Source organism: Zeugodacus cucurbitae, chromosome 4 (genome assembly GCF_028554725.1).
Source record: "Zeugodacus cucurbitae isolate PBARC_wt_2022May chromosome 4, idZeuCucr1.2, whole genome shotgun sequence".
In the NCBI taxonomy this organism is placed as follows: domain Eukaryota; kingdom Metazoa; phylum Arthropoda; class Insecta; order Diptera; family Tephritidae; genus Zeugodacus; species Zeugodacus cucurbitae.
In genome coordinates, this window is record NC_071669.1 from 23,912,527 (window position 1) to 24,056,309 (window position 143,783).

Here is a 143,783-nt window from a genome sequence, read left to right on the forward strand (position 1 = left end):
GTATTGATTTCAATATTACATTACCAATTAAAAATTTACCGTTGTTTTTTCTTAGCGTTAAGTATTAATTATGAATTTCTTATATGTAGATTAACATTGTAAAAATTAGCTGCATTTTAGTTGAATAAATATTAACAACCAATTGTATTTCATATTCAATTATATTCGATAATTTTTGCTTAGAATAAATACAATAAATTTATGGTTTTTCATTAACTCTAATATTTAAATAATTGTGTGCTATAGTTGTTAAACATATATCTGTGTACATCATTAGGTTAATGCAGACGACATATGTATTTAGTTTTAAGCATAAAGTGTATCTAAAGAAAAGAATGTAATTACTTAATTTAAATTATTGAATAGTACTAAATAAATTGAAAAAACCACTAACATATTAAAAATAAATTATGAATCCAAAAAAATGTTGTTTCTTTATTTCATACTAGCAGACCACTCCGGCTTCGCACGGGTTTAAACAAACATTTCAAAAGTTATAAGTTTTACACACACGTCTCTAGCGTGGGTTCATATAAAAAAAGTAAAATGAGGAAAATTCAAACATGAAATTATATTTTATTTGTAATGAGCTAAAACTTATTACGACCTCTAGTCTTTGATGCCCTCTAATTTTCTCTCCGATTATGAAGGCGTTCAGAACACTCAGAGTTCGACACCCTAGTCCGAGCTCGTATATTTCTAATTTGGGTTTTTTCTTCAAACCACTGCACATGCTCCATACTCGACCCTCAAGCGCGTACTTGGCAAGCAGCTGCGAGCGCTTGTTACTCGACTCTCTGGCACGAGATTGCGATGAAATACGATTTTAAGTTTCAGATTAAGATTCTCTATCGCGGAGTCTTTTTAATACTCTCACCTGGTAACTATTTCCATAAAGTTGAGATTCTAGCAATAAATATAGCCTATGTTATGTACGAAATCGGCACAGTAGTTTTTGAGTTTATTCATTACAAACATACATACAAATCTTTCCTCTTTATAATAGTAGAATAGATGAATGTAAAATTGAGAGGTGAAGAAGAAATATTGTCTCGACCATATATTCTTTGATATTGATTCTGCAACATCGGACCTTATGCAGATCAGCTCACGAGTCTTATAAAGTCAAGGCTTTCTCTAATTACAACATTACCTCGATAATTTCTTCTACTTTTTGAACAATTTTCATAAGCAAAAATGTAATCCATACTTTATTTGGGAGCAACATGTTTTAGGAAAATTATTTTTATGCGAGTAAACGACGAATATTACAAAACCATAATAATTTGTTTCAAAGCCGTGAAAAAGAGGTAAGAAATTTTTCTAAAAAGCTAAAAAAATATTACTTCTATTGCCAATTCAGGAGTTCGGTCTGTGGATAACTTCGAGTTTCGGAAGCTGGAATTATGGAAGGACATTTGACTTCTAAACGCTACTGTCAATTCAAGAGTACGAATAATGGCGATCTTTGAGTTATATTAGTTCGAGTTATGGAAGTTCAACTGTATTTCTTCAAAATTCCATCTTTTATCATAGAATTAATGAAGGTTGCTCCCTTCGCTATTTAAAAAAAAAATAATTTCTTTTTCATCTATTGCTTCTTTCTTCTTACTGGTAAATGGTTCCGAAACTCTTCGGGTGTAATATTAAATAGATTGGATGTCATACTGAAGTCATTACTTTTTGAAAGCTTACGATCAACTGTAATTTAGACGAATCTGAACAACAACGTCGAACAATAATATTATTCAAATTTGTGTTGTGCTCAAAAAATAAAGGAAATTGTTAAATATAAAACTAACAGACCAATTTTCAAAATTTTTATTATATCAATGAAGTACGATACAATTTGCAGCTGTATTGCTTAATTTGTCTTTATCAGCCGCTAGTGTTTTTATGAACTTCGTTAGTTGTAATTTGACCAAAAACTATACTCTAACGAGTCCCTCCACATTTGTCAGATATGGCTCGGTTCAACTTTTCCCTATTTCCAAAAAAATTAAGAACCTTAAGGAGCTGTTGTTGAATGGGACTATTTTAAAGGCAACAACATTAATGTAGACGAATAAATTTTTTTTTTTTCAAAAAAACGAAAATTACCGTTATTTTTTGAATAGACCTCGTATATTGAATTTAAGTCCAAAACCTAATCTAACATGGGATAACAAGGAAAGACCTCATAATTATGTGCAATAGATATGGAGATAATTTCTACATCATCAACAATAAACGGTGTTCTCGTACACTCTCTAAATGTGATACCATTTGAGTCAAATAGATAAGATGTGCAAAATTACTTTCGAGCTGCCTGCTTCGGGAAATAACTGGTAGTAATTTGTTTGATAAGATTGTGAGTGATATGATTATCCGACACAATAACACTTAAAGCTAGCAACAAGCTATATATAACATTATTTTGTTATTATTTTTATTGTTTCGTCATATCGTTACCATATGGTGAAGCTTTTGATAATTATTTATTTACAAATGATTATCAAGGCGTACTACAGAAAGGTCGAACTTTTGCATGGATACACATTTAAAGAAATATTTACCATTTAAGTTGTAAATTCTCTAAATTCGCTATCTCATAAAGAAATCCATTCGAAAGTTTCTCTTTGCTTCACGAGGGGTTACCGCTCTTATAAAAACAAAAAAATTGTTAAAATTAAATCATGAAAAATTAAATCATGAAACCAGCTTCTTGTAGGAGTTGTGCAGTATTCTAACCCGTGAATATACATTTGTCTTAAGAAACAATATTTTCTATATATTGCATGCGATTACAGCTTAGCAAATTTTTGCCAACAAAGAACAAAGTTCAGATTTCGTAGTCCCCAAGGAACTTTTCTGAAGCTAAACATAACAACCATCTAAATCAAAATTGCATTCCAAACAGTTTTAAATATATTATAAAGGACATATGTATATGTATTATATTATGAAGTATTCTACGGCTTTGCGGGGGAGCGAAAGACTATGGAAGATCTGGGATGGAAAAGTAAATATATAGGCTCTGCCATTTGATTATCAATCAACTTTATTTACGCGCGGCACTCCCTATTCGGTTAGGTATAACCCTGTCATAGAGTAAATGGAGTTGTGAAACCAAACCAAATGCTTTGCATCAGGTCTGAAAGGCTTCAGTCGATATCTCCACATCAGAATCGGATAGATAGGCTGATAACTCTTTGGTCAATCATAAACCAAACTTATTAACGAAGCCACACTGAAGAAGGCTCGGTTAAAACAAACACTCATCCAAATAACGGCCGTAGGAATGAAAAATAGTGCCAGCTTCGGAGCATGGAATATTTGCGCACCCTAAGAAAAGTCTAGACCAAAAGCAATGGATTTATTGTGAAATTGAAGTTAAATTATTAACAATTTTGCAACAAATATTGAAATGTATTTGAAAAGTTACGTTAAAAAATAATTCAAATCAATTTTTCAATTCAATTCGAATATAATTAGACAGCTGTTTTTGTTTACATTATTTTGTTTCCCACACGTTTGGGGAAAAACTAAGCGATCTGAAGCTTTTTATTTTATCAAAATTGTCACAGAATACCAAAAAAGTTCATACTTGATAAAAATCTGAATAAATTTTAAACTCTTTTGTTATTTTGTCAAGTGCACAGAATAGGGCTGTAGATATTTCAAAAAATTATAAACAATAAAAAAAGTTATATTATTGCAAATAATGCAAAAATCATGCACTGTCTCCACAAAAAACAAAAGTAGTTACAGTGTGCCTTACAAGCTCACCATAAAATAAAACGGTACAAGATCCTGTCGTTTTTGAAAAAAATGTATGGCAAATGTAGGCGTTTCTGGAATATGTAAGCTATACAAAATGCTTGCAAATCTTAAAATATAACTCCAAATGTTTCACAGATGAAGAAACCAACTTTCTGGAAGATCGATGTTCCTACGAGTTGATCGTTCAAGTTTCAATATTTGATTGAGGGATGAAAAAATTTAAAGACAGCAGACACCCGTTGGCGCAATGCTATTTCGTTGAAAAAGCGAATTGCTATAGGACTTTATTCGTTAGCTTCATCAGCAGAATACAGAACGGATGCAAGTTTATTTGGAACCATTTTCGGTTGACCAAACAGAAAGTGAAAAAATATTCAATAAAAAGTTATCTTCTGGCCTCCGTGTTGTTGAGAACGCATTCGACCATCTAAAAGCACGCAATAATGAATTATTTTATTACAAGATAGTACAACTGTTTTCAATTTTTTTTATTTATTAAAGCGGAAAGTAACATATTATTTTCTTCGAGTAATTTTATAACTTTATTTTAATTTTCTAGCGATTTGTCCAAACAATGTTACATCATTTTTTGTTCGTACTTCATTAGTTCAAAATAACAATCTTCTTCTTTGTGGTCTTCTACAAATATCACTAGTTGATGGTTGATCGGGCGATTCTTGAACGATGGTTCCGTATACATACATATGTATATTGATTTGCCTGGTGAATGTTGACTTACCACCTCCATTTCTCCTGATATGATTTGGTCTCTAAAAAATTAGGAACATTTTATAAATTCTAGTATTTTAAATTGTAAATTTTATAAATTCTTTATTTAAAATAATGAGTACTTTAGAATTACTGTTCCATGACTTCAATTAAATTACTTGTTTTGAAACTGCCCAATACCTTATTTATATATGTACATATAACCCCACTTTGACGGAGAACCCCGTCTACAATTTTTCGTTTTTCTTGCCTGCGAAGATTTCATTTACATTTATTACATTTGCATTTTTTAGTAAATTAGTTGTTATTTACATACCTATATTTCTTGGTTAAATTATCTCCACCGTGGTCAAACATATACTGTGCTCGTTCTCGAGCTGCGCGCACATATTTTTCAAAACATTATTTTATTGAAAGATCCTCGCAGTTTTCCAATATTTTGTCCCCAAACTTCGCGTGTTTCTATTAATATTTTCCATTTTATTAATTTATTTTTAACAGTCATTTAGACAAAATATTTTGAAAAGCTTTAATCTATAAGCTTTCTCCCAGGTTTCTTATAATTTTTAGCTGTATTTATTGAAATACCATCAAAAAAATGCTGATGTTTTTACCAGAAAAATACATACTGAACATTTTTAGTATTTACCTTTTTCCAGCCAGAAATATCTTTTTCCGTCCTTCCAAAACTAATCTCCTTTGGCTGGCCTTTATTCCCGTCGTCTTTGTGACGCCTCCGGCGATGTCTCTCTGAGCTTCCATGAATCGATTATTTCATCTTGATCTGCATTCTTATGTTTTCCATTTGACAATTAACAATTATTTTCAGAACTTCCATTTCCACAAGGAATTCATTTAAAAAAAAATGTGAAAATTAACTAGTGAAAGTGAAACACAGAACTCCAATTGTCAGACGGAAAATGAATTTGCTTGAAATTCACTCGAAAGTAAATTACAGAGCCTGCCTGAATGAAATTTTAGTCATAACATACAGTTGTAGTCGCTATAGTTTTCGAACAAACTAAGCAACCTCAAAATAAAAGAAAAATTGTGTTTGTCAAACACATTGTTGTGAAATGTCTCCACAATTGGAAATCACAAGTTTTTGTAATTTGAATCATTCAAGGCCAGAACGGCTGATTTAATTTACTTCGGGAGTATAAATATTAAACTGATGTGTTCATTGTTTTCTTTCTCGACTCTTTGGGTCTAATTTTATGAACGCATCGAAGACTAAAGTCAATTGAGCGTCATTTGACAATTTGAAAACCGCACATTAATCGGTAAGTATATGACGGCGATATAAACAATATTCTTAATACAAATGGGCATATGGTAAATATTATTAACATATGTACATATAATCCGAATATGAACATGAAAATAAGATCATGCTGATAACAATACTCAATAACATATGAATTCTGCTATAATCCGTTTCTGAAATATTCCGATCATGGAACTGGAAGCAGATTTATTCGATGCATTCTATGAATATATTACAGATTCTTTGAACATTCGTCCACACCGGATAGGCCCCTTTTCAAAATGTATATTCTCTAAACTTTCGTCACAGTTTTATCATCGTTTATACACGATTTTCAGGTTTAGTATATTATCCCACGAATGATAAAATGGGCATGGTCGGATAGATGAGTTTTTTCAGATTAAAAATATTTATTAATAATAGCCGCAGCAAACTTATAGTTTTCGAGGTACTCGCGTTTAAAGTTTAAAATGTGAAATTTTGTTTTGTTTTATTACTTGACTAATTTTACAAATGGATCTAGGTAATTATAAAATTATATTTAATGAGGAACCGTTAAATTGTCCAATGACTGGATATTCAGTCGTCTCCTCACAGTGGCCTTCCAATCATCTTCCTAAAAAAAAATAGGAAAGTACGTATGGAACATATTCAATAACATATTTATTAGTACCTTTGTTGAATTTACGTTTCCCGAATTCACTCCCATCTATTGAACAATTTCACAATGAACTCCAATTTTACCTTCCGCTACTTGTTGACCTACTATACTACCTCTTTTCGGTAGTAATTATACCAGTCGTATGAGGTAGCGCTGGATAAAAATTGATCCCTGATAAAACTTTATTTTCGCACCTTCGCATGCGATACATATGTACATATGTATACTTACATTAAATAAACCACTTGAGGCAGAGTTATTTTAATATTATGGAACCAAGTGTCTTTCACTCTTGACATCAATGATCGCGTACGACAAGCCCCTTTCCATCATCCGTGTGCTATTTTCGTAGTAGGTAAAAAAGTTCTATAAGTACGACATAATTTTCGGTTTAGTAGTATATTAGTAACCCATTGTCATCATTAACGCAGTTCAGTCACTCCTTAATATTCCCTTCATCGCACCCTTCAAAAAAGGCAGTCATTGCTTCTGTTATTTCTTTAAAATCAATTGAAGAATTACATAGAGTTAATTAAATTAACTTTGTAACGTTTGCGATTCCTTACCAAACCTTATAGGAATATGACTCGTTGTGTCGTCAAAACATTTTTAAACTGACAAATACCGCCGAGACGAATGAATTCGTATAATCGTTGTTCGAATAATCGGGATTCTACTGTAATGATATATAATACGTTATAGAAAATGAAGTTTCATTTGATATACTCTCTTCATAGTTTTTGTTAGAATTCTTTATGAATTGGTGACCTTCGACAGCGCTTTAAAAAAAAGAACCATGGTCGACCCAATGTCGGGGTATCCTTAGTCCTTTCGTGTACTGCTAAATCTGGGTTGTTTTTGCTTATTTAGGAAAAAGTAAAGCCACGTTTTTGATATTGTCTTATCATGAAATTGGTAAAAGATTTTTTCGAGACATTCTATGAATTTATTTATTAAGATCCTTGAACACCGATTAAGCCAATTTTAAATAGTTATTTTCTCTGCCCTTTGGCAATTGACGATTTTATATGAGTGTATAAGATTTTCACCAAATAAAATGTAATTATACTCTCGCAACAAAGTTGCTTGGATAGTATAACAGTTTTGTTCACATAACGGTTGTTTGTAACACCCGGTCCACTGCTACGCCCACAAAATGGCGAAAACCTAAAACACATAAAGCCACAACAAAGCCATAAATAAAGTTATGAGAGTAAAATTTGGTACAAAGGATCGCACAATGAAGAGGCATATTTGGATGTACTTGGCCCGCCCCTACTAAGTATCTCTATTATATGTTATGCATATACACCAAATCGATTCACAACCACGCCTGCTTCCCATATACCAGAATTTTGAAGACGATCTGAATCGTTTACTTTACAATATATAAAGTAAGCACTAATGAAGATATCGGTACAGAACTTTGCACAAATTCTGCATAGTGTGGCATCGCCCTTCTAAAAATCGGCGAAATCGGACCATAAGTATGCAATTCGAATTAATTTTTTACCGAAAATATAAGTAAGTCTCTCAGATAACTTGAAGAAATTCAGAGGAGATTTGTTTCTTCTAATAATATGTCTCCGTGCCAAAAATGAGTGAAATCGGGTCATAACTACCCTTAGCTCCCATATACCCATTATTAGAGTCCATTAGAGTTTTCAAACTTTCAATGGACGAATATGTGAGTCTAATTGTATGTTATATTAATAAAATGAAATAAATAAATTGCGAAAGTACAAAATGTTCGATGACACCCGAACTTAGCCCTTCCTTACTTGTTTAAAATATAACAACGATTTGAATTTGAAGCAGGAAAATTATGGAAAATTGCGGACTCACTTGTATGCGCTTGAAATAATTCAATTTGAATTGCTGAATGTGAAAATTTAACAAAACGGACAAGAAAAGAAACAGTACAGTGATAGAAAATTAAATTGCTATCAGATATACCCTATTTAACATTACTTATGTTTTGGTTAGAATTAATTCGATATGAAAAAAGTTGATCCTATGTAACCAGAACCGACGAAACATATTATAAGTTCGAAAACAGTCAAGTCGCCAGCATACTTTATGCCACTACAACAACAACAAAACAAAGACAAATTCGATGCTCTGAAGCATCCTCATTTAATATGTGAATCTTAAATTTCATCATCTTTTAAAGTTTAAAAATATGTATAGCTATAACAAGAATTAAGTACTGTACAGTACTGTACAATTTGACTTGTGATAACATGCACTGATCAGCGTACAGTGCTATATGTATGTTATGCATATACAGCACATACAAACAAACACAATTGAAGATTTTCGTTCGGTCAATGGAAAGTTTTCTCAAGTTGATTTCAAAATAACAGCCTTAATTGATAACAAAAAATTTGCAGAAACAGCTACTGAGACGCGTAAATTAGAATCGCACTGAAGAGGTCTTTGGGTGGCTATTTTTAGCAGCATTATTGTTATTAAACGTATTTGCTTAGAGATAAATGAAGCTTGTGCTGAAAAAAATTAAATCACATGCCAACACAGAACATTAATGAGAGCAAGAAAAAAGCTTGTGTGCGCTGCAGAATAACAAAACAAATTGTGTGATATACAAGCGGCAGGGGGAATGAAAAAGAGGCCCGGCAGCAAGTGAGTGCGAAAAAAACAATAAGTAATTTTTATTATCACTTGTCATAAAGTGTGCGAAATAATCAAAAAACGTGAATGAATAACAAAAACAATAGCGCAACACAAGCGAGAGAACGCCAAATTGAAGTCAATATAAAAAGTAGTCCAGTGCAGAGCGATAAGCGAATATTCAAAAGCTGATCCGATTCAGTCATATGGTAGAAGCGCTGGCGCAAAGTACTATAGCGGAACTTGGAAAAATTATAATAATATACACAGATACACACGAAAATCAACGCAATTTCTTCATTTGTTAGACAGTGAGTAGCAAGTATTTCATTTACAAATTTCTGCAATTTTAATTAGTGCAGTAATCAATACCAATTCTGAACTAATTAATAAATACTTTTCAATTCTCAATTTTAGAGCATTTTCATTGCATACAATATGTTCTCCAAATTAACCACGAACATGGCAGTGCGCTACATGAGCGCCCAACAACAAAAGCTCCAGCAGACCGCTCAAAAAGTCACATCACAGCAAGTTTTTGACCGTGAAAACAAATACGGCGCACACAATTATCACCCCCTACCGGTGGCTTTGACACGTGGCGAGGGTATTTTCGTCTGGGATGTGGAGGGTAAACGTTATTTCGACTTTTTAAGTGCCTATTCGGCTGTCAATCAAGGCCATTGTCATCCAAAAATCGTAAATACTCTAACAGAACAAGCGAAGAAGTTAACGCTGACATCCAGGTGAGTAAATACGTATTTATTGCTGTCAGAAGTGACAGTCGCAGTGTGTTCGGGCGCATAAAATTCAAATTTTTTATACATTTGTGTACGGTGATTGAAATAAGAATTCTTTAAAGTGACTTCAAATTAAGTTTGACTTTCTTCTTTTACTTAGTGTGTGGAAAAAAACTAACTAATGGTGGCAAACATAAAATTATAAATGCTGTAGATTAGCAAAAGTTCCAATGTTTTATTTGACAGTTGAACTTCCCTGACTCGTATGTCTGTAAACCTCAAAAAAACTTCGAGGTAGAGAGAATTCGTGTTATGGAAGGTAATTTCTATGAAATTTAACTTCTATTGCCAATTCAAGAGTTCGAGTTATGAAGAACTTCGAGTTAAGAAAGTTCAACTGTATATATTCAAGTTTCTTTAAAATAAAAATTCAATTCAACTAGACATTACTAAAGTAAGGATTTCTTGCAGTTACTTAATTAATTAAACATATTTTTCACATTTTATATAAAATTAGTAAGTTCATAAAAGTTCCAGTATCTTTAAAATTAAAATTAAATTCAACTATAGCATTCCTCAAGTTAGAATTCAAATACTGAGTCTCCGCTTCAAGTACTACCAAACCAGCCTGAACCAAGGCCTATTGAAATAGCGTGGTTCATAAGCCTCTATAATGTTTAAGTGTTTTAGCATAAAAAAACAATAACTAAACAAAATAAATTAATATAAAATTTTCATTATTTACATTATTTATGTATTGCATACATACATACATACATATATTAGAATATAGTTATTCATGTAATCTATGTACGGATTTCTGCTCCATTTGAGCTATTTGTGTATTGGATAACTGATAACCCCAAAGTTTTGTACGCACGAGTTATTTCAAAGACGTATTTTAAACTAAATACGTACTTACATAGAAATATTATAGGTTAAGCTTCCATTGCTAAGCGGACAAGCTTTCTAATCACCTAATCAGCATGAGTATTTCTATGAAACGTTTAAGTATGGATCGCACATGATTAGGAATAAGAATGTATAAAATTAAAAGATTCAAAACATTCATCCGATTTAAATAATTTTCGACCTGTCAAATTTAATGTCGAAAAATTTAAAATGCTTAATATATTACAATTGGGGATCAGTCGTTATTTTTGCTACTATATTGGCCAAATAAATAAATTTTATTGTTATTACTAGGTTAACCGTCTCTTAGATCAATCATTATCATTCATATTGGTATTGCTATTTGCTGAAACCGTAGATACTTAAGTTTTCAAGTGTGAAAACAAAATTTTCCTATAACGAAATTGTGGTTTGTTGTCAAACCAAGCATACATATAACTATTAAAAACGCGCTATCAACAATTAGTATTTTAATTGACTCGAGCACAAGTGCCGCAATTAGAAAGATTAGACCTGTTATCTTCAATTCGCAACATCTATTTTTCACTGAGAATCGTGTTCCGAAAGCTATTTTTAATACTAAATTCAATATTTATTTATTTTAGCATGTGATTTGCGTTGGATTCTTAATGTGTTTATTTACGATTTGATTAAATATAAAGTTGATAAGGAAAAGTAATATATAATGTTTCGGAAATACATTCATTAATAGTGTGTCAATATTATCAGTAGGTATAAACTTAAGTTCTTACTAAATTCAAAGCAAATAGCAGTATGAACCAGTTTTAATGGTAATATTCGCAATTTAATGAATGCGTTTTTAATAACTGAATTACTTAAAATACTTCTTATTATGAGTAATTAAGATGTTAGCACTCTAAATTTAATAATTATACATCTCCTTAAAATGTCAAAATAGCTTAAGTTAACTTAAGCTAAATTAAGCATTAAGGTTACTAGTGAAGATATGGCGATATATATACATATTTTTTGATATTTTGAACGTTCAAACCTAGAAGGTTGCTTAAAATAAACTTAATGTTGGAAACCACATACCTTACGGTATTTAAAAGCTTTATATAGAATGTTTATCAAAGGAACATTCTTTGGCATTTATTTTTTTAAAGATTATCTCTTTCAAATGATGGCCGCGAATCTGTCTCGTTCGAGAATTTCGACTGGTTACGGTCACGTTCATACCGGCATCATTTTTGAAGAAATATGGTCGAATATTATCCAATAGTGAATGTTGGGTTTCAAGATGGGTGATGGTGTTGAGCGAAGCGCGCGAACCACATTCTTTAAAGGACGTGTTTCAAAAGATCGGAAATATTCATATATCAAAATGAGTTAAACAATTTCTTACTTTTTCTGATATCGAACTTCTATAAAACCATCTACATACGTTATATTTATTAAATAATTTTAATTTCTATTAAACTTATTATATTACTTTCAGAGCCTTCTACTCAGATGTACTTGGCGAATATGAAGAATACATAACAAGACTCTTCAATTATGACAAAGTATTGCCAATGAACACAGGTGTCGAAGGTGGAGAAACCGCTTGCAAAATCGCACGTGCCTGGGCATACATGAAGAAACAAGTGCCAGACAACCAAGCTAAGGTTAGTATTAGAAACACACACACTAAATACTTAAACAAGCTATAACATACATATAACAATTTTTTAGATACTCTTTGCTGAGAATAATTTCTGGGGACGCACTTTGTCTGCTATTTCAGCATCAACAGATCCATTGAGTTATGAAAACTTTGGACCTTATATGCCAGGTTTCGAAATTGTCAAATACAACAATACAGAAGCTTTAGAGGTGGGTTATCATATCATAGTCTATATATCATAGTCTATATATTTAAGAGTAAATTTAAATTTAATACTAACAATTCTGCAGAAAGCGCTACAAGATCCCAATGTTTGTGCATTCATGGTTGAACCCATACAAGGTGAAGCCGGTGTGGTCGTACCCGATGCTGGTTATTTGAAGAAAGTACGTGAGCTCTGCACAAAATATAATGTACTATGGATTGCCGATGAAGTGCAAACAGGGCTGGCGCGTACCGGACGCATGCTAGCCGTCGATTACGAAGATGTTAAACCCGACATCTTGATTTTGGGTAAAGCACTATCGGGTGGTCTATATCCCGTCTCAGCTGTTTTGGCTGATGAACCAGTCATGGAATGCATACAACCCGGTCGTCATGGCTCAACATACGGTGGCAATCCTTTGGGTTGCAAAGTAGCGATCACCGCCTTAGAAGTGCTGCTGGAAGAGCGTCTGGCGGAGAACGCCGAAAAAATGGGAAATTTACTGCGCAGCGAACTCAACACACTGCCGAAGGATATTGTGAGCATCGTGCGCGGCAAAGGTCTGCTCAATGCTATCGTTATAAACAAAAGTGAGTGTTTTAGTTGTTATATGACTTGGAAAATAAGTTTAGCATTGAAATAATCTCAATATTTATTATTTGTCAGAATTCGATGCTTGGGAAATATGTCTGAAATTGCGTGATAATGGGCTACTTGCCAAGCCCACACATGGCGACATCATTCGCTTCGCACCACCACTGGTCATTACCGAAGAACAGACACGTGAGTGCGCCGAAATCATCAAGAAGACAATACTGAACTTTTAAGTAGCTCTCGAGAAGATTTCTTCAAATGCGGTTTCTATAAAGGCGGCCGAAATTTTAGTTTTGTAAGCGCAGCATTTATGGCACGTGAATGTGTGAGATTTAGTGGATTCTATTAAGATTTAGTTTAATTATTTAATTGTTAAAAAACAACTTTTTTCTATTTGCTCCATTGCTTTGAAAGCTCAACTTAGTGTAAGGTGTCATGTTAAACGCCAAATGTAATTAAATGAAATTTAAAGCAAATATTTGAAATATCTCATGTTGTGAAATACAGACTGCTCAACCTTTTTCGCGCTTCAATAAATATATAAAACACTAAGTAAAGAAAAAATCATTGACTGTTTTAATCTTTTGATGTTAACCACCCGCCAGGAAGAGCCGACAAACAACTCACGCGCACAATTGACTAAAGTGTGTCAAATCTGGTGAAGGCAATAAAAAATACATCCCCCGCCCCCATTCGCGCACTTAAAGTGTCAATGTCCGTCAGTGAATGTAAAGAAGAACCGTTTGAATGCCAGAAATAACAGTGCAAACGTTAACGGAAGTATAATATTGACTGAAGATGGTAGATGTCAACTACCAGCGCCCTAAACCATAAAGATAAACATTAAACGCCCAGGCCATAGACCAGCTTCAATAAAAACATTAAAAACCATATAAAAAATGGTTGAAAACGCGGCGAAAGAAATTAAAAAATCTAATAATGCAAAGACTTGGGAACGACATTATGAAAATCACACAAAGCGTTTCCATTGCGATGTGAGACCACACGGTGAAGCAAATAATTAGCGATTTTAACGTTTTAATTAAAAAATATAAAAGACCGAGACGAGATGTTGAAGGTTACTCAAACAAAAAAGTTGATTAAATAAAGACATTTATGTTTTTTTCTGAGGTGAACGTTGACGCCGAGAATTATTTCCCACATCTTGAGAATATAAAGGGCAGTGCTGACAAAAAGTGTGAAACCTAACCTTCAGAAATGGTTCATAAGTATATAGTATATGTAAGCTCATTGCACTCACTTATCGTTTGCTAGCCAGCAGAGTCTCTGTGGATTGATATTGTTGCTAATCTAATCAAATCAATCAGTCATCCATCAGTCAGTCAATCAGTCTTTAGTATCATTCACTGAAATTGATAACATTGGAAAAGAATGGGATGAATTTTGTCAGAAGCCAGAAAACGCATAAAAAATAACACCACTGGAAAATTAAGTTAGTGCTGAATACCCCTGGCCCAATAAAAACGCAAAGCTGTTACGGTTCCCTTGCTCCTACTGTCATTGCCCAATTTCCCTTAGGTTGAGGTAGTGGGAGCTGTGGAAGGTATCCCTTCTTAACCGACTGAAGTCTGGGTATTTTACGAATAATGTTCTATCGTCTTATGATCCTCCACGCATGCCTTGCATTCTGCCGATTCTACTATACCAAGTCTCTGCAGATGACCTCTTTAAGGTAGCGCTGTTTAGTTCTCTTTTATTCAAAAGTAGAATGTTTTTGGTCCGTTCACTGTCAAAATTACCCCATACTAATTTTGTGATACGATTCGTGTTGCAAGTATTCCAAGAAGTGTTCTCCTAACATTCATTGCCTTATACTTAAGGCTGCTGCCAGCTGCATCTTCATCCACCTCTTCATTTCATTTTATGTCTATATGACCGGTACCATGTATATATCATATTGATGAAATACTTTGAAAATATAATATTTAACCTTAAATTAGCAAGTCCATTCAAATTCCGGAGAATCCTATGAATATTGTGTCTTGCATTGGGGTACATTAAAATGTTAGTCTAGAACTAGCTGAGTTTTAAGACCCTTATATTTATATTCGTACATCCTGGATAGATCTTAAGCGCGTTAAAAAGTGTATTCCTATTGAGTCCTTGAGATGAAGGCTTAATAGAACCACTTTTTTTGATATAAGGCTTCACTGAAGTCTAAAATAAGAAGAATTTATGTGTCCACAGTGGGATACGATTTGACTTAATGCAAAGAAATTATATATAATCAGTATATTCAATGTAGTAACTGTTGAGCTCTGGGTTTAGAGCCTACTCCGTAAGACAGAATTCCCAAGAAAAGGTTTACAAAGCCTTGTATGTTTTGCTCAAAAGTATCTATTCGTGGTCACGTATAACTCGTGAATATTATCAACATTTGATCAGACGAACTTTTGTACTCCATAGAGAAATTCTGGACCTAGTAACTGTGATCATCGCATAAGAAGGAGTGATGAGTTTATTATGGGATCAAAACTATTATAATTTGTTGTTGTGCATGAATGTTAAAAATTGTGCCGACATTTTCGACCTATTACTTTTTTAAGAGGGCTTTTACAATTACTATGAAAATATGACAGTTCGTTTCCCAAACTTATATCTGTTTTTCTTGTGATTTTCATGTTGAAAGTCGATTCAAGCTTCCCTGGGATGCATATAAATAAGTATATAAGAGTATTTTAGTAACGGCTCTAAATAGCATTGCTCTAATTTTGTGCATAACTACATAACTTGCCGCTTTCACGCCTATCAAACCAACGGCGGGCAATGCTCAACATAAAGCGCAGCCGAGTGAGACCTAAAATTAACTTTTTACTCTGCTGATGTAAAGAAAACGCCAACACATTCATTGGAATTTCATCAGCTCAAAGCATGCCGTTAAAGTAGAAAATCACGTCTGGTTTCCGGCGCAGCACTTCCTTTTTTAATTTTAACGCTTTATTTAATTATGTTGAAGATGACGATAAGATGACGACGACGTCGGGTCGACAAAGACTAGACTACTTCAAACTGCAACTGTTTAATATAATCAAAGGAGAAAATCTGCCCGCTTTTGGGTGAAAATCTCCACCAAATGTGTGGCAAGGCAAAAAACAAAAAAAAAAGGACAGCAACGATTTGTTGGCATTTTTTATGCTTCGCCTTTTTTATATTTTAATAAAGACATCTTGTCGGACAACAAAAGTTCAAACAAGTGGCGATAAAACCATAAGATTATGGCACCCTCGGTGTGCAGCATCCCCAACCGCCGACGCAGTGCTAAGCACCTTGTGGACTTGTAGAGCGTAATGTCCATTTGATGGCCATTCGCACACACGACACACTACTGCTTGCAATTGTAGGAGTTGGTAAAAGTTGGTGATAATGCGAAAGGGCGATGGCGTATGTTGATAAGCCAAAAACTGTTGAATGAAATAAATTTCTGTAAAAAAACGCTGAATAACATTTCTTTTTTATTTTCTCTTTCTTATTGTGCGTGTAATTCCGTACTCTCCAGCTCACCATTTGTGCATATAGCGGTACATTTCACACTTCCCGTTGTTATAAAATAGCGGAAAGTGTTAAAAGTTGCATTCGTTACAGATTTATTCCTTTCTAGTTTGCTTTTTTATAACTTTAAAGATAAGATTGTGAAAATAAACTGCATTATTTATTTAGGTTCGTAGCAGCAGCTTAATTAAAACTTATACAAGTCAGCAAGTTGAATTAAATAAAAGCCATAAAATGGAAAAAAACGCTGAAATAAAAAAAAAAAACAATTTCTTTCACTATTAGAACATGTCTTAAAATGTACGATTTTTTTCAAATTTTTTGTATATTATAATTAAACAAATTCTAAATATATTGAAATTTTCACAAAAAAAATATTTATTAAAGTGCCACTTTCGGTTTGCCTGGAATTATTACTCCTCGAATAATTAAAATATTCACAGCACGTACGCCATAATCTACCTCAAATTGAGTGTAGGTCTTCAATTTAACTACCGCACTTGTGCACTCCTGCGTACACCTGAGTTACTTCGTGTCAACTTGTCTCGACTTTATCACCTTAAATTGCCAAATTACTTTCAACAACATTTCAACAAATTTGCTTCCGGCAATTTTTGGCTCCCCCTCAAAATTAGCTGTATTGATTTCAATTGATTGTATTTATACAAATACATTACGCAGAAATAAGAGGAAAGCAGGTGGCAGTACTACAATGGGAAAACAACCCCCATTTTCAATTGACCGAAGAAGTCAGTGTGCGAAATACTGTCTGTATGTAGATAAATACACAGTTCGTGATTTACATTCAGTTGATATAGAAAGCTTACACAAAGTTTTCAATTTAAAGAACCATCCACTAGTTTGTAATAAAAACTGAATGTCTTGACTCTATGAAGATATTGGTTGAGTCAGACCCATGACATCGACATCGGCCAGTATCGACCAAAAAATTCAATCACAAATACTGATAAGCATTTATGCAACGATAAGCATCTCTTTGAAATATAGGGATTTCTTTTTAATAGATCCACCATTTCGTCCCAATAAGGCGATGATTTTACGCCTTACATGCCTTGTTATGCCTATTTGCTAAAACATTAGAAGATTAATATTGAAAAAGAGTACTAAAAAGTCGTCATTTGAGTTGTGCTCATCAAGGCAGGCAATATCGGCCCATTTTTCATTTGTACGAAGAGTCTCCACGCGAGTTCTTATGTGAATATAGCCGAATTAACAACAGCGCTGGTTGGTGCCAATTGCTGATGCCAAGTACAGACAAGTTCTTCTTCATCCAGTCTATCAAGGGAGTGGATGTCTTCATCTTCCTCTACATCCGTACTGTATTGAACACTTTCAAAGCAGAATCAGATTTAAAAAATCACACGATAATGAGTCACCCTGAAACCACGTTTTGTATCGAACGGCTCGGTGAAGTACTCCCCGATCCTGACAGAGCTTTTGGTGTCGCATAGGCAGATCCTTTTCGTGCTATCGAAGGCAGCTTTTATAATCAACAAAGAGATGGTGTGTGTGTCGTCCTCTTTTTAACGGGTCTTTCCCCACAGTTTTAGATTTTCCTTGTCTTAAGCTGCACTGATTAGGTCAAATCAGTTGGTTGACGGTGGGCTTTAGTCTTTCTTTCACATAGTACGCTGGATAGAACCTTATATGAGATATTGAGAAGGCTTATTCCAAGCCTGATATAATTTACAACCTTCTTCATACAATACAATAATCGAACATTTTTGCAAAAAAGCATGTAACAGTAATTTTCGATTTGTTAGTTATTATTAAAAGCTTAGGCAGAAAAACTCACTCATATGTAGAACTTAAATTTATGCAGCAGCTTAGCGCGCTGATTACTGCCACCCTTCGCACAGATGAGACTCTTAGTCCACACTGACACATCCTGCTTAGCAGCCACTGTGCCTGCAAGTGCGAGTAAATCACTTTCGGCTGGTGGTTGGGAATGCAGTGGAACTTGGTAATTCAATGGCCCAATTTGTATCTATACATATGTATGTACATACATACTACATGTGTTTAAATACATGCTTAAATATGTAGAACACAAATTGCTCGGTCCTATTAATGCACACATGATGTGCGAAAATCCCAGCACTCTCTTACGCGCATAAATTTAGACTCGCAAACCCGTAGACCCCCCCAAAAAAACGTGAACATCAAATTGTGCAATGATTGCATGGTTTTAAAAAAAAGAAGGGCAAGTAACAACCGCAGCATCATAAAAACATATTACAAACACTACAACAACAAGAGAGAAACCCAACAAAGTGTTGAATATAAGCTGACAGAATTATTACAAGTATTTTTGTCTTAACTGTGTACTTAACAGATACCGTGCGTAAACAATAAAAAACGAAGCATTTTTGCTGTTTTTCAACAGGGATGATCGGGGCAATGAGTGTGCCACAAAATGAGGGGTGGCTGAATGAACTATGTAAGTGGCAGCATTCAGTTTGCTCTAGCTTTCTTGGAGTCACAACGGTGCAACTAAAACGGTGATTTTTCCCTTGAATTGTCCGCTTTTTGTTATGCTAATATGCCTGATGGCGCTGGCTGCTGGCTGCTGTGGGGGGTGGGAAACGTTTGAAGAATACCACAAAATGCGCAATATCACTGCCTTTTGGTAATTATATTTTTACGAGATACTCAACAAGGTTTGCTGGAAGTTATCTGAGGCGCTACATTCGGTTGTTTTAGTTTCGAGAAAGAAAGGAAAGTCATGAGTGAAAAAAATAATTATTTTTTCCGTGTTGAGGGTACTCTATTACTTAGGCTCTGAAGAAAACATTGTCCATAATCCAAATCGTGGTTCTTGACTTATGAAATTGACGTTTATGTGGTTATCAGGTATTTACTAAAAGTAGTAGTATTCAAGTAACTGCCCATGAGAACAAACACAGCAAATTGATTAATAATTTACTATTCCCTACCCTAAGCTTATGGAACCTCTCTTTGAAACCCTCTTAAGCCACAATTCAGTAATTCAGCTAATTGAACCCTCTACATCTTTGAAACCTCTTAAGCTACAATTCCTTTCGTTAAATACTATTCTCTTCTTGTATCTCCCAACCCACACATCTCCAATGTTACTTGAATTGTAGCTCATTTGGCATGTCAGCTATTTCCCGCCAAATGTTTCATTATTTTCATCCAATCTTCATTTCGCGCAAGTGGTAGAAAACGGTAAAGGAGAGAGTGCAATATTATTTTTGTAATTTTCAGCACTTTATGTGGTATAATTTGCGCCCGAAAATCGTCGTGCCACTTTAGCTTATTATAAGATAATATGCTTATGGTGAAATAAATTTGCGAGATGATAAAAAGAAACATTTTGTGGTTATGAGTATTGCTCTTCGGTTACACACAACTTTAGCATTTGAATTGCTTGCGCTACGGTTGCTTAGTACTCACATACTATAATATAATGGCGGGAATGTTAGGATAAAATTTTGCGGAAATTTACTTAAAATAAACTCGTTTTTGTAAAAAGATTCAAAATATTAAAAAATATCAAAAAGTTGTTTGAAATGATTAGGATGAGGAGAGAAATTGCTTTGATAATTTCTTTAGTCACACAATTCTCGGATTTTGATCGATATTTCTGTACGCATTATTATAATCTCGCAACACGTTGCAAAGAAAGTATAATATTAATTTAGTAAGAAAAAACACCAGAAACATTAAATTTCATGGCGAAGATGGTACGGAAGGGCGGCACTAAAATTTTATATACAAAACTTGATATTTGCATGGCTTCGCCCACTTATGGGTAAAAATCATATTTCAGAACAACTCTACCAGTTTCAGTGAAATTATATTCATAACATTTCCTTGACATCCAAATTCTATAGCTTGAAATAGCTCTAAATGAGTGAAATCAGTTAACAACCACGTTTACTTCCCATATACCACAATTTTGACGTCCATCTGATTCGTTCATTTTACAATATATAAGTTAAGCAGCAGTGAAGATATCGGAACGAAACATTGCACAAATACTTTATTTCTAGTATGGCATAGCTCGTATAAAAATAACCGAATCGAATAACCGAAATCGGACTATAACTTTTCAAGGCCCCAGATATCGAACATGAGGACCTGGAAGTTTGCGGCTAATTTTTTATTGAAAATATCAGTAATCGAATTCAGTAAATATCAGTAAAAAAATTCAAAGGATATATGTCTCATCAAACGGTGTGCGTCTGTGCAAAAATGGGTAAAATCAGACCAAAATTTCGTCTAGCCCCCATATACTACCACCATATTTGGATTTTTAAACTTCCGGTGGTCTTTATACCGTATATATCGGTTAGTATGTAAAATATCTTGGCAAAATTAAGAGAACGTGAAACCTTGGATGTAATGTATGTAGCTTAGTGGAAATTATATATAACAATATCGCTATTCTAGTGGACTTTATATCAAACATGTGGGTCAAAATGTGTGTTATCTTAATAACATTAAATAGATAAATTATGAGAGTATAAAATGTTTAGTTACACCTGAACACCCTTAGCCCTTCCTTACTTGTTGATAGTCAACAATATGCCATGCAACTGATAACAAAACACTTTTTCCTCTCTAACTAAACAAGACAATTTTGCTGTAAGAGACATTTACAGCCATCCACATGATAAAATATGTAGAAAACTATCCACGACAATCATTCCAACTAGTGATGAGCGATATTTCACTACCGGTGATTTTTTCACTGTGATTGAAAAGTATCAGTGATTTAAAATCGCTATTGCAGTTAAGTAGTTTGAGTTCGATCACAGTAGCTATAGAGAAGTTCAGTGCTTTTGTTCGATCACAGTACATATAGGTGTTCAGTAATTCTAATTCGATCACTGTAGCAAAAGCAGTTCAGTGATTCTAATTCGATCACTGTAGCAATAGCAGTTCGAAAGTAGCAATCACTGTTCAGTACCAGTATTAGTTCGAAAGGAGCAATCACTGTTTAGTAACAATATCAGTTCGAAAGTAGCAATCACTGTTCAGTGGTCACAGTAGAAATTTTAGTTGTGATTTCGATAATTTTGGATACGGTGATTACAAAAGCAGTTAAATGTACCCAAAATGTATTAATTAGTTAATAGTGATTACAAAAGCAGGTAAATTTTGGATATTGTTAAAATTAATAAAAATTAATATGTACAAAATTAAAAAGAAAAAAATTGGAGTACAAATTCTCATAAATTCGTTTTTTTTTTGTTGTGATCGCAATAGCAATAAAAAATCACAGTGATTTAAAAGTAGCAATCACTGAAATCACAGTGATTTAAAAATAGCAATATCGCTCATCACTAATTCCAACAGAGATAATGAAGAGTCTAAACTGAAATTTTCTCAATCAAAACATTGCATAGGTGCATACTTCTATAATCAGCATTCTTAAATACACTGTGCGTCATCAGGTTAGCACACCTGACTAATATAATTGCTTCTGATTTTTTTGTTTTTAACTTAAAACTACTTTGATATTTTTTTATTTATGTATGAAGAGTATCTGATTAAAAGAGCAAGCCATAAAAAATGTCACGTTATATGGTTTTTCTATTTTGGTCATCAGGTTAGCACATCCAATTTGTCTTCTAATTTTCTTCGGAGATTGCACATTTCTTGACACCAAATTTTTTGTATTGCTCAAATGCTCTCTATTTAATTTAATACGGGTAAAAGAAATTTGCTATCAGTTGAAGAGAAATGGTTATCCGAAGCTTAGAAGAGTTACAGCTTTCGTTAACTGATATATGGGTGATTCTACGATAAGAGGTTTCAATTGCATAGAGAATACGGCCAAAGAAAAACTTTGGATTTTTTTCATGAAAATTCACTTAAGGGCAATTCACTTTATACATATTTTATTACTTTTTCGACGACCAGGGCAAGTACATCGGACAGGGGAGAGACGTAAAGTTTATTGTAGAAAATTATTTTACCAAATGCAAAAAATAAATTTAAAATAGTATTACAAATTAAAGGTACTCTCTTTCCTAAATGAATAAACCATAAAATAACAAGTAAGGAAGGGCTAAGTTCGGGTGTAACCGAACATTTTATATTCTCGCAATTTATTTATTTAACTTTATTTATATTATATAATACACAATTTGACCCACATATTCGTCATATATATTATATAAAGTCCATTGAAAGTTGGAAACCATAATATTAGGTTAGAAGCACCGAGGTCCTCGTGTTCGATATATGGGGCCTTGACAACCTATGGTACGATTTCGGTGATTTTTAGAATGAGGCTGCCCACTATAAACGTAGTATTTGTGCAAAGTTCTGCACCGATATCTTCACTAGTACTTACTTTATATATTGTAATGTAAACGATTCAGATTGTCTTCAAAGTTCTGGTATATAGGAAGTAGGCGTGGTTATGAAGCGATTTGGCCTATTTTCACAACATATCATTCGGATGTAAGGAAACTATTACAAACCAAGTTTCATTGAAATCGGTCGAGTAGTTCCTGAGATATGGTTTTTGACCCATAAGTGGGCGACGCCACGCCCATTTTCCATTTTGTAAAAAAATCTGAGTGCAGCTTCCATCTGCCATTCCTTATGTAAAATTTAGTGTTTCTGACATTTTTCGTTAGTGAGTTAACCCACTTTTAGTAATTTTCAACCTAACCTTTGTATGGGGGGTGGGCGTGGTAATCATCCGATTTCTTTCATTTTTGGAATGTATTAAGAAGTGGCTAAAAAACACGACTGCAGAAAATTTGGTTTATATTGCTCTATTGGTTTCCGAGATATGTACAAAAAACCTATTTATGCCCCTTCATAGTGCGATCCTTCATACCAAATTTTATTGCCATAGCTTTATTTATGGCTTAGTTATGTCACTTTATGTGTTTTCGGTTTTCGCCATTTTGTGGGCGTGGCAGTGGTCCGATTTTGCTCATTTTCGAAAGCAACCTTCCTATGGTGCCAAGAAATAAGTGTGCCAAGTTTCATACTTGCAAGTTACAGCTTGCACAGACGGACGGACGGACGGACGGACAGACAGACATTCGGATTTGAACTCCACTCTTCACCCTGATCACTTTGGTATATATAACCCTATATCTAACTCGTTTAATTTTGGGTGTTACAAACAACCGTTATGTGAACAAAACTATAATACTCTCTTTAGCAACTTTGTTGCGAGAGTATAAAAATAACAAATCAATAAATTCACCCTTTATCATAAATAAACGAAACAAATAGTAAATATAAAATCTTAAGATCTTTCAAACACATTTACTGACTTCTTTAAAGAAGTAATACATCCTCTGCCCTTTCAAAAGAAGGCATGGGCAGAGTCTGGCCAACCTGGTCTTATTTATATATACATACATATATATAGTCATCCCTCCTTTTGCTGTTTGGCGCCAATAGGAAATACCAATAAAAATCAGGTCACTTTTTACCTGGTTTTTTCAACGGAATTGAGGGCTTACTGTTCCTCGGCTTCCACCAGCGGCTACTGCATCAAACACTTTCCAAGCTGAAGCGCTTTCGTCCATTCGAACAACATGACCTAGCCAGCGTAGCTTCTGTCTTTTTATTCTCTGAACTATGCCAGTATCGTCGTATAGCTCATCGCGCCATCATTTGGTTTGGTTGTGGATCGAGAGAGGACTTTAATATTCAAATGTCCACTCAGTCCAAAGTAGCACCTGTTGGTAAGAGCGATTCTGCGTTGGATTTCGAGGCTAATATTTTTCATTACTGTTCAAATAACATTGAACATGCATTCTTTTATGCCTTAGCAAATCCGAGGAGCTACATATAAAACATAAATTTGTATACATAAATAAACACATAAACATATATGCATTAATATGCAACAAGCATACATTATATGTTGCACGCATACATGCAACACACATACATTTATATGAGGCACGCATGCATCTATATGCAACACGCATGCACTCAACTATTAATAAACAAACATATTTATATGTATGCACAAGATAACCTATTGGTTATAAAAATACATTTGGGCAATTGCTTGTGTGCATTTGAAATAACCCTTTATCGTGCAACATATAAAATATACATATAGACATACACACATCCACATATAATTAGTTCTTAAGATAATTCTAAAATTTGTATATAAGTAAGTAAAAAACCAAAATAAAACTAGAATGAAATAATTTCTCAATAAGGCTAGACTATCATTTATTTTCCCCCACCAGCGGTAAGAAATATTTGACACAGCTAGTCTTAACAATTACTTTGATGCTGGTGATGGCTGGAGGTGGGCAAGGGATCATGTTCAGAAGTTCACGCAAGAAAGTGTCAAGACTCAAGCAGCTCAAGACTTTCGGTCCGGGTGTTATGATGAATAGTATCTACCCTGGTCTCTAACTCTCTCCCCAGGAAGTTATTTTGCCAGGACGACATTTTCATGAAAAATTTAATTGGCTGAATTATTTTTTGAGTTAATTGTTTATTTCACTTTAATTATCACAGTATTAATAATTTAGTACAATGAAGGCAAATAAATTAAATTAATAGTATACGTTATATGAATTGCCAGGGGAGAGACAAAATCAGTTTGCGAATCCAGTACACCGCACGATCGGGCCTCAATAACTAAAAAACTACAGCGCTCAAACGTATTTCGCGATTAGTATTATTAACTTCAGGCTGATATATGTATGCTCTTGAGCACGTTTTTCAATGCGACCGTCTCTGAATTTATGTCGTACAAAATTTGGCAGGGTAGATACATAAAAAAATCGGAACAAAAGTTAATTTTAAAAATTATATGAAATTAATTAAATAGTTTTGTTTTTTATTTAACAATATAATAATATTTTTAATTATTTTACTTCCGATTGAACTTAGTTTAGGTTTCGCATCTCATACAAAAAATAAATGTATCGTTCGAAAGTTAAAAAAAAAGTAGCAAGGAACAAGCCAGGGGAGATACTTTTTTAGACTTTGTAAGGAATTCAGGAAAAAATGATTTGATTATGCAGTAAATTGTAATGTTATTTAATACACTACATTAGCATGATGTGATTCATTTAAAAAAATAGCAACATAAAGGACAAAAACACTTCTTAAAGCTGATTGCCGCAAAAGTTACCTCTTATCGTAGAATCTACGTATGTATATAAAAATCGTCAGAAGTCAAAAAATTAAATACAATTATTTATGTGATAAGTGAGGGTACGGCTGAAGTAATAAAGACAGTAATAATAAAGTATTTTCCGTTGCTGATAGTTGAGCAATTTCAACCGTCCGTTCAGATCAGGGCAAAGGTGGGCGCTCAAGCGAGCTTATCTTCTGTTTAATGGGTTATAATATTAAAACTAAAGGAAAATTTACCTCTTGGATATGCCCAAAAAACATGCTTAGATTTTGACCATGAGCATAGTGATGGAAGTCTAATTGGCGTTATGTTGTTTTTGGGATAAAAAAAACTTATTTCGGAGAAGCTGAATTCATTGGTTTATTATTTTTATGATCTTCGGACATAGGAACGTCAGCTGGAATGGCTACATTGACCTGAGGCTGGTTTGATGGGTTGGGGTGTAACGAGCGCTCGCAGCTGCTTGCTGAACAAAATTTCAAAGCATCCCAACGAGTGTGCATCGGCTTGAAGAACACTATATTAGAATTTTACAAGCTCGCACTAGGGCGTCGGACTGTGAGCTTTCCCAACGCCTTCATAATCAGAAAGAAAGACAACGGACACCAAAGGCTAGAGGTTCTAATCAGGTTTTAGCTCAAATAAAATATAATTTCATATTCGAATTTTCCTCATTTTACTTTTTTTTTTAAATGAACCCACACAAGAAACGGCAAAGTACATACATACATATGTATGGGAGAGTGTGTAAAAACTTATAACTTTTGAAAAGTTTGTTTAAACCAGTGCGAAGCCAGACCGATCCGGCTTTGAATATGTATTTAAATATCACATTGTGGTCAAGCCTATAAATATTGCTCATACGCCTCACCTCGCGAATGCTGGTTGTGGAACTATAGCAGTAAGAGACGACATACAAAGCTTATTTCAGACTTTTATTATATTTTGCAGTTTATTTAAAGAAGAAAAATGTTGCACACAAAAATATCGCAGAATTATAGACTGACAACGACTGACAGCCAAAGTTCATATATGTACATATTATATAACTCTTATGAGAGAAATTATTTTTAGGCAATTATCTTATTTTAACCGCTTTAAGCAATATCGCTATATAGTTCATTAATTTTATAAAAATATATATAAAGTATATATGAAATATGATTTGGCAAATACTGTACTATAAAACATAATCCACTCGCAAACTTTAAGTTGTACATATGAAAAAATAAAGGATTTTATGGTAGCGTACTGGCCAAACATGATATGAATATTAATTTAGTTGGCTTGTATAACAATAAAAAACACATAAAATTGCATTGCATGTTTTTTTAAAAATTCGCAGTCGTTTTTTGCATAACTTCTATGTAGAACCGGAACTGCTCTCACCTGCGGCAATCGCGACAGCATGTGCATCCAATGCTTTCATTTTACTTATTACATTCACAACAACGGTGGGTAGTTAAAATAAAAATAATCGTTTTTGTTATAGCTAAAACGTATAGCTAAACTTAGTCTGAATTATAAAAATGTGTACCGTTAAGGAGAAAAAAATATATGTTTTAAGAAACCGAGCTAAAGATTAGAAAATAATTTTTTAAATAACAAAAAATATATATTTTACTAACCTTATTTTACTGAGTTTAACTATAACAGTAATATTTAACTTTTCAAAAAAATGTCGTAAAGGGTATTTTGTCATTAATGAAATCGCCAAAAATATCATTGCTTTTTGCATTTTTTTTTTCAAATTTCATAATTGATAGAAGACGAGTTGGTGAACTCGTTTGCTGCACGTGCAATAAATAGCCAATGACGCGGACTTCAAGTGTCGGCATGTAATTTCAATGTCAATTGTACAATCAAAGAGGCATTGGGTGCAAGCATATATGTATACATACAAACACACATGCATACTATGTATGAATGCAAGTACATGTATCATTGGGTGCCCATGAACCAGTTGACACATACACGTACATATGTACGTATCTACATATGTGTATGAAGGTAAGAATTTATATGTGTATGTATGTATGAATGTTGTATGGCACTCTGACAGGGCAATTAGGCGAAATTTTTTAATATTCAGAGTTCATCGCCAACATGCGTCGCCAGTACTTTGCCGCAGTTTGACATTTGATTGTTGCTATTAACCAAATTTTTATTTCAATTTTTTCTTCATTTTTCTATTGTGTGTATATGCACGTTCAGACTGCTGTATTATTCGAAAATTCGTTTTTCAATCGTTTTTAAAGTGTAGAAATTTAACTGTTTTCATCTTCATATTTAGACACCTGATTAACTCACTCAGAGTACTCTAACCTTCCTGTATTGCTCTAAAATATTAACTTCGGTTTGTGAAATCATTCATGAAACATATTTTGCTTATTCAAGAATGGTTTTATATAAATAAAAATTAAGGATGCATATTGTTATATTAAGCTTGCATTTAAGATGAGTGACGTCATAAAAGAAAAAACAATAAATTAAATTGAATTACGTGATTTGTTGTATGCAAATAAAAATTACTCAAGTTCATTATCATTATTTTTTATAATTTTATAAGAAATATATATTTATTCCTCTTTTTTTCTTCATATATTAAAAATAATAATAATTGTCATAATTAAAAAAAAAATAAATGTCATAATTAAAAAAAATGTCATTATGCCTGGCAATGCTCTCAAGAATTTTTTTTCACTTTGATTACCAATACAACCCTGCTCTTCATTGACAGCAAGTGCAACAGCGGAAAGAAAAATATGTGCAGGAAGCTTATTTTGGTGATTTGAGTTGTAATATTCACATTCTTTTCAATTTTTTACGTTCAATGCGTATTTAATGCGCCAATTGGAAATATGTCGTGATCGTGTTAATCTTTCCCCAAGTGCTTCAGTGTAAATGTGTGTTAGTTATGTTAGTATTGACCTCGAATGAACTGAAGTTGAGCGACCTCCCAAGAACATCAATGTAGCAGAAAGCAGCATAAAAGAATACAAATAAATCAGTGAGAATAATCAGTCATAGGTACATACCAGAGCTGATATAATATTTTATATATATGTATTATATATATTAATGGCACACTTTGGCTACAGTTTTATATTATTTTATATAGCGTCAAAATTGTACAAATAACATCCAATAGTGTTTATATTAACACATCTCGTCAGATATGGGCGCAAGTGGTTTTAAAACCGAAGGTAAGCGCATACCGTTTTTCATGCTGTATGTCATTGTTTACTATTTCACTCTCCACCATATTCGTAGATAACAAAACAGCAGCAACAATTGTGCATCACGTTACTGGAAGCGGTAATGGTACAAGTGGTAGTGGTATAGCGAATACAGCAACAGCGACCAATATGAGCATTGAAACGTGTCTGGTGTGTGGAGATCGTGCTTCAGGTAGTTTATCACAGATAATATATACGTACATATATATAATAATAATATGTATTTGAATGATATGTAATAAAACTATTTTGTTATCTAATAGGTCGACATTATGGAGCTATTTCATGTGAAGGCTGTAAAGGCTTCTTCAAGCGTTCCATACGCAAACAGTTGGGATATCAGTGTCGGGGTTCCATGAACTGTGAAGTTACCAAACATCATCGTAATCGGTGTCAATTCTGCCGTCTCCAGAAATGTTTAGCCAGCGGAATGCGAAGTGATTGTACATAATTTTCATTTATTTCGACAACACATTTTATTTCCCCAATAGCTTCCTGCTAAAGATTTACCTAATAGGTCGAAAAGAGGTTTGGCAATGATTTTCTCATTTTATATGAAATCTTAATTTGGATTTTTTGATAACGCCTTCTTCAGCTACTTAAAGTAAATTTATTTATTCTTTTCTATAAACGGATTGTGTATACCGCAGTGCAATCTTTTTAAATAATTTTATCATAATAATAGTAAAGAATGCCCGCCAAACTATTTTTGGGCTCGTAGCTAGTATCGCGCTCTAAAATGTAATATATATGAATCTAACCTTAAAATCAATTACTTGAGTATTTGAACATATTGAAATTGTGTATAGTTTTGCAATTATTATTTGTATAAAATTAATATTATAAAAAATTTATAAAATTTTATGCGTTGGAATAATTTAGTTTGTTTGTAGTTAGTTGTAATAGAAAAATTTTGGTATTCAATACGCCTGTATGTCGAAGTTTAGGTAGCATTTTCACGCTCATTATCACATGTATTTATTATTCAAACTTCGTGTTCAATATTATATAATATTAATTTACAATTTCTTTAATACAGCTGTTCAGCATGAACGTAAACCAATTGTTGATAAGAAGGAGTTCGCTGGAAGCTCTTCTTCTGGTTCATCCACTTCAACAGTGACCAATGCCGCGGCCGCCGCAGCTGCTTTGAGTGCTAACAACACCGCAACTAGCAGCGGGAGTTTGCTCTTCGGTCACAATCTAAGTACAAACGCTGGTACTGGCAACAAATCTGAGACACCATCCACTTCAAAGTCTTCTATATTTTCATATAATATGACTTTGCCCGAAATGAGACAAGGTAAGTTTGTATTTTTCTCTGTTCGTAAATTGAATTTACAGCATGCATATTTAACTTTTTCAGCATTTGTAAACAACACAGATGTAACCGTACCACCTCTACCTTTTCAGCTTACATTTGCCGAAATGAGACAAAGTAAAATTAATTTACAAATATTATGTAGTAAACAAAATTAATGTTACAAACTTTTATTTTTTAGTTATCGAAAATGCAAAGAATTTCCAACAAGAAAAACAGATTCCCCTACAAAATGCAACACCCCAGTCACTTTATTTTTCACCAGAGTTGCCGAAAGCCGATGACGAAGAGGACGATGATGATGAGTCCATGGACAATAGCAGCACCACATGTTTGCAAAACTTAACTTCTAATGCAAACAATAACAACACGCAAAACTTAAATCTTAACATAGACGCGTTGCACAGTCCTGCCACTGCAGTGGGACAAATACAAACCGCCTTAGACAGATGTGTTATCGAGAAAGCGTTGCAGTTGCTAATACCCATACAAAATCAGTTGGATCGCTTATCACTTGCAGCTGGTAATGGAAATACAAGCGGTTCCCCTTCTATAAAAAATGAAATAAATGATGATGACATGGGCGAAGGTTTGTATTTAAATATCTTATTAGATATTTGCTTATTATTACAGTTATGCGAAGAACTTTCATAATAACTTGAAATGAAATCATTCGAGATTACTTATTATTTAACTCCATATTCGACGCTCGATTATTCTTAATCCAATTTAAATTATTCGTAAAATAATTGGTTTTTATTTCTCAAACTTGCAGACAGCAGCGCCGATGATGAATATGAAGTGTCTGAAACAATACTTGGTGTGGCAAATGCAAAACATTTCGTCATAAACGAATGTATCTTCGAGAATGAGGTATTGACGAGCGCACAGGCTGCTTTCAATCTACAAACACCCAATTTAATGTCCGCCTATCTGAATCTGCATTATATTTGCGAAACTGGTTCACGCATAATTTTCCTTAGCATCTATTGGATGCGTAAAATAACAGCTTTCGATCAACTCGATGGACGTACACAAATCAAATTGTTGCGCGCTAGCTGGCCTGGCCTGCTTGCGATTGCATTGGCGCAAGTACGTAGTCTTTCGATTACCACAATTATCACCACACTCGTGGCAAATGTACGACAATTAGCTGAGGTGGACAAGATCGAACCGCAAAAAATTCGAAAACTCAGTGAGCACATTGCACGCATACATTCCTACATTCAAGAGACGTTAGCATTGGATTTGGATGATATGGAATTTGCGTATCTGCGCCTCGCTGTCTTTTTCAATCCACACATGTTGTTGCGAAAGCGTGAACGGAATGTGCGCGACTTTGTGCGTCGCGTACAACTTTATGTACTATCAAGTTTGCGCAAATATATCGCAAGTCAGTTGGAGGACGAACAACAAGCGGAGGAACGTTTTAGTACACTGATTATCACACTTTTACCACTAGCTGCCTTAGAATCAGATGTTATTGAGGAATTATTCTTTTCCAACTTAATTGGGCAGGTGCAAATCGACAATATGATACCTTATATTCTAACACTGAGCGCCAATACTAGTCTTTAACTATAACACTTGTTTTGTATCATAATTATCGTCGTTTGGGTTTTGTCAACGCTGGCAAGTGTACCTTGTGCAGTAAACTTAACTAGTTTGGGTCGGAGTATACCAAGTCATTTATAAATTCACAAGTTAGACAGCGACTACGTTTAGCTTGTATGTGTTTGGAGAGCCAAATGGCGTAGTACTTAACTGTTGTCAGACAATCCTTTGAAGTCCTCAAATACACAACTCTTCTTTATCAAGAGAAAGCACGCTGCCTACAAACGCCTCTTAATACAATAATTTCGATGTTGTTGGAAAACATGTAAAGTTGAAAAAGGCTGCCACCCTAACAACGAACTTTTAAAAAGAGTCAAGTCTTCACCTAAGTGCAAGCAGAAAACTTAACTTCTGCTAATGTTTACTTTAAACAAAGTGAAACATATTTATACATAAGTGACAATAATGATAGACTGAAAGTAAAAAATATGAGAGATGAATATAACGCTTTTGGCTTTTATATCAGTGGGTAATTTTCCTTTCAACTAGAGAGGAAAAGCTCATGAGAGTGAAATTTCAAATTTCACTTTGTTAAACAAAAATTTAGTGCAAATATCAAAGATCAGATCTTTGCAATTACAATTAATTGTAACTTTTTACATTATTAAGCAACGCCCAGTTAGGGTAAAGCTATGTCATAGCATTAAGTGGAACATACAAACAATGAGCATTTTTAATTTGCAATAAAAGTTAACTTTTTTACAAAAGAGAAACGCAGTTGCATTCATTTACTACACACATATGTATATTATTACAAACGTACCATAGTAAAAGCATAATTAATTATTATAAACTTATTTTACAGTTGTGTAATAAGTTGTACACGTTTTTGCCACTCAATCAATGTGGGTGGTAGGTCCTTAGCAGTTATGGCGGGCAAACGTTTGAATGAGCTGTGCACACCAATATCGGCAATTGATATTTCATCACCACTGAAATATTTTTGTTTTCCTAGACGTAGATTAAGTGCGCGTATCATTGAGGCGCGACTTTTACTGGTGTTACAACGCAACAATTGATAGCATATATCCAGCACCGCATCGATTTCATTGCAGTTTGGTGAATCTTCATAACGGTATTCCTGTGGACCAACACGTCCCAAATAGCGTATGATATTAACTTCGCCATAAATGGGCACGTACATGGTGGGAGAACTGATCATTTCAGTGTGTTCACCTTAAAATATATGAAGATTTCTTTAAATAGATGTACGTACAAAATCTTTAATATTATATTACAATTTTTCCAAATCAGTGACACATTCACTTTCGGCTTTGAGGGGTCTATCTTCACTTGTGCCAATTTTTTTTCGAAAGCGCTTGCTTCTTTGCCAATATCAGGCATTGTCGAATGTTTAAAGGTTCTCACTTCAATAGTGAAAAGGTCCTTCCACGCATTCTTCAATGCTAATAAAGCATAAGGTATGAAATTGGGGTGTCCATTGATAACAATATCATGCAGCGGTTCCTAACGTGTAAAAAAAAAAACATAATATAAAGTGAAACGTATGGTGAAACGTTTAAGTATAATACAAACCTCACGGAGTCCACCATTCCGCAGTGTTGTTTGTCCAGTGTGTTGTGGGCCCTTTTGGCAAAGACCAAGCGATGCACGAATGTTGGCCATCTGTTCTTTGAGTTCTTGCAGCTGCTTTAGGACTTTCTCCTGGCGAGCGCATACGGTACCGACATCATTCGAAGACTGTAAATATGTACAAAATGATGAAATATTTTGCTAATTCTAAAATATCACTTTTTCGTTAATGCATATGTATGTAAAATGCGTGGTAGTTATTATTTTTTTGTTACATGTATTTAAAACTCAACCTAACCTCTTGATATTCTTGCATTGTTAAGAAAAACACTCAAGCAAAAGTGGTATCAAAATAGATTTAAGCGCACATTAGTACATACATGCGTATGTGAATATTTTAGAAACATGTGAATGGAAACACTTAACAGCTGTTTGGCCACTTCACAACTTCCACGTTAGTACAAAATCGTATACAAAAATTGTACTATGGTATATGCAATACTAAATTTAAATTAATAACACCAAATAAACAACAGAACTGTGTTTAAAATTAGGTCCCGAACAGTCACATTTAAATCCTGTAAAATGTTGTAATGCCACGTCCGCCTTAAAAAATTTTTGGACGGAAAATATTTAATAGAAAAAATGTTGTGTTCTCAAAAAAAAATAAGTAAGCATGTCAAGTGTGTTAGTACTTAAACAGTCTAAATTAAAATTTATTTACAAATGTTTGAATATTTTTAACGCAAGTAATCTAAAATAACAATATAAGATGTGCATATTAGCTTAGTGAGAATATTGTAGTTCAATGTGTTTAACAAAAAAAAACTAAAAAATATTAAATATAAAAATTGAAAACAAACACAAATTGAAAATAAGTTAAGTTTATAAATCAATTTTGAAAATTAACCTTGAGTAAGTTCTGGATTTGTGCACTTAAATTGTCCAAATCAAGCGCGCACACATTTTTCTTCAGCCCAAGGGAGGTGACAGCGGACGTGGCAAGAGGATTAGAATTCCCATTGCAAAAACCCTTTAATATGATTATTACGTTTTATTTCTTCAAAAACCACTTGTATTTTGTTCATCATTCAAAAATCACACTTACGCTGGGTGCGTCAGCTTTTACAATTCCTGTAGCTGCCGAATTGTTGAGCACTTTCATTGGGTACATGCAAGTCGGCAATTGTATATCATATTCCGGTAAAAGTGTTTTCAACCCGTACATTTTATTGGTTTATATGATCGCTATTATTTTAAACAATTTTTCAAAACACTATTTATTTTAAAAGTAATACACCATTAAAATAATGTATATTGCTTCGTAGATTTTTCGCCGTCGATTTTCGAATGCAGAATTCTAGTATGACAGCACAAAATGTGCACCAGTACCAGTTTTGTCAGAGTTGCCGTAACACAAAAGGTTTAAAATATTTTTAAATATACAATAGCCAATTAATGAAATAATTTTTATAATTTGTATGTATTGTTAGTTATTTTTAACACTTTTCATATCCATATATTTTTTTCGCGAATGTCAATTTAAAAAATAAACAATGTAAATTTTATGTTTATGATATTTCTAATAAGATTTAATAAAACTTTGAAATATTTCAAGACACATAGGTAAAACGATGTTATTTAATAATAGATATTCCATACCAAAATTTATGGAAATAATGAATCAGTTTCTTTAGACCACTGCATTTTTTAGCTTTAAAAAAAGAATTAAATATTCGAATATATTTTTTATACTCTCGCAACAAAGTTGCTAGAGAGTATTATAGTTTTGTTCACATAACGGTTGTTTGTAACACCCAAAACTAAACGAGTTAGATATACGGTTATATATACCAAAGTGATCAGGGTGAATAGTGGAGTTCAAATCCAAATGTCTGTCTGTCCGTTCGTCCGTCCGTCTGTGCAAGCTGTAACTTGAGTAAAAATTAAGATATCTTAATGAAACTTGAAGGTTGCTTTCGAAAATAAGCAAAATCGGACCACTGCCACGCCCACAAAATGGCGAAAACCGAAAACACATAAAGTGCCATAACTAAGCCTTAAATAAAGCCCTTCCTTAATTGCCCTTCCTTAATTGTTTTTTTTTTTTTTTGAAATTTGTCTATTGAAAAACTCTTGTATATTGTATTTGTTTTGTAATTATTACAACATTATAACATAAGTTACATTGTATAGCCAGACTGACAAAGCATTTAACTACCGTAAATTTATGTACATTTGTACATATACATTTCTTAAAAAAATAGAAAAAAATATCTAATATTTTAAAACATTATTTAGTTTTAATAATTTTTGAAGGAACATTCTCATTCATTATTGCTATCCTTCTATCAACTACATGTCTTAACCTGCGCTGCGGTTTCGTTATTTCACTTTGATCCATGGGTTCAATTACTTGACCCTTATGCGTTATGACAGCCGGTCGTGTTAGCATACGGAACGCTGTTTCTGGTACACAATTTCGCCCAATCGTTGCACGAATGCTGCCCTCATAATCAGCTACAGATGTAAATGGGAATGGCACTTCAGAAACCAAATGAGATCGTAATTGTTTACTCGCTGTTTCGTTGATATACAGACCTCCTTTATTATCATCTCGACGCTTTTCCTTTTTAGCTAACTTTAGCACCAGACGTTTGTTTTTCTTAGCAGCTTGTTTCTCGGCGGAAATACCAGAGCCAGCCCACGAACCCCAACCAGGCATAAATAAATCGACTTCCGCGTCTTTAATCTCCGAGTCTTTAGCTTTATCGCGGGTAAAGTCGGCAATAATATCATCGTCTTCAAATGCCTGACTGATTGTCATTTGTTGATCTAAGAAAGCCTTATCATTATCTTCATCGCCACTCATGTCAACGTCATCGTCTGCAGCACCGATAGATTCATTTAAGCCAATGAAGTTATTCATATGTTGTTTAAGTTTCACATCAGCGAGTTTGTTAGGATCAATAATTGCCGACGGTTTTATTTCTTTTGATGGTGGTTCAATCGCCACAGACTGCGTATTTTCAACACACTCCACATCTTTCACTTTTTCCAAATTGCGATCAACTTTACTCTTATTAATTTCTTCAATACCAAGTTCTTCATCTATTATTGGTCGTTTTACTTCTTTTTTAAACGATAAATCTTTTAAATTCTTTAGTTCATCCTTTTTCGCGCGCTTTTTTTGTTTTACACCCTTTGTCTGACTCTTTTTCAAAAGCTTAGCTTTTTTAGTCAATTCCTTCAATTTTTTATTCATTCTTAGTTTAATTTTATCCTCTTGCTTATCAAAAATATCATCAATATTGGTATCATCCTTGGCATTCGAAGCATTTTCTGACTTGGAACTGTCGGTCTGTTCAACTAACCATTCACCACTCAGACTGGATTCAATTTCTTTATCGAGCACTGCAGTGTTTTTCATAGCTTTTTTTACATTTTTATTTAACTGGCTAACTTTTTTCGCTTTTTGTTTAGCTGCTTTTTTACTAGAACCATCCACCTCAGTTAACTTTTCATCTTTTTCTACCGTTTCTACAGTTTCTTTAATTTCTTGTTCATCGTCATCAGACATTTGTTCTTCAACTAAGAGCTTTTTGTACTCATCTAGCATTTTTTCATTCTCATTGCGGTCTAGCCAATACTTTCTCCAATTCTCACCCTCACCTTCATTAGCTTCGTCGTCTTTTTGAATGCTGCCTATGCGCGTCCATGGGTTGAAGGGATCGGATTCATTCAACTCTTTTTCCATACCGATTTGTGCAGTCTTTGTGGCAGTGTCGTCATCATTTTCATCATCGCTATCGGTTTTCTTTTGTGTTAATTGACGACTAATTTGCAATTGTTCAGACAAATCCTTTCTTACGTCCTTATCATATTTTGCACGTATTTGCAAATTCTTCGCCCAGGTACCAGTATTCTTATGACGTAAACTAGCTCTTTCCAGCACTCTATTCTTTTCTAACTCATTCAATTTTTCCAAAGCTGCTTCGGGATTGGTTTTTTGCAAAATTTCAAATTGTTTGATTTGATCCTGCATTTTTTGTTTTTTAAGCAATTTGTGATACTTTTTCGATTTGATTTTGTTTTGCTTGCGTGCTTTTAATGACTTTTGGGACTCTCTGATTTTTAAGTATTTTAACTCTTTACGACGTTCAATAAGCTCATCTCGTGTTAGTTTTTTCTTCAATAACTCTTCTTCCTTTTTGGCTAGTTCCTCCACATCCTCTGTTTCACCTGCTAACTCACGCTTTGCAGCTTTTAAACGAGCTTGTTCTGCTTCCAACTCGAGTGCTAACTCAGATTTAAGTGATCGTTCCAATGGTTTACGGTACATAGAGGTATCGACGTAAATAGTTTCAGAGCGTAATGGAAAAACCTTAATGTTAAAAAAGTTTAAAGTAATAACACATATTAATTATATAAATAATTATAGACCTACTTGAGTTTCTGCATTACGATTCTGAGACACAACCGCATCCCATCGTTCCAAATTTTTTTTAGTTTTATCATATCCTAGTCCACGTTTAACACGATCTGCCTGTGGCTTCTCTAGTGGCTTATCAAGTAGTTTTTTTGAGGACTGCACAATTTTAAGTTGTTTTCCGGCATCTAAATGTCTCTTAGTTGTTTGCAAGACTTTTACAATATCATGCAAGCCAACTGGATAACGTGTCGCTGATTCGTCCCCCGGTTTAACCAACTGAAACTCATCCTGCTGACGTATAGGTTCATTACGTGTTGTCTTTCTTATATGCTGCGCTTTGCCTAGGCTGCTAATGCCTTGTAATAGCTTCTTATGTGCTTTGGGATTAAATTGCTCTTCCTCGTCACTCATAGCGTTTATTTAAAAATCTCTGTTTTAAACGATGGACAAATTATAAAATAGAAACACATGCGTTCACGACCGCTCACTCAACTTTTGACAGTTGTTTGTTTTCATTTATAAAGCAGTGCTGCAATGCATTAGAGACATGTTTCCACAGCGTTGCATTTAAAAGTAAGTCGCAGTAAATTATTTAAACTTTTGGGTTGTTCTAATAATTTTTAGACCAGATTATCATCACACACCTAACTAACGGTTAAAGAACGATTAAATAGAGTAATATTTAAATCAAATTCGAAATAACGACATATTTTTAATTTTTTTTTCAACAATTTCTTGATTTATTCGACTAGAAAGCAGTAATAGTTTTTAAACATCAATGGTGCTTCCTCATCGGAAATGAAGTTGCGCTCTGGCTTCTTAGAAGCAAATGGATTCAAAGTTGGTGGTAAAATCACATTAAGTCTACGACTGGACTCTTGAAGCAGCCGCGAAATGTCGAGAGGTGCTTCATACGCTGTATAGGAAGTTACCACAATGGGACATTTTATATTCGTGGCTATATGAATGGTTTCGGGCCAAGTATCCTCCATTTGAAAACCATTGTAACGATATAGGCCAGCGTTGAAGAAGCAAACTTTTTTTCAAGAAAATTTTAATTATTTAACTATATAAGTATTATACCTCAGTTATCTTACTTAAATCGGGTGGCATGAATGTTGGCAGGTTGAAGTATTCATGGTACAATTGATTTTGAAAACGATAATTTACTGTGCGTTGCGATTTACGACAGGATCTGCAGCACCTTAAATTTGAGGAATTCTTTTTAAGTATCTACTTTTCGAATCACAAAAATTGCAATATTTACTTTGTTTTCGACAATTGTTCAAAGGGCACATTACTCGGATTTAACTCCGGTCCGACAAAAACTACATTCAGTTTTTTGGTATTCGAATTAATGTGCAAAAAAAATACTTCCCATTTGTGTAAAGCATCCACTTCGAACTCGATTTCAGCACCTGTTGAAAGACGATTGGAGTCAAAAAATAAATAAATTTCCGAAACTTTCCAAAATTAAGTCATCTTCAAACATACATGCATACGACTATGTACTCACCGATGAGATGTACAGTAATTTCTTCAGACTTCTTCAAATGCCCACATAACTTCAAAGCATACCAAGCGGTCAAAGGGCACGTAGAAATTTGACTAAGCGCAGAGAATTCACAATCATCCTGCACGGCTGTAAAGTAGAAAATCAACTTGTTACACAACAAAACAAACGAATTGACAATTGCTGAATAGTACCACAGTCTAATTTGCTCAGAATCTGTTTAGTATTACAACAGGCGCCTGGTATGTCACGGAGTATTTTCATCGGCATGGACGGATCGACTTTGCCAAATTTGGCCTGTATTAACTCCAGTTTCTTGAATAGTTGATATGATTTACACCACTCTCGATGGGATTTGTTCAAATGTTCTGGCTTGTCGCGACAATATGCGACCTTGAAAAATATTGTATTTTATTATTTTTATCGCATACTTAAAACAGTTGTATTTATAAATACCTGTCCACAATGTTCACAGTCCACAAGTTTCTTGAAATCGTATTCACGGCAGGTTGTATTGTTGCAAATCCGTGGGAACAATATTACCTCTTGTTCGGTGGCTGTCAAAGGGCGATTTATTATTGACTCTATTTGGCGTATTATAACAATGCGATAGGAGCGAAATTGTTCAGCGGTGAACTCACCGCATTTACGGAAAATGTGACCAGCTTGAATAGAAAAAAATAATTTTTAAGTACTCTAAATACTTGTATAGGGTGGCTTAAAACTCTCAAAACCTCGAGTTCATCTAATGGGAAGCCCACGAAACGAGCTGTTTCAAAAAAGTCGGATCATAGGGAGGGAGTGATAATGGTATTATGGTAAGTCTTATTTGGGGACTCATTGCATGTACGTAGGTATGTTGGTGGCGAGGATCATCTGGGTGGTAAAACAATTCATTTCCGGGAACAGCCGGTTCTACGCGACCGTCCAAGAACTGTATTTTCGACGATCTGATAGGATCGATAAACCGTAAGTTTAGTTGTAAAATCCTTAATCATTATTGGCATGAATATTTTATTCTTCTGCCTCATAACAAAGGTCTCAAAAGACTTCGTTCCTACCTATTTAAAAAAAAACATTTTGACAAATCATGTCAGGAGAGAGAATTTAAGTACTTTTGATAAATGGTGTTGTTATATCGTGAAAAATAAACTATTTAATATGTCCGTCTTCAAAAGCAATTAAAGGCATTTTTTGTAATTTCTTCATGGTAGAAATACGTTCTTAAGTTTGATGTTAGCCAAAAGTTGAGATCGTAAAAGTTTACCCCTAACCATAAGAAAATGTATTGTTTCAAATTACCAAAGAGAACTAACTAGTTCATGTGCTTATAATACTTTGAGAAATTTTAACTTGAGCCAATCTAAAGTTTTTTAATTTAATAAATTAAAAAAAAATCTATAAAATCTATAAATTAAAAAAAAAAAAATCTATATATTTACACAATATTTGTCGCACTAAATAACGATCTAATTTGCATGAATTCGCCTACAATGAATAATTGCGTTTCGTCTACTTAATAATCTTGTGAATACGTTTAATAAACTCATAATTGCCAATAAATTCATTTATTTTTATTGATTTATTAGCAAAACTATTTAGGTGCATATACATACAATGCACACACTTAAACCCATTCGTAAATAAAGTGCTCTTTAAACTAGTTGCACTTGGAAGCTCATATGAACCTACACAGATTCTAGTCGAGCTGCTTGATGCTATGGAAAGCTGTCGCATGCAACCTTTTTCTTTTGTAGAAAAAAAATATGAGAACTAAACTTTTTTTCAGATGCCAGAAGTCTCCTGGCGTTACTGCTTCTTGTGAACTTTCTGAACGGGGTTCATCATTTCTGCTGGTATGGTTACGATGAAATTCAGAAAACCTGGATTTGATTGTTGAAAATATGAATTAGGCTTATCAACGACTTTTTCCCATCAGTAAAGAGTGAAAACACGAATTTCTATAGATAAATTGTCTTTAACATAGAATGGTTTGGTTCCAGAAACTATATACTGCTTTAAACATATGATATATTCAGAAGAGAAATGGGATAATAATAATAATTTTTATTTGTTTTAGTCAATTTTTTCCTATTGAATAGTCCGATATATATTCATATGAACACAGCACGTGCATACCTCAATCCAAATTGTACGAGTATGTAGTATGCATGAACCTCTGGTATATGTTGAGTTGTGAACTGAAAAGAATAATTATTCACAGGCGTCTGGCAGGCTAAACCTTTGCAGAGCACAGCATTTGGAATGATGCCAAGAAATCAATTTGCATGCAAAATTGGCGACAGTCAAAACAGCATTGGACCTAATCGCATCGCCTCCTCTGCTTAATGCTCATAAATGTGTGTTCTCGTATGTATTATGCATTTTTGTGTATGCCTACTTGTGTATGAGCATAATAATTTATCTTTGTAAAATTATGATTAAACGCCTGATTTTAAATTGAGCGTGTTAAGGCTACGATAAATATCGGGAGCATTAATGATTATAAACAATTTTTCATTATATGTGTATGAGATCAAATAGCTATCAAAGTATTTTATTATATATAGCCTTAGAATACCTGATTAAATTTTAGCAACGAAGTGAAGAATCTATGTATAGAAAGCATGATCTCATATTACATTACGGAAAGTAAACTACGGCAGTTAAGATTCTATGTTAGTAACGGATACGAAGACTTTTAAATCAGTGTTTATCGACAGACGTAGTAAAATACCCCTCATAATTACGTATGTAGAACAATTACTTCCAGTTCGCCTGATTCAATTCATATAGGAACTAATTTCTTTGCTAAATTTCTAACACTGTCTATATTTCATATCTGTAGGGAATAAGGGGAACCCTATGTAGTCATATAGACACCTATTTATACGTATGTATATGAGTATTAATTTCTATATAGGTCAATTTATATTCCATCAAAAATTTAGAGCAAAATTGAACATATCTCAAAGTAATTATACTCTCGCAACAAAGTTGCTAAAGAGCGTATTATAGTGTTGTTTGTGTCACTCAGAAAAAAAGAGTTAGATATGGGGTTATATATATATAAATAATCAGGACGACGAAATCGGGCTGTCTGTCCCTCCGTCTGTCCGTGCAAGTGATAACTTGAGTAAAAACTATTAAAGCTGTATCAACCAAACTCTCTGTAGTCGTTTCTTTTAGCCACTTCCTTATATATTTTAAAAATGGAAGAAATGGGATCATAACCATGCCTACCTCTAATACAAAGGTTATGTTGAAAACTACTAAAAATGGCTGAATTTAGTAAGGAAAAACACTAGAAACCTTTAATTTCATTATAAAGATGGTACAGAAGGGCTGCACTCAAATTGGTATACAAAATTTTAAATGGGTGTGGCTCCGCCCATTTTTGCGTCAGAAATCATATCTCCGAAACTGCTCGACCAATTTCAATGAAATTCTGTTTGTAATGTTTTTCTTGCATCCCAATGATATGTTGTGAAAATAGTCCAAATTGGTTCACAACCACGACTACTTCCCATATACCAGAACTTTGAAGTCGATCTGAATCGTTTACTTTACAATATATGAAGTAAGCACTAGTGCAGACATCGGCACAAATACTACATTTTTAGTGGGGCATGGCCCGAGCTCAGCCGAATATTTCGATATTTTCGGCATAATAAAAACGTTTTTTTTAGATTTTTTAGTGGTTTCCAATAGGACAATGCTTTTTTTTGAACCTTTTTGATAGCTGTCATTTGATTTCTATTCAGTTTGGTTTGCCAATGAACAGATTAATCCCGAAACAGCGTTTATTGCCGACATACGGTCCCAATTACTGCAGGAAGTGGTCGAAAATTGGGCTTCTCGGTTGGAATTTATTCGAGTCTACCATGGGTTACTTGATCAAATTCATTTTTTAAACATAATGTCAAACCATTATATTTATAATAAAGCAAATTTTTTTATCATAACACTAAAATGTATGTATGCGTTTTATTTCTACTTGGAAACCACATATCTAATAAAACGTTATTTATATGCGGGCTAGAAGAAGTGCATTATTATTTTATTTCGGCATATTCATTGTTGCTCGATTTATTTGATGAAATTTAATATTGTGTTATATGAAACAAAGATGTGGATCTAGTCTGATTGTATCAAATGTGGTTGAATACTTTCTGAAATATGATATTTCATCTACCGAGTTACATGCAACTCTGGTGTATTATCTTTAAAATTTAATGCAACTGAGAGAGATATCTCCTTTTATTAGTCTGTTAAGAAGTTTACTAGATATTTACATTAATCCTTGTAGGTTGCAGGGCCACAATCATTTTTTATACTCTCGCAACAATTTCGCTATACGTAAGTGGAAAAGGACAAAATCGGAAACTGCCACGCCTACCGATAACCGAAAACATATAAGCCATAAATATGTTGAAAAAAAAATTTGGTACGTAGGACGCGATTCTCTAGGGGAACTATATTTGAGTGAAATTTTTTTTGGAAAGTGGACGTGGCTCCGCCCCTTTTAAGTGTTTTATATCAACCAAACTTTCTGAAGTCATTTCGTTTAGCGACTCCATTATGTGGCATGAATATGGATGAAATAGAATAATCACTCGCTCACCACACAAACAAAGGCTAAGTTGAAAACTACTAAAAATTTAACTCACAGTTATGGGTAAAAAACCATATCTCAGGAACTAATGCATCAATTTCAACGAAATTCGGTTCATAATTTGCGAAATCGCTTCAAAACCACGCCTATTTTCCCTATAATACAATTTTGAAGTCCATCTGATTGTTCTCCTTACAATACAGTGGAACTTCTCTAACTCGAATCATCATAATTCACAAAAAAACTTCGAGTTAGAGAGACTTCGACTTATAGAAAATTTATATAAAACATACATTTTTCAAAAAGCTGTAAAATATAGATTTATACACAATTTTAGTTATTTACTTCGCAACAAGTTGTATTTAAATACATTAAAACATATATTTTGTAATTTTTTGACGTCTATATCTCATGCCTTTGTTACACGATTTAGGAAATCTATAAGTATTCATAATCTTTGGTTGCCCCCATCTTTTAAAATTGTTCCCTGATAGTAAAATTTTGAATTTTGTATAATGTCCTTTTGTGTAAAGTTCGATTTATGGAAGGAAATTTGTAATTTTTTGCCAAAATATCGGCAATTTTCTCAGATATTCTAAAGAAATTCAAAGGTAATGTTTCCTGTAGTCCTCACAAACCTCAAATACGGATTTTCAAACTTGCGTTGGACTTTATACCGTATATATCAGTTAATGTGTGAGATATCTTAGCAAAATTAGGGGAACGTAAAATCTTGGATATAATGTAGCTTGATGGCGAAAATAATGGAAATCAATTCAGGAATTACCCCAGCTTCCATATACTATAAATAATGAACTTAGCCCCTACTTAGTTGGTTTATAGTTTTTTTTTTAACTAACGACACACCTTTTACTACTATAATCCTATGATGGTAGGTACCGCATTTAAATTTTTAGCTTAATATGTAGTTTTGTTAAAGCATTTTATATTTTTTCAAACAACGGCATTTTGTGGGCGTGGCAACGTCGATTAGTTCTAGCTGCTAGAAACAACCGTTAAGTTAACTAGTGTAATAGGTTGTGGGATTTTAAGAGCTTATAAAAATTATAAATATTTTGTGATAAAGGAATAAATAAATACTTTAATAAAGTTACCAAAACTTCAAACTCATTTTCGTGGAGTACTGACAAACAATGGTTTGGGCAATAAAAAACCGCTAAATATAAAGGAATATTGTTAAGGGTTGGAGTACATTAAAGACGATAAAATAAAATTGGAATGTTTGAATGATAGTTGTGTGTTTTATTGAAAAATTCTGGATTGTATGTTGGTATGTATGTTTTGACGCTGTGTATTTGTGTTGGATGCTTGTAAAATAATTCTTGTTTACCACAGTTGTCAGCCACCTGTTGCAAGGCATAACAAATCTGCCGATGCTGCGCGTCACACTTCATATGCTCGCTCTTACAGTAATACGCCAATTTGCAGCGACTGCAGGGCATCTTCGTTTCGGCAATCAGCTCATTTTTACAAAACTGCAAAAAAATTAATAACAACAAAAATAAGTTAAAACTTAAATGCAAATATTTCTAATACGCATACGTACATTACAGAGCGCTACCAGAAAATATTGCCGGGGTCTATAAATATACTCGATGTATTCTTCCTCATCATCTGAGGACTCAACATCACTTACGGGACCCTCATGGAGTAATTTTTGCAGGTTTTCCAACAACGTATTGGGTAAATCGGTGCTGCCTATAAACAATATTTACAAACAAATAAAAAAACAAAGATTTATATAATACTGTTATAAGTACAGTGAGGCGAGTGTTTTGCTAACAAACCATTTGCCACTGAGTTTTCTAGTTTCTTTTGCAAACTAGCAACAAATGCACTTTGCTCGTGTAAATTATTATCTGGTAAACTTCTCTTTGGCGCTCCCGTTTTAACATTTCCGGTTTTAGCACTCTCTTTGACTTTGCTCACATTCGCACCACTCTTTTGATTGCTTTTATCAATCTTTGCGGTGTCTTTTGTATCCGTATTAACTTTTTCGTTCTGCTGCTGCTGCTGTAGTAGCTTTTTACGCATCATTTGTTGTAGTAATCGCAGACTCTTGTCTGATTGACTATCACTCGTTGTGGCCTGTGTTTGCTGTTTGTAATTCTCACTGACACATTCTTTAACAGGTGTTGGTTGTTGACCCACTATATTTACAGGATTTTCCTTCACCGTTACGCTTTCAACGGTTGCATTTAATTCACTATTCAATGTCTGAGCAATTTCCTCTTTTAAGCGATTCGCTTTATTTCTTGGTCTATTGCGTTGGCGGGTTTTCTTTTGTTTGCTATCCATAACGGTTAAAATAGTGCAAAAAATATGAGTACTTATGCAATTTCTTGCTAAAATCAGTTGTACGAATGCTCGGTCAAATTTTTGCTTAAACCGTTCACTTTGAATTTTCACTGCCAATTGTGCATAGTGTGGCTGCCAGCCTCAACGCATTAGGTGCCCTCACATCTAATTTAGAATCTCTGCAAATTTCTTGTACTATTGTTAGTACAGTTCATTTTAGAGAACTACTCGTACAAATGCAGCGACCATTCCTTTATCGCCGTTGATGTTGTTGTTCAATAGTTGTCCGTATTTTGCCTTTGCCTTTGTCGCTTTTGCTTATATTCGCATTGACGCAGCTACTTATTCGCTACGTCTATATTTAAGGTAATGTGTTCGTACGATATGTATATTTATTTTGTTCTCATTTCGGCGCACGCTTCCATGGGTTTAGAGAATATCTTTATGCTTCAATTTTGTTGGTTTTACTGTTAAACATAAAATATGTTGTGTTTCCTGTTGCCAAAAAGATATCAAATTACTTCCAATAAATAAAATTAATAAAAATATTTCCACCTAAGTCGTTTTAGTGAAACGCTACTGAAGCTCTAAAGTTTATTTACATTGATAATAAAAAATAAAACAATTTCGTTTCTAGATGTGGGGTATGGGTTCCAATAGTGTCGATTTGTTGTGATAAAGGGTGTGCTGTTAACAGAAAACTACATAAGTTCGTGTCGTTATGAATGAAAAAAGAGGAAATATATTATTATAACATTGGAGGGAGTATAATACATAAACATCAGATTTCACCCATTTCAAGATATTATTATACTCTCCCAACAAATGTTGCTAAAGAGAGTATAATAGTTTTGTTCACATAACGGTTGTTTGTAACACCCAAAACTAAACGAGTTAGATATAGGGTTATATATACCAAAGTGATCAGGGTGAAGAGTGGAGTTCAAATCCGAATGTCTGTCTGTCCGTCCGTCCGTCCGTCCGTCAGTGCAAGCTGTAACTTGAGTAAAAATTAAGATATCTTGATCAAACTTGGCACACTTATTTCTTGGCCCCATAGGAAGGTTGCTTTCGAAAATTAGCCAAAACGGACCACTGCCACGCCCACAAAATGGCAAAAACCGAAAACACATAAAGTACCATAACTAAGCCATAAATAAAGCTATGGAAATTAAATTTGGTACGAAGGATCGCACTATAAACACACTATAAGCTATATAAACCAAACTTTCTGCAGTCGTTTTTTTTAGCCACTTCCTAATACAATCCAAAAATGAAAGAAATCATGGATCATAACCACGCCCACCTTCCATAAAAAAGTTAGGTTGAAAATTACTAAAAGTGGGTTAACTCACTAACGAAAAACGTCAGAAACACTAAATTTCACATAAGAAATGGTAGATGAAAGCTGCACTCAGATTTTTTTACAAAATGGAAAATGGGCGTGGCGTCGCCCACTTATGGGTTAAAAACCATATCTCAGGAACTACGCGACCGATTTCAATGAAACTTGGTTTGTAATAGTTTCCTTACATCCCAATAATATATTGTGAAAATAGGCCAAATCGGTTCACAACCACGCCTACTTCCTATATACCAGAACTTTGAAGACAATCGTTAATCGTTTACATTACAAGATATAAAGTAAGTACTAGCGAAGATATCGGTGCAGAACTTTGCACAAATACTATGTTTATAGTGGGCAGCCTCATTCTAAAAATCACCGAAATCGTACCATAGGTTGTCAAGGCCCCATATATCGAACACGAGGACCTCGGTGCTTCTAACCTAATATTATGGTTTCCAACTTTCAATGGACTTTATATAATATATATGACGAATATGTGGGTCAAATTGTGTATTATATAATAGAAATAAAGTTAAATAAATAAATTGCGAGAGTATAAAGGTAAGGAAGGGCTAAGTTCGGGTACATCCGAACATTTTATACTCTCGCAATTTATTGATGTAATTTTATAAGGATAACACAAGTCGACCCACATATATTTGACGGACGGACAGACGGACAGACGGACGGACGGACAGACAGACATCCGGATTTGAACTTTACTCGTCACCCTGATCACTTTGGTATATATAACCTTATATCTAACTCGTTTAGTTTTAGGACTTACAAACAACCGTTATGTGGACAAAACTATAATACTCTCTTTAGCAACTTTTGTTGCGAGAGTATAAAAATTGCTGATATATAGGTTATTAACACAACCAGAAGTACCAAAATGATTATGTTATGTAGTTATACAGTTATGTTAAAAATAATAAGGGCAATCTGCTGCAGTTTATGAAGTTAATGAGCATCTGGATATGCTTTCTTAGAATTCCGAATAAGTTGCCAAAGCTAGACATTGTTACTTGAGCACTTTCCGGTCTTTAACACGTACTTACAGTTTTAATCTTAATTAATCAGACTAGAGAATTTCTTTTTAGCTCAATGCACATGTTCTTCAGTAAACATAGACCCTTTTCTTGAGGATAGGTTCTTGAGATCTTACTTTGTAAGCTCTTTGAGAATAGCTGGGTGATCAACATCGAAAAAATTAAAATATTAAATCCCATTAAGCTGTTTTGAGGAAATAAATGCATTTTTTTTGACAGACAATGAATCTGGGGAACCCGTTTAACTGCTTGTTGAAATCCATCTGTCCGTGCAAGCAATATCTTGAGTAAAAATAGAGATATCTTTATAAAACTTGGAATACATATTCCTTCATAACATGAAAAGTTTGGTATTGAAATGGCGAAAACCGAAAATATATAAAGTGCCATAATAAATAAAACTATTAAAGATAAAATCGGTACAAAGATCGCACTAGGAAGGGGCATGAATTTTTTTTCTTTAAGCCACTTTCTTATATGTATATTCTAAAAATGGAGTAAATCGGGAACACACGATCTTAGTCCTTTCTTACTTGTTTTAAAACAAATACTGCAAATATTTTGTACTTTTCTACTTTTTTAACGGAACTCGTTATTATAAATAATAAGTGATAAAAAACCCTTATCAAACGAAAATTTTTATACCTTTCTACAATTGTATTTTAGTTTAGTTTTTATGCATCCCCCAGTTAATTTTCTCACTACTGAACAGATTTTCTCCATTTTTAACGCTTGGTTATATTAGATTCAAGAAAAGATGTCCTCTTAATGCCATTTAGATAAATACCTTTCAATTGACTGATTTTTGTGGTATAAAGTCAGCAAGGGTACATTTTCGGCTTTAACGGTTCCTAAATGACAGTTGACACACACTGCACTGTTTCACTGTTTGTGCAGAGTTTCATTCCGATATCTAGTAAAATACCTAAATTTTTCCTCAAGTTATCGTTGTCATAGAATGACGGAGGGACATCCGAAAATCAACACTGCATATGTGAGACGTTCCGAGAGAAATAGTAAAAAACAGATGTAAGATTACATTCACAAAGGCTTCTAAAGAATGTGTTCCTACGCCTAAAGCCGGTATAAAAACTGTAGTATATATACATAGCATTTAATGGAATGGAATGTGAATGTAAATACTCAAGGAATTGACCAAAAATTGCTGCTTATTTACTTGGCAACGGACAATGTTTGTAAAGTAAACAAAAATAACTTTTTAAGCGGAAACAAAGAATTAGTTAATCATTTGGATCAGCAATGAATACAACAAGCAGGACTGGCTTAGTGCCAGCTAAGAAGAGAAATTTTATTAAAAAAGAAAAGGTAATTTTTCGAGGAAGTATGCATTAAACAGCTGTTACACTTGACTCTTTATTAATTTTTATTATTAAAGCGAAATAAATTCACTGATGGCTTACCGCTCAAATTTGAAGCTTCACCAATGGTACTCTCACTACGACCACTGGGTGGACTGTTTAATCCATTTGCCAAAGGCTGTTCGGTACTCTGTAATCATCCGGCACCAACAGACTTGAAAAATATTATAAACCAAATGAAGACTACGCTGGTAAGCTGGTGTCTCACATTTTCTTTCTAATTTTTTCCTTTCAAGTACGTTTAACTATCATTCATATTACAGACAGTGGATGGTAAAAGTGTACCGCTGCAGAAAGATAAAAACATTGTGACACCACTCCATGACACTGATAACATACCAGAGGACCTTTTCCGACGTTACACGGACACTGACTCACGTCCGCTGACGCCAACACCGACAGTTACCAGTGTACACACTCGAAATAGCACCAGTTCATTCTTGAACAATCGGCGCTGTATAACACCAGAATTGGGTAAAAATGAGATAATCAAGAGGAAAAAGATTATATTGGATCTGCGTAGAACACACTCACAAGAAACGCTCTATTGGAAACCCTCATCGGATATGTCACAAAGCAACACCGACACCGGTGGATTTAAGCCTAAAAGTGCCGGTGCCAATGAGGAGCGCAAAAATAAGCACTTACGCAACGAAGAACTGCGCCCTAATACTTCCTTGGGTAATGTACCAGTTGGTGAAGGCGTAAAAAATGTGGAAGGAGTGGAAATCAAGAAAGTACAAACTTGTATTAACGAACAACATATAGACGATGAGGACATTCGTCGTGGCAAAAAGAGAAAGAAATTAAAACCCACGACAAGTTTGTTATATTTAGACAATTTGTGAAGACAACGCTTAACTATATGTTCACTTTTAGCGACAACAACTACATTTCATCTCAGTGAAGATCCAGAAACACAAGTTGCTGCACTCGGTCCGGACTCACTGAATCCCAGTACGCGTCCAAGTCTTATACCCAATGCAGCGAGTTTGCTGCCGGGCAAAGAGAAACGTGATAGTGATCCCATATTTTTAAAAGGCAGTTTTCTAACAGACGAAGCTTTCCAAGCACTGAAAACGGAATTGGATATCGATCTTATCGAAAATACATTCGATAAATATGTAAGTCTCAGTGAGGTACAAATTTAGCTGTTAAGTATGATTACTAATTCTCCCTAAATTCAGCTGAACCGCGCTTTACGTGAGGCTTTTAAATATTTACCGGAAAAGAAATCAAAGCCAAACAAGCGAGTTGTGGAAAATCAAGAAAATCCTTCATTCACATACACAGCCAAATTGCCACGTAAGCTTTCTAGGTCAGCCACTAGATTTGATGTACCGTTAGATCCGAAATTGCTGGAAGGTACTCTAATACATTAAATATCAACAAAATATATTTTGGAATTGCAAATTTGCTTTTAGAAATGACCGTTTTAGACTACCTCAGCAAATATGTTTGGGTCTCCAACCAACGAAAGCAACTTTTCAAAAGAGTTTTCCTACAATATTTGCCAACTGAAGTAGTTGAACATGATGATACAACAGACAATATGGCAAAGAATGATGGTAATGCCGATGACGACTCTTTGCCGGTACTAAACGAGTACGTTGAACGTAAAATACCGCTAACATGCTTTCCGAAAGCGTTAGAAGACGTTCTGGAATTTTATGGCACCGAGAAGAATATAGCGGAAATATTACGTTTAATAGATTATGAGAAGGAAAAATCCACTAAAGAAATTGATTTTCGTACATGGTGTGGCGTTGTGTCATTTGCCGAACGGTTGGCTCTGGAAAATCCCAATGGTGCGGACTCATCTGATGAGGTAATTTGCATTTTTTTATTCTCTGATGAGGTATGTAAATCTAAAATTGTAATTTATGAAATACACATGTACATATTTCAAAATTAAATTATTTTCTAAATGTTTACAGTTGGAAAAGGCGGACTTTGGTAGCTTAGAAGAGAGGTTACCACATTTTGCCATACCAGAAAACTTATTGGAAGTCTTGAAAATAATTCGATCAACACACAATGTATAACACAGATGAGAACAAAATGATGTGAGTTTTCCATTTAACAATAATCCATGGTTTGGTATCCATGTCTGCAGAAAACCGTATACAGTCTGTTAAGTATGACCAAACAAGAATCAATAATTTTTCCACCCGTTAATTTATTTTTAAATCAATAATTTTATTAAATATCAAAATTCAAATGGACCACGAGGAATTTATAGACTTTGTTTTCATGCAAAATAAATTTGTATATTTAACCGTAGGTATAATCTCTAAGTATACTCATTTATGATAGGTCTAACAGCATAACTTCATTAACCATAAGGAAGTGGTTATTAAACTACAGTTAATTTATGGCATACTAGATACGGAAAGAAATTATTACCCTCAATTTATTTTCTTGCCCAAACCTATGAAACACCCTGTATTGAACTGTTTTGTGTTTCAAGCTTTAACAACAGCTGATTTACTTTTGACAGCAGAATTCCATTCAAGAAAAGTTATACACAGTAATTAAATTTAGAAATCTCAAATTAAAGTAATAAGTAAAATTAATAATATTATTAAATAAAAATGGCAACATTAGAAGATAAATTAATGGGAGAAAAGATGGAGTACTATTGTAGCAGTAGTGAAGGAGAGGACAATTGTGATGATAGTGAAAGTAGAGGACGGGGTGCTGGTGGAAGTAAACAAGGGCCCTCTGCTTATATTGATCCTGATGTGTGTCCGCCACCCCCGGCAGAAGGATATCGTTCGCAAGTTTCCACTAATACTGGTCCTAAAGGTGTAGTGCAGGATTGGCAACGTTTTAAGCAACTACAAGCAGAGAAAAGAGAGGAATCAGAACGTCAACGCATAGAATTGGCTAAAAAGTTATCTATGACAACGGCCACTGCCAAGGAGGAGGAGGAGCGCAAGCGGCAGGAAGAGATCGATGCTGAATTAGATGAACTTATGAGCGAAGATTTCTTGCAACAATATCAAAAGCAGCGTATGGCCGAAATGTTACGACAGTGCGGTCATATAAAACAATTTGGTAAAGTTATAAACTTAACGACGCACGATGAATTTTTAGATTTTGTAGAGAAGGAAAATAAACACACTACCGTTATAATACATATTTACGATAAGAGCATAAGCGCTTGCTCGACATTGAATAATTGTCTTGATTCCCTAGCAACAGAGTATCCCTCCATAAAGTTTGGTAAAATTTGCAGTTCTGTCGCTGGCATGAGTCGCGACTTTCGTGCAAAAGGATTACCAGCGCTGCTTGTATATAAGGCTCAAGCATTAATTGGAAATTTTGTACGCGTTACAGATGATTTATCGGATGATTTTTTCCCATCAGATGTGGAAAGTTTTCTTATAGAAAATGGTATAGTCGTTGACAAGGCCTTGTATAATTAGAAAGTTTTTTGTTTTATACAACAAGAGCGAAATGGAGTCTACACAATTAATGAGAAAAGTAAATGAAATTAAGTGTAATTAAAGTATATATTTTGGCTTAGGAACATGTTATTTGCAATTATCGGAAAAAGATTGTGTGTAATATTTATAGTGCGGTCCAGAATCCAAATTATATTAACTTAAGCCTTCAATGTGTTCCTTTAAAATTTATACAAAAGAAAACACAAGTAATTAAATTTTATATAAAAAAGAAATAGTCTAAGAATACTTCAACATTTGTAATAAGCCAATCATTAAAAGAGCTTACGATACACTGCTCTCATTAGGTACTTAAGTGTATTTAAGTAATCAATCTTATGTATATGTATTGTGAATTGATGTACAAAATAAAATCATCTAAAATCAGTAATCATTGTATTGTGCGAAAAAATAAAAAATAAAGCAATAAACTACTTTGATGTACATTTTTGCGTTTGTTGTTAAAGCTGATATACACAAGTATATCGTTTATTTAACTTATTCTCGAGGGAAATGCATTTATTATCAACATAGTGGAATTCTTACACCCAAACTGGAACTCTTCACATTAACGTAAGTTGGTGGTAAGAAGTGTTACGATGTCAGTAAGGGAAAGAAAAGGTCTCTAATAAAAGTGTAAGTTATATTTTAATTTCAGTCCTATGTTATTAAAAATTTATCGGATGGATAAAAAGAATCAAAGGAGGAGAAAACCATGAGTATATTTTGGTTTGTCGTTCGAAATCACCCGAACTTAACAAGGTTATATCGCTGATACATAATGTTTTCTAGTTACAAGGATATTTATCGCGGATAGTGCCTAATGTTATTGGACACTTTGTGATCCTGCTGTTACTCTAATGAGTAAACTCAATTAATCCATTTATATTACATAGTTGGATTTGGATGACAGGAATTATATTTTTTTTGCCAACGAAGCGTCTACCAAGTTTTTTATGAAAATAATTTATAATATATTTTATTCAGGAAAAAAATATTAAAGATTAAAGAGAAAGTATAATTAATCATCTGAAAGTATATTAATATGTTATTCAATTAAATTTGTATGACCAAAAGAACCATTTTATTCTACAACAGCGCTATAGACCCGAAAATGTATCCCGCCGATAGCTGTTATATTCGGAATCTAACTAACACTATTTGGATTGGTAAGTTGTAATTTCTCTATAGCCAAAATATTGTATTCTCAATGACATGGATAATGCCTATACAGTGAATTAATAAACTTTCAATTCCGACGATTATTTCAATATATGGTCATAGCGAGTGTTTCAACAAAAGATTTTAATTTTAATATAATTGGAAAATATATCTTATTTTTATACTTACATATAAAGCCGCTCCCAATCATAATCTATTCCTTTAGAATTACGACGATGACGACTTATATGTATTTTTTCCTTTATTAACTATTTTCGGCATACATAATTATTACATACAAACTTATTTGATTAATTTTTACCATCAGAAAATTCATTTTTTACTGTTAGACTTTCTAACCTTAGAAGCATATACATACATATTTTGATACACAACCGACATGCTCGTACATAAATGCTTTCATTCGGAATTTTAGATAAAGTGGAAATTACAATTGGCAACGAAGTCCTCCGTTATACCAAAAAACTACTATATAAAAGCGAGTATAAAACGACGTCCAAATACACATTTTGAACCTAATAAAAGGTAAACAGCAATTGTTGTTGCTTAAATTCATAAAAACAAAATTAATAAAATTCTAATGCAAGGTCATAGGGATTGCATATACATACATATGTGTGTGGGTATTTACTTATATTATATCATAATTATTTAATTAATTATTTATAATTAATCATAATACGAATATTAGCAATTGCATAAATTATTTTATTATTTTAATTAAAAACAAGTAACATTTATTTGTAGCTATAATTTTTATTATATATATTACTTATTTATTTTTTTTTATTTCATTCATAAATATTTCACTCTTTTAGCTGCCACATATTTTAACCTCGACAACTGCGTACTATTACTTTTGCAGTCACTACTTATACATACAGACATACAAGAGTGTATGCTTTTATTTTCTTTATTTTCAAATATTTGGCATTTTTTAAACAGTAATATGTATTTATGTATATCCATAGCTAATAAAGTTTATATACAAATTGAATATTAATAATAATTAAACTAATTTTATTATACGATTGTTTGGTTTGTTGACTTTGGTAAAACTTAGTGAGGGGAATGAATAATTAATAAATGGTGGTTTGCATAACGGTTTAAAGGTTGTTCGTAAGTTTGATTTGTATATTAAATAAAGGAACTGGGACCGGATGGTGAGTTTTCAAAACATAATATGCATATCTGCTGGATTGTTTGAACTTTCAAGTTCAAAACAAACCTACTCAATACTGTTAAACATTAAGGTACATGAGTTGGGAAGTGTGTTTTGACATTATTTAGTTGTTTACTAAAACTGAATGGGTTTGGAGGTTACAAAGAAATTTTGCCAATTGGGTATACATAAATGTGTACGAGTATATTCATAACTCATTCACTTGTTCAACCTATCTTCAAAAAATCATTACAACTTATTATTTAAAATATATACTAAATTAAATAATATATATACTTATATTTCATTAAAAAATATGAAATAATAACAATTTGAGGCGTAAATAATTTGATAGTTTTAACATTTCCAGTATGTGGTAAGGACATTGTATGACATTTCATATAGTCCGGCAGTAAGTGGCTAGGGATTTTAAACTAATGTATTCGAATAATACTGAATTAAAAGCAACGAAGTGTAAATCCGTTATATATACTATATATGTAAATATAGACAAATATATGTGTATACATATACAGGTATGTAAAGTGTAGCATACAACAACCACCAATACGAATTACATTTGTAGCAAACTATTTTAATAATTTTACACCTAGAGATGAACCCTTTTATGAACATCAAGTGTCATATTTACAATTATGCGTTAATAGATACAAGCATAATATTATAATAATATAATATTAACATTTGATATTTCGCTTTAATAACGAATTTATTACTAACCATTTGCTAATTTTATTTTTTTTCGAATTGTTGTTTACAACATTGTTAAATATGTATGTATTTTTTAACTCTCCAATTAATTTATGCTAATAAATATTGCTATCACTAACGTTTTTTGAATTATTAAAATTCTTTAACCTATTACTATACACGTATAACATACAAGTTAAGCTTTTCGAAAACCTTCATAAGTCAAATAATTTCAATACCCCATTAAAAATTTCAATAATGTAAAAGCTGAAACTATATGTACATTATTTAAATTGCTGCTGTTTTCTATAAGTAACGACATTAATGTTTTGTACATTTTTGGAACTTTAAATATAGAAAAATACATAAATACAGTAACAGTAAATATCGAAAGATATTTTGAATTCAACTGATTTTTTTTTTTTTTGTGTTTACTTAAAAACTACCTTCGAATGCACTCGCATTTCAGCATATGCTAATAACACACTGTCATATTCCTTACTACTCCCCATATGGTTTGATAGCTGGCTTATTTATTATTTTCATACACGCGGAGCTTTAAATGTGATTGTCGAAACGCCCTCTGCCGTTTGCACACCATCACTGCTTTGGTTTTGTATGGACATTCGCTGTTGTTGCGCCGTCGTTGACGCACCAACCACGTTCTCCAAGTTGCGCGTTGTTATCAGCGTTGGCATATTGTTGGTGATGCCTGTTGTTGCATATACTAAATTGTTGTTGCCGCTTACATAAACGTATGTTGGATCCACATTGTCGCAGTCTTTCATGGACTCCGTAGTGTCCATTAGCATACCACTGAGCTCACACATAGCACCACTTCTGCTGTCGCATACACTTTCCCGTGCCGCGTGTTCACTATCACCATCCATGTTGGTGCGCAACTGCGTACGCTTTCGTTCCAAAGAACTTGTGCAGTCTTCCAGCCGATTAAATGGATATGCTGGTATCAGTATATGTGGACTATCATGCATCGTGCCGATATTGCTGCAACACTCTGCAATTGAATTACGCACTGATGGTGGCGCTGTGGCAACGGGCAACATGCCACCAGCGCCGCCGACGGCGCCCACATTGGTTGTGAGTAACCCATTGCTGTCGGTAACACTATTGCCACTGCCATTAATTGTATTACCACTGCCGACCTGTTTCTCTCTGTTGCGACGCAATGAGGAACGCAATGGATATTGCCGTGGCACATTAACACCAATTAAGCGTCGGGTGGATGGACGTCGTGCGGTTGTGGCGGGGTATTGAATTGACTCGGCGCTGTTACTCAAACGGATGTTGCCAACTGTGTGTGCGTGCGTGTCCGTTATGAGCGGTACAAATGAAAGTCGTCCCGTTTTGTACGATTTGTCAATTGGTTGGCGTGGAAAGGTCGTTGGATTATACACAATAGTAGTTGGGCATTTTTTGTTTTGTTTTGATTTGTTTGTTGGAACGGTCATTGCACGGGATATTCGCAAAATAGATAGAAATGGTAAGATAGAAGGTATTAGGATATAATTCAAAAAAGCATGGATACATTTCATAAAACAACTATGATTGTTTAATTTTGTTGTTGTTACTATGGGTTTGTAAAGTAGCCAATATATCACTTGAGAGTTGTATAGACTGTATTAGAGTAGTTAAATTTGTATCAGTGTTTTATTAGTTGTTGACTTAAGAAAGTGTGCGATTAAATCAATTGAAACACAAACAAAACGTAAATGCACATTATGGTAGTAGGTACTTATGTTGCTCGTTAAATTAACAAAAAATAAATGTTAACAAATTATTATTTCAATAAAACATTTAAAACGAAAGTGTAACCAAACTGTATGCAAACATAAACACGCGCTTAGACGCTATATAAGAAATATTAAGCATATTCGCAGGCTTGAAAAGCTTATCAGTTCCGCTAATTAAAAACCAATAAAAATAATACTAATAAAAAACACAAACTCACATCACGTAAAAGTCATAATTTTATTTTTAAACATCATACAAACAAAAATGTGATAATACATAGAAAAAAGATTACACTTATAAAAATTATACGCTACAAAATTTAAATTAATTTTTTAAATTAAAATTACAAACTACCTAAGAGTAAGTATATTTTTGATGTTATTTATTTGCGATATATTATATACAATGCTATATTTGATACACACACAAATAAGGTTATTTTTAATTAAAACTAAAAATGCTTGCGCTTTGAAATGAAAATATTTAATATACAAAAAATTATTCCAATAAATTAGTAATAAAATTTTGTACTCTTAAGGCTGTCAGCAGCTGGCTAAGTAAAGTCAACGCTCTTTCAGTGATTTGTTATAGCATTACAAATATTCTGGGAGCGTATTTTCACTTATACTGACAAGAAAAAGAAAGTTTTTTATACCAAATACTTATACTAAATTCTTTGTGTTCAAAAGATAGCAAGATTTTTAAACTTTCTACTTGGTAAACGATTTTGTGACAAAATTGTCTATTTGAGTCTATAGAAGCATTAGCAAATTGCATAAATACTTTATTATATCTAAATGTTCCTTTGCTTGCATGAGATGGGTTTTAAAAATTGTAATTATATTGCAGAAATTATCGGAGAATGTAAAATGCGTAGATATTCACCATGGAATATTCTTTCATTAATTTCTTTTGCTATTTTAAACTTTCTGTGCTTTCACCAAGTTGAGATCAAAGAAAACGCACGGAAAAGCTTAATTAAGACATATAAAACATATAAAAAAAATTTAATATTAACGAATCTGTGGTTCACAATTAATATTAGATTAATGAAATGAAGTCAAAAATATTAAAACATTTTCCATGTGCACCCGAAAATCGATAATTAACAGCGTTGGTTGGAAAAACAAATTAATTCGCTCAAAAGCCTACAAAGACATGATGGTTAAATAAATGAAATACATACTATACAGATGTATTAAAAATTGGATACATTTTTTGTGAAGTTGTCAGTACATTTTGCTCAGATTCGATAGTGAGTGCTGTTCCCACGACAATTGGGTCAACGCAACTGGAACGGAAAATGGTCTATATACGACCATCGATTGGCGACTAGACTGCATTTCCCAAAACTATATTGAGAATGTTTTCTATCGTTACAACAACAACAATAATAATGCAAGTCAAACAAGAAATTAAAATTGTCTCACGTTAAACTCCATTAAGAAAATAAACTCTTCAGCTTAGGCTTCTAGCGGTACATCAATTCGTTTGTTTGGCAGGCACGCTCTAAACAGATTCAAATTTTGTTATTTGCTCTAGAGTTTAAATGCAAATTTGTGGAATTTTGACTGACCTTTATATGTTGCGTACACAAATATACAATATATTTTTAACGAAGTACGAGTATGTTAATTAGGAAGGGTGCTTACACATTTGATGGGGAGTACTTTTAGCGTTTAAATTATAATAAACTTATATAAAACAGAAATTAATTGAACAATAATGAGCAAATATAAAAATACGACATATAATAAATGTTTTTCACACAAGCATAAATTAAACACGTATATAATACATATTTACATATGTATACAAACTATATTCAAGTAATACAACAGAATTATCGTTAATCACAACATAAATTGCATTACATTTGAGTTAAACATAAAAAATCGCTTTATATAAGTAAAAAAGAAGCGCTAAAACAAGTTAGAGTAGAGCAGTTAAATTACTTAATTAAGCTTTAAAATAAAAAGTCCAATACATTAAAAATGACTGTAACGAAATTGTTGCCGCTTTCGGTGCGTGTGTTTCTGCCATTGCCACTGTCACTGCCGTTTCCGCCATCCGCCGTCGTCATCAACAAAGTGCTAGCGTTTGTTGAGTTCATTGAGTGATATTGCGTCGATGTGGAAGCGAAACGTTGCCGTCGCCGCAACTGTTGCTGGCGACGTTGAACGCGTGGTGTGCTCTGCCTGTAGCGAGATGTGTGTATGAAGTCAACTTCTTCAGCAGCGGCCAGCGGCAAGCCACTAGCGCCATTTATGGCCAAAGAGTTATCCAGCAAACTGGCATGTAGGAATTCCGACGAATCAGAATAGATTTCGCAAGACTCGGCACGATTCGAGAGTGTAGATGGCACTGTAATTGTATCGAAATCGGCATCATTGTGATCGCTCGGTAACGAGTATGTAAGATAATTGTGATCGATGTCGCTGTTGCCCTCCACATCGGCGCCATCAATTTTATAAAGCTCATGTGTGGAATTACAGCGTCGGGCAGCGTATATTTGCTTACGCGGACTATAGAATAAGCGTGATGTGGACATTGTCGGACATTCGGTTACTATTTCAACATCTAAGTCGACATCACAATAACGCACGGAATCGGTCGAATGGTAGTGACTGGGCAGCTTTGAACCGCGTTTCGGTTTCTGTTGTTGGCGTTGGCGTTGATGATTCGGTGATTGTGAATGTGTATGCGAGTATGAAGACGAGTCAATTTGTCTGGTTTGTGAACTAAAGTGTTGATGATTGCGTTGATGTGGTTCATAATGTGTTGACACTGATTTTGTTGCTGAATGTGAATATTTAGTGTTAGACAATTGGTTGATATGTTGGCGATTAGTTGCTAACAATATTTGGTTAGTATTATTATACTCTATGTTATTGTTGTTACACATAGCATTTTCTATATAAATACTTTTACTGTTATTGTTAGTTTTGTAGTTGTACTTGTGGTTGATATCAATAGATAGTAGTTTGGTAGAAGTAGTAGTAGAAGAAATTGAATTTGTTTGTAAACTAAAAGTAGTTGTTGTAGTAGAATTAGAATTGCTTGCAATAGAATTTGTTGTGAAAGCAGTTGCCTTAGTTGTATCATTATAATCATACAAATAATTATTATTAGAAGACATATGTGAGGTAACATAGCTACCGATATTTGTTGCGGCCGTAGTATTCGGATCCAAATACATGCGACGACCAGAGCTATTCGAAGCAGCCGCAAACGCCGATGATGTTGTTGGCTCCATTAAACGAAGTTCGGGTGTTTGTGCATATATGTTGGAATTGTCAACTTGTAAATGCTGCTGCTTTTCTTGTTGTTGCCTACATTGATACATTGGTGTACCATACTCGTAAGCATTGCTGCTATCATCCGTATCCATATGCTCCGTTTGCATTGCCTGTTGTGCATTAGCATGTATTTTTTGTTGTTGTTGCAGTCGTTTCTTATAATACATATACAACGCATTGGCATTGTGGCCACCACTACTGCTGCTTACTATTAAATTGTGCACATTGTCATCCTCGTCGTCGTCGTCATAGCCACCACAATGTGCACGCATGTCGCGTGTGCTACCACCGCCCAGATAGCCGTGTGCCGGAAAGTGTGGGTGCTGCTGTTGTAGTTGGAGTTGCTGCTTTTGTACTGCAGCCAAACAACAATTGCTGCATGTGTTCGGCAAATTCAATGCCAATTCACTATCCCTAGGACCCAAAAACCATTCGGAACGTGTGCGCATGCGTGCTGTTTGGCGCTCATGGACCTTCATTTGTGATATATTGTTTTGTTTTGTTTTCAAATAAATTTTTATGTACATACATATATCGTAGGAAAAAGTGGTTTTCGTGGCATTAAATATATAATAGACATATGGATATATATTTTGTTTGCAGTTGCAAAATTGTTGGTGAATGTGTAGATTGTTTGTTGGTGAACGGTGAACATGTGTTGCACGACATACAAATACAAATATTTCGGTTTTGTAACAGGTCATTCACAAAACATGTTGTCGAAGTAAGTATTCCACAGCCAAGGCGTGATGGTTCCAATTTGTATTATGTTCCCAGTTGTTGTTGTTGTTGTACAGTTAAAGGGATTTTTTTGGGAGAAAAAAGGGGAATTGGCAGAAAAAATTACGAGCTTAGTTTTTTTTGTAGTCGTATAATGTTTTTGTACTATTGTTTTTATGTTAATTTTTTGTTTGAAATAAAAATATATTTTATTTTAACAATAAATCAGCTGCAGCAATGAACCCTTGCACGAAATAAAGCAGACTTATAAACAGCATAAAATGTATTATACATATATATGTATCTAAAATTATGTGAATAACAAAAAAGTTGATGTATAACACAAATAAAAACTCCAAAAAAAGTAGCGCAATTTCTGCTGACCCATTTTTTATAATAATTCAGATGCTCGATCGTTAACGAAATGATGTGCGTACTGTGATGAGTGTTAGGTAGTGCTATGTTTGTATTAGCGTATATACATATTTAGAATGAGACTATAATATGTGTGTTGCCCATAATTGAGCTATCAATAAATAAAGTGCAAAAAGTTTAGAAAAAGCATTCGAAAACATAAACATCACTGACCTTATAATAAATATATTATATAATAAAGAGAGAAATTAAACCTGTGTGATTTAAAATCCCATAATTTATGAACCTTTAATGTAATTAATAATTACATTCTCATAGAAATTCATTAACGGTTTTTTTAACTTAAACATTTATTACATAATACAACATTTAGCAAGGTGCAAAGTTTTTGTACAAAAAAAAAAATTTTCGCTCGAAAGTTTTCGATCGAAAAGACCTAACGAGATTTTGTTTTAAAATTTCTTTTTAAAGACCAACAATTATAATTGTTTTTAATGAACAAAGACTAATTATTTTATGTTAATTTTAGTATTAATTATTTTATTTTACTATTATTATGTATTTTAATTTATAAGAAAAAACAGAATTTATAACGATAGATCTAATGCTTATCTAATACATATTTTTGTTATCCTCATGTTCGTACGAGTAGAATAAGTAGTAGAATGACAAAAAAGTCCAGATTATATTTCACTTAGAAAATGATATTTTTCACAAATAGCATCCACAACACCAATAACGAAAAAAATCCAAATCACAAAAAAATTTACAACAAACACGTTGTATAAAGAAAAAATAAACCACAAATTTAAACGGCCAGACTGAAATCGAGGTAAGTTTTACAAAGCTTAGTGGAACTACTTTCACAGTATTAGAGTTAAAAGAAGATAATTAACAGTAGAAAACATCAAGAAAAAACAACATAAAGTAAATAAAAAAATATTTCGTTATTGCATGGAAATTGTTTTGTATATTTCTAAATTCACTGACAAGCAATTTACAAATGTCAGCGAATATTTATAAATCCAATTACAGTGTTACCAGCAACAAAAAAAAATATAATTTAGTTGATAATTTTAGAAACAAAAAATGTATTTACAAAATTAAAACTAAATTAAAAAGGTAAAACAAACAAAATAAATTTAGTAAATTAAAATATACATTTAAGTATGTAAATATTTTTTTGACAAATCGAGCACTTACAACTAATAGTTATAACTAGCAATACGAAACTTTTAAAACTATGCTAAGAAACCTATGTATTTACGTCGCCTATAGGCAGTTTGTTTTTCAGTTTTTTATTATAAATTCAAATTTCATGACAAAAGCATTTTATTTTATTCGTATTTATTATAATCATTTGTACTCTTTTGTTGTACATTAAATTTTTATTTTTTTCAATCATTGATACATCGGCTATATTTTGTTTACAATTCTTGGCAAATAAATATAGCATGTTGCATAAATAAATATATAGGCCGTGAGGTCAAACCTTTTTTTTGTAATTTTGCTGATAAGCGCTATAGCCAAATAGCAAGCAAAAATTAAATAAAAACATGATATTTTTAAACATACCAAATTTTAATAAATCAAATGTGCACAATTCAAGTAGATCAATTCACAATGTTAAACAAAAAATATATGTAGTTGTATGCGTTTAATGTGTCATTTGCATACCATAAGAAGTTTATTGAAATAATGTCTTTTAAATAATTAAATTATATACTAATACTACAATTACAATGCTAAAGTGATAGTTATAATTGAGATTAATAATATTATCAAAAATACATATAGATATACATTAAAAGTTTATTGCTATATTAATAATTCGGGATACTTAATATATGTATTATTGTAGCGATTATGCGATTTTCGGTTTAAATAATTTGTGGAGTGAATGGTGTTTAGAAAACAAAAGACAATACAAAAAAATTGTTCATTTATTTTCAGCTAAACAATTTTGTTCGCATTGGCAGTGAATGAATGAACGTTTAATGCATGCTTCATTATTTTAATATATTCAAGGGTTTGTAGTAATTTGTTATGAATATGTAATGCGCGTTCCAGTGTAGCTCAAACGGGAACGTGTATGCAATTATGTAAGCAATCAGACTGTAATTGACTAAAAGATAAATAATTTTGATGCTGCATGTAGGCAAATTGTGTGGAATGCGCACTGAACAAATGGGATTTATTATTTTATTTTTGAAACAACTTTGACACAGTTGTAAATCGAAAATGGCTATTCGAGGTACTTAACATGTATTAAATAATATATAGTTTATTAAATAATATTTAGTTTACGGAATTCTTGTGTGCGTGTAAAGTTGAGAAAAGTGCTTTGGAGAAAAAATTAGAATATATATGTATGTAGTTAAATAAATTCGTATTCTAATAATACAAAGGCAAGTGAGCTTACACACACAGAAAAATCGAAAACAAAAATGATAATAAATAAAAATGTAAGCCAATTATGCATTAACTTATTCGTTCGAATTTATGGTATTTATACCGAAATCCTTGAAGCAAGCAAGAATTCATCCCTCACCTGTGGCAAATAGGAAAGACTCTTTGTACTCTCCGCATAGCGGTTGACAGCGCGTAATTCTTCCATAGTCATGCCGCTTCCGTTTCCTACGCTGCCAGCGCCTGCTCCTCCAGAGGCCGAGGAACAAGAGGACGAATGTCGTATACCGCGATTACAACGGCTGCAAGTGCGTGAAGTTGTTTTAATGCCACCACTAGTAGTTCCACTAGTCATTTGTGTTGTCGTGGCGATCTGTATTTTGTTGTTCTTCATTTTGTTCCTATTCTCGTTTGTCTCGTTATTCATGGGCGTTTGCGTTACGCGATCGCCGCCATCAAGGCTTTTGGAGCCGGCACGCAAACGTCGCTGATGTTGCATTCTAGTTTGTGTTAGTATTTTCTTTTTATTTTGACGATAGCGACGTCGTACAACAGTCACTTCGTCATCGCCATCATCATCATTCGAATCCACAACATCGTCATTGTCATTACTAACGGTATAAGTGGTATTCAGCGCAGCGTTGCCATGTGTTGGCATTGCGTAGCGGTTATTACCAGCGGCAGCTGTGGCTCTATGCGTGCCACTTTGAACCGCCGTATATGTTGGATAATTGTGTTTCGGATTGTTTTCGAAATCTTCGTCGTTATTTATTTCGAGTTCTGCAGCAAAATCTTCTATTTCGCCGTCATCGTGGACATCTGCATCTTCGTCGCCGTAGTTCTCTTCATCGACGTCAGCATCATTATCGGTGTCGCGTTGCAAATCTTGTATATTTCGCTTCGGTATTGGCGATGATGTCAACGCAAATAGACTTGGTCCTTCTAAGGAGACAGATAGGCGTGCACATGATTCAATAAAAGAATGTTCTGGTGTTACGCCCAATGAAAGCACACTGTTGTCTAATGCTGAGCTTGAGCTTGTTAGCAAGGCAGGCGTTGAGCGGGATTCTTCCTGAGCGACTGTTTAGTTTTAGACGTTTTTTGATTTTTAATCATTATCACAAAGCAGGCAGTGTCAATGTACATAAAACACGACACACAGGCAGAGTATGAGTGAGAGTGAAAGAAAAGAGAGATTTTCAATTGTTTGGGTGGTTGATTAAATTATGCTTAACAACATTTTATTACAATTTCAAGAAATTGTTGGTCAACTTAAGGGAAAAAAATTAAACTAGTTAAAACTGGAAAGCAATCTGCATCAGGTACAGGCTTGATATCAATGAAAAGAAATTGTGATGGAGATAAAAGCAATTCGGAAATGAACAACGTATGTGGCAATTATGACGTTAATGATGTTAATAAAGCAAGCTAGATTAGTATAACTACATTAAAGTTAAATTATATAATTTAAATGGGGAAAATTAAATGAAACAATGAATACAATACGAATACAAGAGCCAAATGTTAGAACGAATTTACGTTGACATAGTGATTGAAGAAAGACTTGTCACAGTTTCGTCTTATTTAAAGTAATAACTACTTGGTTTATAAGATGTTCGTTATTATTTTGATAAATAAGGTGTCATTTACACTGATGATGGAAAGCAAGTAAGATACATCTCAAATTCATTAAATTTAGTTAGCATATTTGAATATTCGTGAAAAGTATACTTACGCAAACCCCAACGCTCGCACTGGCACTGTAACCATGTCTTTTCTGCCTCCAGGGAGTGTTGTACTATAAGCGTAAATATTAATTTAAAAGAAAATAAAAATAAATTAAAGCAAATGCTTATGAAACTTACGTGCATATTTTTGTTGTGCCAATTTACCACGTGGTGGTGGTGGATATTGAAAACTACAAATCCATTCATCCTGTACTTTGAGTATGCGTCCAGTAACTCGCGCATAGTATTCGTAATTCTCACGTCCAAATAAATCATGTGTGGCAAATTTATCGATTATTTGCTTCATAATTTTTGTGGCCACCTAAAACAGGAAAACGTTAGTCAATAAAAATAAAACATTAAAATATATGTGCGTATATACATCGTAAAATTACAGTTGTAATTTTTGTTAATAGCGTTGTTGAAATATATATCATTAAAAAAAAATTAAAAATAATATTCGAAATGCATTACTTATAATTATAAAACCATGTGGTGTACCCTAATGCTAAGTTCAGTTTTATCAATTAAGTTATTTATACAATTTTATTTATATAAAAGTATACCAAGCAAACGGCGTTAATAATATCAATGCAACAAATAAAAAATATATTAATTATATTTACGCTGACGAAGTTCAGTTCAAAGTAGCAATTCGCGTACAGTTTTATAATTAATCTCAACTTTATCCAGTCTTTCTAATGTCGTTTACATTGCTAAAACAAGTTTGAATTTCTTTATATCTTTTATTACAACATATAACCGTACATAAGTTTGTTTGTATCAAATTGTGCAAGTAGTTGAATCGCTGCAGCTTGATCTTGTAGTAGTAACGGTAAAATTGTGATCACTTTCATGATCACGTCACAAGCTTGCTGCAAATTGCTTTCAAATCAAAAGACGTAAGCACGTCTTATTATAAACGTCAATTATTTTAAACTTTATATATCTACATTAATATTCATACATACATATACTGGTACCACATATAAGCATACCTTGAATTTAAGCACATCCTCCATACGCGCTGTTTTTCCATCACTAACGCAAGATTGAAAGAAACTTGGGGCCACTGATACGCCGAGCGCCTCACTGGTCATGCCAGTACTGGCTTGAGTGGCATTGCTGGCAATAACACGGAATGTACCAAAGAGTAAAACTAGTAAACGTTGAGTGTATTTCGGCAGTGATGTAAATAACCTAAAATATATAAATAGAAATTTAAATTTATTAATTTTCGTGTTCATTTTAAGTTATTGTATAAACATAAATTATATTATTTAATATTAATTTTTTCAGTTGAGAATAAGTTTGGGATGCAAACAGATCTCTACAAATATTTTGTTGGGTTAATGTTGACACAAATGTCCAAGATCGATATAAAACGATTTAATCGACCAGTGCTTGACCCTATAGACATTCGGCTCTAAAAGTGACATTTTCAGTTGAGAATAAGTTTAGGATACAAACAGATCTCTACAAATATTTTGTTGGGTTAATGCTTAACCCTAGAGACATCTATTGGAAAACGGCGGAAGCAAAGTTGTAGACTAATAATAATTCCTAATTGCAAGCATAGTTTCATTTTGAGTTTAGTCACCAAACTCACAACTTCTATTATTTCTACATTATTTCGTATTATGGTTTAAATTTGTTGACAAAGTTAACGACATTTCTTAGTTAATTTTTTTTTAATTCGTAATTTTTTTGTCTTATTGAATAGACAATATGTTTAAAATATTATCCAAAAATATCAAATCAATCCGAGTAAAATTTTAAGAGATATACCATTTGGAAGTTCCGCCCATCCAGCTACCAGTGTCATGACAATCTTTGAAATGTCATTATCTGGTTAAGAAACGAAGCATTTATTTTTATATTTTTATTGCAGCTACTATTTTTAAACCAATATATGCCGAAAACTTTACCAAAAAAGTGATATTTTTATTAAAAATCTGTCAAAAATACAAATTTTAATATTTTCTTTTTTCCTTCGTTCATTAACCAGATTTATCCATTAACTATTGAAATATTTTTGGTTTATTGATTTTAGATCCACTTACAATTATATATAAAACACCCATATTTTCAATCTAAGAAACCCACCTAACTCTTAAGAGTGTTCCAGATTTTATGTCAATTTCCTTATCAATATATATATATATATATAATATATTTAATTACACCCTAAACTTACTTTTACGGTATTCTGTAAATATATAGTGCTAAATTTACTGACATTACTATAATTAAACAAATAAATATTGTGCAACACCAGTAGGCTGATAGACATCTTCATCTGGTTTTATCTAGGCCATCTTATCACTTAGTAAAATACAAATGATTCATAAGATATAAATATGTATGTATGTATATAAACCTTCATTTGAAACTACTATGTTATCGTCTAATATATTCAGTATGTATATATGCATGTGTATGAATCGGTATTCACCGAGTGATTCATAAATCATTTGTGTTAAGAAATGTAAAGAAATGAAATGAAGACATTTATTTTTATGGTTGTTCATAATTCAACAAAACGAGATATCAAATAAAAGAGACAACATGTAAAAATGAGAAAAACGACAACTTATTTCATGGCTTTATTGTGCGGCGTTAATTTGATAGCAGACGCAACGCTCACGGGTTGGATAACATGTGAAATGACATGAAAGTAAAGCAAAAGATCACTGGCTCTTATACAACCAACAGGAACTGATTAAAAATTAAATGAATTACAGTAAAAGACCAACAACAAATGCGTGCAAATATAAGTACTTTAATGCTACAAATAACACAATAACTTACTACGTAATGAAAGTCCGAAAAAAAAAAATATTAAAAAAGTGAAAACCAGTCGTATTTCTTCATATAATACACATGTATGTGTGTGTGGGTATAATATTTAGAAATCATTATAAATGTCAATGCATAGAGCGCGTTAGAAAGGGAAACGGTAAATATTAAATTTGTGAAACCAAAACGATTCAATGGAACAACATACATAAATGACGGTTGTTTAAATCGACAGATGAAACTAAAAAATTTACTGCGAAAATTATCAATAATTTATGCAATATCGTTTAGCATTTGAATACTAAACACAAAAATCTGGCCAAAACAATAAACCTGTAGCTGTGGACACTGCCGAAAATGGCGAAAAAGAAATCTTCAAAGAAATAAAAACAAAAAACAATTATGTAGGCAAATAGTAATCACAAAAACAAAAAGATAACAATATTTATGAATGAAAATGTGACTCATACCAAAATCGTAAATAGGTTCACGTAAATAAATACAGACGATCTGTGCTGAAAAATACATTTACGCTTAATATTTGTTACGCTGCTGGCTGATTGATTATCAATTTCAAGTGGCAAAAGCAGTTAATAGATTGAATATTAAATGAATTATGAATCAAACTGGAAATTTTACATAAAGCGTCGAGTTGATTTTCACTTAGGTCGCCACATTCTGCAATCCACTGTGTTCCACAATTTAGGCGCCTACTCCATTTAAAATTAAACAAAATAAGTTATGGATAATATTTGATAAATGCCAATAAATTTGATAACTTAAACTCAGAAATTTTATAAGTAAAATGAAAAATAACATTTTTTTTTTTAATCTATAGATGGACAAAATTGCTTTGTTACAGTTACTATGAAATTTTGAAATTTCACATTAAACTTAAATTTAATGTTTTTCATCAAGCTTAAGCTCTTTCCCTTTAGCTCTGTAATGTGTTATAGAGAATTATATTCCCAATATACTCACGATTTAATTTCATTTAATTAATAAGGTGTCTGTAAGCAATATAAATAATACACCTGACAATTTTTTTACGTACAACATTCAAAATGTCAAAGTTTATGAAAACAAAGTGAAATTTCACAGATGTAGCGTTGTCATACAACAAAAGGTTAATAGCACATTTTTTTTGCTTAAAATAATAATTAAGAGCATAATGTGGCCTGTAAATATATGAATTATTTTTTTTTGTTTTCTATTCATTTCTAGTTTTCCATTAGTACACAGCCAAAAGTTGTGTTATCTTTTATTTTCAGTTTAATTTTATTTTAATGATTTTTTAATTTGAAAATCATACTTATTGCAGAAAATTATTTCAAAATAAAGCATCGGCTATATTTTTATTATTATATACTCTCGCAATATTTAGAACTTAATTAACATTTCCATAAATTTATGTTTGCAGGCGTTTTGAGCTAGAGCGTATCGTGTAATGCAATACACTGATGAAAAATCATAATTCGCAATGTTTTTCGTTGTTTTAAGAATATGTTAGAATATTGCAATACAAATTAAAATTTTCTGTATGCGAATGCAGCTTTAGCAGCTAAACACCTTAGCAATTTTCAAGGCAGTCAATCGGTCGATCGATTGCAGCCATAAAGTGTGTCAGTAAAGACGTCAATGACATTTGAAAAAAAAACAGGTTCAAATGCATACAAATGCTGTGTAAACAACAATATAGGTATGTATTTATTTGTGTGCAACCGTTTAACCGATTCGTACTTCGTACGCAAACCATAATCATTTTCAAGAATATTTAACCAAACATGTAAAAAACGACCCAAATTGCCAATAATTAAATTTGCATGCGACCCCACGTTTATTAGACTGTGAGCGAAAAGAAAAACATGGCTTGGACACATTAAAGGTGGTAAATTTGTCGCTGAGCGCTACAAAACTTGTTTACATGCTGACGCTAAAATAAAATAAATAGTATAAAGAAAGTGTAAAGAGGCGTATACATTTTGTTGCTTGCGGGGATGTACATATGAGTATGTCGCTCATTTACATGAATAGTGTCACAACTAAAAAAAATCGATTTTTCAACATAGCGGTTCAAAGTTTTCAATTGTCTCTTATTTAGTAAATATAGAAAAACGCCATAAGTTTATTGACTAAACAAGAGGCGTGTAATATATTAAATACAATGCTCAGCATAAGTGGACTAAAAATAGTGTACTAAGGTTTTTTCTTAGGTATAAATGTGACCCCTTTTGAATTATGTTGTTATTTGTGAAAAATATATATAAAAAATCACCGTCATAAGTTAAATGTATCGTTTTTGTCGAAAAAAAACAACATGAAAAATTTAATTACTTTTCACCAATATCGTTGTAATACAAAATGTGTCGTTATTTCTGAAAAGAAAACCAAATTCACCCTACAATACAATATGTATGTATTCTAACACAAAATATGTCTTTCTTTCTGAAAAAAACATCCCTAATTCAGGCACAACTGAGATGTGTCGTGGTTGTGGTTAAATAATAAAGCAACATAACAAGTTTAATAACAGCACATTCTTATTTCACGTTTATTTTTCTACGTATCGAAATGAAATTTGTATACAATATGGGCGATGAAATTGCGCATATTCTGCATACTTAACTCAAAAATCGTGTTTTTTGAGTTATGACACTATTCATGTAAATGAGCGATATGGTCTATGTATGTTATTTATATGTATCTATGTATGTAGTGTTGTTTTCTAGGCTGGTTCATTCATGAAATGTTTCACATATATTTGGCATGTATTTCTATTTTCTTCTTGACTTACAAACATAGATATGTGCGTACTATTAATGGTGCTCGTACTGTTTTCCGATATTACTTATCAGCTGATACGCCTGAAAACATAAGTATCTAGTACTAGATAACCAGATAACCACATAAGTAGTATGTTATCTCTGTGTCATCTAACTTACTTCACTGTTTAACTTTATTTTTTTATCTGATTATTTGTCATCGTTACTTTAATAATCCATTTGTTTGTTTGCATATGAATTATACTCGTATGCCAGTCTGGTTTATGGGTAATTTTATCGCTGTAAAAACAAAAGTAAATATTCTGTTTCTTTTTGCCTCAAGTATTTTTAGCTGATTGTGTCTGTTATTTATCTTTAAGTTGGCTACTGTAAACGGAATAATAGCACAAAGGCAAATACAAAGTCAACACATTCTACAATAACCAACATAAACAAAAGACAATGCAAGTATGAAGAAATAAGCAACAATTACTTAACACAAACATACACACATACATACTTGCATAAAAATGAGTAAGTGAAGGCGGTGTATAAAAAAGAGTTTTATAAGAAATTTTAAATAATAAATAAATGTATTTATGGTATAAATGAGCGTCAAGAGTTTATATTGCAGCTTCAAGTTTTATTACAGAGTTTGCTAAAATATTTTTAATATTAAATATACATACATACCTATGTACATACATGACTACATATTGACTTGTCAAATATAATATCCAGTATTGAAAGTATATTTGGTATATTATGCATATGGTACCGTTAGCAGTAGCAGGGTTTAATTTTTGACTTTCTTATATTTATACAGCTTATAAAATGTCAAAATAGTGTGTTTTTGTGGTGTGGCAAAAAGAAAAATTTATAATAATTTAATGAAATTTTTTATGGACAATTTTGAATTAATAAAAATAACACAAAATCGGAATCAGTATCGAGATTTTAAGCTCTTTTGAGCTATAATTGACAAAAAGTTTAGAAACTCAAAAAATCTCTATGTTTTGATTTTTGAGAAATGGGTACACTTTAGTTAGTCAGTTTCATTCACCAAATTCATAATATTGACTCAATCCATTCATATGTGCATACATTCATAAATATATATACTATGCGTTAGCTCTGAGATATATTTTCATTCAAAATTTATTCATGCATATAACAAAAATAAATACATTGTTGTATTTATTCATCGGCATGCAGTTAATGACCCCATCATTGTTCTGATTAATGAGTTGATACGGGGTTGGTTGGAAAAATATGACTATTTTCTAAAAAAAAAAGTTCTTTAATAACACTTTTACTCATCTTTCTAATTAACTGAGATATTATTTTATGTTTGTTTTGTATGTAAATAATTCTGAATGCCACCATTTAAGCTTCTTCTGAATTAGTGTTGGAGCCCAACTCGTACATGTATGTATATCTGAATGTAACTTTTGCAAAGGTCAACGAGATATGCAACTTGACATTTCTCTTATTTATTACGATTTAGCACTACATATTGTATAGATATATATTGTTGATAATATAATAACGCCCCATAATTTAAATTTGTATAATAAAAGCAATATAATAGCTATTAGTGTACATATGTTATGCAATATGGGTCTTTTAGATTTTAATAAAATGAATGAGTAATATTATGATTGTTTCGCAAACGCTATTGGCAATATGTATGTATGTACTAATACACATATGACTAAACAAATACATTTGCTTCAATACATTACTTATTTATTTCTGAAGAACCTACTTATATTATTATTTAAGACACTTCCCTTTAAGTATGCACTCATAGGAAGTAATGACCAGTGTCATAGTATGAGTTATAAGGTTTCTCAAACACTATATGTCACACACTATATTCCATGTTCTATTGAGAAAGGCCCGTCTGACTACTAGTTGGAACAAGTTCAGAATTTACACTTATTAAGTTGCTCGACAAACTAAAAAGCAACTTCCTAACAAAATGTGTTCCAAATATGTTTAATAAATTATATTTTAAACAGCCATTTCTTTTTTTATAGACAACGTGTCGAAGTATCATTACTAAAGAGATTACAGCTGATAAAACTATGTGTACAGATATTGTAAACAAAGGTGTATTACAATTCGATAATATTATAACAAATGTAATGCTAGTACTGCACAATTTATGTTTGTCAATATAAGTAGGAAAATATATTGACTAATACAAAATTGTGCAATAAAGTACCAATCGACATATTGAAGTAGAACTTTAAAAATAATTTAATATTTTCGACAAAGAATAACATCGGGAATAAATTTCAATTGAAATATTAATAATAAACAAAGTATTTAATTCAAAAGATTATAGACATTAAAAAAAACTTTATTTCATAAGAATATTATAAGCTTTTCAAAATATTTCCTTTATATTATACTCGTCTCGTGTTGAGATATTCCATTTCTCGGATAAATTAACAAGAACTGTGCCGCTTTGTCATGCCGTTTATGTAGAAAGTGAACTTTTTACAGGGCATCTGTATAGCGATTATTGTTTATCTACACATACTAACAGATGCAAATACCCTTGCAATATTACGAATTTCGGAAAAATGTCGTTGAAACAATTGTAAAATCCTCTAGTCATTTATCGTTGGGGATAGCCAACATCATATAATATTTTCCTAAAATATTAACTGCGAACCTGGAAATTTTAGTGTTTTTGTATTTTCCGTGCTAGATAATTGTCAAACACAGGAGCGATAATGTGTACATCATATGTTGACAAAGGTGGTTGAAGGTTTCAGCTGATTTACCAAAGGTACGAAAATAATGGCAATAAACATTTTCGTAGAAGAGTAGGTAACAGAACGGTACAAGAATACCAAATGGATTTAGAAGATATTGTCTACTTTCAAATTAAAGACGCAGGTAGTGAAGCATACAATAAAATAGGCATAAACCAAATTTTCGCATTAGAAAAATTTAAAAAGCAAATTGTCTGTCACGTACATATCTACACGTCTAACCTGGAAGTAAATTTGAACAAACAATGATATTGTGTGCATGAAACATTACAGAAGTGCATATAAAGTATTATCTAAGAGGTTTATGTGTTCAAATAATAGTACATAAATAGTACTTATATATGTATAAGCACGTTATATACAAATAATAATATTTGGCGCCGATATATTATGCCTTTTATAGATATATAAACAGTTCTACAAGTTTCACGCCGCATCGAAATATCCAACAGCTTTCTGTCACAACATTTTCTTATCATTAATACAATTGGAGTTGTTGTCTACCAAGTGAGGTCCGGAATCCGCCCTTGAAGCCAAAAATTACGAAATCGTAAAAATATAAACTAAAATTAAAATTTCATTCAGAAAGTTGCGACTTTCCTACAAGGGAAAACAACTCTTCTGACGTCTTAAATGGCAATGATTACTATGTAGTTACATGTACATGTTCTTAAATGTATGTATATAAAATTATTTCAACACAACAAATACGTCATTTATGGTCTATTTTTCCACGAGCCAAACGATACTCATTCAGTTTTAGCAATTGTATATATGTATATATTTGTACAAGCATTTGGATGTTATTTAAATAAATGTTTTATAGGCGCACATACATTCTACATGTCTACATGTTATATGTATAGCTTAAGATATAATTAAAAATTTAATTTAATTAGTAATTTTTACTTTTTTATTTTTAAAATTTTTGCACAGTTTAACATTAATGATTATAATTATTTTTAATATTTGCACACCCTAACCCACTTGTAGAGTTCCAAATAAGAGCGAAAAAGTAATCAAATCAAAATGGCACAGTGTGGTATACATACACTTGGATACGTCATAAACAAAAAACGTGGCATATTTCAGCGCTCGCCTCTGCCACATGTGGCGAGCAACAGGCAGTTGGCAGCAAAGAGCAGAAAACACCTCCACATAATGGTGAGAGCGCAAACCACTTCAGCACTTTGATTTTGAAGTGACGTTTTGAAATACAAACAGATTTTTTTAGCATTCGAAAAGGCAATATATTCAACAAGTTGCAGTGATATATATTTGTACATATGTAAATATGTATATTCTTGCTGAGGGTGGGAAACTTAGGAGTCTCTGTGACCAAATTTTATGCACAAATCTGGTCTAATATTTTATATAAATCAATCATAAGCGTTTATTACAGTTACTACTAACTTTATTACATTTTTATTAATTTTAAAATTTTAACTTAATATAACCCCAATTTAAAAACAAAATAAAATATAATTTAAAAATAATATCAAAAATATAATAATAATAACAAAAAGTATTAAAAAGTAAACAAATAAAAAATCAGTAAAAAAAATTAAATATAAAGAAACATAAATATATAAAAGTTTGAAAGAAAAAATAATAAAATTGTGTGTTTGTTTATGGAAAATTAATATTTTACAATAGAGTATGTACATTTGAGACAATAAAATTATGTTGCACTATAAAATTAAAATTTTAACTTCTTATCTCAAACCCCTTCAGTCAATTTTATACGTTTGTTTGTATATTGTACATATGTATGAACATATTTTTGGGTATGTGGGGGATTATGCGTATATGTACATATTATCAGTATATATTTCATTACATTGAGGTTAATGTGGCCAGCGTACTGAAATAAAAGGGGGGAATTTTATTAATATCAGTTATGGCGCAATGCAACTACTGGCATGTACAACAAAAATGTTTTTTGTAATAACCTCATGCATGCTTGCAGCTGGTTTCATTAAAAGCGTTAACGTAGTTCCTCAGTGATTACACAGGGTTGTGAACGCTACGGAATAAAGTCATGTATGTGTGTAGGAACGAGTATGTGAATGCAATAACGAATTTTCGATAAAAGAGGACGTTCCGCACAACGAAGCATTTTATTCTTCAACTGCTGCAGCAACAAATATGATATATGTGCTTATAAAGACCAATGGTATACATACATGTATGACATTTTATGTTGAAAAATTCATTTACGTACATATGTATATACATACATAAATAAATGTTCTTGTCAGTAATAAAATACAATAGTTACTTAAATATTCGTATACGTTAGTTTAGTAACTAATGTGTGTGGTACTTCCTCTGCATTTTGAGATAAAACAGCAAGAGAGAAAGTGTTTAAATGTATATAAATTACTATACGCTACAAACAGACGCGTTACTGAGTGTCCGTAGTGCATGACTACGATTCGGTGGGGCGTGGGATGAAGTTAAACTGGAATTAAAATAAGTGTATATATTTTTTAATTGGTTGCAATGTAATTAATTAATCCTCAGCATGTGTTAAAGTTTTCAAAAATCAGTCAATGCATATTTGACATATATCTAATGCATATTTGACATGAATTTAATTAATTATATAAATGAATTTAATTTTTATTACACATAGGATTTCATATTTCCTTTTGCGTATAATTTCCATTAGGATAGTATTTTATTATAAAAACTATTAACATATATATTTATTAAGTAAAATATGTAGGTAAATATGTATATTACCAAATTAAAACTTTATAATAGAAAAAAATTAAAAAAAGAAATAAAAAGAAAATAAGATATCATTTATTTTTATATTATTTGCACACATAGCATAAGCCATTATTAAATATATATGAATCAACCATTAATATTTCAATCTCAAAATGTATAAATGCAATGATACAAATAAAACCTCGTCGTTACACCAACACAAACTGATTATATACTTATTACACTACTTTTTAGTAGAGCTTGCTTTAAACAAGTTTTCACAAATAATCAACATTGGCATTGCTTCACTACTGCTCCAAACAAGCTTACCCAAACTAACATATTCTGACACATACATACATTTGTATTATGCAACGAATATTTTGAAGCTTCTGTAACTTAAAAATTGTAGAGGTATTTAGAATTGTTGTGCTGCTCTAATTATGGTGTGGAAGTTGTAAGAGAATCGAGAATTGATCGTAAAGCCAAATATTACAATATATATAAAAAAAAATATATATAAAAAACGACGAATAGTCGACAGATTAGTAATAAATTTGCAAATTTGTAAATGAGTAACACAAACTTACATACATTCATAAATATATAAAGTATCCGCTTTCGTTATTTAGGGCTTTTAGATGATCATAACATCCTACATGGATTTCTTTATCCTATTCTAAGAAGTCCTTTCATATAATGTAAAACTCCACATATCGTCGTAATATTAATCACATAACGAGTAACGTCGAGAATATAATTTACTTAGTTTTGAAAAATATATGTATTCTACAATAACATAAGTTGTAAATATATATACATATTTATCACATTTAATTTTTCGTTCTATATTTAAAAAATGTAACATATATTCTACATTGAACTTATTCATAGTTAACTTGGCATTTTACATAAAAAAAAATGTAAGACTACTTAACTTTAATATTGACATTGTGTAAATATAAACAAATAGCATTTTGTTTCCCATGAGCAGACGGCTTTTGAAAGATACACCAAACTTGATTTTAATTTATTATAATATAACTTACCTATGCAAACGATCCGTCTGCTCCAATTCGTTATCCAACTCAATAATGTCAAATAATTCTTTTTCGCCCGTTCGTCCAAAAATTCCGTTGGGTATTTTTCGTAAAAATTTCTTTAGCACACTTGCAATCGTATAAACTGAGTAGTTGTCAACATTCACTAAACGTCCCGATTGCAGAAAATGTATTAGCTTTTTCATAGCACCCTGATGGCCAGGGGCTCGAAAGACGTCTCTTCTATTTGGTGATTCTTTATTTAATTTAAGTATAAGAACCAAGAGCGGTCCTGGAATGTTTTCATTATTTTTACAGACTTCTTCAAGTGGTACACCGAACTTAACTTTCTCCAATCTATAGGTATAGTCTGGCGCCGAAGCGCCGGGATGTCCACATGAAGTGACAACACTGCTTATATCTGCTGCACGTCGCGCCCAGCTGGACATTTTTATAATTTATGCTAATAAATAATTTGTAATGATTGACGCAGAAATTCTGCAATTCGTTTGTTTTATATAAAAACGCGTAAACGCGGTCACCGAAAACTTTAATTTTGTGGGGTTATTTTATAGTTTGTGGCAGCTGTTATTCCGCCCTACCCGCCACAATACACCTTCCACTTTTCTTATTTTCCTTTCTTCCACTTCTAAGCAGCTGCACGTTCCACGTACCACACGTTTTTTGACATAGTGGCTTTTTTTATAATAATCGTAGATTTCCCTTTTTCATTCGCTTTCACTTTATCATACTGGTTTCGTGCCTTTTTTCTTTGTAAAACTTTTTTTTATCGAAAAGGCTAAACGCCTCCGTAACCACTCCTTTTATTATAATGAAAGATATATGACTAATTATAAGAATACAACAGTTATCAACAATTTGACTGTGATATGTTTTGAATGAATAAAACACATGAATATTTCACAAACTGGAAATCTTTTAGCACTAAATTTGATTTTCGCTTCTCCAGCATTCCATGTTGCCACTCCTGTGTGGAAATTTGTTTCTTTTTCACTTCAAACTTTTCATTTGCACTGCCTTTAAACACGAACACATGCCACCGCAAAGCCACTTATCTACTGCGATTATTAAGACTAAATGTGCATTTTCTCATTGCTTTTCTCGTGTTATGCACAATTCACACTTCATTTAAATTAATTAATTTTAATCCTCACAATTTTTACGTTTTATGTTCCGTCCCGTCATTTAACTCCGTTGTTGTTGCTTCGTCGCTGTGTACACGAGAAATGAAATGAAATGGAAGTTTCAGAGTTGTATTTAGAAGTGTCTTTAGTGTTAACATTGGAAATTATTGGAGCTGAGTTGCCTCTTTTGATTTATGTTATTTTATACATTTCTATGTAATTTCCATTAAAATGTTTAGTTATAAATACTTTGACTAGATTTGCCCGTTATATTAATTTAAATACAAACGCAATGATAGTGCTATGTTTATTTAGACACTTTTTTAAGAAAATGTAATTTCAATTCATATATGGCACATACATAAGTTGATAATTTTAAATGTGAGGTGTGTTCAGTGTGAGTTGTCGTACACATAATAGCATTCTGTTATACACATTCGTTATAAGCGGAACCAGTGGAACTGTAACGCCATTTTAAAAATGTGTCGGTAAATATTGGTACGTTAAGTTCTAGTAATCAAAAATAAGTTTGGAGCTTTAATATAAAATATATGTATATGTATATATTAAAAGTGGATAGTTAGATAGTTTGAGTTATTCTTTCCAATTAATTTTTTGTACACCTATCAAGTTTCCATCAAATTAATACAGGTTTATTCATTCATTTAATTATAGTTGATCCAGAATCACGAAACCGTTATGGATAGAAAATTATCGGTAGTGTAAAGCAAAAAGTAAAATTTTTCTAGTATTGAGAAAATTAGATTTTATTATTTTTTTTACATTTTTAATTTTGCACTCAAATAAGACCAAACCGCAGTATTAGTAGGGGCACATTGTCAGACTTCACAGCCCCACGGCACGGCCATCTTACCATAACAATTAGTTTGTGGATTAAACTTTAAAGAATTCATAGAACAATACAAAAATGGAATAATACTATCCCAATATGTTGCTTAGGGTGTAATAGTTTTACTCATATAGCGGTTGTTTGTAACACCTCAAGCTAAACAAATCGAAAACCGGATGCCCTTTGATACTGCAGAGGGTAAATTGTGAACGCTCAGATAGCAACAACTCCCACCTCCCAAAGAAGGGTTATGTCGAAAACCCCGTACTCTTCTTCTTGTTGAACGATGATAGGAATGCCATTGATAGCAATGAAGTAGAACCCGAGACACGTCTTCCAAATATCACGTTAAGGTCTTATTGAGCGGACTAAATACTGAAGCACATCGTCATCGAACTGTTTGGACCCTAACAGTGTCTTGTCAGTGTGCCTTTCGAAAAGGTAAAAATCCTTTGACAAATATTCTCGATACACAAACTTCTGGAAAAGACCCAAGGAATTCCTCGAAACTTATATAAAATAATGTTGAGCGCTACCATCACCTCCTTCAAAATAGGGAAGGACCTCTCCGAGACATTCGTTACTAAACGATGTTTCAGACAAGGTGAATTTCGAGTGATTTCTTTAATCTATTGATTGGCACTATCTTTTTCAAAATGCCGACGATATCAATATAGTCGGCCGACACAACTAAGCTATATGTGCAACATTCTCAAGCCTAGAAAAAGAAGCGAAACAGATGGGTTTCGTAGTTAAGGAGGACGAGACGATGTACCTCCTATCATCAAATATAGATCTCAATGATTTGAAGACAACTTCACAGTTGACAGTTTGATATGACTTTGTCTATCTAGGATCCAGTATAAATACCAACAACAACGTGAGTAAGATCGGGGGATCACTCTTGTCAACATGAGCTATCATGGTCTCAGTAGGCAATACAAAATAGAGCCCTCTCTCGAAAACCCAAACTAATGCTCTATAAGTGACTCATTTTACTCGTCCTGATGTATAGTATGGAAGCACGGATGATGGCGAACAGCGATGAGCATTCTTTAGGAGCGTTCGATAAAAGTTCTCCGAAGGGGAACTACTCGACGGCGAAGAGATGTACCAGATAAACCCTAATAATAAAAGGCCATAATGACCACTAAATAGCTGCATAATATCGGATATGGGGTTTCGTTGGCCTCCACAATCTCCTTATCTTAATCCTATAGAACACCTCCAGGGTATTATGAAAAGAGAGGTTCTTGAGTCAATGAATACTTAAAGAGAATTGATGGTCGAAAATGAATTCTGCCTAGCATGTCATCACAACAGAAATTTGTAGAAACCTTTTTGACAGCATATCACGTCTAATTCAGGCGGTGATGGAAGCTAGTTGTGGATAACTGGAATATAGAAAATCCAAAGAAGTGTGTTTCTAGTCAACACGTGAAAAAACGTTTTTTCAATAGGACGCTACGAAAATAGACCGATAGGGACAGTAAACGACGCCATATTATATACATATATCCTGCTCTTTTGACATTTCTCTTCTGTAAGGTTTGCCATTTTATCATGGGAAGATTTACGATCCAACAACGAGTCGAAATTATTAAAATTTACTACCGATATTCGGAGCTAGTCACCTCAACTTTAAGAGCGCTACGTCCAAATTTATAATCGTACTCTCAGATCAAGAATTAAGCGTCCAGTGGAAAAATTTTAATCCACATGTACAGTACAAAATGTTCCCGTGCCAGTGAGACAAAGAAATTGAAGAAGAAGAAGAAGTTGTGGCGAATTTTGCGAAAAGACCTTGGTCTACAACTGAAGCCGCTTGACCACCATAATCGTCGTACGTTCGTGAATTGGCTGAGCAACAACTGGAAAATGATCAGAATTTTCAACGAAAATTCATCTTCGCTACCGCTTAATCATAACCGATATTGTTAATCCGAAATGGATGATATGGACTTGGATAATATTTTCGTTCCAACAGCTCGGCGCCACAAGGCACACATCGAATGTCACAATCGATTTATTGCAAACCTCACGAAATTGCCCAGTCAATTGCCCGCCTCGGTTGTGCGATTTGATGCCGTTGTACTATTTCCTATGGGACTACATCAAGTCTATGCCAACAAGCCAGCGATGATTGTACTTCGTACGAGTAGCAGTATCGGCCGATTTATGCTTGAAAACCGTCGAAAATTTGGTTCATCGTCTGGACTTTCTTAAAAAAAAACTTTTGCAGCGCTCTTATTGAAAAATCTTTTATATTTAGTTTGTATGATTCAAACTGTCTTACTTGTTTAATGTCATCTTCCTTAGTAACTGCAGCAAGAATTAAAGATAATTCGTAAGAAAGGTGTGGCCGCTCTCAGGCTGTAACTATAGTTATACTATGATGTTAATAAGTAGCCACAGAGAATGCATGTATATATAGTTTTCCTCAAATTCATATGCTATAAGTACTTAAAGATGAAACACTTCAAAATGCAAATACTGCATGAACGCACTTTAAAACAATAAAACATTTCGCCAATATTATATTTATGTCCTTGGAACTTAAGATTGGCCATTGATTAATGTTTTCACTCTTCTTTAATTGTTTCCTTTTTATTTACGCATCATTATTAGTATTTAGATAATAATAATTTATAATATCCACTTGTCTATAACCAGAAGAATGGGAGTAGAGCAAAGACCGAGCTAATCGTCTTTTATCAATCCTTATCAAAATTCTCGAATTTCTTATCTATTTTCGGTCTTTCCATTTTTGTTACAATTTTTATTTATTATTTTTAGTTGTTCTTGTTGTTTTTTTTTGTATATAAAGAGCTTGTGTGTTGTATGTGTATGTGTTTCGCCTTTGTTTATATTTTGTTGTAATTGTATCAATTAAATTTAATTAATAAACATAGAAATTACAATTAATAAAATAAAGGTAGGAAATACTAAAATTATACTTAGAAGTGGATGCCGTATTTGTAGTGTCCTTTTTGATATTTCTTCCCTTCTTTCACAACTCATTCATCATTTGGATACACATTGTATTGCGATTTGTTATTGTTGTCATTAACATTCATATACATACATATATAAGAGAATCGTTTTGAAGTTGGATAGTTTCATTAAATAGCGGTATTAAATTTCTTGATTTTTTTGTCTGCTGCTGCTCTATGACCTCCTTCTGCCGGTATCACTACTTTGATGCTTTCAACAGCCGCTAAATGATAAACGTCGCATGTTGCTTGATTTTGTTGTATGTAGTTGGGATAAGAGGAGAAGAAGGATCAGTAGGATGACGTTTTTAGTTGATTTTCATGCTTTCTTTTTCGCGTTTTGTTTGTTTGTATTTATTCAAATTTTCATTAACTTTATGTTTAAATCAAAAAGGTGTGTTTGTTTTTATTAATATATATTTATATGTGTGTGTATCTAGCGATTAGCATTCTTAAGTTGGTTAGACAACCAATCGAGACCCTCATAGAGACCATCGCCGCTGGTTGCACACGTCGCCTGTATATACCAATTACGATTTCTGAGTGAGTGCAAACCGAGCTTGTCGGTGATTTCGGCTGCATTCATAGCATTGGGCAGATCCTAAAAGAAAAACATATATTTTAAAATAAATGCGAGAAATGACAAGCAAACAGCAAACAACAACTAAAGTTTAAAAATATTCTCTTTATTTTTGCAAAAATTTTCACTTTTATTTTAAACTACTGCTAGACATCGACAAATAAATCTTCACAATAAATATCAACTTTCATTAAATGTTAGAAATTCTTGAGTATATTATTTATTGCCCAATTTTCTTTTAATTTAAAATTTGCAGACGCACAACTTCCGAATACCTATATTACGTTTGCTATGTTCTTATCAGAAAAATCTTATCTAAGCATTGAAAGCATTCTGTAGTAGTATGACTCTTGCTTGTGATATAATATGTATACACATGTGAAGCTTGCACTTCACAAAATAAAATAAAAAATATGTACATAATGAAACGAATTTAACAAGTAGACCGATCATACTACAACTCACATGCATATTTTGATAAACCTTCGGTTTTTGGGACAAAAATCAGCTGAACAAAGCACAAAGCTGTATGTTCAACACATACAAATATATGTATATAAAAGTCAAAATCCATAGTAAAATAAAAATAAAATTGAGTAATTTTTAACACCTTTGTTGAATTTTTGCTTTTTAATGTTTATATGTCTAAGCATTATATAATGGTGAAATTTGCATATTTTTAATATTATGACATACCTGTTTGTTAGCGAATATTAATAAAACAGCATCTCTGAGCTCATCTTCAGCCAACATGCGCATCAATTCCTCTCTCGCTTCACCGATACGTTCTCTATCGTTGCTATCAACGACGAATATAAGACCCTGTATAAACAAGATTTTTTTAAATTATTTTCTTTGGTTAAACAATAAGCTTATAGCACAATAGAAAAATAGTAACAAATTCAACACAAAATATTTCTTTAAAGTTTGAGTTTTATGAGAAACACGAATAATTTTTAAAATGTAATATCAGCTACTACTTACTTGTGTATTTTGGAAGTAATGCCTCCACAGTGGACGGATTTTATCTTGGCCGCCCACATCCCATACTGTAAAGCTAATATTCTTGTATTCTACAGTCTCGACGTTGAAACCTAAGAAAGTGCAAAAATGTATGTACTACAATGTTTACTTTCGTACAACGGCAAACATTAGTACTTACCAATGGTAGGTATCGTTGTAACAATTTCGCCTAATTTGAGTTTGTACAAAATTGTGGTTTTACCAGCGGCATCTAATCCGACCATCAATATTCTCATTTCCTTTTTACCGAAAAGGCCTTTAAAAAGATTTCCAAACATGTTCCCCATTTTGATACAAGTTATGCAGTTGTTGCCCTTGTTTTCTTTATATTATTGTACTCTGCAGATTATGTTGCAAGTTTTCAACTGCGAACTTTGAGATTAATGTTACTACTTAATTGGAATTGATCGGTACCTATAAGAGTCGATCCGAGTCTGCACGTTAAAGCTGCAGATTTCAAACAAGTCGGCTGTAAAAAGATAAACATTTGAAGAAATAAAATTAATAAATTTATTAAACATATTAATTTGAGTACTTCTAACTCAGATGATTCAACAAATGACCTCAATCATTACTTTGCTTTTGTGTTATTATGCATATTTTTAGTTTATAATTAATATTTAAAAATAACCTTTGACTTTGCAATATTAATTAAATTTGTTACTTCAATGTATACTACTAAAAAATCTTCAACTGATTTCTTTCAATATCGTGTTTTTATTGTTTACTTTCTCTAGACGCTGCGGAAATAATATTGAAGTATAAGGCCTTGACAAAGTTTAGTTGAATCAGTTGTGATTCCGGTTTAAACTACGTCAAAAAATTATGATAACGTATTAGACTTTGGTAACAGGTGTAGATAAAAAATTAAAGGTAAAAACATATAAGTTTTTCGAAATATGTTAAGATTAATTATTTTCATTTGAAACATTCTAGAAGCCATTATGTATAAATTGAAAACACACATATGGAAAGTTAATTCTAAGTATGGATTAGATTATCTACTAGTCATACACCATGTTAAAATTTTCAAAGAGAGTAGGAAGGGAGAGGGCACAAAATTTACGAGTGAGTCAGCGAAGCAATTTAGAAATATTCAGCACTCATTTTTTGCGATTACTTGTAAAAAAAATGTATGTTAACACGAAAAGGATAAATTTAAATATATTAATCGAAAACATTTAAAAAAAGCAGATATTTTTTTTTACGGAACTGCCATCTCATGGCCTCCACTTCATGTTGCTGTTGGTCAATTGTTCACTTAGCTTAATTAACACAAGTTTCTTTCTACGGTTTGTTTTTCTAATATTTAACATTTGCATTTTCACTGGCTTTGTAATAAGTAAAAAATTTCATTATTTAGTATATTTAATTTCTTTATTACCCTATTTTTCCTTTTTCTTTCAGTACGGCGAAAGCACCACCCTACGTCAAATACGACGACGAAAACGAAAAGGAAAAGAATCCGCGAAACTCCGATAATGTGACGACTATTGAACATGCAATTACAGAAAGAGTAGAAAAGTTAAAAGGAACTACGATAAACACCAATAGCATAAAGATAGTAACGTCGGCAATAGAAGACAGCGATAGCGATGCCGCTAATACACCACATCATTAATGATGACGGAGACGTAATTTTCGACATACGGCTTTTAATTCACCATACAAACGCAAATAAACGAGGTGAACAATATATACTAAGATGTGACTGGATTGAATTATGAAAAAAACGCACCTTTTCCAACTGCAGCTATACCCAGACCCTTTCCAAACCGCAAACTAATTGAAATCATTAATGTAAGATACTAAATAAATACCTTAAATTAACCTAATCTATGTAATATGCAGCGAGTAGATTATTTTCTTTAGTATATAACACGATTTTTCCTGCTCCAAAATATAAAGATATCTCTATCTCTGTTAAACGTAACTATTTCATAAATATGTCACATTTAACAATACGATTTGCAAGAAATTGTGCTTGGCTTTCTACGAAGGTAACCACGATGTGATAGTAGAAATGATAGGGCTCCGATTCAAAATTACAAACCTGAGTTTCTACAATTACGGTTTAATACATTTAATAGAAGACAAACTATAAACCGTTCAATAAGTTTTTCTTACGTTAAATATTTAATGCGTTCCATAAAATTTTGCAACTTTCTACCGTATTAACTTCAACATCACACTTCACCTAATGGAGATACTCAATTATTAAATGAAAAGGATAGCATGTTGTCAGTTTGAAATGGAAAAATTAAGATTGCAGGAGCTACTATTACTAATTCCTGTATCAAATGTACGATCGCAGTTGGCTTCTCAAACAACACTTATTTCCTCTTTTTTATTTCTTTTATTAATTCATATACGCACCAAATAATTGAGATGAGTTCACGCACTTAATTACAGAAATTTTATTAATTTCTGTATGGAAATGTCAGCGAAAATCACAGAGCAATAAAACACACGAACACACCAATTTAAAGTACGCTATTTGACGTATAAAGTATTAGCTCACCACGAATAGTTTGTCCACCTCACATACAGAAAGTGTTGTGAAACAAATATATGAATGAACACATTGGCTAACATTGTCTTCCTTCCATACCTGAGTATTTATAAGAAGGGTGTAACTAGTGTTTAACAGGAGCCAAACATTAACAAAGTACGAAACCACGAAAAGTTGCCACGTCGTGCCTCACCAGTGTCAAGGCAATGCGCATGAGTGTGAACGAGATAACATATTACTTTTGGGATCGAAAATTGAATTTTTGTTGAAGCCGCAAAACAGCGTTGTCATATTATACTAACTGCTGTATTTAAAATCAAATTTAGATATATCAAAGTTCACTTAATTTAGCATATTAGCTCCTTAAATGTCGGGATTACTCTCTAATCGAAACCGTATACGTCTTCTACAATTCATAGTTGACCTTATGAGACTCCAGATTTTACACAAGTTGGGCAGCACTTATATTTTACATTCTTTCACACATTTTCGCCATAGTATTTTTTCGTGATATCTTCTGCCACAAAACGGAAGTTTAATAATAACCAAAATGTATCCAAAATCACCTTTTCTACGTAATCCTCTTGTTGAGACACAAATTCTTCAGCGGAATGTAAGCAAATTGTATTAATTTAATATTTTAATTCTCGGAGACACTCGTTTCCAAACAATAATGTTCGAACACGCTAAATGTAGTCATATGGTTTAGCCGTACACACAACCAAGAATGACAGAGACAAATGAATGTATAACGAATTGAGAAATAAATGTTCGGGTTGCCATTACTTTGTTAGTTATTGTAACGTAAGGACCTTTTGTATTCGTTAACGTAATAACTTAAAGCAAACAATAAAAATTACTGTTATGTTTAAATTATTTAAAATATATTTTTTATTTATATTTGATATTTAAAAATCAGTGTACATTCTACTACAATAACGGCTGCATTCACATACCGAATACATTATTGTATCTTGTCTTTTATATTCAAATTGCAAGAGTTTTTGCAACAATTGGAACTAATTAAGCTTTCATGTATAAAATAAATAAAGTTTTGTGCCACACAATTAATTTAACAACATTCAGAATAAATTCAGTTAATTTAAATTAAACTTGGTCTTAAAGATCACACAATACTTTTAATAGGAAAATAATTATCTCTCTCATTAATTGATATGTGGACTCTCTAAGTTAATGCATTCATTCTACATTAGTATTGGTACATATCATCTTCCGCTTAGTCAGCTAGAGACCCATATTGTGTTTTATTGACAAATTTCAAGCGTTTTTGGAACAATTGTATCTAATTAGACAATTAAGCTTTCATGTATAAAATAAATAAGTTTTGTGCCACACAATAAATTTAACAACATTCAGAATAAATTCAGTTAATTTAAATTAAACTTGGTCTTAAAGATCACACAATACTTTTAATAGGAAAATAATTATCTCTCTCATTAATTGATATGTGGACTCTCTAAGTTAATGCATTCATTCTACATTAGTATTGGTACATATCATCTTCCGCTTAGTCAGCTAGAGACCCATATTGTGTTTTATTGACAAATTTCAAGCGTTTTTGGAACAATTGTATCTAATTAGACAATTAAGCTTTCATGTATAAAATAAATAAGTTTTGTGCCACACAATAAATTTAACAACATTCAGAATAAATTCAGTTAATTTAAATTAAACTTGGTCTTAAAGATCACACAATACTTTTAATAGGAAAATAATTATCTCTCTCATTAATTGATATGTGGACTCTCTAAGTTAATGCATTCATTCTACATTAGTATTGGTACATATCATCTTCCGCTTAGTCAGCTAGAGACCCATATTGTGTTTTATTGACAAATTTCAAGCGTTTTTGGAACAATTGTATCTAATTAGACAATTAAGCTTTCATGTATAAAATAAATAAAGCCATTAAATCACTTTACATCATATAACTCAATCTATTGAACATAAATCATTCAGAATATTTTCAGTTAATTTTATTTAGGCTTGGATCTTAAAGATCATACAATCCTTCTAATAGTCTGCGGGTTATCTCTCACATTAATGGATATGCAGACTCATTCCCCTTATACTATGCTATTGCATTAATTACTACATTAGTATTTAATCGTATGAGGAAATATTAATATGTATATAATATTCCATCTTCCAGCCTAGTCAGCTAGAGGAGTTGATGAGGTGGTTATGTCAACCGCCAACAATAACAACATATCGCATAAATACGCTTAGAACCACTGTATCAGCATTCAAACAAAAATTACAAGCCACGCTATGTGAACGATATACACTGCCACCCAAAATCTGTGAAATACCCAGTATACCAGAGGTACTTTGCATTTCGCCCAGATCCTTTAATATTGTAGATATAAAGGAGAAGCAGTCAGGCTTGCAACGTGAGGTGGTGGTGGACAGCTGTTGTGGAGGTGCCTTACTACGCGGTGCACACATCTATGCACCCGGCGTGCTTGCAATGGAAGCAGGTACCAAATTGAATGAACAAGTTCTAGTTTATGCTGATTTGGCGGGTAAATGTAAGCAAGGCACAAATATTCGTTACGATTCGCTCGATAAACTGTTTTTGGGTGTCGGCGTCGTACGAATGCAACGACATCAGATTTTTGGACCTCCAACAAGTAGTACTCTCGCACCTTTGAAAGGCGTTGCTGTAGAAATGATGGAAACTGTGTCCGGCGTGCCAACCATTGGCGATCTAAGCTGCAAAGAAGCGCTTCTACAAAACTTACCGTCCATTGTCTGTGTACGCGTGCTGAATCCTCAACCAGGCGAACGTGTGTTGGATATGTGTGCGGCGCCCGGCAATAAAACAACCCATATAGCAGAGTTAATGGGCGATAAAGGTGAAATAATTGCGCTAGACAAGGTAGCCAATAAAATCCCGGTTATGTTGGAAAAGATAACGAGTTTAGGTTTAAAAAGCATACGCGCATATAATTTCGATGCTACGAAAGCTTACAGCGAGGCTAAGGAAGCTGCAGGCACAGAATGTTTGGACATGCCACCTTTTGCTGCCAATACGTTCGATAAAATCTTACTTGACGCACCGTGCAGCGCGTTGGGCAATCGACCGCTGCTTGTCGGTCCACCGAATATGTCGGCACGTATGCTCGGTTCATATCCAAAAGTGCAGCGAAAATTATTCTCCGCAGCAGTGCCATTACTCAAACCAAACGGTGTTTTGGTTTATAGTACATGTACTGTGACTGAAGGAGAAAATGAAGGCATGGTCGCTTGGGTACTAGAAAAATTTCCACAGCTGAGGTTAGTCCCTGCAACGCCGCATGTCGGCGGCATTGGTCTTGAACAAACCGGCCTTAGCGATACGGAGAGGTAATAAATAATTGACATGATTTTGATACAAATCGGTATGTTTGTGTAATATTTATAGTGATATATATTTTTAAAAATTTAGGCAATATGTGCAACGTTTTTGTCAGCATGCGAAAGAAATCGAAGGAGTTCCTATTGACACTGTCGGATTTTTCATAGCCAAATTTATAAAGGAGTATTGAATGCCATCAATTTTACTGGGGCACTTTGAATATTCAATATTTGTAATTTCTATTAACAAAAAAAAAAAAAATAGCTGTCTACATCGTTCATATGTATGCCTTTCGCTTTAATAAAATATTGAAAGTCATTTAGTACTTGCTCAAAATTAAGTTCTTTATTTTAAATCATCTTTATTATTATACGTATATAACGAATTATTCATCCGTAGCTGTGATAATTATCGATATCAATCAATATTGAATGCTTAACATGCACATCTCTAGACAGCCCGCGCAAGTATTTAAAATAATAATTTACAAAATTAGTACATTATACGGATGAGGCGGCTTTTGCATGAATTAAATCCATAAAGAAATAAAAATACATTGTTGTCTTTTAAAAAACCTATTAGAGATATAATATACTAAGTTCTTAAAGAAAAAATATCATAACAAACTTTAAAGTAAACCCGGCTTCGTTATGTGCATGTTTACCGTTGTTTTGTTTGATGTATGTATGTTTAGCAGTAAATATTAAATTTATCTTTAATAAACTACCTTAGATTCGCTAAAGCAGAGTGCAGACATGTAACGATGGTTTTTATCGTTAAAACTTTTATAATTAAACACACACACGCACAGTATGACAAAATGGTTTAAAATATAATATAGAGCTCGTTACCAATGCAATGTCATGTGTCGTGCACGCTCAGTGTAAGGACGCAACCAGTGTGCTGCAGCATTACAAAAAATTGTCAAGTATCCTACTCATCATTTACATATTTTACGCGGCGATATTCAATGCTGTATATTCGTCATCATGCATCTCAGTCATCATGTAAGTACCGTCTTGCAACAGTAACACCACACGCCTTGTGCCGCCTGCAAAAATACAAAAATATACATATGTAATAAAATGCGCATTTATAAAGTTTTCTCAAACGTCAATTACCTGGCGAAGGCATGCCAGCCTGTATAACTTCAGCCGGTATATTAGCTTCCTGTCCGTCCGCGCCGTCTGATGTTTGTATGCAGAGCTGCCCGGTAGCGCCGCTACCACTAGCTGTTACAGCAACGCCACTACTGCCAGCATCTGCTTGCTGTTGTTGTTGTTGTTGTGCAGCAGCTAATGCTTGGTGTTGTTGCAATTCCGCTTCACTCATGGTAACTACTTGTGTAGTGCCATCTTCGTTTGTTGTTTTGACAATATATTGCGGCTCTGACATGGGGTCTGATTGTAATTCGCTGGGATTCTGAGCAACTGCTTCGGCAACGGCGTTGTCAAGTGTTAGCACTTGATTTTCATCACCATCGGCTGCAGCAACATATGCGAATTGTTGCTCACCATCAGGACCCTGCGTTACGAGTATAGTTTTGCCTTCAGCATTCTTGCCGGCTACCTGATACACTGTGCCGTCTTCACCGGTCACTAAAACGGGTGTGCCATCTTCATTGGTAAGCATTTGATCACTTGAAAACAGCATTGATGCATCAATATCTTGCAAACCCTGTTGATGATGATCTTGCTGTAGGGCCAATTGCTGCTCACCGCCCGTCATTAATTGTGTATGCATTACGCCGCTTTGACTTTGCTGGGACAACACCTGATCATCTTGTCCTAATATTTTACCTATAATTTTTATATTTTTAGATTAACTGTCATATTTTTGGTACAGTGGCATCTTTGTTAACTTACCGGTTATAGGACATAATTGTGCTTGGTGTTGCTCCTCGTGCGCATATGTGCCATCGGGCTGTTTACGTACACTCACAGCGCTCACTTGACTCGTGCGGCCACCACCCGTTGGTGGCGTTATTTGCTGAACTTTCTGTATCTGTATTTGTGACTGTTGTTGCCGCAGATTCATGCGCTGTGCAATCGCATCTTCACGTGTCATCACCTTCTTTGTCACCTTCAAATCGCCCGACTTCGATAGTTGCAGTATTTTTTGTTCCGGTGTAACTGTTTTCGTACTGCTTGTTGTAGTTGTTCGGTTTATATGTGCCGAGCTACCCTGTCGCGGAATAATCATGCGTCCTGAAGTTGGAGAAGCATGTTGTTGAACAGTTGAACTGGTGGTGTTGCCAACGCCGCTGCGCACATGCATTGATGTGCCGCCACGTTGCTGCTGTGTTGTACTGGAATTCATTACAGTTTTTCGTTGCAAAGTAGTGCCGGCCGGTGTACGCTGAACATGTTGCTGACGCGAAATTGTGTTGATTTGAGTATTGCCTACTGTGGTGGTACCGGTACCGCTACCTCCGACGCGAATTTGGGTGCGATTTGCTGTAACGGACGATGCCGTTTTAGATTCATTACCGCTATCACTACCACCGCCAACCCTTACTATACCTGTGCTGGACACAGCCGACTCTCCCTTCGAGAGTATCCGTATTTGGGCCTCACTTTTTTGTGTTGCCTAGCAAAAAAATAAAGAAAAGACAAAAAAAAATTCAAATATACGGAATTGAACTATTGGTAGTTATTAAACTCTTATAAAGAATTTTGTTAGATATCCTTTTACTCTAAAGCATACTACAAAAACTGAACACCAACACCATCATAATAATAGATTATACTTTTTATTAACACACTGTTAACAGAAAGTAAATTATTACAATTTGTGTTTTCCAAAAACAAATAAAATCAAATTTTAAATACACCTACTAAAATATTTACTAATTCAACTATATTAAAGTAGTAAAATTTTAATACAAAGATCACTTCACATCTACTGCACTTACATTACGGCTATTGCCATTAAAACCAGGCTTCTTCTTTACGCCAGAAGCATTTGCATCTTGTGTTATAATAACCTCAGCTGAATTCGGACCAACCGGTAACGACTCACCGCTAACTGAGGTTGGTGTACGTGAGCTGCTTGTGCCATTCACTTTAACGATTTTCGACTAAGAAACATACAAAAATTAACGATTTTTTTCATTTCATTTAAATATGACAAATTTACCTCAATTGAAATGGCATTGCCATTCTTCATTCTTTTTACTGTATGTGATGGTATAAGATCCTCTTCCAAGTCTTCTATTGTTGCCGTTGTGCTAGGCAAATCACTTGCGTTGGAATCATTAAAGTCGGAATCTTCTAATTTGCGTTTTAAACCAGCCGTACCGACAGCAGAGCTATTGCTGGTATTCATGGACCATTCTCTCTCACCATCCTGAGAGTTATTACAACTGCCAGCGACATCACTGCCATTTGGTGAAGCTGCCCCAGAGGGGATTTGATTACTACCAGAAACCCATTGTTTTACCTGATCCATAGCTTTTGTTTTCGATGTACGCGACGGTCTTGTAGATACGTCGCCAGCTGCTGACCTATTACTTTCGCCATTATCGTTGTTACTGCTGCTAACACTTTGAAGTTTTGAATGTTTGCCGGTTTCAGTTTTGTTAGCTGTATCCAATCCAGCAGTTTTACCAGCAGCTAAAGCAGCTTGCTTGGCTTCTAAAGCGGCACGTGTTTCTTTCTGTCGCGCCAATTGTGTTTCAAATGTTTCCAGCAGGTGTGGCACGTTTTCTAAGTGCGACGATGGCTCCCAAGTATTTTGTTCAAGTGTACGTGCTTCCCATTTTACTAAATATTCATGCATCTTTCGACGCGGGTTAAAACGTTTTGCTACAATTTTCTCTGCATTTTCCTCAATCACTTCATCAGAGTTGGGCACTGTGCGTTTAGCACGTCGACTTTATATAAAATAAAATGGAGTTGTTATTAAAACAAAATACAATTTATAAATATGTATGTCTATTTTCTGTACTAACCTTAGTGGTTTTGTTGTATTTCCAATGGGAAGTTTATTTTGCGTCACGCCTCCTATTGCATCACTTCGTATAGTGACGGGTTTCTTGACAATTTTTTGCGCCGGTGTAACTGCTCTGTGAGTGGTGGAATCGTTTTCATCTTTAGCATCTATAATTTTCGTTGGAGGTTTCAAATTAGCTACTTGCGGCTTGGTTTGCGTTAAAAGTTCTAAATGAAGTACGTCATTTAACTATATTACTACATTACAAAAATGTTACTTACTTCTGCCAGGTGAAACACTTTCATTAGTGTTATTAACGACAGTTTTAGTTATTTTTACTGGCATTTCTTGTAGACCACCTTGGCCTACTTTCGCAAAAGATTGAATTGTTTTGCCAGCCACAATCCATGTCTCTCGTAGACTTTCATCCATTTTCACCCATGTTTGATACAGCGCCCAAGAATTGGGGCTTGCCGTATTTGAGTCTTTATTATTATGTAGTTGTGTTGCTTTCCACAATAAAAACGCCCAGATTTTTGGTTTAGTGTCATTACATTCACGTACATTGGTGTTCTCCTTTTGGCAAGGTTTCTGTTTATGATCATCAAAATCTTCTATAAAGTGGTAGACATTAAGACATCGACCACAAACAAGCACATCCATTGTGGCCATTTCCTCTTGCGCCGCTAAAAGTTAATAAAAGTTAGTTACAAGCGCCAATATTATATAGAAAAAGCAAATACTCACTTTTAATTAATTTGGCGTGCTTGCCTATTTCCGTAGGTGTGATATCCCGTCCGACCATGGCGCAAAATTATAATAATTTACCAATGTCTGTAAAGTATATTTCAGTTTTATATCATTGTATATTTTAAAAAGCTGCTCATTTGCGCCAAATATATTGCTTTGAACAATAAATTTTATTTTTTGTGCAATCGTTTTTATATATAAATAGGAACTTTTTCTTAACAAGTTTTCTGTTAATTTTACCAAATTAATTATGGAACGGTAAAACAATTTGACTACACTTTTTCTCTCCACAATTTAAAAATTTTCACTTGTATGACCGGAATTCCTATACTAGAAATCACGCGTTCAGTTACAAAATATTACATCCTAAGTACAACAGATCATAATAAATAATTATTTGGTAAAATTTCTAATTTGATATTTAAAGATCATTTCCATTTTTTACTAATTTTTGTTATAAACAATTGAACCTACCGAAATTCGCTATATTGATGCTGCTGCTGCGTCCAAACGAAATGTAAAACAAGCAAATGCAAGATTTTCCGTTCGTTTGTAAAACGTAGCACTCGCGGCAATCGCCATTGACCAATCAAAATGGCGACAGCAGCAGTGCTTATGAATTTGTGAAGAACGGATATCTGAAGAAGGAGGCAACTCTAAAAATTTACTTTGGTTTTATAACATCTTCATTATACGCGTATAATTAACAAAGCTATATCTAATTTCAGTAAAAAAAGTATATAAATTTATTGTAGCACCTTTTCTTTATCTAAACTTCAGTTATTATAAATATTTTAAAAGTTATTTTTATTTTATTTTATATTTATAACTTACAACTAAAACATGCCACTGCAAACGGTATGTAAGAATATTAAAAATTATTATAGATATGGTGGCAACGACATACTATGAACCAATCAGCAGAAGTTCTGATTGTAAACAGCTGTTTTAGTTTTGTATCCAAAATTTTCGAATATTTGTGAGTAAAATTTCAATTTCCAACAAGGATATCAACTGTTAATAAATATCAACAATGGCCGATATAGATGGAGAAGATCCAAAAGAGTATCGCTGGGAAACCGGCTACGAGAAAACATGGTACACAACATGGATATACTTTTGTAAAATTATTTCCAAGTGCTTTACATGTTCTCTGTTTGGTCCTCAGGGAAGCTATAAAAGAGGATGATGACGGGCTTTTGGATGGCGCTATTGCAGAGCTTATTCAGAAAGCTAAGCGTAAACGTCAGGCACAAAAGACTCAACAAAACCGTTTGGGAATGATGCGGCATCTTTATATTGTTTTGGATTGCTCTGAGTCAATGACCGTGCCAGATTTGAAACCCACTCGAATGTTATGCACCATTAAGGTACATTTGCTATGCTTAACTCAAGTTATTTCTAATTACTAAATCTTTTTTAGCTTTTGGAAATCTTTATCGAGGAATTTTTTGATCAGAATCCCATCAGTCAGCTGGGTTTAATTGTTTTGAAGGGCAAACGCGCCGAAAAACTTACGGAATTAACGGGCACATCAAAACTTCATTTAAAGGCGCTCGAAGGGTAAAGAATATTGAGTATATATAGAGTATATAATGCAATTTATAAGTATTTATGTTTTAGTGCTGCTAAAATTCCACTCACAAGTGAGCCTTCTTTGCAAAATGGTCTTGACTTAGCAATGAAATCGTTAAAGGTTGTGCCCAGTCATGCTTCCCGTGAAATTCTCATCATTATGGGTTCTTTAACAACATGTGATCCTGTTGACATTAATAGCACAATCGATGCTCTCAAAGCAGATAACATAAGATGCTCAGTGATATCACTTTCTGCTGAAATACATGTTTGCCGTCATTTAACTTCACAAACTCAAGGCTCTTATGGTGCTGTTCTTGATGACGCGCATTATCGTGATCAATTGTTAGCGCATATCGATCCACCACCAGCAGCGCAAACACAAGAAAATTCCTTAATAAAAATGGGGTTTCCACATGCCAAGACCGATGGTGGCAAGGATCCACCACTTTCGATGTGTATGTGTCACATAGAAAACACAGAAGAACCGAGCAAACTCACATCCGGTGGCTACCATTGCCCGCAATGTTATAGTAAATACTGTGAATTGCCAGTTGAATGCCAGACATGTGGCTTAACATTGGTTTCAGCGCCACATTTGGCTCGTTCCTATCATCATCTCTTTCCAGTGCAACATTTCACAGAGTTGGAATTCAACGGGCAGGCGGCCAATTGCTATGCATGCCAGAAACCTCTAACGGAAGCAGCGGATAAAAACGTATATCGTTGTGAGAAGTGCACACAAGTTTATTGCATTGATTGCGACATATTCATTCATGAGACCCTGCACACATGCGTCGGTTGCAACACAGGCAATCCACATAGAAAATAGAAATAATGTCGACAAAATATTTAAACATTTACGTATGTAATTAAAATAAAAACTTTTAATGATGATAATGGCAAAGCTAAATTTTCTATTTACAATTTACTTAAAAAACACCAGAACGCATTATGTAGGTGTCACATAGATTAGCAGATATTTAAAATTTGAACGGTTTATTTATTTTTTTTTTGTACAAAATAGTTGTTGTTTTTGTTGTAACGCTTATCTAGGCCTGCATGAACCGGTAAGCACAAATTGCCATCTAAGTCATCTAATGGAATGCCAAGAAAAACGTGCTGTGTCGCCAGGCTCGGACCAAATTGAAAGTGACGTTAGATGGGTGGGCTGCAAAGAGGTGGTTAGTGTCATGCGGGTACTTTTTAACGGGTGATTTTTTTGAGGTTAGGATTTTCATGCATTAGTATTTGACAGATCACGTGGGATTTCAGACATGGTGTCAAAGAGAAAGATGCTCAGTATGCTTTGACATTTCATCACGAATAGACTTACTAACGAGCTAACGTCGAATTTTCAGTGAATGGGCCCTAGAAAAGTTGGCAGAAAATCCGCTTTTTTATCGACAAATTTTGTTCAGCGATGAGGCTCATTTCTGGTTGAATGGCTACGTAAATAAGCAAAATTGCCGCATTTGGGGTGAAGAGCAACCAGAAGCCGTTCAAGAACTGCCCATGCATCCCGAAAAATGCACTGTTTGGTGTGGTTTGTACGCTGGTGGAATCATTGGACCGTATTTTTTCAAAGATGCTGTTGGACGCAACGTTACGGTGAATGGCGATCGCTATCGTTCGATGCTAACAAACTTTTTGTTGCCAAAAATGGAAGAACTGAACTTGGTTGACATGTGGTTTCAACAAGATGGCGCTACATGCCACACAGCTCGCGATTCTATGGCCATTTTGAGGGAAAACTTCGGAGAACAATTCATCTCAAGAAATGGACCCGTAAGTTGGCCACCAAGATCATGCGATTTAACGCCTTTAGACTATTTTTTGTGGGGCTACGTCAAGTCTAAAGTCTACAGAAATAAGCCAGCAACTATTCCAGCTTTGGAAGACAACATTTCCGAAGAAATTCGGGCTATTCCGGCCGAAATGCTCGAAAAAGTTGCCCAAAATTGGACTTTCCGAATGGACCACCTAAGACGCAGCCGCGGTCAACATTTAAATGAAATTATCTTCAAAAAGTAAATGTCATGAACCAATATAACGTTTCAAATAAAGAACCGATGAGATTTTGCAAATTTTATGCGTTTTTTTTTTAAAAAAAGTTATCAAGCTCTTAAAAAATCACCCTTTATATGCGGGAGAGTCACTCTAGTTTCGCGACGCAACTCGAGTGTGTGGCAATGGATTTTCACTAGAGCCGGTTATGGTGTACCGAAACTGACCCAGATTTATCCGATCAAGGAAGGTCCGAGCTCTTCGACTGCTATAGGTTGTGGTTTCAATTCAGGCTCCACTGTGAATGCTGCTGGAAGCGGAACCGCCTCCCAGGTCCATCAAGAGGTCACTCCTACAATACGTCGACGACTTAACACAATACGCCGATCAGACTGCGGACGCGGACAGCTTCAGATAGTCTTCACCATCAACTTCCTAATGTGATTTATCATTATCAATCAAATTTATACCATACTATCATACAATTTAGAGATTATACCATTATGGAAAAAGAGTGCTCGAGAAATCTGGTGATTCTCTGGTAAATATTCAGGGAAGCACAACCACCTGTATGCAGGAGTCTCTACTTGCCGCAATTTCTTCTCCGTTTCAAGAATTGCAATTCCCATCCTATTCTGTACGAGCTAAACGATCCGCTGAAGGATACTATGTTCTCTTATCAGAACCTGCTAATTTCTCACATGCTGTGTCATTTTCTCCAGAAGATCGGCAGAAGACATCCAATATCCAATATTATGTACTTTTTACATTCAAATATCGAGTTGATATCGATGTTAGGATTTCATTTTAAAATGTTTGTGATTTGGTATAAGTTTCAGTGAACTACGTTAGATTCTCTCCCTAAAGAACGAAATTATTTCATCTCATAATTATATTATCTCTTTTTAGATTTGATCTTATAATAGATTTCTGCATGGGAACTATTTTTGCATATCACGAGTGAATTTGACATTTCTTAGGTGAGGTATCTGGAGTTCTTTCTTGTTATAAAATATTTTACGTGGGACTCCAAAGATCTTGAATGTAGGAAAATATAAGACAAGACAAGGCTTCGAAAACTAGTAACGACTCAATAGTACATTGACTACTGTGTGTAAATAAAATACCATCAAAAAGCTCTGCTGTTACTTTTAACCATTCTTCTCCAAAAACACTGCAAAATTCGGAAGTGTTTATTCAGAAACTAAAAAATTAGTGAGAAATTATCTGATTTAGGTCACAAGATTTCGGTATTCCTTAGAGTTGGTTGGCTCGATGTGGTAGCTGATGGCGAAACTCGAAGGTGTTCTACTTGAATTTGATATTTAACATTCGACATACATATATATATTTATATTTAATTAGTAAATTACACTGTCCAACAGCATTTTTGGAACAGAATAGCGACCCTATAATTCTGAAAGAGTATGTTGAGTAGATCATTTTTGTAGAACAAACTTATGGTCCAGCACGTCTGAGATTTTTTTTTACAGTGGGTCAAAGTTTTCATTTTTTGGTCGAAGGGAGCATTATACTATATGAAAAAAATGTTGTAAGTTATGTCTGAGAGAATTCTTATGGTCAGAGTTGTATTGTGGAATTGTATGAGGATTATTTTTGTGGAAGATCTTAACCCTCTAACTGGTTTCTTTTTGGGTCAATTTGACCCTTTTTTCGAGAAAATCAAAAAATATCCTTTAAAAAAGGACATTTAAGGATTAAAATATTCTACGAAAATGTTTGCCGGAAAATTTCAGAGGGGGTCACCAAAGACACCATTGTTGTAAATAAAGCTCTTTACGATTGATAAAAAAATTATAATTTTGTTTTAATAGTGGTTTATTATAGTATGTACATATTTATTTTTTTGCTTCAACAGTAGTAGGCTAATGGATTTAAGATTAAACTTAATATGCTTTCCTGTATTTAGCTTGACGTGGATGTTCCGATGTGTCAAGGTTTCTGTACAAGCCCCATACGTATTCAGCAAGCAATACAGTTTGGGATTTCCCTTTGAATCTTTCTTCCAATACCTTTATATCCTAATGAAACCTTTCACCGTGTTCAACTGAAACCATTCCAAGGTTTTCTTTAAAAAAATTCAGATGAGAGTGCAGAAATGCAGCTTTAGTGACATCTTAACGCCAATATTGTTAAAACCGATTAGCATGCTTTCAATATTTTCTGCATAGTTTTGTGCTTTTGAGTTTCCAAGGAATTCTGATATAACCAGATGCATAAAGTGAAATGCTGTCTTTTGCATATCCGACAGATGACCATAAAATTCTTCATCTTGTAATAATTTTCTTATATCGGGTCCAACGAGCATTCCTAGAAAAGGTAGTTTACATTAAATGAAATAAATTATTTCTTAAAACCGTATTTTACCTTCTTTTAATTTTGCTGCAGATAATCTGGGGAAAATTGTTTGAATGCGTTTGAAAGCATATCTTTGTGTATTTAAGCTTTTAATACAATTTTTCACCACGCCCAACTTAATATGCAGCGGTGGAAGTATGACCTTATCTTTTGGGACAAGAGATTCATGGATTACATTTAAGTCACCAATAATCTTTTCTTTACGTTCTTCGAAATATTTAATATGATAATGGCTGCAGGTAGCACGTGAATCCCATTTACAAATAAAGCACATATATTTTGATATATTTTGTGTATTCTGTTTGCATTCCAGTCAATATTGCAATCATTTTAAAGTCTGCGCATTTATATTTATAGTATTCAATTTTATTTAAGAGATTTGAAATATTTGCGTATGTGTTTTTCTTGGCAATGTAACTTTTCTTCTTCTTCTTAACGGTTATAGCCGAGTCCACAACAGTGCGCCACGCATCTCTCCTTTTGGCGGTTTGGCGCCAATTGGTAATACCAAGTGAAGACAGGTCCTTCTCCACCTGGTCCTTCCACCGGAGTGGAGGTCTCCCTCTTCCTCGGCTTCCACCAGCGGGTACTGCATCGAAAACTTTCAGAGCTGGGGCACTTTCATCCATTCGAACAACATGACCCAGCCAGCGTAGCCGCTGTCTTTTTATTCGCTGGACTATGTCTATGTCGTCGAACAACACATTCAGCACATCATTCCATCTTCTGCGGTATTCGCCGTTGCCAATGTTTAAGGGACCGTAAATCTTCCGCAAAACCTTTCTCTCGAAAACTCCTAGTGCCGTCTCATCGGATGTTGACACCGTCCACGCTTCTGCACCATAAAGTAGGACGGGAATGATGAGGGACTTGTAGAGTTTAGTTTTTGTTCGTCGAGAGAGGACTTTACTTTTCAATTGCCTACTCAGTCCATAGTAGCACCTGTTGGCAAGAGTGATTCTGCGTTGGATTTCAAGGCTGACATTATTATCGGTGTTAATGTTGGTTCCTAGGTATACGAAATTATCTACAACTTCAAAGTTATGACTGTCAACAGTGACGTGGGAGCCAAGACGCGAATGCGCTGACTGTTTGTTTGATGTCAGGAGATATTTCGTCTTGTCCTCGTTCACCACCAGACCCATTCGCTTCGCTTCCTTATCCAGGCGGGAAAAAGCAGAACTAACAGCGCGGGTGTTGTTTCCAATGATATCGATATCATCGGCGTACGCCAGTAGCTGTACACTCTTGTAGAAGATTGTACCTTCTCTATTTAGCTCTGCAGCTCTTATAATTTTCTCCAGCATCAAGTTAAAGAAGTCGCACGATAGCGAGTCACCTTGTCTGAAACCTCGTTTGGTATCGAACGGCTCGGAGAGGTCCTTCCCGATCCTGACGGAGCTTTTGGTGTTGCTCAACGTCAACTTACACAGCCGTATTAGTTTTGCGGGGATACCAAATTCAGCTTTAAAGTCGACAAATAGATGGTGTGTGTCGATCCTTTTTTCACGGGTCTTCTCCAAGATTTGACGCATGGTGAATATCTGGTCAGTTGTTGATTTTCCAGGTCTAAAGCCACACTGATAAGGTCCAATCAGTTTGTTGACGGTGGGCTTTAGTCTTTCACACAGTACGCTCGATAGAACCTTATAAGCGATGTTAAGGAGGCTTATCCCACGATAGTTGGCGCAGATTGTGGTGTCTCCCTTTTTGTGGATTGGGCAGAGTACACTGAGATTCCAATCGTCGGGCATGCTTTCTTCCGACCATATTTCGCAAAGAAGCTGATGCATGCACCTTATCAGCCCTTCGCCGCCGTGTTTGATTAGCTCGGCCGGCAATCCATCGGCCCCGCCGCCTTGTTGTTCTTCAAGCGGGTAATTGCTATTCTAATTTCTTCACTGTCGGGCAATGGAACATCTGTTCCATCGTCGTCGATTGGGGAATCGGGTTCGCCATCTCCTGCCATTCAGCAGGCTGGAGAAGTGTTCCCTCCACAAACACAGTATACTCTGGTCATCAACCACTAGATCACCGCTGGGGGTCCTACAGGAGTGTGCTCCGGTCTTGAAACCTTCAGTTAGTCGCCGGATCTTTTCGTAAAATTTTCGAGCATTACCCCTGTCGGCCAGCTTGTCAAGCTCTTCATACTCACGCATTTCTGCCTCTTTCTTTCTTTTTCTGCAAATGCGTCCCTCTTCAGCTCTCGGTATCTTTCCCATCCCGCTCGTGTTGCGGTCGATCGCAACATTGCGAGGTAGGCAGTCTGTTTTCTCTCCACTGCGAGACGACAATCCTCATCATATCAGCTGTTTTTTTTGGCTTTTCCGAAAGTCAATGGTTTCGGTTGCAGCTGTACGTAAGGAGTTTGATATGCCGTCCCACAGCTCCCTTATACCGAGATGCTGATGAGTGCTCTCAGAGAGCAGGAGTGCAAGTCGAGTAGAAAATCGTTCGGCTGTCGGTTGTGATTGCAGCTTCTCGATGTCGAACCTTCCTTGTGTTTGTTGACGCACATCAAAAACACTGGAGACATGTCGTCCATCTATCACAACATGATCGATCTGGTTGCGAGTGATTCGATCCGGGGACTGCCAAGTAGCTTGATGGATTTTCTTATGCTGGAATCTAGTACTACAGATGACCATATTTCGGGCTCCGGCGAAGTCGATCAGCCTCAGACCGTTTGGTGATGTTTCGTCATGGAGGCTGAAGTTTCCGACTGTTGTGCCAAAGACACCTTCTTTACCCACCCTAGCGTTGAAATCGCCAAGCACGATTTTGACATCGTGGTGGGGGCAGCGCTCATAGGTACGTTCTAGGCGCTCATAGAAGGTATCTTTGATCACTTCGTCCTTCTCTTCCGTCGGGGCGTGGGCGCAAATCAGCGATATGCTGAAGAACCTCGCTTTGATGCGCTTGTGGCAAGACGTTCATCCACCGGGGTGAATGCCAGGACTCGGCAACGTAGTCTCTCTCCCACCACAAATCCAACACCGAATTTGCGCTCCTTTATATGGCCGCTGTAGTAGATGTCACAAGGACCCACCTTCTTCCGTCCTTGTCCCGTCCATCGCACTTCTTGGACGGCGGTGATGTCAGCCTTTAGTTGTATGAGGACATCAACCAGCTGGGCAGAGGCACCTTCCCAATTAAGAGTCCGGACATTCCAGGTGCATGCCCTCAAATCATGATCCTTAGTACGTTTTCAGGGGTCGTCATCAAAAGGGGGGTTTCTCATCCGAGGCCTGTGTTTCTTATTCACTGGTTATTCGTTTTTATGTGGTGTTTCCCAAGCCCTACGCATAACCGCATAAGCGGGATTCGCCTTCTCACTTTAGCTCGCTTCCAGACGGATGTCTGTTGGCTACCCAGAGGATACTTGGTCTAAGACCGGAAGTCGTGAGCTGCTTGAGCCACATGTAAAAGAATCGTTCCTGGCCACTCCCAAGTAAATGGCAGTCAGAAACTTTCCTCACTTACGTGAACTTCTACATATGACTCCATCCTCCATGTAACTTTTACATCGGCTTTTATCAAATTCCTGTTTTTCAATCTGGAACATAATATTTCAGCTTTCTCTTTTGTTAGTCCTAAATCTCTTACAAGATCTTCAAAATAAGCTTGGTCTATCAAATTAGGACATATGTTTAAACCACCAGGAGGCAAGTAACTTAAATCTGATATGTTTTCAACCGCCGCTGTTATTTTTGTATTGGCGTATGTCATATTGGCCGTAAATGTATGTGTAGGCGGTTGAGGCACCGGAACACCTTCACAGCGCACTTCTGGTAAAATGACATTATTTGTTGCTTCGTATGTCATTATCGCGTTGTGCCTTTGGCGCAGAAAATAGCGCCTTAGTACCGCCTTTGTACCAGGTAAAAAGACCACTTTCGCAAGTAGTACATACAGTTTTTGGTATCCAAGCTTCACATAAAAATCGTATTCCAAAGAAAAGAAAATATGGTTCTTCAACCATTGTAGGGAATATCTTTCTTCTGCTTTGAAGGTGCGTAAAATGTCCACAAATAAAACAAAACCAATCTTTTAATTTGCAAACAGAATCCGCCATGCTTATTTAAGCTTTAATAGTTCTTTTTTTATATTAATTTTAGTAAAAATCACACCCGATATATACTGCTTAGTAAGTCAATTATGCTTAATTTTATCACACCCGATTTGTAAGTCACAGCTGACTAGACGCGAGAACTCAGTGTTTGGCCCGGCCGAACTTGACGATGTTTTCACCTACTTTTTATATGTTGGCGTGTAATTTTTGCCAATTAATCGTAAATAGCTTTATTTACAACAATGGTGTCTATGGTGTCTATGGTGACCCCCACTGAAATTTTCCGCCAAACATTTTCGTAGAATATTTTAATCCTTAAATGTCCTTTTTTAAAGGATAGTTTTTGATTTTCTCGAAAAAAGTGTCCAATTGACCCATAAAGAAACCAGTTAGAGGGTTAAGATCTTCCACAAAAATAATCCTCATACAATTCCACAATACAACTCTGACCATAAGAATTCTTTCAGACATTAACTTACAACATTTATTTCATATAGTATAATGCTCCCTCCGACCAAAAAATGAAAACTTTGACCCACTGTAAAAAAAAACTCAGACGTGCTGGACCATAAGTTTGTTTTACAAAAATGATCTACTCAACATACCCTTTCAGAATTATGGGGTCGCTATTCTGTTCCATTGAAAAAGTGTTCATTTGTTGGACAGTGTTATTAAAATAAAAATTTGACGGAAGTGAAATAAAGAAATGTAATGAATTTAATTTCGCCAGCTTTTTTACCAACAAATGGAATTTCACAAGCGAATGGAATGAAGTCATATTAATGTCGCTAATTAAACTAATTACAAAATCAAATTTTCCCGATTCATGGCTGACAATGAAACTAAAATTATACATATATGTACATACACAGGTATTGTTACATCTGAAAAACATTTTTTTTAGATCGATGCTAATAAGATTCTAATCGTGTGGTTAAAAATATAAATGAGCCCGCTAATAAAGCAAATTAAGTAATTAATAATTGCGCTAATAAATTCAAAGGTTTAAACTTAAATATCTGTATATTTATAATGAAAAAATCAAAATATGAAATGTGATATGTATTTAAATTAGATTTTATAAAAGTGAGCAAAAAAATTATAAGGACGTTCTAAATTTGAATGGATACACTTACACTCGATACACATTTCATTTTTTTATGAAACCAGATAAGTTCTCTCACCATTTAGTTTTATCATTCCCCTACTTATCACCAGTAAATAAGGTGCACTATGTCGGAAAGTATAAGCCTAGTTATCGTCGATATAAAGGATCGATGATCATCAGCAGTGTTTCGACTGATCGAAAATTCGAATTTTTTCATTGATAAGTCATAATGGGTATTTTAACCTCAGTATATAAGTCAAAAGCTAGACATTGGACGAGGAAGTGCTTAGATGATTCCACCTCGACTTCCTCCAAACAGCTTCAGCAATTTGCGACTCACAGTATCCCTAGTCTACCCGCAAGTGTATCTCTTGAATAGTGTCCAACAAGCACACCTATGATTGCGCAGAGATGAATCTTGAATAGAATAGAATGAATCCTGCGAGAATTTCTTCGAAGACTTTTTAGTTCCCCGTTCATCCAAGGTTTGTCGGTGGTAGAACCCCCCGTTCGAAGAGTACAAGCTTTTTCAAATGCACTAAAAATACAATGTGTGAGATTCTCCACTTTTAAGTCAATAGCTGACTCGGAGTTAAGCTGGTCTGTAACTGCAAGTCCTCCTACTAGGTGCCCGAGTTCAGCCAGATATTTGCACCAATTGGTTTTTGATTTGTTCCTGAACATCGGTTGCTTTGTGCTCCTCCACGGAGTTGATGGCCAGACGGAAGACGCCCTTCTCGAAGCGAGCCATGTCGATTTTGAAGACAGACCTGCTGGAAGTCGACGATAGGATTAGGTCCATTAGACCGTCACCGAAAGCCGCCTCAAACAGAGACTGCTGCTCCGTCGACATGCTCCCCCCGGGTCTACACGTGTCTATTACCGCATAGTTAAAAGAATGGGCCACCTCTGCGTAAGACCTCTTGTTCTTATCTACACTGGTCCTTTGCAAGGAGCTTGATGTTTAGCTCTCTTCGAGCTTTTTGGTTCCTCAGGTGTTCGGAGTCTTTTACCTGACTCCGGAGGAATTTCGTTTGTACCGATCTGGGGGGTCCAACTGCCCTGAAGGCTTGTTCCGGCAGCCAGTAACCGCTGTTTGCGATCTGCGCGTCTAGCGGCACCAGAGCGTTTACCAGACTTTCGGGCAGGGTTCCCTTCTCCTTCGACTTTTTTGTTTTAGCGAACATTGCGAATCTGTGCCCCTGCCACAGCCGAAGCTGTGGGTGGATTGCCACTTGCGTGGGTTCAACCTGGAGTAATAATCCTTTTGTTATTACCTTCGCTCATCTTTTTGGGTGGTTCGCATTGTTCGCTTCATCCTCCTACTTCCCGAAAGGCTTACTAGAAGCCATTCGGGGTGTTTCGTCCTATCCTCCTCCTTTTACAGCACGGGCTTGGGACCGGCTATGGCGGAGTTAGTCCCACAACAGTTACAACATGTGTTTTTATGTAGTACATATCATTATTGCCCTTGGATAAACCTGATATATAAGAATATGTTTAAGTCTAATAAATAGAACAAATGTATAAAGCTGAGAATAATTTCCACTTCTCAAAAGCCACTGTCTTATCAAAGCGATATTGCTAGTTGTCACTGTTATCTAAGAGCTATCGGCATTTGTAGCTTCAGCAGAAGCAGCATTGAGTAATACACAGAGCCGCAATTAAACAGATTTGTTACTGTATTTTTTTACTATTCTATTTTATTTGAGTAGCCGCTTTGAGTTACACACTCAAAAATTAATTCGGGCATTTTCAATTTATAATCGCACAGTACATCCTCTCTACGGTATGATTTATTGTTTGCTCAGTTTAAAACCTTTTTTTTGTGTGTTCTACAGTTAACTCGGTCCAGTCAACTTGTGAGCGCGTCAGTTTTTAGACATTAACTAGCTAACTTCCACAGATCTCTCTGCTTTTGCATATCGCTGATCGCAATTGTTTCAGCGTTGTTTGTTTTTTCTTGGCATTTATTTGTGAAAACTTTGATGCCGAAATTGCCGTTTTGAGCAATAAAATGTGTGCATAAAATATTTAAGTGAAGAAGTTACAATTTTTAATGTGTCATTTTTAAAGTAAAACAAAAAAGTTTTAATTTTAATAAGCAAATAACCATTTTAATGGAATGAAAAGCATTTAAATTGGCGAAAGGGTGCAAACAGTTAAAAGTGAAATCTTCGGTAAGAGGTAAGCCGAAAAATGAGATTAATGAAGTTACTTATTATAATGGGTGCTTAAATAGTTTCAGTTGTGTTTGTAGCGGATTTGCTACGTCGTATGAGTTTGTATAATAATTTGTGTTGTTTTTCTTCCTAATGTTTGTCTTTTTTACATTAAACGTAAATTTTATAAAATACAATAGGAATAGTTGAAAAAGGTGGATACAAGCGAATACTGTTACCGGATATTCGGATATATATTTGGTACAAAAATAGTAGGTGATTGTGTAATTAAATATGAATTATGTTATGTATTTTAAGTAAAATACTGCATTAACTTTAAGTTCCGGATTGCCCAAGGAAGTTTCGGAAACGATCTATCCTACTGAACCAGAAAAAATATTGACAAGTAATAACCCATATGTTGAATAATAACCCCTCAAAATATTGGATAAACGAATATTTACAGAATAATAAACGGATATTAAAAGTCTCAGCGTAAAATGGTTTCTTCTAACACCACTCTTTTTGAATACTGGTTAAGACGAGGTTTTTCATACTAAGTAAATTTGTGTTATTTGTTGTTAACGCAATTAAAAACTTTTATACCTTTGATTTAGACGTCCACAAATGAGGCTAAGTATCGATAAATATAATGAACATTAATACTTTTGTAATTACTAAGTTATCTAGTATCATTAGAATCTGATAAAGTAATCTTTAATATCACATTTATATATTAAATTGATTTATGGCCCTGTGATTTCAATTAGATAAGTATTCATTGTTATCGAGTTATACAATTAACCAATAATTCAATCAACTAAATTACATTAGGGTAGTAAATTCTGGGTATAATTATCATAGAAATAGGCTTTGAAGGGATTTAACAGGGATTTCACTTATGTTTTAAGAATGGTAATAAGTAAAGAAACTTTAAGTTCAGTTGCAACCGAGTTATGAATACTTTCACAAATGGAATGAATTAGAGTGAAATGTGTGGATACAGTATACTCTCGAAAAGTAAATTCTCATAAAGTAAATAATCGCGGAAAAGTTAATCAGCTTTAAGATTACACATGCACCTCGAAAAAGTAAATTTTTTAATTTACTTTTCAGAGAGTGTGGTAAAAAATTCGAAACGAAGCAAGCAGCGTTTTTTACGATGTTGCAAAAACACTTACTCTCTTGTTTATCGCGTCTTTTTAGTAAATAAACTCTCCTACCTGATCCACTGGTTTAAAAATGAAAACGATGCAAATCAGGTGTCAGACTTTTTGAATTGTCATACAAAAATGGTCAGAAAATATATTGCAAAAGAAAAAAAACAAAAGAATATTCAAGATTTTGTCCCTTCATAGTAAATACATATGTATGTATGTAAATGTAAATATTTTTTTCATGTAAATCCATATGTTTTATTGAAGCAAATAAATGAATGAATTTTTTAAGTTTAAAAATGCATTTAATATTATAAAAACAGATAATTTATGTATATATTTGGAAAAGTAAATTATTCGAAAAAGTAAATTACCCAAAATACCAATCGATTTACTTTTCGAGAGTAATCGGTTCACAACTACGCCTACTTCCCATATAACTCAATTTTGAATCCTTCTGATTCTTTCACTTTATAATGTATACATAAGGAACCGATAAAGATAGCGAAATAAAACTTTACACAAATACTGTATTTGAGCTGTGACATCACTTGTGGAAAAATTGTTAAAATCGGACCATGACTTTTCAAGGCCCCTGATATCAAACATGAAGAACTCAGTGCCTAAGGGCAATTTTTCACCGAAAATATAGGTAAATCTCTAAATAAATTGCGAGAGTATAAAATGTTCGGTTCCACCCGAACTTAACCTTTCCTTACTTGTTGTCATATAAAATTGTATAATATGTTTAAAATATTATCCAAAAATATTAAATCAATCCGAGTAAAAGTCTAAACGATATACCATTTGGAAGTTCCGCCCATCAGGCCAAGTCAGTTTGAATGTAAAACTTTAAACGGGTTTATCTCAAAACCAAATTTTTCAGGTCAGTAAATGATTTCACGAAAAGTTATAAATCGATTTTTTTTTTTTAATTTTACACACATCTTTGAAATAGCATTATCTAGTTAATGAACGAAGGATTTTTTTATTTTTATTACTACTATTTTTCGTGCCAATTATGCCGAAAATTTGACCAAAAAAGTGCGTTTTTCATTAGATTCTGTCAAAAATTCAAATTTAATATTTCCTTTCTTCCTTCGTTCATTAACTAGATTTATCCATGTACTATCGAAGTATTTTTGGTTTATTGATTTTCGCTGAACCAATAATGAGTTAGCTGTCCACTGCAAGGGCGTTTTTTGGACACATCATGGAAGATAAGGTCAAAACTTTTCGGAATTTTTCATTAAAAATTTCACAAAATACTATTTAAATACGTATCTTTGATATGCTCTATTGTTTAAATGAAGTAATGTTTGGATATGTAAAAAAAATTAAAAAACACCCTTGTTTTGAGTTTCTGAAACCCACCCAACCCATTAGTGTTGTTAATATCTATCAGAAGAACTTTATATTCGGATCGGATCATGGGGACTAATAATAATAGTAATAATAAACCCAATGATTACCCTCCTCAAGAGAAGCGAGGGGCGCAGTCCGCAATAACAGAAACAAAAATTTCTAGAGATGGAATTTAGAATTACGTAAAAGAAATTTTGAAATTTTTAGAATATTACTTATTGAGAGAAGATAGAATAGTTCTTTGATACTAAAGAGTGATTCTGTTAAATGAAATCTGCTAGAAGGAGAATTAAAATCCTGACAAATACCGCGAAATGGTTCATTTAGCTCAAAATTTATGCTAGAATATTTTAAAAGTAATAGTCTAAACTGTGATGAGCGAGCAAGGACATTAAAATTAATAGCAGATCAGAGGAATGTTGTGAAACAAATGAAATGTTACTTAACAAACTGATCCATTTAGAATCCATGAAACCATTTACCATGCCAAACATTTCCCTTATATTATTCCCGATTAGTATATAGAGGAAGATTTAACGTAGTATCACAGTGTAAATGCTCCAAAGGCAAAAACTACAAATTGACTCTAACTTATCCGAATGAATTTGGTAACCACGCTTCCATCACAGAGTATCAAATTCCAATATGTAGGTCTTACCAAAGTTGTAAAAATAATTTTAGTACTACACGGGTCTATAAATTCATTAGACCAACGTTTAACAAAGTTAGGGTTGCCTTTTGCTTTTAAAATCTTGTATTAAGACGAAGCTAAAAATTAAGTTCAGGTTCTTAATAGTTGTTTACAGAATTCAGTCTTGAAATAAATTATAACTATTTGAAGAAAGCGTAAGACATTGCTGCTGCTAGAAACTAAGAGGTTGCTGTTGCTCGGTAAGAGATGCAAGTTCGGTTTGGCAACTGGTATAGTTTCTTCTATTCGACAGGTAAAGAATCTTTAATTCAGTATATTGAATTTGAGTACGCAGTTGCCAAAGTTTTAATTATTTGATAAAAGCGCTATTGCAATGTAAATCGGTTTACTTTATTTTAAGGACACGTGTATTTGGTCTCAATATATTGGAATGTATATATATTTCGAGTGAGACAATCAAATCAATTAATTACTCCATTTCAGTATATGTAGTAGTATCTCGTGTACTCGTATTTAAAGTCCTTAACTCAAGAGCATGAGAGCCATAAATGTTATAGAGAAGAAATATTTTTATTATTAAAAAATCTTTATAACAGTTTTTCCGTATCTTCAAGTGAAAAGACGCGCGTGTGTTTAGAAAAAAATTCAGTGTGATACCATATATTTTATATTGTTTGTAGTACAATAGGTCGCACGCGTCATAAGCATGCTGAAATTAGACACTTGCTGTATATTTGCCATTGCTTTTATTTATGCCAATTTTCTTTGCTTTTTTTCTGTCTGCGTTTAATTGCAGTTAGTTACTTATGAGCACTCTACCTGTTGCGCTTTGTGTGTGCGATGGTGTAGATAAAAATTATTTTTTCGCACATAATACAGCGGCATATATGTACATCCGTATATACTTATATACGTATGTACATGAAAAAGTAATTTTATTCTCGTCATTGCTACTTTTACCGCAAGTTATGAGTTAAGTAATTGATATGCGCAAAAACTGAGGGAGGTAAATATAATTTCAGATACATAAATACTACATGATACTATATATATTAGTAGGTGTGTCATGGTAAGTCACTGCTTTTAATTGTTCCTCATAATTAAAGTTATTTGGATTTCTATTCAAATGCAAAGTAGTACAACTTTTTCAGTTCGTTCGCATGTAATAAGCGCATGACTAAGTGTAATTCAATTATTCTCCCACAATTTATTATTTTATTGTTAATTTAAAGGTTTTTATTTCATATCGAATTTTAGTTAGGTTAGGTTAGTTTATGTTATGTTTTAAGGTTCCGTTGATCTTGTGAAGTTCAAGTACCGATCCTATGTGATACGAAAAACTCCTAGGTATAGATTAAAAGACCGGCCAAAGGCTTTGAGTCTATCATAACTCAGTTGAGGTGACTTATTTCTATTATAACCATTATATGCGATTACAGATGAGTAAGTAAAGATTTCGAGATTCCCTACTTAAAAAAAAATTAAAATTTAGTTTGGAATCTATTTTTTAAAGATTATCTCTTTCAAATGTTGACCGCGGCTACGTCTCAGATGGTCCATCCGTTGAGTACAATTTTCGATGACTCTGTTCGGTTCTCTCAATAAATCCATTGATTGATGCGATGTGTGGGAAGTGAAACTAAATACCGCCGAGATCACGAGCTACAATTTAAGGCATCGAATAGTCGGTTATCATGGCGCGGTGCAGGCACCATTGACGGTTATGTTCTCACCGGCATCAATCTTGAAGAAATATAGACCGTGATTCCATTGGCCCATAAACCACAGCTAATCGTTGTTTTTCTGGAGAAATGACAGCTCTTGAATCTCTTCAAGTTCTCTTCGTCTTACCCATTGAGCCAGAAATGAGACTCATCGTTGAACAGAATTTGGCTCGAATCTTGGAACTTTTCAAGAGTCCATAGAACGAAGCGATGTCATTTGTGTAGGTCGGGCGGCTTCAGTTCTTGCACAAGTTGTGTTTTGTAGGCTTTCAATTTAAGATCTCGACGTAAAATGCGCCGTGTCGTTCCATATGTCAGTCCAAATGTTTAGGCCAAAATTGTAAGAGTACGACGGGACTTCGAGTCATTTCCAGTCTGCTTATATTAGCACTAGTGTACCTTTTGTAGCAAAACTATTATTATCTGAGAATAATTTTACTTGCTGTAAATACTATTTTTATTATGATTCACCTAAATTCTCATATAGTCATTAAACTAAATCTTTTAAGCATGTGGAAAGTGCAAAATATCTCATTTATGGCATCATTTCCTAAATATAGAGCTGTTTTATGCAGTAGTACCGCGCCTTACACGTCCCCTGGACAAGGTTATTTTCTTTCAACGTCGTGATTATTTGTATTTTATTGACATTTTCATATCTCAATGCGCTTTGTTCACCGTTAAGCTAGAAACAAATAAAGTTAAATAAAGATATGCACATATCGTATGAATAAGTAGATATACATATATCCACAAGTTAACATATTATAAAGTGCTAAATGTAAATATTTAAAAACACACGCCGGTAAATCGTGCATGTTGCTGATAACAAGGCCTATTAACACTTATTGAGGTAATAACTAACAACGTGATGCGAAACTCTACGAACCTTACAAAATTATGACGTGTATAAATATACCATTGTGTTTATGTTAAATAACAAGTTTAAAATTGCACTCCTTCCCAGGCAATTTGTTCCTATTGGAGGTATAATTCCGGCCTGTCTACGCCGCAACCCTTTGCCCTTTCTTAGCATTAATATCATTTAACCTTAATTGAATTACGAAAAACAATGACTGTTGATTTATAAAAAAATATGAATAAATAAAAAATTGCTACATAATATATCGGAAAAAGTCGTCCCTTCTGTAAATTACTCTATCGAAAGCTTTTCTAACCTCGATGTACTTGGTACATAATTGTAATATTTTGCACAATTTTAAGTTTTTTGAGTTATGCGAGTCAGTGTAAAATTGTGGATAGATGGGAACTTCGTTTAAATTAAAGCCTCCCCAACTACTTTTCGTAGGGTCCTGTAACAACTTAGGTATGCCATCCATTATACTCTCGTAAAAAAAAAATTAAAAAATGGGCTTGGTGACTCCCATTTTTGGGTCAAAAACAATATTTCAGGAACTACTCGACTGATTTTATTGAAATTTGGTACATGCTAATTTCTTGAAACTGAAATTACCTCTGCCCTCATATACTCTATATGATGATTTTCGTTATTCTAGTTATTCTAGTGGACTAATATATAATATAAATTGTAAATGATTTTTAATGAGAGAGGAATACACGTGTCTCTACTATTTCAAACTCCAAAGAAAGCCTTGAGAAAACGGCAGTAAGCCCCTATTAGCGAAATTCGCTTGATCCTTATCACAATTTAAAAACTGTTATTTGCAAATACGTGTGCGCTTACGTCCAGATGTGTGAATTTGTAATGTAATTCATCTGATATAGCGTATCCATAAATATTTGCACAATATCTTAGCTGGCAATTAACAACAATTCATTCATATCATACACACTCGATTGGATATGTATACAAACATTTAAATAGTGGCTATTTATACATACATAGGTATTGGTTGATTCCGGCATTGTGAGAATTTGCATTATTTAAACGCTCGGTGATTATAAATGCACAAACATACTACTCGTACAACAACAATGCACAGATATTGGCGAAACGTTTTAATGCAACAATAATTACTAAAGCAAATGAATGCGAAATGTATAGGGAAGTCAATTACCATTTACATACACACATATACCCATATCGGCATGTATAGAAATAGCAGACGGTGGCTAAGGGGGTGGTGAAACTTGAACATGTTTACTCACATGACATTTTTAAAACACCCGTAACATTTAAAAGCTTTTACTATTCGTATTTAATATTAGCTACAGTCAAAAACTGGCGAGTGGCGCATCGAACATACAACTGGTATAAATCAAACGGTTTGGCATAAATAAATAGGGTTAAAATATAATGCGGTTATAAGATTTCAATGAGATATACATACAAACATATGTACATACATAATAGTTTAATTATTAAACCCAAAGGAAGGAAAATCTGGGTATGTTACCAATAATATGGCAGAAGTGGAGAATTCTCCATTTGAATTTTGTTTCAGAATCCAATAATGATGTATTTATGTTTATTTTTGCAAATTTCTCTGATCCTATTTAACTCCTGCTAGCCACGATCCGTATGACTGTTGAGTTAAAAGGCGACCAAAAGAGGTGCAATTGTATCAACAATGCAAATAAACAACAATTTTACAGTAATACAATATTTTGCAATATCCTACCAGGAGTCCTGAGTACTTAAGTCCCTTTTGGGATTCATTAAAAAAATATGTTACATAACACTATACGCCAAAATCGACTTTCTGTCTAAGTATTGGTTCAAACTATTTTCTCCGGTGTATTTTTCGATTTTCGTTACACTCCATATTCGAAATATTTCGAATCGTAGTTCGAAAAAAGGACTTAAACACAATTATTATTAATTACAGGATATAGCTACTAAAAAATCCAAAATATAGATATAATTTAAATTTTCTTCTTAATTTAATGGCACATAAAACTTTTTTTGTTAAGTTTATATGGCAAATGTTATAAAGGGTCCAGCATTTTCGACATAATTTTTTTATATTTTTTTCGAAGAACAATCTTTTACCTTTTATAGCATCATTCATAGTAGGACAATAAAATTAAGGGATTTATAAATCCTTCATTATTTTTTGTGCCCATAAATACTTAGGGCCAAAACATGGTGCACAAAACCATGTCTTCAATGAATAAAAGTTGATATTGGGGAATTATCTTATCTATACAAATCTTCTAATAAACAAATTTCAAAATATTATTTATTTTCGAAGATTTTTTATTACTTATAAGAGGCTTTTAGATATTTTAAGATAAGTGTAAAGAAAATTGTTTCCAAATCAAATATAGTACCTACAGAAATATGTACTAAAGGATTGCTATGAGGGGCCATCACTAGAATTGTAAACATGTACATATGTTCTATGATTAGAATAAATCTTCAAACGTTACGTGTATTAATCGTAGATCTTTTTTTGTATTAATGAAATATTATTATTTGTTAGAAAAATGATGATGGTACCAAATAAAAACTTCAGTATACAAAACCCTTAACAATATGAGTCACCACAAATCAACGAGAACGAAATTGCATTAATTACGTTTCGGTGCTAACCTCCAGATAATTTTTCCTCAAGTGAGTGGTCAGCGGAAAGAACTCACCAAGACTGCGATCTTTTTTGAAGCAAAGTCAGACGTTGGATAATATTATTCATTGATGGATATGTATTGAATAATAAAGTAGAATTTTTTCAAAATGTTTTGTACAGGTACTCGAACCCATAAAATATCAGACATCTGACTAAGAGATACATTATTATAATCACTTCAAATGGTATACATTGCAAAAGGTGTACAACATATGAAATATTTTTATGGAAAATTTATTAAGCACTTACATAAACCTAATCGAATATAACATAATACAAAATAATTTGAAGAGCTTAATGTTTGAGTGGTCTAGATCTTTCAATCATTGAAAAAAAAACAAGTTTTAAAGTATCTATATGTTTAGATAGTCTTGGAATAGCTGGAAAACAATGTACTTCAAAACCGAATGTAACCAGTTTGCTGCTCTTTTAATTTCCTCTCGATAATTACTTTCGAAATTACCACAGAACATGATGGCAATGTTGATATGATTGTCATATTTCTGCTTCAAAGTACTTAGATAATCGTGATAATTCAGCTGGAAACAAAGAATGAAAATATCATTGCAATAAATGTGAAGCAGTCATTGTCTCATTGAACTTCATTGTTTTTGACACGTTTAGATGTAATCAAATCATATGGAATCAGAAGTTAAAGAGATAACATTGCCAAGTCTCAGAGAAATGAACTGTCAAAGTTCCATAGTAATTGTAAACAAAAGCCGTTTATGACGTTATAAATCAATATATTTTTCTCTCAAACGCACTTCAAGGAAAGGAAAGTGTGTCATTCTCAGACGAGATATCTGTAATATTATTCTTTTTTGTTGTCTATTCACATAAGAATAGTGTATTGATATATTTCATAATTTGAAGGAGCCTCAAATCCTTTATATATTATATAAATGTCTTAACTATTTATTTATTTTTTTCAAAAGAACATGTCTTTAGTAGCAGTTTCGATCAATATCTTGCATTTACGTCAACGTTTATTATTATCTGGCGGAGAATTTTAAATTTTTTGACCGCAAGTAGTTAATCCGATTGTTTATTCGGTAATCTCGATAGCTATATCATTAATTTTTATAATGGCCTTGTGACGTTTTCTAAAAAATTTGCACGAATAACGTATTTCCTTAACAATAAGCGTGCAGAACAATTAAACTGTGGCACAACAGCTTACTTACGTAAACAATACAATGTTTTGATCAAATGAACTATAAATTGTTCATTTATCTAATCTAACTGTAGTTATGAGTGTTTAGTTAGTCTACATACTGTGCTTTTACGCTTCAATAGAAAATTTAGTAATTACTTGGAATCAATTACTTCATATTTGCACACTTTATAATTTCATTAATACACTAATTTAATTATTGATTGTACTTTACCAAATTTTTAGTGGCTATTAATTAATTATCGCGCCGCAATATTTGCTTTAGAAACATGCTTACATATGTATAATAGCTGTACCTATACGTGTCTAAAAATGTCTAAAAAGCTCCACTTGTGACAAATTATATGGCGTGTGATAAATCGTCAAGTGTCATTTGATAAATATGGCTTTACGCATTGTGAAAATCTCAGCAATAAAATAAGGTCTATGTCTGGCAGCTGTTATAAAATACTCTAAGATATAGTACAAACTTTGTAGATATGTAAGCGTGTTTCGAGATAATATAGCTAATGAGTGTTTATGTAGACATTTAGAGAGATTTTTTAATTGTAGCAGAGAATTTAAACAAAGAGCAAACAAGAAAGTTTGAATAACACAGAGAAAGTGTTTAGCAATAAAAAAAAGATCCCAAAGATCTCAAATTTACTCTTTATATACTCAAATAGTCGCCCCTAGTATGAATTTACCTTTCATTATTATTTGCTTTAATTAATTCATAATAATTATCATTTGTCAAGTAGAGCGATCATTAGATTAATTTTTTTTGTACGATCGTAAGATTGTATTAATGGGAAACCCAAGCAATAACCTTGATTAGATAGTTCTAGGTCATGATTCATTAATGTAATATTTCATTGGGAAAAACAAGTTCAATCGGTAGCTGTAGATTGGTAGATTGTAATAAAATTTTCATTAAGTTTTATGATGTAATAAACCACAAAAACTACACTGAAATTATAGTGAACTTAATTACTTAATTTTTACTCTAGCAACATGTTGCAAAAGATTATAACAGTTTTGTACATATAACGCTGAAACTTAACAAATAGTTGAAAGTGGTAACCGGCATTCTGAAGGATTGAATGTGTTTCTGACATGTCGAAACTATCTTTCAAATATAATAAATAATAGGTTTTCAATATTTTCAGTTGACTTTAACCAACGACTATAACGTATTTCATAATTTCCGTCTCTTTATTCTTCTTTATACTTGATATATATATAGGTCAGAATAAAAGACATCTTAGCTATTATTTTTCTTTTTCTATAGGATGTTGATATTTATTAAATATTCAAATCAAATCCATTAGAAGTAGATATTATATTAAAGAACTTTCATTGAATACTAGTTTTTTACTTTTGACGTCTCCTTAGAAAATGTTTTTGTACTTCTCTATTCGCTAATTCGCGAGAATGACTCAAAAACTAAGGTCTAAGGAACTTTTGCTCGCAAAGGTGGGGAATTCCAAAAAGAAGGGGAGAAGTGTTCCCTTGACATCTTGCAATTTACTTTGAGCTAGAAGGATCTAGCGACAGAACAGGTACTAGTGACTGTCCAGCGCTTGCTTGAGTATAGTGGTGCACCTACTATTTAACATTCCATTGTAGGTGAGATCGACTGCCTTAGCCAAGCGAGCTCATCAGCCTTGAAATTTCCTGCTATTCCGCTGTGGCCAGACACCCAAACTAGTCTGCTTGCGAAGTTTTCCGATGTAACTGATAACGAGGACTTCCCTATTCCCTCACCAGCCTAAAACGCACAGTCAGCGAGCTCAAGGCTAGTATCGCCGCTCTACTATTAGAGTGGATCGTCACCAGAGAACTGCAATTATTCCCTTTTTTGAGTCATTGGTTGAGTAACACAAAAAGAAGTATTAGTGCATATAAGTCAAAAATCATCAAACACAAAGATCCACTAAAACACATTTACGCACAGCACACAAAGCGAGAACATGAAAAATGAGTAAGTTTCTCTTCATACGTATCGTTGAAGTGCTCAATTGTCTCATGAGACAATAATTCAGTCAAGTTAAACAAAAATGAGCCATACCACCAAAATAACACCAATAGTATAGCTAAATAAATAAAGTGATACGAATAGGATCAAAGTAAAACTGACGAAGGCTGTGCCGCCGCTAGGCAAAAGTGCCCTGCGGGAAATGACTAACGATGTGTTTTGTTCTTTGATGTCGTGTATTACATTTAATGTTTTAAGTTAATTAATGACAGTAAAGTTAATACTTTTAGGTTCTAATATATTTCTTTTAATAGTAATGTATTGAAAATAAATAAAGACGCACGAAAATGCATGTTCAATGATATAATGAAACATGTAATGTGACAAAGTTCCTACTGGGTATCTTTACTTTCGTGCTCAGCTACGAAGTCACAATTCCACTCATGCCGATCAGTGTAGCGAGCTCATTCAAGTTTATTTTCATCGTGACCAATGAACAAGTGAGTAAAATGAAATTTTTAATATACGCTCGTTTGAGTCATAAATTGACGGCACATATAAGTGTAGAAATACTATGAGTTTTTTTTGGTTTGGTGGAAATGAGTCTTTGTCATTTTTGATATTTGTATTAGTACTCATTTACACCAATTTGTTTGGCTCATGAGTTTGTGCACTAATTTCATTATTACTCAATGCAGATCTCTGATCGTCACCTTTCTGATGGCTGCTGGGGGGGCAGTAGTAAATCCGCTGCAAACTTTATGGCAGCCACTTCCGCTTGTTAAACACTACAATAGTTCGGAAGCCTGAAGCTGAGGTTGATGAGAGGGTTTCGACAATAAACTTCTCTCCCCAACTTTACCCGCTAACTTTGGCCTATCCGTAAAGAAGCCGACCGAGCCTCTTATACAGTGACTCCTATCCACCCAAGACTGCCAGTCGAAGCGGTTTTCGCGGCCATACACCTTCCGGCTACGTCCATGGGTGCAATAAGTAATTCAGTGCTAAAGTCGGTGTGCACCAGATTGTTAGATGAAAGCGTATAATGAAATCTTCCTCCATATAATAAAGATTCATTGCAAGAATTAATCTCTACGAGTGAAACCTTTATTTCTGGTTTGACGAATTCAGATTTCAAGAATTTATGTAATTTGATATTTTTAATAAGACAATTAAATTTTCAAGCGCTATAAAAGTCCTACAAATGATTAAAATATTTAAGGAGTTAGTGGTAGCCAGAGACACGAAAAAAATGAGAATTTTGAGTATTTTTTTTGTATTAAATCATGTTATTTTACAAAAGTAATAATATGGCATTATTATACAATGTTTCGACTTGAAGTCACGAACATTTGAAAAAATATTTCCAAAGTTATAGCTTCGGTATTGACACAGTTTCAAAAAAAGGTCCTTGCGGTGACAATCATAAGTCCTTGGAGATTCATCTAAAATCAATCGAAAAAAAAAAATAGTTTTATAAGTAGATAATCCTGGGCCTGATCGAAGCTTTTTTTTTAATTAACGAAGTGGCGGGCAAAAAATCAACAGTTAATTTGTCTTAAAAAATCGAAATTTTTGAAAAAAAAATCATTCGAGCAGGCCGTAGTTTATTATGTATTCTAAAAGCTGTATGAGTTTCATTAAAACTTAAGGTTATCGAGTTACAGTTGTCACCAGTTCAAAAAAAAAAGTTTTGAGAAAAACGCATTTAAAGTTTTACGCTAGCCTTTTGGAGCGCCCGAGCGAAATCTTTGTTATTTGTCGAATAACTCGAAAAGTTATTATCGGATCAACTTCAAATTTTCAGAGAATATTTTTAAGATATTACACCTAACTAAAATGCAAAAAAAATATTTTTTGAAAATCCTGACTACCCCTAACCCCTTAAATGGTGTAATGGTTGTTGATATTGGTATTTTTACTATTTTGATATAAATATCAACAGTTTTGGTATTCCACAATATTATTTTCGATCCACAAATATGTTTTCTAAAAAATGTAAATGAGCAATAATTGTAAATATTGTGATTTATCTATTCTAATAGTTCTCAAATACCAAACACTATTATTTACTTTACTAAATACTATTATAATAGATGAGCTATGTATGTATGTATGTATGTGATCTTAATAGTCATTATTTCAGACAATTTTGCGTATCATCTGTGTATATACATATATGACTAAATGACTGAATTTTGGGGACTTAGTGCGCAAAAATGCTAATTACTTTAATGGATGCGTAATTATTTACGCACGTTGACAATGTGAGATTTACTTAATTATTTATACATTAGTTGGCTTTAACTAGTATTTTCACCGGCAAAACAAAATGTACGCGAAAACGCCAGTGTTATCGTATATCGCATGTCAAACCGCTTCTTGTCGTCTTAATATTATTGCCAAATTTACTCGTATGTTCGAGTATGAAAGACGCATGACACAGTTTGGTCCACATTTTTTTAATTCTCCAGCCGCCACCAGCTGCTTCCAGCAAACTTATGCGGCGACACTCACGTGCACATACACAGTCAAGTGGGGTTTCGTGTTTACAAACGGTAGTCGCTATCGCATGCCTATTAAGTGTACAAATGCGGTAATTCATACACGTCCAAACGCGTATATATTTAATTTGTGGCCGCTGTTTTCATAGTCTAAAGTCAAGTCAACGTTCTTGTTGGAGGTTATTAACCAACTTGGTTGCATGGATTTCTATTTTGAATGGTTGTAATTTTTACAGTCAATTTATATACAAATGATGTGAGATTTATGCGGTCAAGCTATAGTGATTAGATTTCAACAAACACACGTAATTATTCAATTTTATAGCTACATTTACATATACATAGATTGTATATGTATGTGGGTATGCGAACACATATGTCTGTATATATACATATATAATCTGTCTTGCGGTCAAATTTATCTTGTGGAAACTTTAACTTGTTTCACAAACAAAAATAATATATGTATCTACACTGAGGCTTAAAAGGGCTAGACCGTTATTTAGAAAAGTTATTGTGTGATCTTATTTTGTAAAAGCATAAAAATCTCGAGAGAATTATTCTTGGGCTTATTGAATGATAGAAATAGAGTTTATGTTAGTTAGTTTAGTTTGACATACGAGTATAACATATAGTTCATGACGACATGATTATTTATTTGTTTTGTTTAAAATTATTGCATAAGGAACTATTTTCATGGATTTGGTATTAAAAAAAGAGCGAATTTTCAAATCACTACCGTGAAAATAATTCACAACAATAACCACAAAGAAAATGTAAAATCTTTGAGACAATATTATCAGCAAGCCTTCTGGAAATTTTTTTAATTGATTCGAACATTTATTTATTTTCATTGTTTTGTTGTAAAACAGACTTTACTTTACACAGAGTTGTAACCCACCCAGTTTTTCATAAACATATTGGACCTATCTATCTTTTGATAGCTTTAGAAAGCCACATAACTCGAACAACATCATTTTTCGGTTACCCATTTTGAAGAGTGGTTTTTCTAAGGTTTTGAAACTGTTTATCATGATCCTGGATTAATCCTGCTTCGAAACTAATTATAATATATTTATACTTTCGCAACAAAGTTGCTAGAGAGTATTATAGTTATGTTCACATAACGGTTGTTTGTAACACCCAAAACTAAACGAGTTAGATATAGGGTTATACATACCAAAGTGATCAGGGTGAAGAGTGGAAATCAGGGTGATCAGGGTGAAGAGTGAAATTTAGAGAGTATAAAATGTTCGCTTACACCCGAACTTAGCCCTTCCTTACTTGTTTTAGTATTAATTTGTTTATACTAATAATTTTAGTTTATACGATTAGTTTAGTAACTCACTGTATGTCAAAACTTTCCACTCAATGATTTCCTGTGTAGTTAGCTACAACTTTACTGCTTAATAAATTTAATATTATTTTAATTGTATACGGAAAAATGGAAACAACACACGAGAAATTGACTAAATTAAATATTTAACCTATTTTTGTGCGTTTTATTAATTGAAATGAATAATTTATTAATGCTTCTAACTTGTTTGTATACTATCTAATGGGGATTGTTATATGTATGTATGACTCTGACGTTTGTTTAGATATTTTTAAAGTTAAATAAATTATGGATTTTACCTGTTTATTTTTTAAGTTAGATCCTACTATCTTGATACAACTATTTCAGGTTTCTTTATATTCTTTATATATTTCTCGATCCTTTGGTTAGCTAATGATCTCTAAAATAGTTTACTCCCCTTTCATGTGGGCGAAAATTGTCCCCAACTAATAATCACAAGGCACTTTGTGTTGGAATTTTTTTGGATGAGGGTCTATGTAATTTCCGATTACTCCTCATATTTACCTGCCATTCATAAAATTTGAAAATTACTTACGAAATATGTGAAAGCGGTTTTTGATATTATTATACATATGTACATATATGCGGTCCTACGTAAAAGTCTTTGCTTACCTCATCTCGTGATTGATTTCGAAAGTCGTTTCGTTCGAGTTTGTATTCATTTCTTTTCAATAATTTATTTCCCAGTTGAACATCCTCCGTAGCCACACTGGTTAACAAATAATAAAATAAATTTATAGTCTTTTCACACAGGAGTTAATTGGTCAATTAAATCGCCTTTGCTCGACTAAAGCGTTGATTTAGATCGATTTATCATACAAAAGAAAAATCTTATTTTATTACATTAATTTTTAATATTCTATTGTTCTTCTTATGGATGGTTCTTAAATTTTTTTGTGTCGTAAACTAGTGTTCTTATTTTTAGCTCAAGCCAAAAAACTCATCCAATTAAAAACTTGTTTGTGTTTGTTTTGATTTGAGTTGTTGTTTTTTAAAGCTTGTTATATTGGAAATTAATTATGTATAGACATATAAATATATATGTATATACATATTTTAATTCGAAGTGAGGTGTGAAGCTTTGAATATTATGCAAATCATGTGATAATTGCCAAAACCAACATCTGTTGTCATAAACTATTCATATTTCTTGCTGTTATTTTTAGGCGTTCTGCTTTGGTTAATTAAATATTAAATCCGGGAAGGTTGACTGTTCTTATATTAATGGTACAAGTTTTAAACTTATAAACAAATCCGCTTAAAATATATGTCAAATACTAGTAGGGATTCCCCCAATACCAGCAGACAAACGAATATAAATGTTTTATAACTTGTATCTCACTGAGAACAGAAGAAGTATAATTATTTGAGTCGAGTAAAAAAACAAAACATAGTAAACAAAAAAGCTTGGGAAATATGCCCATGTTCACTTGTAAATTAAGGTTACGCTCAGCAAATGATTTACGAAATTGAAATCATACTCTTCAACGTAATACTCTCGCCTTAGTTACTAACTGTCAATAAAACACTCGAAATTGTTGCCATGAATATATCAATGATTATGTCTAAAGGTATGAGTGTATGATTAAAGCTATTATAGCCATGTGACAGCCTTTAGTAAAGCGCCTTCATATTAATGTGCTCGTAATCGCATTATTGGAATCTCTCCACTTTTGATAATATACTCGTACATGCTTTTAAAGTTAGGAAATTACAATATATATTGTTTATGCGTATCCGTACGCATTGATAGCAAGTGGTTTATTTAAAAAGCGCTTAGTAGTATATAAGTAAGTATATATGTATGTATATTGGTACTATTGGCACTAGCCACCTTTTATAACATTTTATATATTCATTTTGACGAGATCGAGTTTGACCAATTTTTAATATTAATATGAATGGGTATGTATTCTATTATTTTTCTACAATACACTTTTAAAAACTATGAATTGCTGGTATTATTGCTTAAATCCATAAGAAGTATAAATAACCTTTATGCAGGATTCTAGATTACCTTAAGTGGAAACGTGAAGCGAAAATCTCGCATTACTTGTTTAATAGGTACTTTACTTACTTTGTTTTCATTGGTGATAAGTCTAGACAACAACAAGATGGTCCAATCGTACATTCTGTACTTATCCTTAAATCTATTCAATAGTTCTGATATTACAAGAACGATTTCAAATGATACAAACATCATATATTGACATACTAACTCGAAATTGATATCCGCCTACTGGTAAACTGTATGGAAATGATCGATAACATTTTAACCATATAACTACTATAATATAATTGATTAAATGGTTTTTAATGACGATGGTTTTATGCCACGAATATTTCTTATTATATAGATAGTGATATTGTAGCTTGGAGGACAATTATTGCTATAAAGTATGAGGTGCCCTTTATTTCTGCTATGACAAAGCTGCTTAAAAAATGATCTCTCAGCGAATGAGACAAGCATAAGAACAACTACAATATTATATATATGCATATAAGTCTATACAAAAAAAAAAGTTAAAAGTCTGTGGCCAGAACTAGAGATTACTTTAAAGTTAGACCACCCTGTTCAGCGATGCAATGGAAATTCTTTTGGCTGGCCATAAAATGAAATTGAGTGAGTAAGTTAACTGCATTGGTATTTCAAATCAACACATTGGACATATTACACTGTACAACAATCGGTTGGGTATTGAACCAAACAAACTTTTTCCGGGAGATTGAGTGATAAGCGAAAAACGTGTGTTCCTCGATTTTTGATGTTGCCTACAAGATCGACATATTTACCTTTGAAGTTCGGAACAACGACTTCTTAAAATAATTATTATAAATTACTGGATATCTTCTCTTCTTCTTCTTGACTGGTGTAGACACCACTTACGCGGTTATAGCCGAGTCCACAACAGTGCGCTACGCATCTCTCCTTTTGGCAGTTTGGCGTCAATTGGTAATACCAAGTGAAGCCAGGTCCTTCTCCACCTGATCCTTCCATCGGAATGGAGGTCTAAACATGACCTAGCCAGCGTAGCCGCTGTCTTTTTATTCGCTGAACTTTGTCTATGTCGTCGAATAACACATACAGCTCATCAGATGTAGCGTCGAGCGGATCGTAGAGGTCCGAGGTCCGTTTGGTGTTGCTCAACGTCAACTCACACAGCCGGGCACAGCATGATTTCTTTCGACCATATTCCGCATAGAAGCTGATGCATGTCCCTTATCAGCTTTCCGCCGCCGTATTTGAATAGCTCGTCCGATAATTCATCGGCCCCGCCGCTTTGTTGTTCTTCAAGAGGGTAATTGCTATTCGATTTTTTCACGGTTCGGGAATCGGGTTCGCTATCTCCTGGTGTTGTAGAGAGCTATCTCTCTGAGTGCTCTAAGAGAGCAGGAGCGCAGGTCGAGTAGAAAATCATTCCTAGAGCCAGCCGCGTGGGTCTCTTGACCGAAATAATTTTTAAAATATAATAGAAAACCCTTATCTTTATAATAAAGCTAAATTCTTGGTCATAACATTAAATTGTATGAGTTTTATTTCTTGTTGAAAACTAGATGTTTTAAAAACACCCGTTATAAGTACCCAATGTTGTATGTATGTATGGTATATTGTATTTAGTTTTAGTTGAGGTTAAGTGTAATGGTTTGATTTACAATTGTTTTTATGGTATAGGTTAGAAAAAAAAGTTGTGAGTAAAAACCCCTAACTTACGTTTCCTCATTTCCTATTAAACATATAAATAGAATTTGTCAATCATTGTGTTTTTGCTGTAATTCACATTTGACTGTTTCATTCTGTCAACAGATATGTATCTGTGACACATTAAGTTCGATTATTACCGCAAACTCTTACGTAAGTCACATTTTCCTGATCATTTTGAAGCAACTGCGTTGATTGACGACGGCGATGTCTCATTTACCTAAGTTCCTTTTATTTATAATTATACTTTTAGAAACGAGCGGTTTTTCTCACTTCCGACTCACTGTACGTACGCAAGCGCAAATGTGTATGTGTAACTACTTTGCGTGTGATAACGATCGGCGCAATTGCGTTTAAGTGCGATAATGTTGATGCTAACGCGTAGCTTTGACGATTGAGCAGCAATAAGATGATGAATAACGCTGCACACTTTTGTTTTCGCAAAGCAACGAAAACCGTTTTGCCCACCGCCGTAAATCACTTGAAGTTTTTTGTTGTTTTGTTGTGTTTGATTGTTGTTGCTAATGATTCTTTAACTTGTCGCGCAATCACCCAATAGTTAAATAAAAAGCACCAAAAAATTAGAAATAAAAAATTACAACAATAACAACAAAAACAACACAGTAGTACAACAACTAGCTGTACGTTATGCCGATCAATGAGTTCGGGTCCGTCGGTGCAATCTGGATTTATGGTGGTCAAATATGACGGCGTTAACCAATATCAACCGATAACTACCGCAACACTAATGAGCTTTAGCAGAACAACAAAAGCAACAACACATTACTTCTTGACAAAGTTGCTGTTGATGTTGTTGAACTTAGTGGAGAAGTAAAAACTTAATAAAGTAAATGAAAAAACACAAAAAAGAGTTAAGAGCGCACGTCACAGCCGCGACGCTGCCAGTTAAGCAGTTGTTTGTGGTTGTGTGCGTAGTGTTGTTGGCAGCGACAATGTGTTGCTAAAGCTTTTTGTTGGCTTACAGCGGGCACGGTGCGTTCAGAACGACTTTGGAGCGTGTCGCGTGTGGAGGTGTTCGGTGCTACATATTGCAGTGATCGTGTTCGACTTTAATTTAGTGGTAAGCATTAGCGAAACGCTGCCTACCTGCGAGTGCCCACGGTGCGGATACGTTACGAGCAAATAGCCTGTGAGTGAGTTTATACGAGCGTATTGCGCGTGTGCTATCGCTGTAACACGGACGCAAGTGCATTTACAATAAAATTGTCGTAATTATTATAATTTAAACGTTTGTACGTTGTGGCCGAGGCTATGCAAACGCTTTAATTGTGTGTAGTATACGTTTGTGCCAGTGTGAATTGCATGGAAACCGTAGTAGTGTCAAAAATTAAATTCGAAATTTTGTGTAAATATTACCAAAGCAATTATATACTGGATATTAAGGAGCCGTTATTGACCGTTGAGCCGAAGAAAGTTTTTATGGCACGGACGTTTTGAACCAAGATTATTGAGTGTTATTATTTGAATATTTATTATAATTACGGTGTAAAAACCCAAAACAGCAAAAAATACTCACAACAACAGCCTTCCGTGACTTGTAAGTAATGAAAATAAAAATTTATTACAACTCGTTAATTACATATGTAAAAATATTTTGAAAGTGTTCAGAATGTGTGCATCAATGGGAACGCGGCAATACTTCTATAGGGGGTTTTAAATGTGCTAAAAACAATTTTAAAGACAGCTGGCACGATCGTCCTTATTCTGTTTAGGAAAAAAAAAATGAACGTAACACTACTCAGAATTGTTTTAGGATTCATTAACATAGTATTTAATTTGTTTGTGTTTCTGTTTTGTGCCAGGACAATAGGTCCTGCCAATTTTGTTTTGTTTCTTTGATAAATTTGTTTGATGATTTACAACCATTATAGGGTCACCACTTAAGTTGTTTTAAGAACCTCCTAAAAATTTCGCCAATGTCTAATGACAATTTGCAATCCAAAAATTCACAAAAATTAATTTTCTTGAAAATACCACATTTAACTATAAAATTGTATAGTTTATTCAAAAACTGGCAATTTCTCAAAACTTGCAAATAGTGTCACAATTAATTTCATTTTCTTTCATTCACATTTATTTTGTATACCTAGTATAGATTATAATAATAATTTTAAAATAATAAATTTGGAAGAAAAGTATTTAAAAGCTAAATGTTAAAGAAATTAATTTGCTACAACAGTTGCCTTGCTAAGTCTGAGGGTATCTTGCGTTTTAATCGGTTTTTTCGCTTAGCCTTTTCGATGAGTGTGGAAGCTTCCTCATTAATATGCTGTCAAAGCCTCAGTTCGTGTGACTTTGTACTTTTGGATATTTCATTTACCTTTGAATTCACGCCAAGATCACGGTGAAAGTCAGCAGATCGAATATACCAAGGATCATTAACTATAATTCTTCGTAACTTATTTTGAAAGCGTTGAAAGCAGGCAATCCAAATGTGTACTAGGTGGTAAAGTTTAGCAAATTGTATATCAAGCTCACCCACTTTTTTCTTGAAATGCCCTTTCCAGAGCTTTGCATCTAGTGTGTTACCTAATTACTTAGCACTTACATATTTAGTAGTTTTTACCTTGACAAACGATCCTTTTACTTACTTGAACTCTCCTTAACGCTTAGCGATATTGTAAAATCACGACATTTCAAAATGTCAATTTCAGTAAAAAATGTCGTCGTATAGCTCGTACAGCGCATCTGTGGTATTCGCTGTTGCAAATGTTCTGAGGACCATAATTTCTCATCCGAAGCTTTCGTCGATTTTTCATTGGTATTTAGTTTTTATGTTGTGGGTCCCAAACCATACGCACAACCGCAGAAGCAAGTTAAGTTAGTTAACTCGCCTCCAAAAGACTGTTTGTTGGCTACCCAGAGGATACTGGAGAAGAATCGTTTCTGGCCACTCCCAAGTGAATGGCAATCAAAAACAAAAATGAAAAGCAAAAAAAAACACATAAAGTAATGAAAATACTTTGAAGAAATATTTGGAGCCCCACCCTTTTCTAGTTGTTTTCTCGCATAAACGATTTCTGGTGTAGTAAATATACAATTATTATGCACACTACCCATCCTTAAGGCCATGTTTACCCTATTTAAAACCACTCGTATACTAAAAGGCGCTTTACTGACCTGTGATTTTTAAGAAAGACAAATATAGTATTTAATGTTATGAGCATAAACATAGCTTTATTATAAATATAAGGATTTGCCATTAGGTTTTAAATTTTGTTTCGAGTCTGGCTCGAATACATTCAAGCCGAGAGTCCCAATTTTCGAATACTTTTTGCTGCAATTGGGACTTTAAGACAACAATAAAGGTTGTTCTGGAGTAAGTCTCTCCATTATAAAATAGCAAACCAAACTGAGTATAAATCAAGTAGCAGTAAATCATTAACTACAAGTATTACCTCATTGAAAACTATACATCTTAAAAAACACTCATTATATACTTTTCTAAATATAGTTTGAAAAAAAAACTTACTTTCATTAAATAAGCGACTGACCATACTAGTAAACAGCAGTTTTTGCTAAGCTAAGCTCATTTGAATGGCGGTGTTGTTGAAGGTGGACTTCAAGGTAGTAAAATATATACTATTATATATTATATATTATGTGGCATTTGCACATATTTCCTACTTCATTTTACTGATATTGAACATGCACTTGTAAATTTGCATATTGATTTATCAATTTATGGCATGGATTAGCTACATATGTACATTAGGGTAGTTCTTAAATTAGTTAAAATTGTGTAATTAGTTACAAGTTAGCTAAAGTAATTACAGCTTATAGAGAGGTGTTACAAATTTTTATTTCATTAAATAAATTTCCGATAGCAAAAATAAAGTTGATTCTGGGTAGAGTTTGCACTCTCATAACCCACCCGGTCTTCAAACCGGAGCGTGAGTGGCATTGAAATATCTTCGAAATCATAAAAGCTTTGAGCTTCACCTTAATGTATAATCAAGTGTATGTGGGCGTTGAGCCTAATTGTTATGCTTTGGAGGTTTTGCTTTTTATTTGGGGTTTTACGTTTGGCAAAAAACTGTACATACAACAAACAACAATAGCGAACCAAAAGGGGATTTTCGAAAATTTTAGGTACAAAGTCAAAAGGCTAAAGATGGTAGTAAATAATTTGTATAATTTATTAAAGATATCCGGCAACATTATTAATTTTTTTTTGTTATTTATAAATTTGCTGTGACTTTCACAAGTTATTTTTTTAAAAGAGAGTAGAGCTAGTAAAGTGGTACAACGAAGAAATATTTGTCTACAAAGTCCGCCATTTTTTAAACAACTTGTAAAAGTGATTAACATCGATATTTTACATTTGACTTTTGAGAAACTAATAGCCAACAAAGCTTTTAGATTCGCCATTATCAAAACCTTTAAAATATTTTTAGTTTGTAGATAAAACAATTTTAGCCGATGAGCAATTAAAGTTGAGGCATTGAAACACGTCAGTATATCTACTGATAACTCAATACGAAAGCAGTTAAAACATGATTTTTTAATAAAACTTTACAGCCACTTGAGTGCCACGCGGTAATAAAACAAGCAAAGCTTTTGCTGTGTGCTCTACGTCAAAGCGTTAACTCTAATAAAATATATAATTTTTTTTTCTTTCCTATCAGCTGTCAAAAATATTTCATACTAATTGTTTTTATAACTGTTATTTATGATATCGTGTTATTTTTCAATACCCAAAGCGTAAAGATGTTAAATTACTGATAATTTGATAATTGGAGGTGAGAACAATCATGCGGCAATCGCGATATTATTATTAGAGTTTTATAAAAATAAAAATGAAAGTACCTAAATGTTACTTTCGAGACTTTTTGGAGATTTTGATTGTACATTATATTGGGTTATATAAGTATATAGTCTATATGGGGAATACCATTTTTTGTATAATGATTTCCTAGAATAAACTGAAAATTTTTCGATTTCAGTCCAACATTGCTAGAACTTATTTGGAAGTCGGTTAGAAACTGAGATCCGCCTGACATTATTAGAATATAAATAAAAAACGAAAAGAATTAGTTTGTTTTACAGAAATATTTTCTGTTCGTGCTTTATAGTAACCAAAATATCATAACGGTACTTTGAATTATGCTCTTTGTGAGTTACATTTCATTCTGACAAAGTTAATCTAAATCTAAGGCTTATATTCGAAGATAATGTTCATCTGAAACTCATTAAAGTTTTTTTCGTAGGTTTCAGCATATTTTAGTTGATTTAGAAAGAGAAGGGAGAATCATTTCAGGGGCAACATTTTGCTTGTTTGAGTTTTGAGAAATATTGGTTGCGGTTGTTCAATTTGAACTGAAGTTTAGGATGCAAATTCAACAATAAAAAAAATTTTTTTTTCAAAAATTTTAAATATTTTAGCGAGTATATGTTTTAACTCGCTTATAAGAGAATAGGGCTAACATTAAGGCGTTAGCTAGTTAATGAACGAAGAAAAAGAGAAATTATTTCAATTTTAATTTTTGTTAGAATTTTAATTAAATTTTAGTAAAATTTTTGCCAATGATTAGCTCGAAAAACATATTTGTATAACCATATAATGATGATAATATTTTAAAGATTTGTGCAAAATTTGAATAAAATTGCTTCATAACTTTTAAAGATATCGGGTCCACCGATTTAAAAAGTTGTGTTTTGAGATAAACATTATCAAACTGACGTGGTCTGTTGGTTGGAACTTCCAAAGAGTATATCGCTTTGAATTTTAGTCGGAACGATTTGATGTTTTTGATAATATGTTAAAAGACACATTAATGTTAATAAGACACATTTTTTTATTTGAAAATTTGAAACCCACCTAACACCTTAAGCACCTCCGAGAAAAGCGACACATTAGCTATGAGACTTGTCACGTTGTAGAGCTAAATTTGAACGTTAAAATATAATATATAAATTTTGTTCGCTGGTGTTGTTAAAATAATTAATTGCTAAACACGCTTTGTGCTCACAAGTATACATATACTGGATTCACATTTTCCTTTACAATATTCACCGTGGCTCATTAATAATAATTTATATAAAACTTGTTGTACATACCAGATAGATATATATATATATAAATATTGTTTTTTTTTGTTTGCAACAAAACAATTAGCATTTTAATTGTACAGCTTTTTGTCAAATGCAACATTGGATGAAAGTTACCGTTATTGTTACTTTGAGTATTTTCACCACAATTATTGTATGCATTGCTTGTGGTCCACATTTTAATGTTGATTTTCTACTTAATTGAGCCTAAAATTATAATTTTTTGTTTTTTTGTTGTTGTTATAGTTTACTGTTTATTTTTTAATGACATTCCAACTTCAGTCAACAACCTTGAGCGTTTCAAGTGTTCTTCAGCTTTGTTATGGTTTTGTTTACTTTTTTTCCTATTCTTTCTTTCTCGTTTAATTTGGTATACGTGGTTTTGTGTATAACAAATGCAGTAAGCAAAACAAAGCAAAAAAACGCAGTTGGCTTTTTCGAACTTGTTAAAGGTATTACAAACATACAGACTTACATATATATTTATACATATGTATATACAAGTGTATAGTATGCGCTTAAATCGTTAGCTTTCTGAATTAATTTCATTTCATTGACGTAGTTGTGGCTGATTAATAGCACTTGTTGCTTTTTTTGATACTTTTGGTTTTTATTTTTATTTTTTTTTCTGTTGTTTTTGTACCTTAAATTTTTTTCGTTTTTGTTTTAATTATTACTCAATTAAAAATGAATTTCTTTAATAATAAGCTCACTTGTTGTGTCTAGCTCAGATACACTACATACATATGCATACATACATATGTAAGTACACAAAGGGTGCTTTTTAGCGGTTTATATTATCTAGAGTCATAGCTGTCAAATCAACTGTCAAATTTAACACATATGTATTATTGACATTTATGCTGTCAGAATGCCGTGAACATATTCTTATCTAAACGAAATTTAAAAATCATTTTTTTTTTTCAAAACTCACGCGTCGTGTCGTGTCGTCGTCTTTTTGTTCAGAGCATAACTGACTATTGTGACCAATTGGAAATGAAGACTTAATTTTTAGCTAATTTCAATGTTTTTAAAAAGCACCCTTATCCTATACGTATTTCCACCTCAGTCTTGCGAACGCTGGACAGTGGAGGAGGAAACAGCTCGCCTTCCTGTATATAGCTATGGAGTTTGCATCCGGCAGGATTTCTAGCCTCATCGCATGTAAGCCTATTCCGCAATGTCCGATGAGTACTCCAACTATTGCGGAAACATGAAACTTTTTAAGTGCACGTAATTCCGCGAACCTCTTGCGCTTCACTCTGGGCCAAAAGGATAGTGAGCAATGGATATTTCTAGAGCATAAGCACGGAGCACCGACTCGTTCCCAGGTTGGTGAAATAGGACGACGTGCCCCTTCTTGCGAGCTCATTCGCTTTGAAGTTCCCACCGATTCCGCTGTGATCTGCTACGAGTCTAATACGAGTTTAATAGTAAAATGGCTTGACGATAACGATAATTACCCAAGGCAGTCCGTAACTATCTTTGAGCACACATTCAGCGAGCTCAGGGCTGTGATTGGGTAGCTTAGAACGTCTAAATTCAAAAACCGTCATAATAACCGTTGAGAGCATGAAGTTCTCTAAATCTTTTTCTCAAAACCATTTCGCTTAGTGCTCATTTAGTTATTATGCGGTTATTAAAGGCCGACCTAAAAGTAATTTTAGAATTCAAACCCCGGTTTTTCGGTATTTTTGAGATCCTCTTTATGCACATTGATTATTTTAATTGGATTATGAGGGTCAATAACATGGCGAACGAATACATTTTGTTAATTTGCGGGGCTTTGCCCTCCACCAAATCAGTAAACTAATGGCTTGAGTTATGTTATTCTGTTCGTTTAAATCAAAAACAAGCGCAGAATGCATATGAATGACTTTTTTAAACAAAACCGGATTGACTTCAGAAAACCCGTGAGGTAGACTGCAAAATTCTTGTATCAAAACGTACGTAAGTAAATACATAATTTAATGAAAAAATGTAAATCACATGGTCAATACTCAAACGAAGTTAAAAAATATGTAATTAAAATAATTATATTTGTTATTGTCTTACTTTTATGTGCAAATTCATTAAGCACTTGTTATATATAATAAATCTAAATGTATACATACACTAAAAACACTTATTAACTTGGGTAAATATGTATAACTGTTAGTATGTATCTACAATATGTACAATATACATATATAAGCGATATTTACAAATCGTTGTACGTGTGTTTGTGACCTTTTGTAACGGGTTTATCTTTAGCAACGGGTAAAAGTTGTTTATCGCACCAGGCATACACTGATATATATACATTTATAAATCATAAAATATTTAAACAGACATTAGTACAACACCTGCACATACATACCCATAAGCAGGCTGCTTAATAAGATTTACATTGTTGTTCACATTCCAATAAATAATACGCAAGAAGTGCTTCTATCTCTTAAAGCACCTGAGTGTGTCACGGAAAAAGTCATGAACAATTGATTACATTGACGACTTTGTAAATCAATTAAATGCTTACTAACTTGACACAACCAGTTATGAACTATCTTAGTCGTCCAATGACTGTATTGCTTCCAATATGGCATTATGGGCCTCACTTAATAAATAATTCCTTTAAAGTATGCTACAATTCCAAATTACACGACCTTTTCAATAGAACTCTGTTTATTTCGACAGCATTGAGTCTATTATGGACCAGTTTATAATCGGTCTGTACTCATACCTAGAGTACATGTATTTATCTTCTTAATGACAAACGGTTGAAAATTAATAATATTATAATCGGGTTCTACACTCCATACCAATATTATTGCAGTAAGAAATCTGAGCCCCGAATAGACCGACTGGTTAAAAACCACTAAATTCGATAGGCAAAATTTCCATAAAAACTACACTACTCATATCCCATATATGACGTGTCCCTCGACGTTATTCGACAAATGTAGGCACATAGATGACATTTTTATTGCAGAAATAATGAGATGAAATCAAAATCTTGGTGTTCTGCCCTTATCCAGGAGCGATGGCAAGTAGAAACCACTTTTTTGAGTTAAAAAGAAAGTGAGATCGAGCTCAAAGATGGCTTTTATAACTATCATAGAAGTTGCCTTAGGTTCGCTGAAAGAATTCAATCTACCCTAAAACAGAATGTAAATGTACATCTCTAGAGCGATACTGAATAATGCAAAAGTTGCTCTACTCTACTTCACTCCTTATCAGTAGCTTCGAAATACTTTGCAATCTTACTAGTGTTACCCCACCCGGTCACCGCGGAATCACTAGAAACTGCAAAGCGGACAAGCTTGCAAGAGAGGGTAGCCTAGCAACATTAACGCGATTCCGTGGCTCACTTGGGTTAGAGCGCTGGATACACTGCCTTCGAGTGAGCTCGCCAAACGCTGAACATCAACCAGCACCTGTGCAGTAGCGAAGGTCTTTCTGGCCCACGGTGGATCGAGAACGTTCCTTCTAGCTGCTGTCGTTTATGAAGGCTCATCTGACCGCAATCATTGGTGTCATTGTCCAATAGGCACACATGCTGTGAATCACCATATGCTAGTTACCAAAGCTGCTTGGAGGAAGGATGAAGCACTTCATAAACATAAGAGTCATGGTGATCCGTCGAGAGTATTTGGGTGTCACAAAGAACCGTCGAAGCTGTTTAAGTGAGACTCTCTGTATTTGCGGAGATCTACTTCTTTACCTAACCTAATTACTTCACTCTAAAACTGGTTTGAAGCACAAAAATTAATTTTCATTCATTAGAAAAACTTGAATCTTCAAATAACTGCGAATATTTTAGTAGTATTTCTAAAAATGGAAATCTTTGTATAAGAGTAACCTGCTTCTTCAGCATCGGTACAAAACATGACCACCAATATCAAACAAGTTCTATTGATATTTCTGCTAAGAAGTCTATGACTAATCGACTAATTTGAAAATAAAACAGGTATTCTAAAAGTAGACGGTGGTGTAGTTTTTGCGTACTTATTTTCCGTAAGGAAGCTCCTTATTATTCATTTATCGAAATTAATTCAAAAACCGAAAACTTCTTGTAAAATCTCTTTAATTTATCGATAAACCTTTTTTATAATTCATATACATATGTAGATTTCAGCAAGAAATGAGGTCCAAGGAAATGAGGTCTTTTCTAAAAGGATCAATTTCTTTTATAATACATTTTTTTATGTTTAGTTTAAATGCATGGGCATTCTTTGAAAGTTACTTCAATGAAATATAACATTTCAACACAACTGGGAACACTTCAATTGCGCAGACATTGCTTATATTTGCAGATGTTCTTAAAATAATTATACTTAATTATCTTTCTGATAAGGCTTGGATTTATTGATAACACGTTGCCATTGATAGACGTGGCATGAATTAGTTACGCTGTAGCTGTCTAGTCTAGCACATACGCAGACTAACTGATAAAACGTGTAACTTTATATTTGATTGCGATTTTTTCTGTGAGCCAGATAATTAAAATCTGTTTCTATTTCTTTGCAGCAACCGCATACCGTACAAAACAACACTGAAATTAACAAGGTCAAATAGGGAAAACTACATTCGTTTGTAAAAATGTCGAAACTTTGGGCCGCCTTAACACGTCGAAAAACGGATGATGTCGTGGAAAACGAATCACAATTGGCGCGTGTACTCAATCTCTTCGATCTGACTGCACTGGGTGTGGGCAGTACTCTCGGTCTGGGCGTATACGTGCTCGCCGGTTCGGTCGCCTACAATATCGCCGGTCCAGCCGTGACCATATCCTTTCTCATTGCGGCGATTGCATCCGCTTTCGCCGGCATTTGTTATGCCGAATTCGCTGCACGTGTGCCAAAAGCGGGATCTGCCTACGTGTACAGTTATGTAACGATTGGCGAATTCGTAGCGTTCACGATTGGTTGGAATTTGATATTGGAATATGTGATCGGTAAGTCAATATGCGTTAGCTCCCTGAAGTATACTTAATGTATATATTTCCTTTCCGTACAGGCACCGCCAGTGTGGCACGCGGTCTGAGCGGCTACTTTGACGCGCTGATCGGTAATAGCATGTCAAAGGCGCTGCAGGAGGCTATACCTATGCATGTGGACTTCTTAGCAAAGTATCCAGACTTCTTAGCCTTCGGTGTAATTTTGCTGCTGGCGGCGTTACTTGCCTTTGGTGTGAAGGAATCTAGTTTCTTGAATAATATTTTCACAGCGGTAAATTTGGTCACTATTGCCATAATGTTTGTTGCTGGTGCCATAAATGGTATGTTCAGTGTAAATTGTAAAAAAAATCATATTTTGCAACTTTCTTTTACTTATTTACAGCTAATCCCGCTAACTGGAGTATACCAGAAGATAAGGTGCCCACAGATAAAAAAGATACTTTCGGCTCTGGCGGTTTCATGCCATACGGTATTGCCGGTGTTATGGCTGGTGCGGCGAAATGTTTTTACGGTTTTGTAGGCTTTGATTGTATAGCAACCACCGGTGAGGAGGCAATAAACCCCAAGCGCAATATTCCACTCGCCATCGTTATTTCGTTGATCATCATTTTCCTGTCTTACTTCGGCATTTCAACGGTACTTACTATGATGGTGCCTTACTACGAATTGGTGAGTTTCAAATCGAAATCGTTTTTTTTTTTTTGGTATTCAACATCGCATATAAGTTAAGTTAGGTTATGTACTATGACTGATTTCACAGAAAGGGATGGACGCAAGGGGCTGTTAAGTACATTACTTAGGCTATTGAGCATTTAGGGAAATCAGACAAAATCCTACAGTTATAATTTCATTAGTTCATATGGATATCAGAAGGGAGGAGACCAAGATATTTTTCCCTTTATGTTGTGAAGACAGGACAATCAAAAATAAAGTGTTGGTGTCGATTTCGTCTGCTTTCAAGCAACTTCTCTAACTGACTTCCGGCTGTTTAATCTTACCGCGAGAATCCTGACTGAATCCCTACAACTACAGAAAGGTGGACCTTGCTGAGGGTGAACAGCACTGGATGATTGACTTCGGACCATAGGGATCAAAGAGCAATTGAACAGCGCTTGTCAACCATTCTATATTATACCGCTAGAATACATCGGCGAAGTACCTATCCTTGCAAGCTCATGGGACTGCGACTCCTCTGTGACCTGACTAATCCACTCTGACTAGTCTAATCAAGAAGTAAATCGACGTTGCCTGTAGTGAGGCTAGGTATCTCTTAATTAATCTTGAGTGCGCGGTTAGTAAGTTCGATGCAGGTATCGCGATCTATATTAGACTAGAAGTTTTCTCCAATAATTTTAGACATCTCCTACGTTATTCTCTTTATATTTTAACTAAATTTCTCATTTTCTTCCAGGATAAAGATGCACCATTCCCGAAAGCTTTTGATGACATTGGCTGGTCCGTTATTAAATGGATCGTTACAATTGGCGCTGTTTTTGCCTTGACCACAAGTTTGTTGGGTGCTATGTTCCCTTTACCGCGTGTTCTCTATGCCATGGGTAATGACGGTATTCTTTTCAAATCGTTTTCAAAAGTACATAACTACACCCAAACACCATTGTTGGCAACAATTATTTCCGGAATTTTCGCTGGTAAGTTTCGGTACCCGTATGATTACTTTCGTATCGTTGTGTATCAAAAAAACCATAAAAGGTATTTTATTTAAAGTTAGTTAAAGATGAAATTAATATCAGGAATAGTGTTTTTTCAATTTCACTTAAAGTATTTGTGTGCCACAATTTTTTGATTTGAAGCGTGCTTTAAAAATAAGCTTTTTGGAATCTGATTATAGCTTGCCTTGAAATTATTATATTATATGTTAATACTCTACATTCTGTTCCGTTGTTGGATCTTCAAAAGTAGTTTATATGGTAATTTTTGGAAGCAGGAATAAGTTTGTAGACATAGTCAAGTTCTTTTCCTTGTTAGGTATGCCACAGCGGCCATAGATATATTAGAAATCTATTGAAATGTACCATAACAATTCTCCATTACTTATCTATTTCAGGTATTATGGCGCTCATTTTCGATTTGGATCAGCTAATCGACATGATGTCTATCGGTACACTACTTGCCTACACAATCGTAGCGATTTGTGTGCTCGTACTGCGCTATCAGGATGAAGATATGGATACCAAGACAATCTCCCTCAGTTGTCCCAAGGTTATACGTCAATTCTTCAATGGCAATTCGTATCGTGAACCGAATTTATTCACATCACGTATTACCAAAATTGGCATCGTAGTATTTGCGGTGGTGTGCATCGTCTGGGATAGTGTTGAATCGTTTTGTGGCCTAACTTCAACAGCCGGTGCGATAGCGCTGGGTATTATTGGTTTGTTGCTCATATTTATTGTGGTTATAATCGGCATGCAACCGGTCTCGACAATCGAATTAACCTTTAAGGTGCCACTTGTGCCGTTCATTCCCTGCTTAAGTGTGTTCGTGAACGTTTATCTAATGTTCCAATTGGACTTTAATACTTGGGTACGTTTCCTCGTATGGGTTGCCATTGGCTATGCGATCTACTTCAGCTATGGTTTACGCAATTCCACACAGGTAACAAGGAATCGTAATCATGCCGAAGCAGCGATAAGAATGCAACACACGAATCAGGCATTCGAACCGGACTGGAAGGTGGAGAACGGTGTCAATGGGGTTGTGGAAAAGCAGTAGTCGACGTTTTCTAAAACAAAACTAAAATGAAATGTTTTAGTTAAACATTAAGCAGGTTTCTTAGAGATTTATTGCATGTTGGCAACACTATTTATTACACAAAACTACAAACTTCCATTGTTAACGATTTTAAATGTAGATTTAAGCCACCGATATTTGTATAATAACTTCAGATGTCTACATTATTTCAGGTCGCTTAAAAAATTAGAATTGTCCACATATAATTGTTCCTTAGCGTAAAAATGACAATAACTGCTTTGAAACTGGATTGCCACAGCTATTTTATATAGCAACAAGCAGTGAACACCTATGCTGTGTCTATATAAGTCAAGAGTATGACATTCCAACATTTTAAACAAAATTTAGGAATTTTTAAAGTTTTTACTTTTTTTAACTTTTGTATAAATAATTTATTCTATTTTACTTTATTTGTATTTTCTTTTTCTGTATTTCTTGCCTTTCTTCTAAATTTTACAAAACTACTTCTACTTGAAAAAAAATCATAGGAATTTGTTAAATATGAAACCTATATAAGTGCGAGAGAGATGAATAGATTGCGCATAAAAACTAAACGTTTGCCATTGCTGTCTAGTATTTGAGTTGCAGTTTTTTCGTACACACTGTGATGAATGTTTTTTAATAATTTTAAAAATGATATTTACGCAGTGCCCCAATTTTTATACATTGCTAATGCTCAAATATCCGATTCGTTTAACTCCTGCCACAAGCAATTACGTTGTTTTTATGCGCCCATTCCATTGTGCTACAGTTACTTTCTTTTTATTTACCTTTTCGTTTGTTGTCTAACAACTTTTTCCTAAACAACATTAATAGAATTTAACGTTCTTCCGGCAATTTGTGATATTGTACAAATACAGTATATATACCCTAGGTAATTGAGATTTTTTTTTCAATTACCTGTCACAATAAACAGTTTTGTAAATAAGTTAAGTCGATTTAATGCTGAAACTGTAAATAGGTAAATAAATGCAAGTGTAATATTGAAAAAAATAAATAAATAAAATAAATAAATGTAAATTTAAAAAGGTAATTATATAATTCGAAAGCATAGCAAAACAGTTGTTAAATATGTATAAATTGTAATTTATTTTCTAGTAATTTTATTAGTTATAAATGTAAACAAATGTATATATATATTGTATAATAAAGTATTAATTTTTAAATTGAAATGGTTATTACTGCATTAATCATCAATCAAACTTCATAAAAATTGTATGCAATATTTCCACGACCTCTTACAGCGATGATAAAACTTTTCGATACAATTCTTCTTATTGTTCCATTATTCTTTTACTTGAAAATATTTGGAAGTGATATGCCCGAAACTTTCATTTAATATCTTTAGAGTGCCAGCTATCCCGATCAATCTCGTTTAATGATTGTCTAAAAGT

General features: G+C 33.7%; 13 protein-coding genes and 1 long non-coding RNA gene across 31 annotated transcripts; 7 read left to right on the top strand and 7 right to left on the bottom strand.

The window, feature by feature from the left end:
* Window positions 1-4,237: 4,237 nt before the first annotated feature.
* LOC105214771 (uncharacterized) lies at window positions 4,238-9,056 on the bottom strand. Of its 2 annotated transcripts, none has more exons than XR_008470868.1 (7): window positions 6,986-9,056; window positions 6,651-6,917; window positions 6,432-6,572; window positions 5,141-6,374; window positions 4,808-5,061; window positions 4,672-4,741; window positions 4,238-4,532 (listed from the first exon to the last, which is right to left on the bottom strand). It is a non-coding gene; the product is annotated as an uncharacterized LOC105214771 (long non-coding RNA). The 2 variants fall into 2 exon arrangements; XR_008470867.1 differs by having other exon boundaries at window positions 6,432-6,590.
* A 152-nt stretch (window positions 9,057-9,208) lies between these two features.
* LOC105214772 (ornithine aminotransferase, mitochondrial) lies at window positions 9,209-13,692 on the top strand. Its single transcript, XM_011188381.3, has 6 exons — window positions 9,209-9,361; window positions 9,468-9,796; window positions 12,162-12,330; window positions 12,398-12,538; window positions 12,620-13,124; window positions 13,201-13,692. Exons 2-6 carry the CDS (start codon window positions 9,489-9,491, stop codon window positions 13,359-13,361), a joined length of 1,284 nt encoding a protein of 427 aa, XP_011186683.2. The 5' UTR covers window positions 9,209-9,361; window positions 9,468-9,488; the 3' UTR covers window positions 13,362-13,692.
* Window positions 13,693-28,481: 14,789 nt separating this feature from the next.
* Window positions 28,482-32,661, top strand: Hr78_0 (nuclear hormone receptor HR78). Of its 3 annotated transcripts, none has more exons than XM_011188386.3 (8): window positions 28,482-28,804; window positions 28,876-28,980; window positions 29,048-29,185; window positions 29,277-29,456; window positions 30,053-30,316; window positions 30,380-30,451; window positions 30,516-30,923; window positions 31,110-32,661. In XM_011188386.3, the coding sequence occupies exons 2-8, from the start codon at window positions 28,953-28,955 to the stop codon at window positions 31,910-31,912; spliced, it is 1,893 nt and encodes a 630-aa protein (XP_011186688.2). In that variant the 5' UTR covers window positions 28,482-28,804; window positions 28,876-28,952; the 3' UTR covers window positions 31,913-32,661. The 3 variants fall into 3 exon arrangements, with proteins under 3 accessions (XP_011186688.2, XP_011186690.2, XP_011186689.2); XM_011188388.3 differs by having other exon boundaries at window positions 29,277-29,450; XM_011188387.3 differs by having other exon boundaries at window positions 28,896-28,980.
* A 10-nt stretch (window positions 32,662-32,671) lies between these two features.
* On the bottom strand, window positions 32,672-34,833 carry LOC105214775 (probable aminoacyl tRNA synthase complex-interacting multifunctional protein 2). 2 transcript variants are annotated; one of them, XM_011188384.3, is made up of 5 exons: window positions 34,590-34,818; window positions 34,392-34,514; window positions 33,485-33,649; window positions 33,187-33,415; window positions 32,672-33,124 (listed from the first exon to the last, which is right to left on the bottom strand). In XM_011188384.3, the coding sequence occupies exons 1-5, from the start codon at window positions 34,707-34,709 to the stop codon at window positions 32,748-32,750; spliced, it is 1,014 nt and encodes a 337-aa protein (XP_011186686.1). In that variant the 5' UTR covers window positions 34,710-34,818; the 3' UTR covers window positions 32,672-32,747. The 2 variants fall into 2 exon arrangements, with proteins under 2 accessions (XP_011186686.1, XP_011186687.1); XM_011188385.3 differs by lacking the exon at window positions 34,392-34,514 and having other exon boundaries at window positions 34,590-34,833.
* LOC105214774 (U3 small nucleolar RNA-associated protein 14 homolog C) lies at window positions 34,680-38,328 on the bottom strand. The gene is made up of 2 exons (XM_011188383.3): window positions 37,929-38,328; window positions 34,680-37,865 (listed from the first exon to the last, which is right to left on the bottom strand). The coding sequence occupies exons 1-2, from the start codon at window positions 38,322-38,324 to the stop codon at window positions 35,775-35,777; spliced, it is 2,487 nt and encodes an 828-aa protein (XP_011186685.2). The 5' UTR covers window positions 38,325-38,328; the 3' UTR covers window positions 34,680-35,774.
* A 323-nt stretch (window positions 38,329-38,651) lies between these two features.
* Window positions 38,652-46,858, bottom strand: LOC105214773 (uncharacterized). Its single transcript, XM_011188382.3, has 9 exons — window positions 45,850-46,858; window positions 45,609-45,760; window positions 45,393-45,537; window positions 39,883-40,091; window positions 39,621-39,819; window positions 39,430-39,555; window positions 39,181-39,331; window positions 39,011-39,117; window positions 38,652-38,949 (listed from the first exon to the last, which is right to left on the bottom strand). Exons 1-9 carry the CDS (start codon window positions 46,358-46,360, stop codon window positions 38,654-38,656), a joined length of 1,896 nt encoding a protein of 631 aa, XP_011186684.2. The 5' UTR covers window positions 46,361-46,858; the 3' UTR covers window positions 38,652-38,653.
* Window positions 46,859-49,622: 2,764 nt separating this feature from the next.
* Window positions 49,623-52,410, top strand: LOC105214777 (uncharacterized). Its single transcript, XM_011188390.3, has 7 exons — window positions 49,623-50,086; window positions 50,157-50,330; window positions 50,403-50,961; window positions 51,019-51,263; window positions 51,327-51,504; window positions 51,564-51,967; window positions 52,077-52,410. The coding sequence occupies exons 1-7, from the start codon at window positions 50,021-50,023 to the stop codon at window positions 52,182-52,184; spliced, it is 1,734 nt and encodes a 577-aa protein (XP_011186692.2). The 5' UTR covers window positions 49,623-50,020; the 3' UTR covers window positions 52,185-52,410.
* A 212-nt stretch (window positions 52,411-52,622) lies between these two features.
* LOC105214778 (phosducin-like protein) lies at window positions 52,623-54,032 on the top strand. Its single transcript, XM_011188391.3, has one exon. It carries the CDS (start codon window positions 52,734-52,736, stop codon window positions 53,568-53,570), a length of 837 nt encoding a protein of 278 aa, XP_011186693.2. The 5' UTR covers window positions 52,623-52,733; the 3' UTR covers window positions 53,571-54,032.
* On the bottom strand, window positions 53,836-80,348 carry LOC105214780 (rho GTPase-activating protein 20). Of its 8 annotated transcripts, none has more exons than XM_054230016.1 (7): window positions 79,043-80,340; window positions 67,924-68,125; window positions 67,064-67,247; window positions 66,934-66,996; window positions 65,341-66,278; window positions 61,555-62,167; window positions 53,836-57,955 (listed from the first exon to the last, which is right to left on the bottom strand). In XM_054230016.1, exons 1-7 carry the CDS (start codon window positions 79,480-79,482, stop codon window positions 57,186-57,188), a joined length of 3,210 nt encoding a protein of 1,069 aa, XP_054085991.1. In that variant the 5' UTR covers window positions 79,483-80,340; the 3' UTR covers window positions 53,836-57,185. The 8 variants fall into 8 exon arrangements, with proteins under 8 accessions (XP_054085991.1, XP_054085994.1, XP_054085990.1 ...); XM_054230015.1 differs by having other exon boundaries at window positions 57,849-57,955; window positions 60,383-62,167; window positions 79,043-80,348; XM_011188402.3 differs by lacking the exon at window positions 53,836-57,955 and adding an exon at window positions 60,085-61,194 and having other exon boundaries at window positions 79,043-80,334.
* Window positions 80,349-83,601: 3,253 nt separating this feature from the next.
* On the bottom strand, window positions 83,602-88,143 carry LOC105214779 (ADP-ribosylation factor 1). The gene is made up of 5 exons (XM_011188392.3): window positions 88,001-88,143; window positions 85,764-86,093; window positions 85,586-85,695; window positions 85,298-85,423; window positions 83,602-84,622 (listed from the first exon to the last, which is right to left on the bottom strand). The coding sequence occupies exons 2-5, from the start codon at window positions 85,909-85,911 to the stop codon at window positions 84,458-84,460; spliced, it is 549 nt and encodes a 182-aa protein (XP_011186694.1). The 5' UTR covers window positions 85,912-86,093; window positions 88,001-88,143; the 3' UTR covers window positions 83,602-84,457.
* On the top strand, window positions 88,139-92,484 carry LOC105214791 (tRNA (cytosine(72)-C(5))-methyltransferase NSUN6). Its single transcript, XM_011188432.3, has 3 exons — window positions 88,139-88,749; window positions 90,310-91,505; window positions 91,588-92,484. Exons 1-3 carry the CDS (start codon window positions 88,687-88,689, stop codon window positions 91,685-91,687), a joined length of 1,359 nt encoding a protein of 452 aa, XP_011186734.3. The 5' UTR covers window positions 88,139-88,686; the 3' UTR covers window positions 91,688-92,484.
* Cdyl_2 (biorientation of chromosomes in cell division protein 1-like 1) lies at window positions 91,824-96,784 on the bottom strand. 3 transcript variants are annotated; one of them, XM_029042001.2, is made up of 10 exons: window positions 96,655-96,784; window positions 96,178-96,264; window positions 95,712-96,116; window positions 95,450-95,657; window positions 94,636-95,371; window positions 94,412-94,576; window positions 94,020-94,086; window positions 93,363-93,953; window positions 92,619-93,296; window positions 91,824-92,548 (listed from the first exon to the last, which is right to left on the bottom strand). In XM_029042001.2, exons 2-10 carry the CDS (start codon window positions 96,233-96,235, stop codon window positions 92,451-92,453), a joined length of 3,006 nt encoding a protein of 1,001 aa, XP_028897834.2. In that variant the 5' UTR covers window positions 96,236-96,264; window positions 96,655-96,784; the 3' UTR covers window positions 91,824-92,450. The 3 variants fall into 3 exon arrangements, with proteins under 3 accessions (XP_028897834.2, XP_011186713.2, XP_011186712.2); XM_011188411.3 differs by having other exon boundaries at window positions 93,363-94,086; window positions 95,450-95,597; XM_011188410.3 differs by having other exon boundaries at window positions 93,363-94,086; window positions 96,655-96,783.
* Window positions 96,785-97,078: 294 nt separating this feature from the next.
* On the top strand, window positions 97,079-98,668 carry LOC105214782 (general transcription factor IIH subunit 2). The gene is made up of 4 exons (XM_011188412.3): window positions 97,079-97,278; window positions 97,349-97,550; window positions 97,604-97,743; window positions 97,804-98,668. The coding sequence occupies exons 1-4, from the start codon at window positions 97,214-97,216 to the stop codon at window positions 98,585-98,587; spliced, it is 1,191 nt and encodes a 396-aa protein (XP_011186714.2). The 5' UTR covers window positions 97,079-97,213; the 3' UTR covers window positions 98,588-98,668.
* Window positions 98,669-109,197: 10,529 nt separating this feature from the next.
* On the top strand, window positions 109,198-143,561 carry LOC105214783 (cationic amino acid transporter 3). Of its 5 annotated transcripts, none has more exons than XM_011188414.3 (6): window positions 109,198-109,508; window positions 139,209-139,635; window positions 139,698-139,958; window positions 140,021-140,307; window positions 141,050-141,287; window positions 141,704-143,561. In XM_011188414.3, the coding sequence occupies exons 2-6, from the start codon at window positions 139,281-139,283 to the stop codon at window positions 142,369-142,371; spliced, it is 1,809 nt and encodes a 602-aa protein (XP_011186716.2). In that variant the 5' UTR covers window positions 109,198-109,508; window positions 139,209-139,280; the 3' UTR covers window positions 142,372-143,561. The 5 variants fall into 5 exon arrangements, with proteins under 5 accessions (XP_011186716.2, XP_054084803.1, XP_011186715.2 ...); XM_054228828.1 differs by lacking the exon at window positions 109,198-109,508 and adding an exon at window positions 129,595-129,708; XM_011188413.3 differs by lacking the exon at window positions 109,198-109,508 and adding an exon at window positions 129,618-130,185.
* The last annotated feature ends 222 nt before the right edge of the window (window positions 143,562-143,783 follow it).

Excerpts from the sequence above, each read along its gene's own strand:
- LOC105214791 (XM_011188432.3), top strand. The coding sequence starts at position 88,687 with ATGTATCCAAAATCACCTTTTCTACGTAATCCTCTTGTTGAGACACAA. Across the intron at positions 88,750-90,309 it reads CACAAATTCTTCAGCGGAAT|CCTAGTCAGCTAGAGGAGTT; the intron begins GTAAGCAAATTG and ends TCCATCTTCCAG. Across the intron at positions 91,506-91,587 it reads GGCCTTAGCGATACGGAGAG|GCAATATGTGCAACGTTTTT; the intron begins GTAATAAATAAT and ends TTAAAAATTTAG.
- LOC105214775 (XM_011188384.3), bottom strand. The coding sequence starts at position 34,709 with ATGTACGGGTTGAAAACACTTTTACCGGAATATGATATACAATTGCCG. Across the intron at positions 34,515-34,589 it reads TAAAAGCTGACGCACCCAGC|GGTTTTTGCAATGGGAATTC; the intron begins GTAAGTGTGATT and ends ATCATATTAAAG. Across the intron at positions 33,416-33,484 it reads GGAATGGTGGACTCCGTGAG|GAACCGCTGCATGATATTGT; the intron begins GTTTGTATTATA and ends TTTACACGTTAG.
- LOC105214778 (XM_011188391.3), top strand. The coding sequence starts at position 52,734 with ATGGCAACATTAGAAGATAAATTAATGGGAGAAAAGATGGAGTACTAT.
- LOC105214780 (XM_029041986.2), bottom strand. The coding sequence starts at position 79,482 with ATGTCCAGCTGGGCGCGACGTGCAGCAGATATAAGCAGTGTTGTCACT. Across the intron at positions 67,248-67,923 it reads AGGATGTGCTTAAATTCAAG|GTGGCCACAAAAATTATGAA; the intron begins GTATGCTTATAT and ends TTCCTGTTTTAG. Across the intron at positions 66,279-66,933 it reads GTGCGAGCGTTGGGGTTTGC|TCGCTCAGGAAGAATCCCGC; the intron begins GTAAGTATACTT and ends AAAACTAAACAG.
- LOC105214779 (XM_011188392.3), bottom strand. The coding sequence starts at position 85,911 with ATGGGGAACATGTTTGGAAATCTTTTTAAAGGCCTTTTCGGTAAAAAG. Across the intron at positions 85,696-85,763 it reads TACAACGATACCTACCATTG|GTTTCAACGTCGAGACTGTA; the intron begins GTAAGTACTAAT and ends GCACTTTCTTAG. Across the intron at positions 84,623-85,297 it reads TAATATTCGCTAACAAACAG|GATCTGCCCAATGCTATGAA; the intron begins GTATGTCATAAT and ends TTTTTCTTTTAG.
- Cdyl_2 (XM_011188410.3), bottom strand. The coding sequence starts at position 96,235 with ATGGTCGGACGGGATATCACACCTACGGAAATAGGCAAGCACGCCAAA. Across the intron at positions 95,658-95,711 it reads AAGTGTTTCACCTGGCAGAA|AACTTTTAACGCAAACCAAG; the intron begins GTAAGTAACATT and ends TACTTCATTTAG. Across the intron at positions 94,577-94,635 it reads GCAATGCCATTTCAATTGAG|TCGAAAATCGTTAAAGTGAA; the intron begins GTAAATTTGTCA and ends TATGTTTCTTAG.
- LOC105214772 (XM_011188381.3), top strand. The coding sequence starts at position 9,489 with ATGTTCTCCAAATTAACCACGAACATGGCAGTGCGCTACATGAGCGCC. Across the intron at positions 9,797-12,161 it reads AAGTTAACGCTGACATCCAG|AGCCTTCTACTCAGATGTAC; the intron begins GTGAGTAAATAC and ends TATTACTTTCAG. Across the intron at positions 12,539-12,619 it reads ACAATACAGAAGCTTTAGAG|AAAGCGCTACAAGATCCCAA; the intron begins GTGGGTTATCAT and ends ACAATTCTGCAG.
- LOC105214773 (XM_011188382.3), bottom strand. The coding sequence starts at position 46,360 with ATGGATAGCAAACAAAAGAAAACCCGCCAACGCAATAGACCAAGAAAT. Across the intron at positions 45,538-45,608 it reads TTCTGGTAGCGCTCTGTAAT|TTTTGTAAAAATGAGCTGAT; the intron begins GTACGTATGCGT and ends ATTTTTTTGCAG. Across the intron at positions 39,118-39,180 it reads GAACAATTGTCGAAAACAAA|GTGCTGCAGATCCTGTCGTA; the intron begins GTAAATATTGCA and ends CTCAAATTTAAG.
- LOC105214782 (XM_011188412.3), top strand. The coding sequence starts at position 97,214 with ATGGCCGATATAGATGGAGAAGATCCAAAAGAGTATCGCTGGGAAACC. Across the intron at positions 97,279-97,348 it reads ACCGGCTACGAGAAAACATG|GGAAGCTATAAAAGAGGATG; the intron begins GTACACAACATG and ends TTTGGTCCTCAG. Across the intron at positions 97,551-97,603 it reads GAATGTTATGCACCATTAAG|CTTTTGGAAATCTTTATCGA; the intron begins GTACATTTGCTA and ends AATCTTTTTTAG.
- LOC105214783 (XM_011188414.3), top strand. The coding sequence starts at position 139,281 with ATGTCGAAACTTTGGGCCGCCTTAACACGTCGAAAAACGGATGATGTC. Across the intron at positions 139,959-140,020 it reads TGTTGCTGGTGCCATAAATG|CTAATCCCGCTAACTGGAGT; the intron begins GTATGTTCAGTG and ends ACTTATTTACAG. Across the intron at positions 141,288-141,703 it reads TATTTCCGGAATTTTCGCTG|GTATTATGGCGCTCATTTTC; the intron begins GTAAGTTTCGGT and ends TATCTATTTCAG.
- LOC105214777 (XM_011188390.3), top strand. The coding sequence starts at position 50,021 with ATGAATACAACAAGCAGGACTGGCTTAGTGCCAGCTAAGAAGAGAAAT. Across the intron at positions 50,962-51,018 it reads GAAATTAAAACCCACGACAA|CGACAACAACTACATTTCAT; the intron begins GTTTGTTATATT and ends GTTCACTTTTAG. Across the intron at positions 51,264-51,326 it reads AAAATACATTCGATAAATAT|CTGAACCGCGCTTTACGTGA; the intron begins GTAAGTCTCAGT and ends CCCTAAATTCAG.
- Hr78_0 (XM_011188386.3), top strand. The coding sequence starts at position 28,953 with ATGGGCGCAAGTGGTTTTAAAACCGAAG. Across the intron at positions 29,186-29,276 it reads GTGTGGAGATCGTGCTTCAG|GTCGACATTATGGAGCTATT; the intron begins GTAGTTTATCAC and ends GTTATCTAATAG. Across the intron at positions 30,317-30,379 it reads TTTGCCCGAAATGAGACAAG|CATTTGTAAACAACACAGAT; the intron begins GTAAGTTTGTAT and ends TAACTTTTTCAG.
- LOC105214774 (XM_011188383.3), bottom strand. The coding sequence starts at position 38,324 with ATGAGTGACGAGGAAGAGCAATTTAATCCCAAAGCACATAAGAAGCTA. Across the intron at positions 37,866-37,928 it reads ATCGTAATGCAGAAACTCAA|GTTTTTCCATTACGCTCTGA; the intron begins GTAGGTCTATAA and ends TTTAACATTAAG.